At 34.1% G+C, this 144,179-nt stretch overlaps 5 protein-coding genes and 2 pseudogenes across 11 annotated transcripts in view; 1 reads left to right on the forward strand and 6 right to left on the reverse strand.

Annotated features, from left to right (window-relative positions):
• The first annotated feature begins 6,158 nt into the window (after positions 1 to 6,158).
• On the forward strand, positions 6,159 to 12,099 carry LOC147398048 (heat stress transcription factor A-1-like). 2 transcript variants are annotated; one of them, XM_086447157.1, is made up of 3 exons: positions 6,159 to 6,497; positions 10,679 to 11,681; positions 11,815 to 12,099. In XM_086447157.1, exons 1-2 carry the CDS (start codon positions 6,279 to 6,281, stop codon positions 11,543 to 11,545), a joined length of 1,086 nt encoding a protein of 361 aa, XP_086303283.1. In that variant the 5' UTR covers positions 6,159 to 6,278; the 3' UTR covers positions 11,546 to 11,681; positions 11,815 to 12,099. The 2 variants fall into 2 exon arrangements, with proteins under 2 accessions (XP_086303283.1, XP_086303285.1); XM_086447159.1 differs by having other exon boundaries at positions 11,836 to 12,099.
• A 5,645-nt stretch (positions 12,100 to 17,744) lies between these two features.
• On the reverse strand, positions 17,745 to 20,716 carry LOC147398049 (alpha,alpha-trehalose-phosphate synthase [UDP-forming] 6-like). Its single transcript, XM_086447160.1, has 3 exons — positions 18,699 to 20,716; positions 18,321 to 18,594; positions 17,745 to 18,246 (listed from the first exon to the last, which is right to left on the reverse strand). The coding sequence occupies exons 1-3, from the start codon at positions 19,865 to 19,867 to the stop codon at positions 17,956 to 17,958; spliced, it is 1,734 nt and encodes a 577-aa protein (XP_086303286.1). The 5' UTR covers positions 19,868 to 20,716; the 3' UTR covers positions 17,745 to 17,955.
• On the reverse strand, positions 19,933 to 20,709 carry LOC147398050 (alpha,alpha-trehalose-phosphate synthase [UDP-forming] 6 pseudogene; annotated as a pseudogene).
• A 14,872-nt stretch (positions 20,717 to 35,588) lies between the features above and the next one.
• On the reverse strand, positions 35,589 to 59,235 carry LOC147398051 (putative RNA-dependent RNA polymerase 1). The gene is given in 6 exon segments (XM_086447161.1): positions 35,589 to 36,557; positions 38,372 to 38,522; positions 38,711 to 40,614; positions 41,114 to 41,196; positions 41,199 to 41,663; positions 59,079 to 59,235. Coding segments are annotated over 5 exon segments (3,411 nt in total). The 5' UTR covers positions 41,635 to 41,663; positions 59,079 to 59,235; the 3' UTR covers positions 35,589 to 35,720.
• An 11,180-nt stretch (positions 59,236 to 70,415) lies between these two features.
• LOC147398052 (putative RNA-dependent RNA polymerase 1) lies at positions 70,416 to 84,534 on the reverse strand. 5 transcript variants are annotated; one of them, XM_086447165.1, is made up of 6 exons: positions 84,298 to 84,534; positions 84,106 to 84,185; positions 76,681 to 77,232; positions 73,564 to 75,467; positions 72,319 to 72,469; positions 70,416 to 71,352 (listed from the first exon to the last, which is right to left on the reverse strand). In XM_086447165.1, exons 3-6 carry the CDS (start codon positions 77,200 to 77,202, stop codon positions 70,519 to 70,521), a joined length of 3,411 nt encoding a protein of 1,136 aa, XP_086303291.1. In that variant the 5' UTR covers positions 77,203 to 77,232; positions 84,106 to 84,185; positions 84,298 to 84,534; the 3' UTR covers positions 70,416 to 70,518. The 5 variants fall into 5 exon arrangements, with proteins under 5 accessions (XP_086303291.1, XP_086303290.1, XP_086303289.1 ...); XM_086447164.1 differs by having other exon boundaries at positions 84,106 to 84,188; XM_086447163.1 differs by having other exon boundaries at positions 84,106 to 84,214.
• A 13,246-nt stretch (positions 84,535 to 97,780) lies between these two features.
• Positions 97,781 to 117,163, reverse strand: LOC147398053 (putative RNA-dependent RNA polymerase 1; annotated as a pseudogene). Its single transcript, XR_015179721.1, has 5 exons — positions 116,989 to 117,163; positions 113,943 to 114,499; positions 101,256 to 103,119; positions 100,015 to 100,165; positions 97,781 to 98,808 (listed from the first exon to the last, which is right to left on the reverse strand). The product of XR_015179721.1 is annotated as a putative RNA-dependent RNA polymerase 1 (transcript).
• A 17,937-nt stretch (positions 117,164 to 135,100) lies between these two features.
• LOC147398054 (microtubule-associated protein 70-1-like) overlaps positions 135,101 to 144,179 on the reverse strand; it is a 14,070-nt gene continuing 4,991 nt past the window's right edge. Inside the window, exon 11 of the mRNA XM_086447167.1 lies at positions 135,101 to 135,572. Within this exon, the coding sequence (XP_086303293.1) occupies positions 135,533 to 135,572 (40 nt within the window). The 3' untranslated portion in view covers positions 135,101 to 135,532. The remainder of the gene's footprint in view (positions 135,573 to 144,179) is intronic.

The raw sequence follows: 144,179 nt of genomic DNA on the forward strand, positions 1-144,179 counted from the left end.
GCAATAAAATGTATTATAGTTAATTAATCTTTACATAACAACAAAACATAGATAAATTATTATTTTTGTCTTGATCTTATCTGCATCTTCAACTTTCTTCAAGATCTGTGGACATGAAAAGTCTGTGAGCAGTGAAGCGGAGCAAGCAACGATACTAACATTAATTCAAAATAATAACAATACAATGTTTTTGTATAGAAAATATCAAATCAATAAAACTTACGTAATAGAAAAGTCTTTTGTGTTTTTGTATTCTTTGCGGAAGCGTTCTTAAAAGTATTTTTTAACTTTGTCCACAATTTTTATCCTTTACATTTTACATTATTTACACCTGGGCTAAACTATCTACCATCCTTAGAACTCGGAAAAACCTTAACTCATCCGACTATTGGAACGTTTATCTCTTAAAGGAGACATCTATTTCTTCATAGTGTGTCGCCAATAATCTTTTCCTAACTCATCCAGTTGTTGGGAACGCTTATCTCTCAACGAAGACGCTTATTCATTCACAGAGTGTATTAGTTGACCGGCCTACCTTCTTGAGTATATCCCATAAGGAGTCCATTTCTCAAGTAGATTTTGAAACTGATCTTTACTTTTCGCTTTCTTGTATAATTTTGTATGTCATGCCCTACCTTCAAGAGGTTGTTTCCTTTGTTCAAGTGTTTTCTAAAAATCAAACATTTTGAATAAAATCCATCATTTTTCAATAAAATTGATTTTATCCCCTCATTTTCATGTTCTAAAACGTTGTTTTGTTGATCACATGTTTCATGCACTCATCATGATGTTCATCACATTCTTCAATCAAACATGCAATAAATTTTGGCACACAAACATGTAATCACGTTTTGGTTAGAATCAAATATCGGTTCCATCGTCGTACGATTTGAATTAACAAGGTTTTGTTCTCCAACAATCTCTTCCTTCATAGATCCTTCCATATAGAATGACGATTACTATGAGGCGGATTTTGGACGAACTTCCTTTCTCAAGTCAAAGCATAGATTTCGAAAAAATTAAAACGATAAAAAAAAATTAATAATTCAAAGAATGCGATAATAAAAGAGATAAAGTGTGTTTCCTAAGGCCACATACGTAAACTAAAAAAATGTTGAAGAGAGATTTTTTTTTACCTAATCCACTTGCATTATTACGTTAGTTATTATTTTAAACCAATGAAAATAAGGTTAGTATAGTTGCCATCAGGGGCGGAGCTACATAGGGCCAACTGGGGGCCATAGCCCAATGAACTTTGGAAGAATATTTATCGACAAACAACAAACTCTATAGCGGCGGATTATTCCACCTCCATATAAACCTCTACATTATTCATTTATAGCCGGCCTTTGCTTGTTAAATATTTTAAAAAATTAAAATAGTGTTATAGAGGCGGATTTTTCCGCAACTATAGACCTTATATATATATATATATTATTTTAAAATTATAAAATCTGTAGAAGTGTAACTATAAAATAAATAGAGTATGAATGATAGAAATTTGTATTAACATCCATGTTTCTACTTGGTCCACCTCCATATTAGTGGTATTTAAATGACTAACGATTCTTCATATTTTAATATTCAACTTATTAAAAATCTATGGTTTTTTCAAGTTGGTTAGGGAAAACTTTAGGAAAATCTAGAAGTCTTTATCAACAGATAAAACCATCATTATTATCCATTGGTCAACCATTATTTACATTGACGAGCCCAACATTAATATAGAAGGAAATTGAGATTAGCAGTCAATCATCATTAGTACTTAGCCCTCACTGATAGAAACTCTTGGCTTCATCCCTGCTAGCCATAAATCTTTCTTGGATTCTATGCAATAATTATATAATGGAGTAACAGACTTGTAACCAAATTTGATAATAATATCTTGAAACTTGAGTCTTGATACCTTTTGAGAAAGCTAGATCTCAAAATGAGATGGATTTAGGATTTTGATTCATAAAAATCTAACATTGAATGTATGGACACGGGATTTTCGACATTTTTGAAACATCCCTCCACTTTGGGGTGTTTTGGAGTCGCCACCATTCATTTTTGGAAATGGGTGTGAATGGTCACCCGAAATTGTATTTTTGAAAAATATGTCATTTTGACATCCTTTTTGATGACTCTTGTAGGATAGGTGCATGGTCCAACTTTTGATTCAAGGTAAGGGGGTCCATTTATGGAGTAGGGAAGGTGTTAGGCACCCTACTCCATCCACCATAGGTGGTAACCTCGGATTCGATTTTTTGAAATAAAGAAAATGAAATTTAAAAGAAACATTTGATGTGTGCCCTCAGTGTGAGGGGCTTTCGATATAGGTTCAAATCATTGAGGGCACCCTTATGAAGAAGGGGCCCTTTGGTGATTTAAACCATAGTGGTGTGTGCAAATGTGTAGGAAAGGGGTGAGTAGAGGAGGGGAATTAAAGGGGGTGTGCCTTTTCTAACCCACCTTGTTCCTTCCTTGACTTCCTTTGACTTTCTTTGATGAGTCTTCTTTTTCTTTGCTTGACTTGTTTGAGATAAGGTTGAGAGTTGAGATGAGTTGAGAGTAGAGGTAGTAGAATTGGTTAAGAGAGAAAGGTTGAGAGAGTGGTTTCTTTTTTATCTTTTGGAGGGTTGGATGTGGGATTTTTCATTAGGCTTGAGAGTTGAGAGTGATGAGATTTTTATAGAGGTTGTAGGGTTATTTTGAGGGTATAATGGGGTGAAGGATTGGGAAGTGGTAGAATGGCATGGGGTTTAAAAGAAGGGTGGGTGTAATTTGATGGGGATTGAAGGGTATTTGTGTAAGAAGGTTAAATGGATGAGTTTTGACCCAAATGGTTTGGATCCAACCCAACCCATTTGGGTTGAGTGTTTGGTGAGGTGAGTTTAAGATGGTGGTTGTGATTAAATGATGTTTGATTTAAGAGAATGAGTGATTTAATGAGGTGGTTGATGATATTTTGGGAGGGTGAGGGAGATTATGACATGTGTCAAAGTGGGTGGAAATGAAGGGTTGAGATGAATTGATATGAAAGGATGAGTGTTTGATTTGAGAGGATGAGTGTAGGTTTAGGTTGTAGATGTAGGTTTTGTAGGAAATGATGGGGGTAGATTAGGGGAGGGTGATAGGTTATAAGTGTTTGATTTGAGAGAATGGATAGGATAGGTTAGGGTAGGGTTATGGGTTGAATTAATTTTTGGAGGGAAGTAATGGAGTTGGTTGGTTGATTGAGGGAGGTGGAAGGGGGTAATGACATGTGTCATATTGGGTGATTGGTTGTGATATTGGGCTTGGGTAGAGAGTTGGGTTTGGGTAATGTGTTGGGTTGAATAAGAATAGATTTGGATTGAGTTGAATGGGCTTGGGTAGTGGGTAGAATAAGAGTGGATTCGGGAATTGAGTTGAGTGGGCTTGGGTTTGGTTAGAATAAAAATGGGTTTGGGGTTTAAGTTGAGCGGGCTAGTTTTCAGTCCGTGGGCCACGTAAGAGGCCTTGGGCCGTTTATTGAAATTAAGATGACAAAATTTATTGGATTTTTGTAGGTTTGGGCCTCGGAGCCCATTTCAAATTTTGCGATTTTTGGGAAATTTTGCGTCGAGGGCCCGATCAAATTTGGGTGTCTACAGAATGACCGAGTTACACCTATTTTAAGATAATAGGTCAAACCGACTTTTCTACAAATATAATTGAGACAATGATCTTGCAAAAACAATTTGGATAAATCTATTGGAAATTGATTCTCGGTTTCTTCTGAAAGATTATAGATCTCAAAAGGATCTTTGATTTGATATATAATATCAATATATTTAGACATTAAATGAGAAAGATGTGGGCTTCACAACTTCATTACCTTAAATAGTAATACTTGAACTCGAGAGAAAAGAAAAAAAAAAAAAAAAAAAACCCACGAATATGATGGTTTGGAATGATACAAAAATTGAAGATGAAGGTATTTATAGGATTTAGATTAATCTTAATCCATGTATCATATTAAATGCATATGTCTTACAAATTTGATTAACCTTTAGGTACTTTACCTACATTAAATATAATGTATCAATGGCTGAAACACAAAATTGTGTTTACACTAATTATTAATACGGTTCATCCCCTTTCTCTTTGTACATCAAAACTTGATATCTAAGGCGGGTCCCACATAATTGGTTTGTCCAATTACTAGATGCCACAAGATACTCATAAATTGGATGAGATAAAAATTTAATTACATCAAGACTTCAATTTTTATATCTACTAATCACATGAGTACCACTACATGAAAACTGGAAAATTCTACAGAAAAAATTGACGGGCCAAGGCCCATAAATTTTAGAATTGGAATTTGGACGGTCTAGGACCGTCGAAATTCTTGATGTTCCCAGATTTGATGGTTTAGAGCTTTCGAATTTCTCTCATCCTTCATTAATTTGACAGATTTGGCCCGTTGAAAAATAAATTTTGACAATGAAAAATTTGACGCCAATTCGACCTCTTGCTCCGTCGAATTTTATGAAATTTGATGGCTTACGACCGTCAAATTTGGGCTTTTTTCACATTGTGGACACTAATACTTAATTTAGTTACACCAAATTTTATATTCACGCTTTTAAAATAAGGTATTAATATATTATAATATTTATATATATAAAAAAAAAAATGGGTCTTCACAGTTTTTCAATTTCAATAGGAGGTAAATAGAAATAATGTACAACATGATTTTAAAAATTGTGACAAGTGAATTCTAGACGGCTTGGGCTAGTCATTCTCAACTCTCAATGTTAGAGGCAATCAAACGAGATACCCAATGTGAATTATCTCACATTGACTCCGTATGAGGTCCAAGATGATTTGCTTTTATATTTTGAAAATATCATCCAAAGTTTATGAAAACCCAATCAATTAAATTTTATTTGATATAATACGATCAATTTTCAATGGTTAAAATAAATGGGATACATGTAAAAATAAACATTTCAACCCGAGGGGCTGGCTCAATGGTAATTTCAAATCGATAAGTAGTGAAAGTTCGTAGGTCGTGAGTTCAATACTAAGTATGAGCATGAATTCCTCGGGATCATCCGTGAGAGCGCACCCTCACTTACCTTGTGTGTGTGATGTGCGGGCATTGCATGTGCCTTGGTAAGGGATCCAAATGTCTTGGCCTACTAGTTGGACATAAGTTCGGATGCCCCATCATCAAAATAAAAGAAGAAAAAAAAAATTGGCTTTTTGTTATTGGGCATCTACTAATCCACTTTATATTATCACTAGAGTTCACTTGTACCATAGGTACGGTCATCTTCTTTGGATCCCACATAAACTATTGTTAGATGGAATGTTTGAAGAAAGTTTGTCCCCGAACAAAGTAGGTCCTACAATTATGTTCTATTATATAGATTTAAGTATATCTTATAATAGAATAATAATTAAAAGATCTCTATTATCACCTATTTTTTTACTCACCTCACCCACTTTACTGCTTTTAACTTACCATCCCTACTGAATCTCAATTTCCTCCTCCTTCTCATTCACATTTCCCTTTCTAATCTTCTTCTTTTTTTTAACTTACATAACTTTCAAGTAGGGTTTTGTGGTATAAGAATTTGCAAAGTAGATTAGCCATGATTGTGGAAACCTTAATTCCAAATGTAGAAGTTGTTAGAAAATTTCGGTAGCGAACAAAAAAAATCAAACAAAACTTCATTCAATAAGTCAGTATCAAATTCGTCAATCGATAAATTCTTACCAAATCCTTTCAGGTGGATTCGGTAAAATCCTACAAAATTGTAATGTAAATTTTCAATAGCTTCCTACTAAAGAGAATTTTCCTATCGAACAAAAAATTAGTCTTTTTTCAAGTGGGTATGACAAATAATTCCATGATTTATTAGAAAAGGGGCGAACGAGAAAAAAAGTGGGTGTCAATAGCTCGCCCCTATAATTATTTACTTATGTGGGTTAGTATCCAGTAACTGTAAAAAATGACTCGAAAAAAAAAAAAAAAAAAAAAAAAAACACAGCATCCCAACCATTTAAATACAAAATCCAACAGTTGAAATTTTCCTCGAGATAAGCATCTCTAAGATGTGTGTTATGGAGACACGTACAAAACTTGGCCGTTGGATTTTGAGTCATTCATGATAGAGTCAAAACAATTACGTACTCTCGCTTTCTGGTTTTCGTGGAATGGTTGGAAAGACTTTAAAAAAGGACTTGGGAAGAAGATAGGGAAGTAGAAGAAAGATCGTAAATCGGACTCAGTTCTTCAAGATCTAGATTGAGAGAGGTTAATGGAAGAATCATCGATCAAAAACGGATCTTCACTTCCTCCATTTCTCGCAAAATGTTACGAAATTGTTGATGATCCACTCACTGATTCAATAATTTCATGGAATCCGAACGATTCCAGCTTTGTTATCTGGGATTTGATTTTGTTTCAGCGTGATTTACTACCTAATTACTTCAAGCATGGAAATTTCTCCAGCTTCTTGAGGCAACTCAACACATATGTGAGTCTCTTCTCTCTCTCTCTCTGATATTTATTCCTTTTTTAGGCTTTTTTGTTTATTGGTTTTTGGATTGTTTTGTGGTGTTATCTCTGCAATTTTTTCTTATTGTGGTTTTGATTTATATCCTTCAAACCAAATGCTTTAGGATTTAGTATAATGTTTGCGATCCTAGCAGAAATTGACTTAAATTTGACTACTTTACTTACTAAATCGGGTTGAAATTACATTCCTACAAAAAAAATTGGTTAGAATTTGTCTGTGATGGAAAATTAAAATTCATGCATGAAACATTAGTACATGGTTGAAATTGCATAGAAATATAATCACTTGAAGAATACAATATGGCGTAGAAAATTAAAGAAAAAAAAGCTTTGAAAAGAAGCAAAAAATGGCTCTTTCAAGGGGAATCATGAACTTGGTGAGGATAAAAAAACTATTTCTTGGGATATATTTTGTTTTTTAAAAGTGAGAGATTAGCATTTTGTGACAGATTACATTTTCTTTATCTTAAGCTGTATGGAGTATTACATAACCTACTCTTGCTCTAACCAACATGTGTCCAACCTTTTGTCTTGGAGTTGTCTAAAACTTATTTTATTTTTACCTACTCTTATGAGTATCTAGCTTAAGTTCATCAAGACTAAAATTTCTTGCTACTGATAAACATCCTACTAATTGAGGCTTATGTAATAGCATGGCATTATCATGCTTGAGAGTTTTTAATTCAATTTTTAAAATTTCTTTGGTATTAGAGCTTCATAATTTTGGTTTTTGTTTGTTAAAGATACCCACCATCCTAAAGCCTATTTTCAGTGTTTTGGTTCTTTTATCCATAAGGACAGAGAGAGGTTGAGGATGTTTTCCATATAATTAGAGATATGGGTGGTTAAGTGGATGCGTGCTTCTTGAGAACTATGCGATCAACACATCTCAATCAAATTAAAAGGAAATTTTCGTAAGATGTCAGTCATTTAGGCTATGATTTGTGGATCTAAATGTTGGGGAATCAAGAAGCACCATGTTCATAGATTGAGTGTAGAAGAGATGAGGATGTTGAGATGGATGGATGAAGGAAAAGACCAATATAAAATTAGAAATGAATGCATTAGTGAGTATTAGGATAAGAAAGATTGATTGAGGTAACTTATCAAAAAAGAAAGGAAAATTGATTGAGGTGGTTTTGGTTGTGTTTTGTAGAAGGCATTCTAATGGTACATACTTTATTTTGCATGAGGGTTCATTTCAGGATTGGGAGAGGGACTTTGGTTCGATTTTGGGACGACCATTGGTGGGGACAGTTGCTTCTTAAGGAGCAGTTTTGTTTTGGTTTCTTGGATGAAGATGCTTCCCATTTCTACGTTTCTCATGAGGGTGGATAGAGAGGTGTTGTGGAATTTTGGATTTTGGAGATCTTTAATGATTGGGAAGTGAAATCCAATCATTCTGATTATAATTGATGTCGACTTGTCGTCTATAATTGTTGACTTTTGTTAGGGTTTAGGGCCGTCAATGGAACCTGAAATCCACTGAGTCTGATTATATATGTTTGGATCCAAGTTTGGGGGATCTAAAAGGACCCACTCTCACAATATATGAGAAAGTATATACATTGCATTATGTATATTATATAAATATCTTCTTATCCCTATTTTACAACTTATCAAAAAAGTTTGTTTATTGGATTGTATGTGATCTATTTGGACCTGATTCAGTTATTCGATAAATTTGGAGAAAGGTGGTGGGTTCTGATGGGCCCGATCCAATAAGTTATTAGATTGGATCCGGACCCAATCTGATAGTTATTGGATCAGTTTGGTTGACCCAATATATTGACAGCCATAAATGGGTAGGAAAATAACTTGAAAGCTACATCATAGGCTAACTTTTTTTTTTTAAAGTCCTAGGCTAACTTTCATCTATCTAAACTATAAGAAAGAAGAATCGTAGAATCCTGCTTATAAGCTATTTGCATGAATCTAAGCACATCTTCCTCTGACCCTTACTGTATTATAGTATAGATCTTTAGTTACGTCGTGAAAGCATTTTTATGATGTTGTAGAATAGATACTTAATTATGTTGAAAGACCTTTTTAATCCAACAACTCTTACAAGGCTTAAGAACAAAGAGGGATAGACACTTGCCATTGGATGATTTGGATGAAGTAGTAGATTTTACTTAGAGAAGTATGGTGGTATTAATATAGAAAAAGGACCTTGTAAAAAAACTGTAAGGAGGAATAACACAATTACATGAACAAAAATGATGAATTATTATTGTTTGTTTGGTAAATATTTTTCTCCCCACTAGGTACCCTTCATTAATGAGCTTGGTAAACCGCTTTGTAACTTGCTTCATCAATAACACATAAAAGAACCACTTCCATGGACAGGACTAAATTTTGTAATGATATTGAATGTAAGTCATCTCTTATTCTCTTAATAACTCCAGTACCTATCCTCAGAATTTCATCAGTGCCCATTTACCAATGAACCCTTGAACTGCCCTCCATATGAGTTTCGAAGTTGAGATGTTTGGTAGTAATTGCCTAAAATCTTACCCAAAGTGTGAATTTACCTTATATATTGTTAGAGTTTAGAAGTAACCAGAAGTCAGAAAAGTCACCCGTAGCCTGAATTTTTTTGGGTTTGAGCCACAATGCGAGAGTGTAGAAGTGGCAGAAGTCAGAACAAATGTCATGTCAATGGATTGAACATACCTGTGCTGACGGACATAGTCTGTCTATCATCGAAATATCAATAAGAGTTAGTGAATGAAGTCCATGAACAATGACCTTCAAGTTTAATTTATTTAAAAAGTAGTTTTGTGCCTTTAGATTATTTTCTTTCCCTGATTCAGGAGGCATTTAGGAAAAGCTTTTATAATTAATTCAAGGATTGATTTAGCAATCACATCCTTACTAACTAAAGTCTTTTCCCACCACAAATAGGTGAACTGAAGTTTCTAATCATATTTTGGAAATTTGATTTTTAAGGCAGTCCAGGAGGGAGTGGGATCTTTACCACTTGCCTAAGTGTCTCTACTATGGGACCCACAATGTTGAAACCCAAGATGAAAGCAACGGTGGTAGAGTAGCCATGCATATCCTAGAGGAGGAAAGGGGGGGGGGGGGGGGTCAGGCCATGTCCTTAAGGGGACTGATTTCTGATATGCGCCTAAAAGCCTAACCCAGGTCCTACCTATTTAAGAACTGGCTCGGGCCAGGCTGGTCCTTAGGAAAAATTGTATGGCCAAGCCTGACTTGACTACATTCGGGCCAATATGTGGTCAAATGGGCCCGCCAAGCCTATTTACATTTTTAAGGTCTATCTGAAGTGCAAACTTTATAGCTATTTTAGAGTGATTTTTGTTTTCAAATTATCATGCAGTGGGATACACGAGCTAATGTTATCATTTAATTTACTAAAAATACTCTTATAATGTCATTTAATCATTTGGATTCTTGCTTCCATCATTTAATATCATTGCTTAGTTTCAAAAGCCCTTAATACCTCTAGTCCCATCCACCCGACGTGTCTCCACTCCTTGCCCAAGCTCAACCTTCTTAATAAACTGGACTAGCCTGGCCTGTCCTGAAAAATATTCGAGCTTATTTTTATCCCTAACCCTGGTCCATTGCAAGCCAGATTTTGGGCCAACCAGGCCCATTGACACCCCTACCTAGCAGGTCTCTCTTGCAAGGAGTGACTTTCTGGCGTATTATTATTTTTTCACGTTTCTATTAATGCTGAAGAGAACAGCTATCACGATCTACATGTAGTACACTAATGCTATCCCATCTCCCAGGGTGTGCCCCTCCCCTCTGAGCTTTATAATCATTAATTCTAAAAATGAAACAATCAACAATAAATTTTTGTTATCGTATATAAGATTTGTAGCCCCTTCAAATCAGGCCTAAGAGTTTCAAATGGTGAATATCTGAACATCTTGAAATTCTAACAATTTCTTCTTCTTTTCCCTTTATCCCTTGTCTTTTTTGGTTGTTGGGTAAGGAGTTCACAAATCACAATAACTTTTTTTAGATCAAAAATGGGAAAAAAAAAAAAAAACCTCTCACAATAAAATCAAGCATTTATGTAATTTGGGCTTTAGGTTGCATGGTCTGTTGAAGTTAAAACTTTACTTATTTTGAATTTCATGAATCTATTTTACTAAATGTCAGGGTTTCAGAAAATCTGATCCAGATCGCTGGGAATTCATAAACGATGGATTTATTAAGGGTCAAAAGCATTTGTTGTGGAACATCAGTAGAAGGAAATCGTCTCAGAGCCTCACTCAACAGAAACAATTGCAGCAAAATAATACATCTGTTGCGTCATGTGTGGAAGTCGGGAAATTCGGGCTTTGGGAAGAAGTTGAGATTCTCAAGAGGGATAAGATTTTGCTTAAGCAGGAGTTGGTTAAACTTAGACAACACCAGCTCGGTGCAGATGGTAAGTTACTTCGCTTAAGGAGACGCCTTCAAGGAATGGAAATAAACCAACAACAGATGTTGTCATTGTTGGCAATGGCCATGCAGAGCCCTGGTTTTTTGGCTCAGCTGTTGCAGCAAAATGAAAGCAATTGGTGCATAGCCGAGACGAGCAAAAAGAGACCACTTTGTGCTCTCGAACAAAGTACAGATGATGTGGAACCTATAGCTTCGGATGGCCAGATAGTGAGATACAAACCCCCAGAAAAAGAGACCCCAAAGCCTCTACTCATGCCAATGTCAAATATGGATGGATCTCAACAATTGGATCCTTGTCCAAATGATTTCTTTATGAATATCGATTTCTTGTCTTTTGGGGAAGGCGTGTCAGTGCCAATGGAAGAAGACTTGCCCTCAGAAAATGATGGCCCACTTATTCTCTCAGATTTACTCGAAGATGGTATAATGGATCAGCTTCTTCTGTCTAGTCCATTCTTGGAAAATACTGAAGAAACCGAACCGAATACCCCTGAGACTCTAGAAAAGGAGATGGAGATGGAGTTGGACTCAACTAATCATGATACTTGTGCGGAAACATCACAAACTCCGGGGCTCTAGCTTCTGAAACAAACAACATATGGAATTCTGTAGAAGAATTTAAGGGGATCTTGGGGTGTCCCGTGTTATATTGTGGGCTCATCTTCCACTGTTTTTATGTAGCATTTATACTGAGGGGAAACAAACACAAATTAATGTAAGTTTTCTTCACTTATCATTATAATCTTTTAGTTACTTTTATTGTTGGAAATATTCTCTAGCACTGTGATCTAGTTCATGCTAATTTGTTGCTTGCCCTAATTTTTGTATTTATCCTGGTTAATTGACAGATTTTTTAATTATGATGGTAGAATAATCTCTGTACGATGATTGGGGAGGGTGTTTCATGGATGTGTCATGTTGATTGATGCCCCAATTTTTGTAGCTTTTCCAAGGAGCTGGTTGAAGGAAATGAACTGATGACACCGCTCATTGGTATCCATAACTTTTGCAATCTTAGTCTGTTAAGCTTGTATTGAACTTTATCGATCAAAAAAGTTTGTATTGAACTTTGTGCGTTTGCCGTTATTGATAAATATTTCACTATAGATATACAATTGCCGTTTTTGTGTTTCCTTTTAATGGAGCTGAAATTCTTGTTGCTATATTTCAGTACTCCGCCATTTTTGTTTTTTCTGTTTCTTTTTCATGTGAAGTGCACTTGGTTTAAGAACCATTCCACGCTCCTGTTCAAGTGGCGAACCAAATGCTCTTGTTAAAACAATGCAACAATGTTTCCAGAATAACCATGAATATATTTTTTTTGTTTTTTGTTTCTTTTTTGTTTTTGTTTTCTTTTTGGTTGGATGGGTAAGATTCCCGTGATGTAATAAGGTTGCCTTTAACTTCTTTTTAATGTCAATTAGATTCTCATAATATGAGTTGTACATTTTCTATTTGCAATTTAGTTGAGGGGATTGGTTTTTCTAGATCAACTTTTCTTCTCCTTACGGAGCAATTTTGTCATTAAAGCTCCTATTTTATGTTTTCCGAAAGCAATAGATGGCCAAATTTGGAACTTTACTTTCTCTAGTGTTTCTTCTCTGTAGATCTTCATCTTTGTCAACACTGCATCACTGAGTGATTCTTGAACAAGTTTTCTTCCAAATTCCTTGGTAAGCAATTAAGCCACTGTTGGTACCTCCATGTTGAGATGTGATCCTCCACCATTGAAATTCATAATTAGAACATTAGGTTTTTTACAAAGTTAGAAGCTTTGACACCTACGCTTAGTTTGCTGATTGAAATGTATTTAATAAACTTTCAAAAGATGTATTTTAAGTGTTCTTGGAACGGACCTTTGGTGGGTGTGGTTGAGATGGGAGGAAAAACATAGGTCTTTTAGAGATACAGGTTTCTTACACATCAGCTTCACAGGGAATCCCGATGAAACCTCTTGCCATCTCGGCTGAGCCTTGTGGGTTCATTCAAATACGTAGACATACCATTGGGATCACAAGGGAATCCCGAGGGATCATATTCCCATCTCTGCATTTTGGGGAATATTTGAGATACTCCTTGTATTTTCAAACTGATAACATACACCTTAACTTCGGCTTCTCTTACAGATTAGTAGCAAAATGACTAATTATTTTCAACATCTTGAAGAAAGCCAGGCTCAACCCAAGTAATAGAACCCTCGACCGGAGCTGAACTCAACCTAATTATCGGGCCTAATTCACTAACCCAATCTCAATCCAAGCTTGATCTTCTAAAATTGGGTTGAGTTTGAGTAAGCCCGACTTAAATAATTTTAGACGGTTTGGGGTCGTTGAATAATCCTAATTTTATTTTTGTTAGCAAAAAAAAAAAATTATATTTAAAATAAAAATACAATATAAAAAATAAAATCACTCACAGCCTCCAAATCCATTATTGAGAGAATATTTAGACAAATCATACTAAACCAAAGTTCAGATTAATATTAACTAATTGTTTTCAAGTCATAATGATAAGATGGAATAAAAATTTAAATAAAAAAAATATGTAATTAATATAAAAACATTTATATATTAGTATTTAGCATTGGGTTTGGGTTGAGTCAGGTTGCTCATACCCTCAACCCGAATTGAAATCGGGTTGAGATATTCTAACCCAGGCTCAACTCATCTTCTACGTAATTCAGCTCAGGCTCGCCCATTAATCGGGTCGAGTCCAAGTCCAGGTCCGTCCGTCCAGGTTGCAGCCCTAGTCCAGATACCACTATTATTAAAATGACCATTGGATCAATATGCACCTCCAGGGTGTATTTGTATTTTGTACGCTTAAAATTATTAGCATATTTTGCCTATAAAATATTTAAACCATTTGACTTGTACTAAGAGTCAAAACCTCCCAAATCAAGTCAACTTGAACTCAGTAATGTACGGATTCAATTTGGTATAGAAGGTTTTAAAACCTTTTAAATCCATTTTACCAGAGAAATATCAGTGCTAAGTGTCTGTATGATTGCTGGAAATTCATTTTTCAAGGGAAAATGAACTCCTTAGAAAAATGACCATAGGAAAATGAATCCATCATTTCCTCATTAATCCATAAAAACACGAATATCCAAATTTCATGTTTATACAGTTTGAATTTCCTGGGAACAAATCTTCCAATCCTGACTCTTTTTGTTTTTTGAGGGGGCCTAATCATAAGATAGTATCCCAATAGAAAAATCATTTTCCTAGGGGTTTCGAAACAAAATTCATCTTTAAGAGAAAATAAACAATAGCCTGCAAATTATATTTTCCAGAGAAAAATATCTTTCCCAATTGAAGAATAGGCCATTTTTAGTTTTATGTGGTATTAAATTTTATACAAAAGTAAGTGTTGTCAATAGCGAATGGGTAAACCGTTAATTGCCTTTCATCCACTGTACCTCATGGTTTTAAAACTCGTTTTAGCGTCTCTTGTCCATGAATGAGACCTCGGCGTCCAATTTGTTGGCGTCGTCTCGTTCAACAATGTTTTGAGATGACTTGTCTATCCGTCTGATTGGTGGGGTGGACAGATACCGAGATGAATTAGACGAGTCATCTAAATCTCGAACAAGATTTAAAACCATATTGTACCTCGTCTGGGGACCTTTTTGAAGAGTCATTTTCATCCTTTGAGATCAATTAAATTCTATCTTTCTCGGTTTCAGAAGTTTTTGGCAGCTGGACCACCATTTTCCAAGTTGGATCATCTGCATATTATTAATCTATTATTTATTACCTTTTGTTTTGTGTTTACTGTTGAGGAATCTAGAAACGCTAATGATATTCTGACTCTGAAAATTTTCATTCAATCTGTAGGCTGATGTGGCAAGGGCACAGAATTTTCCTGGTATATCCCCAAGAAGAAAAAGATCTATGGTTGGTGTTAAAGTTAGGGGTGTCCTCGGATAGTTGAAATTTTGAATCCGATTTGAATTCGAAAAATCAGATATCCAAATTTTTGGATATCGGATTCGAATTCATATAGTTTTATATATTCGAATCCTTATCGGATACGGATTCGGATATTAACATTTCGAAACCAATAATATATAATTTAATATATATATAATTTTATTTATTTTATTATATACATAATATAATATATAATAGATTTTTTTTTTAATAATGATAAATCAATTGGATAAAGAAAAAATTGTATATTTTTTTTAATATACAAATTATTCAAATTATAATCGGATATTATCCAATATCCAATAGGATAATCAGATTCAAATTTGGACAAAATTTTATAACATCTGTCGGATTCGAATTCAAATTCAGATATCAAATAAAAATTTCGGATTCAGATTCAAATATTACTATATCCGAACCAATAAGCATCTATTGACAGCCCTAGTAAAAGCTCATTGGAATCGAATGATGACTCTCGCCTGAACCAGGTGAGATGGTCAGTGTGAATTAATCATCCAAGACCCGAAATGATTCATCCAATATTTTGAAAATTACTAAACGTGAAAATAGTTCTTCAGTGTTGTGTTCCTGATGTAAAATAGATTTAAATGTTTGCCATCCCTATATCATATAATTTGGTGATTAAGATTCTACTAATCTACCTTACAATAAGATTTTAAAAAAGCATAAAAAACTATAACTTTTTATTATCATTTAAATGAATTGGATTTAACTCCTCCAAAACATGACGAGTCGAATGAGTCAACTTGATATCCATGGGGGGCATTTAAAAATTTCCCCCCCTTTTTGTTCTTTTTCTTTCTCAAACTAATCTTACTAATAAGTTAGGAAGGATTTCACCCTCACTAAGGTTCCTTGGGAGTTGGAACCAACTTGTCCAAAATCATATCAGATGCTTCAGGGTTGTAAAGGACAAAATTCTATTAACTTTGAAAAAAAAAAAAGCATTTATTTCACCTTTGAACTTTAATGTTAAATTTGGAAGTAACGTGGAAGTTTGGCAGCCGTCATTTTCAAAACCCTGGATCAAACCCAAAGGAAATTGTGTTTGTGAATTTTTTATTTTATTTATTTTTAGGATCTGAGTTTTTCCAAGAAATCTAAAAGAGGGCTGAAGTTTTGAATGGCAAGGCTTAAAATCTTTACTAATAAGAGGGTTGGGTTGGGTTCACAAAATTCATTTCTGGTGCAATTTTCGTTACTTAGTAAAGATTTTAAGCCTTGCTAAGGGTCTTTTTTTCTCAAATGGATTACTGATTGCAATCTTACATTTCCAGAACACAGGTTAACATTTTCTAGTGAAATCTAGTGAGGACCGTATAATATCTGAAAATAGAAAAGAAAAATTCTGATAAAATATTTTATCTGCAATCATGCACATCGTAAGGATATCAATTTGTCCAAACGTAGTTTTTGATCCGAAATATACATGTCCTTCTACCCATGAATTATGCAGTAATAGGTCCTCTTATCATGGAAACCACAAATTTTCTTTTCAGGCAATCTCTTATAATATTGGGTTTTTTCTTATTTTTGAGATTCAAGTATGGGAACCCCTATTAAAGGATCTTTTGACAACATCATTGTGTATATTTAAATATGTGCCCCAGTTTATATTTATTTTTCCATTTCTCTGTTCTTAATTTTGTTTTCATAATTTTTCATATTGTTATCGAACCTCGTAGATCCTCAATTTATGCAAGATAAGAATTTTGGGAGCAAAGAGAGATCTAGTGACCAAACCAATAGTAAAATCCAGCCTAAAAGACAAGGAGGATAGCAGAACGTAGAACAAATACAACAAGCACATATAGATAAACAAGCCAAATCTCACAAATCAAAGAAGATACATATTTCAAGATGATATTCAGCAAGAAGTAGATTTGAGTGGAAAAAGACACAAATCCATCAGAAAAGCCGATAGATACTTGACATAAAACACACTTTAAGACAACAGAAACTGAGATGCAGAGCTAACAACAACATCCAAAAGCCATACCAGTTTTTGTGCAATTTCATCTAATAGATTATGAACTTAGAAAAGGTTGAAAAGTAGGCAGCAAGCATCTTAAGGTTATTTTTGTTTCTATCTTACAAGTTAGAATCCTAACTTGTAAAATATGTGCCCTAATTGACTGTATTCAGTTTCTCTGCATTTTTAATTTTGTTTTTCATTTTTTTCCGGCTTGGTATCAAACCTATTAGATCCTCGTTTTCCACAAAATACGAAACCCGCAAGCGCGCATGCACACAAACACACACACTCACAAGGTAAAAAAAAAGGAAGCACAAATTTGAAAGCACGACTAAATCATGTTGTGGCCACATTTATAAAATCTCTGAATCAATACGACAAAGTGCTTTCATTATCCAATTTGCAACCATGAATACATCAAAGGCATAATGTCGAAGAAATACGCGAGCACATATTAGCTAAATAATTAGTTTCCAAAGACCAATCTCCAAGTTGATATATTTCCAAGTTAAGATAAAAATAATTCAATTGAGGGAAAAAAAAAACAAATCAATCCATCAGAAATGCTTATAGATACGTGACATACAATACTCAATTATGGAAAAAAGAAATTGAGATGCAGAGCTTAACAACAGCATCCAAAAAGCCAGAAAAGTCTTCGCATACTTTCATTAGATAGATTACAAACTTGAAAAGGATGAAAAGTAGGCACTTCAAGCATCAGAAGGTTATATTCTTGTTTCCATCTAACAAGTTAGAATCCTATGGTACCATGGAGATATGAAACAATTACTTGTGAGTGTTGTTCGTTATGTTCGAGTTTACTATCAGTAGCTATGCTAGTAAGGAAAGGAAAGATCACACTTGAGATTTATTGTGAAAATAACTATTTACAGGTATACTAGTTGGAAACAAACACTAGAGAAAGGTACCCGAAAGACTAAACCTTCTCTTGGTAACACTACAATAGTTTACATCACTCGAGATAAACAGTAAATTTAAAAGAGGAATGAAAAGCAGAGCAAGCTAGAATAAGCACCTTGGATTCATCTTGTTTCTTATGAGAAGGGGATCACTTGTTCGGAAACTGAAGCCAAGCCTTGCATTAATCTAACAATCTCCACCGTATCGTCAAGATAATACTTAGCCTTACTGGGTTTGCGACCAACAGTACACGCAAATACTTCGGCCACTGGGGACATAGATGGACCCCCCACAGAACTAGTGATCACCTCGAACATGTCTTCATCAGATCTATCATCACCAATGCAGAGAACAAAATCCAGTAACGTTCCCCTTTCCTGCATCGTGGAAAGTAGTCTTTCTGCCACAAGTCCCTTGCTTACACCCTACGTATACAAACATACAGAATTAATTTGTTTTGTAGATTTCCAAATAATTTTAGAGGAAATATGATTCATACCTGAGGTTTAACCTCTACAATACTCTGCCCACTCTTGACAGAAACCGGCTCATTGGCAAGCACACTCTCGAGATGATCAAGAAGTTCCTTAGCCTGACAATATCCAAAATCGGGATCAGCATCCTCATAAGACCATACTAATGAAGTTTCCTTGTCTTCGATTGTTGACCCATCAGTTGTTTCAGTGTATAAAGTCATCACGGGCTCGGCAATCTGTTTCCAACTACAATCAGCCACGGGCACACATGTTTCCCATTCATCATCTCGCTTTAGCCTGCAATCACAAAATCAAGAGATCTAATTAAAACCCATTTCATAATGTGAAGTAAGAATTGAAGACCATTTTATTTTCAAATTTTGAACTTTGAATTCCCTCACCTGAAAAAATATCCATGCTCGGCGGCAATCCCTAGCTTCTCACAAGGAGAAAACCATTCACTAAGAGTCGTCCGGCTTCTAGCACTGACAAGAAACACCACATTGTTCTTATCCCTACACAACTTCTTCAATATTTCGATTGATTTAGAACTCGGACTCTTATCCATTGAAGCCTGCGGCATCAAAGTCCCATCATAATCGAGAAGAATGACTCTATTTTTAGTCCTTTTATAAGCCGACACGATGTGTTCCATCAAAAGCTTCCTAAAGTTTGGATCAAGCGCCACAACCCTGAATCCCAACCCAAACCCAATCCCCCAACACCTCCTCCTCGCGTGATCTCTACATGTTCTCTCCAAATCTTGTAGGAAACTTTTCGCCCAGTACCCGACATCGTGGGTACTAACATACCGATAATGCTTCTCGTGCCGTAACTGTTTCTCTGCCTCAGCCATACCCAAGGCACAATCCATTTTTTCGGCCACTGCATCAATATTCCATGGGTTCACTCGAATTGCCCCACTCAATGATGGAGAACACCCGATAAACTCCGAAACAACTAACATACTCTTCTTGGGTGTCGATGAATCCAACCCCAATACCTTATCCAATTTCTCGTTTCCTTGACGACTAATAATATATTCATAAGGAATGAGATTCATCCCATCTCTAACAGCAGTAACGAGACAACATTCGGCAACAACATAATAAGCAATTCTCTCAAAAAATGGAAGTGGTTCATCAATCAAAACAACGGGTTCATACCCAGGTTGTCCGAATACCTCATTTATCCGCTTCACAGTCGAATACACTTCAACTTGAACTTCCTTCACATCTTTTCCTCGGCCTCTAGCCGGATTAGCAATCTGAATCAAAACCACTTTCCCTCGCCAATCCGGATGTTGAATGAGCAACTGTTCCATTGCCAAGAGTTTCAAACTAATCCCTTTAAAGATATCCATATCATCCACACCAAGCAACATTATCCTTCCTTGATCCGAAAACTGCTTAATAAGTGAAGCAACCTTCGATTCAGTCTCTTTTAGGCTCAAAACCGATTGAAGCTGACCCATGTGGATTCCAACAGGAAGGATTTTAATACTAACTGTTCGACCGTAATATTCTAAACCAATATAACCCCTTTTCGATTCATAGCTTAATCCAAGCATCCGACTACAACAAGATAGAAAATGTCGAGCATAATCAAAAGTATGGAAACCGATTAGATCAGAATTCAACAAAGCTCGCAATAATTCTTCCCTAACGGCAAAGTTTTGTAAATTTCTGAAGAAGGAAATGGACTATGAAGGAAAAATCCGAGCTTTACCCGATTAAACCTTTTTCTCAGAAAAGTAGGCAACACCATCAAATGATAATCATGAACCCACACGAAATCATCTTCAGGGTTTATAACTTCCAAGATTTTATCAGCGAAGATCTTATTAACCGATACGTAAGCTTGCCATAGAGATCGATCGAATCGGCCACCAAAATCGGGCGAAAGAGGCAACATGTAATGAAATAAAGGCCAAAGCTGTTGCTTACAGAATCCGTGATAGAATCTGCTGAAGAGATCTGGATTTAAGAAGGTTGGAACACAGTTGAAGGTCTCGAAAAGGATTTGCGATACTTCGTCTTGCTCTGTTGGATGGATTTCTTCTTTAAGGCAACCAACGTAAACGACTTCGACCTCATCATCTCCAAGACCATCTTTGAGCTGAAGAAGAAGAGAATCTTCATCCCAGTTAAAGATCCAACCTTTGTTATCTGGTCTTCGTTGAGCCCTAATAGGAAGCTGATTTGCAACGATGATTGTACGATCTCGAGGAGCAGATGAAGATGAAGGATACGAAGACGCACCCTCGCCGCTTTCGTCTTCGAGATCAAGATTTGAAATTATGCCTGCAACGGTCATTATTCGAGGAATTCGACCACTCATACGGCCAAACGATGGTGAGTGAGATTCACCAGAAGCGATTTCTAAGAGATTCGAGTAAGATTTCGAAACCATTTTTGCAGATTTTCGATCACCGAAACATAAACCCTAAAACAAAGAAGAAAAAAATTGGGATTTTTTTTGAGAGAGTGACAGAGATAAAAGTTTTGAAATTTCTTTGAATCAAACCATGGATGAATTTTCGATTTTCACTGACTGAAATTCGATTTTCGCTCACTAAAACATAAACCCTATACCAAATCAGAAATTATTGGGATTTTTTTTGTGTGAGAGAGAGAGGGAGAGAGAAAAGTTTCGAAAGTTCTTTCAATCAAACCATTGATGGATAAAGTCCGAAAATTTCCATAAAAATACATAAAAATCAGAAGGAATCGAATATATTCTGTAACAAATCTACCGAAACGAGAAATTCATAAAGATTCATTTATGTATCGGAAATTTTTACTGATTTGGAGATTTGAAAGTAGAAACCCTAAAAAAGCTAAAACTAATTCTTGGAACCATTGTTGAGCTGCTTCTATGTTTGTTCTTCTTTATATAAAATTTTATCCAAAACAAAAAAAGTAAAAAAAAAAAAAAAATAGGAAAAAAAAATGTCGGTTCTCTGTAGTAGGATTCGAGTGAAGTTAGCTAACTTCGTGTCTCCTTTTTCTCCACGTGGCACTTTCTTCTTAATTGTTTATTTTTGTTGTTGTTTCGAGAAATTTTATGGCGTAATATATGATTTATTGTAAAATTTTAAAGGGTATGCTTGTAATTGATTGGATTTGGATAAGGTGGAAATCGATCTTTGAACAATTCAATATGGATGATATTTGATTGAGATTGGATCAAATCCAATTTGATATAACAATTATCAAAATTTCTCTAATTTTGTACGAATTATTTTAGAATTAATATTTTAAAAAACATATAATATAATTTCTCACATTTTATCGAATAAAACACCTATCTGATTGGGTCGTAATTGAACCATAATCAATCTTATAGAGTCATTCCTCAACAAAATCCAAATCCTCAATCCATAAGTTATTCGATCCAATTTCAATTGATTCTATGTTCATCTTAAATTTTGATGTACAATTTTACAACGCATAGGATCAAAGGAATTTATTATAAAATCATTATATTTCCACACACACACACACACAAAAATGGCATATTACATCCATTTAAGTGACTTTTGTATATAAAAAAAAAGTAAATTAATTTTTTTTTTACTATTTTACCGTTTCATTATTAATCATTGCACACATCACACCCACCAAATAAAAAAAAATTTTAATCAACTTATTCTTCTTCCTTCCTATTCGTCTTCATATTCATCTATTTCTATATTTTGTGAGAGGTTGAATCAATGAAGATTAAATTTTAGGTTTTTTTTTCTTCAAGTTATTTCATTTATTTATTTATTACATTTAATTATTAAAGAAGATGAAAAAATCATTATTAAAACATCAAAATGACAATTTTGAATCGAAGAAGTCAGAGATTTTTGGATAGATTTTATTTTGTAAGTTCAAATCGAACATATTTTAAAAAATTCAATATGGACCTACCAAATATTACTAAATAGATTTGATAGGTATCTACCAAGCAAAGCTTTCTATTGAACATTACAAAATCGAGTATGTAGATGCCTATCGAATCTTACATAATAAATTTGATAAGTATTTACTGAACATAGTTTTCTCATGTAAATGATTTTGACTTGATTAAAACTGTTAAAATAAGAAAAATAAGTAAGATCAAAACTTAAAATTCTTATTAAAATCTTTTTCGATATAAAAAATAAAAATAAAAATAAAAATCGTTCGTGTACAAATAGAATTATTAAATAAATCAATAAATTTGACGTGTGCAAATAGTTATTTTAAAATTAAGGTAGGTATCGCAAGTAAACAAGTACAATTCGTCATTGTGGTGTGTGTAAATAGAACGACCCTTTAATATATATTGACAAAAACAAAATAAAGGATGTAGATTTAGTTAACTTGCATCTTGAAGTAGTGGATAGTCTATAAACCAAAATATCTCTGTTTTATTAAATTAGAAAAATAAAACTTTTTCCTCGCTAAATCCGCCAAGAGGCAATAAACACTTTTAGTGGGACTATCCTTAGCTGTAAACTATAATATCTTATCCACGTGTCATACACTCATTCGTTTTTCAACAGTTAAACTGAATACGTGTCAGATTCTAATTGCTCTCCGACAAAAAGAAAACAGGTCTTTCGCATTGACCGATCTATCAGAATTCCGACAATTGCACGCGTACGATTTTCGAGAATTTGCTGAAACGTATCGTATCGGATTACTACCCCTACACTGCTGAGTACTACTGACACTATTTCGTATCGGACCAAAATAACGGTTTTTCGAGTTATATAAAAAAAAAACAGCTGTCTATCATAATTGGACTTATCCGCCACGTCATCTATGTGGGTCCTACAAGCACGTGTTTTTTTTAACTCGTGAGGCTCTCAAATAAGGCTGAAAGGATTAGAACTGATAATTGTGGGATTGGATAAGGACTAGCGTCGATGGGGGCGAAGCTACGTAAAAGAACGAATGGGCGACACGTGTCACCTTTACTTAGATGCTTCTTATTTAAAGACAAATAACGAAAATTACCCTTAACTTTCGCTTAAGGCCTTAAAACCTGTCTTGTCTTTTTAAGAGACCAGGGATACCGAGTTCACTCGTCCGAATCATCTCATCTTAAACTGAGTTAAATTATTTACATCAAGTTTAAAGTTATTTATTAATATATTTTAGGGACAATTACCAAAAGTTCCCTTTTACAAAGATATAGACTCTTTAGTACCCAAATTATCAAATATTAATCTAAATTTTTTTTTTTTGAAGTTTAAAGAAATATGTTTATTTGAAAATAATTGAGCTACTCCTATGTTTTATAATCTCTTATAGTTCAATTAAAAAAAAAAAAAAAACTTGTTTCACTAATAGAAACTAGTAATCTTTAAATCACAGAGATGATGATGATGATGGAGACGAGTATGATCATCATCAAATTGATTTGGTCTATGTATATTAGATTTATTAAAATATATAAATTATTTTAAATAATTAAAATATAATTTTAAAATTCGACTTGAATATTCAACAACTTGATTCAACTAAAAAATTAGTAGGTTAACAAAAATGAGTCAAATAAAATTATATTGAATTTAGTTTTTAATGAATAAAATATTTATTTTTATTTTTCACACAAATATTAATAACTAAATAAATTGGTCAAGTTTTTTATTTGACTCCTTATATTTTTAGATCAAACACTTTGTAAAGTTGTTAAAAGGGTATTTTAGGTATATTTAAAAAAAAATCTTTAATAGACTAATATTTTATTAAGTGGGACTTAAATGGATTGAATTCTCTATTAGGGAATTGTTCGGTATTTATTGTCAGTAAAGAGTCCTTCAAAATCATTCTCCCTATATTTTATGTTAAAATAATTACATTTTTTTATATTATTATTGTAGTGTGAATTAGTATATTCATCGTCATATTGACAAAGTTTGGATTTTTATAATTATTGTGTGAGGCTCAATTTAATTATTCTGTGAGGCTAAAATCCATCATTTTCCAAAATCTTACTATATTCCACAAGTAATCAATAAATTGTTGAATTAATTAGCTAATGCTTATTCAAATAATTTTACAAAAAATTTCATCATAAAATCTAAAACTGTATTCTACATAACATATGTGTCACTCAATTGCTTAACTTATGGAATACAACAAACAAATGGTAATATAGCTCTGCACAACGGAAAGATGATGCCAAATCAAAATCAAGTCATTCCATCCCATTTCATTACTTGCAATACAATTCCTAATTAATGTTATATGGGTTAGAAGTTTTAGAATGGACTAATTTTTTGAGTGAGGAGATTATCCCCGCCAAAAATCAGCCCATTTCGAAGCTTTTAACCCCATTAAAAAGTTGGTTGCACTGTGTAAAGATTTTCTAACTAAACTCTAACAGAATAACTCAATGACGTGGCATGTGCAACAATTGTATATTTTCCCTCGGGATACACAATTTCACATCCTCATAAACATGTGCAGTTGTATATCTTGAGGGAAAAAATCTACGGTTCTTGCACATGTCATGTCGGTGAGTTTTTAAGTTATTATGTCAAATTGAGTTAGAAAATCAGCACTTTATTGGATTATCTTAAATCTCAGTTGAGTCAACGTGGTGGACCTTTCCAAGATGTCTCGAGCGAGTTTTAAAAGCATGCTTAAATTATTGATTTCAGGATCATTGTAATTGAATCCCAAAATTACTTATTATGGACTATTCAAATGTAAAATTAATTTTAATCTTTTTGAGTTTTTAATTCAATGATTGAATGATCCAGATAGATGAATAAAATAATATTCAAGTGGATATTTGGTACAAGTTGTGAACCAAATTTGCTAGTCTGGCAAAGCATCCAAATGACAGTTCAAGTGCCATAATATAGTGGGTGTCATATTAAAATGATATGGGGAGCTCCAAATACTTTTGCCCTAGCACAACAGTTATCACACTCAGTGGACTTCATTATCATCAATAAAGTCTTATTCCGAAATTTTAGGGTTTGGGGTCAACTAAATTTATCAAGTCATGTCTTTTGTTAATTCTAATGTGTTAGTTTGTGTGGTACAAATTATCTTGCCTCACTTTGGAACAAACTTGTAGCAGATCGCTTGGTACAAATCGTATTTCATCATTTGAAATATCCTTTTTGTACTCTATATGTATGTATTCGTGTTTCAAAAATATATAAAGAATTCAAATGAGACATATGTGTATGTCACTGATGAGACATGTAATGAAGCTTAGTATAAGTAAAAAATAAAAAGAGTGGATCACCACTGTCAAATCTAACACGAGGGATCATCAATGGGATATATAGAAACAAGAGAACCTCATTAGCTTCACTTATATAATAGAAAGATCGTCAATCTTAAGGTTAAGTCCCCTTATGCTATAAAATATTGATCTTTGTCTATAGGAGCTCGTAGATCTCATCATACAAGTTTATAAATATGAGAATGAGTTCTGTATCTACCTCGAGATTTTCACCGAATTCAAATTCCTCATTTCCTGTATATCTGAGTGTGCCTGCAACCACATCTTTCTGACGTCCAAGTCAAAACATTTTTATAAGAAAATAATATTTAAGATTTTAAGGGAGAAAATTGCATCCCTTGCAATGCCATGTACCTATTTATTTATAAGGACTTCCTCCCTGATTTTCTCCATGATTTCTGTTATTTCCATTTCAATCGTTTCTGTCCTTTTTGAAAATTTCCTTGATTCTCACGAATATGGTTAAATTCCTGATTTTCAAGGATATGATGTTTCCGAACTATATCCTTGACTCTCGGAATCTCGATTTAAGATTCTCCTCCAGTAACATCCTATTTCCCTTCTTTCGATCTTCTCTGTTCGATCAGATATTCGATATAATCATCTCATAACTGCCACGTGTTAGTGTTTGAAAACTATCCTCCATAGGTTTCGTAAATAATATATATACTATATTGTGTCTATGTGTAACTAATACGTGATTTAGGAAAAAATTGTAATTATGATGATTGTTGAATATCAGGAAAAAAAAAAAAAAGAATGCAACGTACGAAAGGAAGAATGAAAGTTCCTAGAACTTTGATTTTTGGGTGATTTTACAAATTAGTTATTAATTTAATTTATGCAATGAATTCTCTTTGTCAGATACCATATCGATACTTTAGCATAGGAAAATTGTATTGATTTCATCCTCCAAAATTATTTTCTAGGTCTTTTCAAAAGGTAACTAAAATGCCAAGGTGGTTTATTCCAAAAGAATATATTAATTGGCTGTTGGCCAATTCTCAAATATAGTGTTGTGGCCTTGCAATACAAATGATGCACATGTGAGAGTGGGCTCCACCAAAGCATGAGTCCCATGTTGACTATACATGTTATGCCAAAACTTGGCCCCATTTTATGCAATTGTTTCATATAGGCTAATAAAATATGGGTCCCAGTTCCATTAAATGGAAGCCACGTGTCCTAATATTATACTTTTCTAATATCCGAATATTATATATATATTAATTAATCATATTTAACCACTATTAATAATTGGGTGTGTTGTGTTTAATTGTAGTCCTTGAAATTCACCAATCAAATGATCTATACTTTGTGGGGGACAACTCGTTGTCCTGGTTTTAAGAACCGATTTTTCGGATTGATGATGACTCAACAATGATCCTAGTTTGAATCGGTCAAATCAATCTCTCTTCAATCAAGTCAAATCGACTAGACATTAATACAAATTTATTTATAAATTATATAAAACTAATATGTGTGAGACAACATAATTAGCACTCCATATACGACAAAATATGATTATGAGATTATTTCCAATAATTCAATAATTAGTTTAATTTTGGTCAAAAAGATGAATCAAGGAAAAAAAAAAAAAAAAATACACTATGAGAATGTTTCCCTCATAGATAGATTTAACACTTTAAAAACACTTGAAAGAGACTAATGATAAGTTGATTCGAAAATTTTCACTTGATTTGTATTCGGTTGACATAATAAATGCATAGAATTGTAGATTTTTTTTATGTATCCCGAAGAAAAAAATTTATAGTTCTATGCACTTGTCACATCGATCGAGTGAAAATTTTCGAATCAGATTATCGTAATTCTTTAAAAAATTACTATGCATTCATAATCTAATAAAAAAGAATGACCACTTTGCAAAGTGGTAAGAACTTGTGGAGGTTGTTCTCAATGTCTTAGATCCAAACATCTTGAATCCATTCTTATGCTAACCACTAACCCCACCAAAAAAATAAAAAAAATCTATTCAAACAGTTCTCAAACATCATCTACATATTTAAGAAATTTCTTAAAATTTTCAAGATTTTTTGTTTTAATTTCACGAATGTCAGCTTTCATCACCGAGCTCATATTTTTGGTAAATCAAATCTTCTGAAATCTACGATATGGATGGTATCAATCAATTTATAGTATTTGCTTGTGTAGGTTTAAATTTTGTCCAATTTCATTCATACCCAAATGAGCTAAATGATTGACTTGATATATTAATAAAAAGAATAATGCTCAAGTGACCTCAAGATTGTATCTCATATCTTACATCTTGATGTGACAGTGTGTCTGAACCATAGATTTTTTTTGATAAAATATTCAAAATATGATCTCAAGAGAATAATTGAAACCTTGCAAAGTTATTTGACAAACTAATAACACTTGATATTTCTATGAGTGTATGTCAAACATTACTAAGACTTATAAACGTTTCTTATAAAACAAGAACACTTCGATATTTCTACACATGTTTGTCTGATATTTTTATTTTTTATATTCTAAAATAAATTTACATAGACAAATTAAAGCTAAGGATAACATGAAAATTTTCTATAATCTAATCGTACCATTAGGGAAAATCTTTATGAAATCAAAGCATTCATTCTCTTGTTTAATTGAGCCACCAACAAATCTTTTCTCAAAAAAGAAAAAAAAAGTTATTTCAAGGGAAGGGTGGTATAGAAAAGAGATGGAAAGAGTGAAAAACTAACCCATTTGGCCAATAATCTTATGAAAAAACATAATTCTAAAATAACAAGAAAAGCCTCATAATTTGTTCTTTTAACCACTTTTATAATCCTAACCAAACATAATATTAAATTATGAACAAAAATGAAATACTCAAATCTAAACGAAATACTGTATGATGATTAATTCTTTCGAATATAATCAACTTAAAAAAAAAAAAAAAAAGTTGTTCGGATCAAATTGAATCTCAATTAAATCAAGTTGGTGTCTATTTTTATATTGGGATTCACTCAGATCTGAGTGTGAGGCAAAACACAAATTTAATGATTCATAATTCATCAGAACATGTTCATAGCACGATTTTCAAATCCGGTGGTTTGTATTGTCTCGTCATCTACTGATACAATCATTTCGAGCAAAGTTAATCCATTTAGATCGGTTCAAAATTACTTACTAATATATATTTAAATAGTTATATATTTTATTATAATAAGGTTGATTAGATATTTTCATCTGTAAAATAAGATTTTATATGAATAACAAATATTTAAATTATTAAAGAATTAATTATTTTCTATAAAAATAAAGAACTTTCTTGACTTGATCGAATTTTTAAATATCAAACGAGTCATATCAGATCTTGAACGAGTTAATAAGAGAATGTGATTACTCATCCATATCAGGGGTGGAGCCAAGATTTTCTTGTAGTGGGGGCAACTTATGATTAGTTGTATAGTTGAAGAACTTGAATGGAGGGAGGTGAGGGTGTGGGGGCAAATGGGGAGAGAGGTGAGGGAGTGGGGACAAATGGGACATGTAATTAGTTGAAAATATAGGAGTGTTTCAAAGTTCTGTGGGGGCAATTGCCCCCACCAGCTCCTTACTAGCTCCGCCCCTGATCTGAGTCATCTCTTTCTACCATGAGTTTTAATGTCATGGTGCATGGGTTACCTTTTGGATTAGATGAAGGGTTTTAACATTATTTTTAATAGATATGAATAATAATAGAGACAGAGGTACATTATTTAATAGTTTTGGATAACTATGAATTTCTTAGGGTTTTCTCCATTTCAAAGAGAATCTTTGTACATAGCACCAAAACTTCTTATGTGTGACCCTACAAAAATAAAAATATATTAAAAAGATAAAATGCCACAATGTTGGTCAAATGGTACTCCACAACCCAATACCTAAGATAATATTAAAAATAAAAGTAATAAAAAAAACAACAAAACAAATTGCCGTACTAATAATTAAGGACCCACATAAACTTTTCATGTTTTGTGTAATTTACTTAGTACAAAGGAATTAATGTAGTGGATAAGGAGACATTGGCAACATTTAAGTTGTCAATGGATCGGGTTGGAACTGATCCGATAAGAAATTTATTTTACCCTGATTTAATCGGATCTGTTTTTTTTTTTTTTTTTTAAGTTGGGACATGATTTGATATAATATTTATTGTTCTAGATCCGATCCAAAACATTAATATTTTCATAAAAAGTACTTTTTTATTTAGATCGAGAAGCACTTCTAAACACTCCGTTGTATTAGTAAAAATTATCCGTTATATTGATCATAATATCTTTTTATAAAAGTTAAAAGTGCATAAGCGATTGTTTGTAGCCCACTTTTGATTTCTGATTTTGCTAGGAATCGGAAGTTGATTAACAAACACAATTTTGCCTCCCAAAAGCACTTTTGAGGGATGGGAATCTAAAATCGGACACACCCCCTAACTTTGCTAAAGATAGCTTTATCAAAATTTTGAAAGTGACACCTCAAAATGCCATATTAAGGTTTGGTTCATCTCCTATGGCTATGATCATAAACTAATCTATGAAAAAGACATCTTTATCCAACTTTTTGATAAAGACATCTCAGAATAATAAAGCATCCTGGACTACTTCTAACACTTGATTCAAGTATTTCTCATTTATGAGGCAGTAGTCATTAAATATGAGAATTTTTATTGAGAGAACACACCTATATGCTTCCACTAATGGTGGGCCAATCATCCCTAAGATAAGTTGACTTGTAAGATAGGGACAGGTCACAGGTGGTGGCATTATGGTAGTAGACTGTGTCTACACTTGTCTCACAATTAAAGGCTGTCGATGATCAAACCCAAAATCCGATCCATTTTGATCTAATAATTTTAGGTTTCGATAAAGACCTGATAATTTTGGATCAACTATGTTTTGAAGATAACTAATAGTAATCTTATTCGAAAATTTGCACTTGATTATACTCGGTCGACATGGCAAATGTACAGAACTGTAGATCTTTTTCCTTATACATTCTAAAGAAAAAGATCTATGATTTTGTACACTTGCCAGGTCGATTGAGTACAGACTGAGTGAAATTTTTTGAATCAAAATATCACAGTTCTTTAAAGATATATATTGTAGTGAAAAAAGATTCACACTTCCACTTAGAGATTCTTAAAATCTGGTGTGGTACTAGTCAAGAAAACCTTCAAGAAATTTCTGCCTAAGTATCGGTGTAGTACTTGTCGAAGAAACTTTGATACTCATGTCAAATTCATGGTTAAAATTGAAGATATAATTCACTTACATCAAATAAACTAATTTAACTTTATTTACAACAATGGACCATCCTTTTTAGGTATCTTTCCTTCACGTTTTTTTTTTTTTTAAATATTTGTTCCCACATAAGATTTGATCATGATTTCGATCAATCAAGATTTATTTTCGTCTCGAACTTGACAAAGACCACATCCTTGTTCTTCTTCTAGATTCTCAAAATTCAAGCTTATCCATGCTTTGCGCATGATTCTTGATCACTTTTCTCAGAATCATGACTTGTCACTCCATTCACTACCTTTCAATTTCTTTAGAATTCCTCTGAAGCTTCTGTGGATGACCATTGAACATCCCTCCATCAACCTCCCCTACAGGATGACTTGGGAGTCCCCTCCCAAGGCTTTCCTTATGACTTTTTTTTTCAAAGTATTACTATCAGTCATATATCTCAGAGTAGCATCCTCGAGATTTGCACATCTATGTTCGTAGGTGAAGTTTAATGTGTTCTCTCTCACACACACACACTCACATAATAGTTTCTCGCATTTTATTGATGTAGTTGATCTTGAACCTATCTGATTGGTTCAATCAAATCGAATCCTTATTGGAACTTAACTTCAACTTCAAATTTGGATTGAGAATTCATCAAATCAAAGTCAACCTTATTTATTTACAAACTATGGGATGAATATGAATATCTTATATAAAGAAATTGGATTGGTATACGTTGACTTATGAAAAAGCACAAAATCCTAACCATTAAAACACAAAATCCAATGTTTGGGATTTATTCTAAAGATACATGACATCATCGAGATATACATTTTTATCATATCCGTTTAATCTTATATTTTAATGGTTGGGATTTTGTATTTTTGGGCGAATCAAAAGATCCCAATCCATAAAAAAAATAAAATTGATATTAAAATGTTATAGTATACATTGACTTAGAAAGACATAACTAATTTATTTAATAATTAAGTGGGTGTGGACTTCATTTAGAGAATAAATGCTCAAAACATTTCATTGGAGATCTTTACAAATTAATCACTCATTGCACATGAGAATTATCACCACTTTGCCTTAAAAAAGATTATTTTGTCAAAAAAAAAAAAAAAAAAAAAGGTATTTTAAGAATATGCTACCTTGTCCACCAACTATTTGAATTTAAAACCATTGCAATGGCTCTAATTTAAAAGAAAACAATTATGATTATAAAAATATGATATTTTGTCTCGTCAACCATCGATACTGAGTTGATTCATTTGAAATGTGTCATCTTAGTGAGTCTAGCTATTTAAAATGGTTTCTCCTTGTCAAATCGAATCCTTATCTATACCCAAATCCTCAATTTAGATCCAAAATTATCGGATTAGAATCAATAGAATTGTGCGTACAATCTAATCCCTTAATAAATCTATTTGAACATTGGCATATCCTTTCTTTAAAGTATGATATGACGGGTCTCAAATATTATCTTATCTTTATTTTCTTTAAGTTTTCGTCTTATCAACTTGTATCCCTTGTTTAACACATCCACATAAATACATGTATGTATGTGTAGTTCTATGATAGAACTTCTTTCTTCTCTTTCACATCTCACTTTAGCTAAACTTCAATTCTCTCGCTTTCCCCTAATGTCTATCATCACTTAATTGCTCTCACTTTCCTACCCATGTAATAAGACTCAACGGTTTTTTTTGTCCATGTTTATCCCTCCATAAAGAGGGGTTCAAATTCAATCTCGCACATAGCTTAAGCAATTTTTTTAATTATAGAAGACCCCTCCAACTTTATTATCTCTTTTTCTCTACTTTTTTAAAAATACCCATTTAACTTGATATATATTATTTTTCCTCTTCTCTCTCTTTTTTAATAATATACATCCCTCCAACTTTATTATCATTTTTCCTGTATCCCTTTAACCGTAAAGAGATTAGTAAGGATAAATTTTAGCAGATGTATTCAGGTTGAAGGTGTAAGTTTGCTAAGTTAGTTAATGTCACGAATCGTATTCAAAAGTAATTTTCAGGCATTAATTATTGACTATTAATATCTTTTATTAATTAAAAAATAAAATAAAAATGTGTATGTATTAAGATTTAAGAGGAGTTAACTACACCACTTGTTGCCTAGAAAAGAGAAAAGTACCTAAGAGTTTGGGGTCATAAAATAGGATTTGTCGTTAAATGCGCGATAGAGTCTTATCATATGTGGCTAAGACCAATGTCTATTCTTAACATCTATCATTATTGCACAGTTAAAATCCGCGGCGACCCGCACTTCCCACTAGTGCATTTAAAGTGCTGTCTTATCTTTGACCAAATTTAATTAACCTTAGTTTTGTTTTAGGCCCAAAGAATAAAGAATAGATGGTTGGTTTAGCCACTAGACCATTTTATTTTCCTAAAAATTTGGATTTTTTTATATTATATATAAGGGTTTTGTTAATGTGTGCCCAACTGCATACGTTAAAATGCATTAAATACATCTTGAGAACAAGCACCAGAGCAAGCGTAGACTCAGGATTTTCTTGTAGTGAGGGGCAAAATATGGTTAATTGTATAATTGAACAACTTAAAGATCAATGATTTTAAAGAGAAATTAAGAGATTTTTTTTTTTGGTTAGAATTTAAAAAAATGAGAGGATATTTAGGTCATTTCAAATTAGTATATGGGAATGCCTGGTCAAGAGACAACGTCATTAACAAAAAGTTGAAAAGGGGGAGGAGGGCAAATGTGGAGAGACGTGAGAAAGTGGGGACAATTGGGATATATAATTAATTGAAAATATAAGAGTGTCTCAAAGTTCTACAGGGACAATTGACCCCAGCAGCTCCTTACTAGCTTTGCCCTCGTATTTGAGGGTATTTTTGATAAAAACAAAAAAAATTAGGGTAATTTCGACACAAAAATAGATTCCAATGTGTATTTAATGTACTTTAACGTGGGCACATGTTAACAAAATCCTATAAATAACAACAGTCGTGATAATCTGATTACCCCAAGTGGCACACTCATTCCACTCTCCTGATGTGACAATTTTGAAAACTATAGATTTGTATGTCGTGGGGCACACGGCTCCTTCGAGATACACTTTTTTTTGATGGGGAAGTGTAGTTTTGTATTTTGAGGCATATAGATCTATGGTTTTTGAAATTATCACGTCAGAAGAATTGATTGAGCGTGCCACGTGGGGTAGTCAGATTATCACGATTCATATAATAATGTTTAATTTTCAAAGTTATGGACACTGTAACAATAATGGGAAAATGCAAAAACGCCAAGCTATGATTTAAAATATCTATAGAAAGAGCAACACGTCTATTTTGGTAATTATATATTTTTACCAAGATTGGAACTCCTTTACACTCACGTTTGTTATTTTACTGTTCCAGCCTTTTTGTGAAACTCAAATAAAAGATCATGTTTTGATCTTGCTCCAGTTTTTTATCAGGTTCTTGGATCACGTCGTTGCGACTATAAACATAATCAGATGATCAAGTTAATCATAATTCTAGCAGAAGTTATGGGTTTTTAGGTTAAATCTTCGATCATGTACCTTTGCCTTCATTGATTACTTATTTATAGATTTTTCAAATCACAGGCTCTATCACATGGTGTCCTGGTCATTGCACGCTCAAGAATTATAATCCATTAAACACGAAGGTCACGTGTCAATATGATATCGTGATTGATCTATTAGTCAAGTCAAATTGTTCAGTGTCAAACAATGTGCCCACGTAGGAGGTGTGCTTGGAATCATTTTGCCCTTGAAACTCCGTTTCACTCGGAGGATGTTTTAGCTGTCTATTTACACTCGGGATCCTGTCTGCACTCATGGTCCCAAACTGATGCTTCTAGGACTGGGTCCCTGGCTCTAAGGATTAGTTTGTCAACGTTTCGCCATTATCAATGTGATTATTTCTTACTGCCATACTTAGATTAAATAGATTGACCATGTTAGGCCCAACATATGATATCAAATATGCTCTACAAAACTGAAGTAGTTTTTACTCCAACGACAAAGTACATGTATGTGCCTGATTGTACACATGTTTCTCACACAATGGACATCTCAAGGACCACCCAACAGTCTGGATCTTGGGATGACATTGCAAAACCAAGAAGGGAGAAACTGGTTCCTTTTGAGTCTATTAGTTTTCGTAAGTGTAAACTGTTTGTTTTGGTTTAATTAGGAGGAAAAGTTGAAGGAAGAAATTGACCTGAACTGTGTAATTAAGAATACCAACTTTGACAAGATGATGGGCAAGGAAGCCAGGGAGACGCGGCAACACCGAATACACAAGCAGCAGAGTAGACAGTGAAGTCTTCAACCCCCGACATGAGTTGTGAAATGCGAGGTCAAGGAGTCTAGAGCAAACCTATATGTAGGTTGATTTTTTCGGTTGCCAAATCTATACGATCTAAGAATGGTTGATCATTCTGTTAGGTGCCATTCTTGATGATGATGAAATCTTGCTCTCCATGAAGAATCTTGTTAGCTATTTTAACTTTTTAAAATAAATTTTTGACTCTTCAATTGTCAGAAATACATTTAATCGAATTATGAACGAGGGGGACTTGATTCTCTTTTTAAAGATGTAACTTAATTAAATAAAACTGATTTATTTTCTTAGATATATTATTATTTTTAAGTTATAAAAGAAATCTGTTTCAGCACGAGAGAAAAGTGGTGACTATTATGTAAAGCGAAGGAAAAAAAAATAGATTAATTGAACTAAAGAAGAGAAGGGCGAAAGTAGAGAAAATGAATCATCAACTCATATCAACAATGTGTGAAAACCAAACTAAATACAAGTTACTCATTAACTTAAACACTTCCACCAATATCAACAACACCAGTTAAAAGTTCATATTTACATAACTGAATAGTTTTTCGAACATGCCGAAATAAGCATTTTTAATTTCTCAACTCAACCTCAGACCAAACCTGAATTGGTTCTCCAATGACCGATTGAGACTCCTTTTCTTACTGTTTTTATCTCGTTTGATGTAAATCAACTTGTTGTAGACACACCATGGAAAACTAAGGAAATGGTCCCTATCCAATCCATCATTGTAGCATCCCCAGTATTTTTCATGATATGTTACGTGGTACCATGCCGATGCCTTAGCATACAAATCATCTCCTTGAGAGCTCGACTCCGTACCATTCTTCCCGTCAAACCAAGTCCTTGCTTCCTTCTTCAAAGCTCTCACTGCGGCTCCGATTGCATCAGCATCTTTTCTTCTATCAAATAGTCTTGAAAATTTCATTATACTTCCACTAAGAATCTCCGACTCGGTTTTAATCCCATAATAGTCCATTAGGTTCCCCAACTTGAAATCATATTCACCTTTGTAATAGAAAGCCTCATCGATATAATCTTCAAAGCCATCAACTTCCATGTCGGAATCGTAAGATATCCTTGCCACCTCCTTAGTGAAGGATTTTATACAGCTTGCTTGTGGTGCGATATCTTTGACCTCTCTGAATAGTTTTCCAATCACTCGATGTGACTCGTAAGTGGGTTTATCAAGCTTTTCCATGAAGTCAGGGAACTCCTTGACATGTAGATGAGAGGGGATTTCAGCTGGAACACCAGTCTTTGGGAAGTCGACAGCAATTGAGAATAGCATTGCGAGCTCTATACAAGCATTGCTCTCTGCCTTGAGTGGTTCCTTGTCGGCGAAGGCAGTGTGGGCATTTGCAATGATTCCTAAGCTGTCGTTGACTATGTAATTTGTGAAGTATTCTTGAACTTCCTATACCACAAAATCAAACATGTCACCAATTGAGAATATCTCATATATTATCAATAATATGCTTTATAACTTCAAATTAATTTATATGGATATGAAATTATGCCATTGCCTATACACTTTTGATATATAATTACCAAACTAAAAAAATAAAAAAATAATTAAGGTAATCTAACACAACAAAATTTCTTTTTGATGAAATGGAGTTAATATATGAAGAGAATGAATTTTCGAAGACTGACATTCTTCTCAGATTGAATGTTTGTTGGGTTTTGTCAAAACTGACATCGAATATCATACACTTCATTGAACTTAATTGCAAGGTACGTGAGAAAGATTATTTTGATTATCACATACCCCAATTACGTAAAATAAAGCCCATCCGCAAATATGTCTCACTGCTTTGCTTTGAATCTAGAAGAGTTCTGGTTGAAGAAAGTAGCTTGGAACCCTATTAGGAATTAGGGATAATTTTAATTATTTTGATTGTTGATTTGGGCAATCTATTTGTAAGCGGGTAATTTTGTATTTTTATAATAAATGCAGGGTGGCATATGTTGAAGAGGATACAATGGTTCAAGATCCCTTAGTGTCTGGGGTTATTTATTTAAGGTTTTTCTTGTGCATAATTGCAGAGAAATTGAATTGGGGTAGAATCTGAGGCTTCCCAACCGTTTATCAAAGACGAATTAGGATGACACCTGGTGCGCATCAACTAGTAACAGAATTGTGTCAAACCCCTCTTGCCTTTCTTCTTTCATTTATTTCCTTCTCCTCTAAAAACCTAATCTAATCTACCGTTTATCGTGTTGAACTATTGATTCAACACACCAGAAGTAGTGATCTTATTATTATTATTATTATTAATTTTCTTTTTTTTGGTGGGGGTGGGGGGCAAGTACCAATTAGAAGTGATTTGGTTAGTCCAAAACCCACATTTTGAGGCTTTCCAATAGTCCTCAAGCTAGGGGAAAACTCACTTGTTCAAGGATGTTAAGATCACAAACAAAGAGTGCTCTGCCTATTAAATCCCATTCTAGGTTTTGATTAATGCTTCTTGAAGCCTTGGGGTGGGTCCCATAGTTCAGTTAGTTGACATATTGCAATGCAACTTTGATGCTGTGGCCTTGTTGGTGCAAGTCCAGCTTTCCCATCCAAAAACAAAAAATATACATATTGATTTGGTTCTCATTCCCAAAAGTTCAGTCATTCAACAACCCAAAGTCCCCTTTTTTTAAGAGGTTTTATATGTTAATGTACTAAGAAAAACACGAAGTTGAAGGCCATTCCCATCACAATTTCATTGGATTAATTTTCTGGAAAGATGACAAAATCTAATACTTGCTCAGATGGGTGGTTTAAGTTCACCATGTTAGTGTTCCATGTCAAAACAAACCCCAGTCTAAACAGGGAACAAAGTCTGCAGTGATCTTGTGACAAACAAAACAGAAAAAAGAGTTTTAAAAAAAAACTAAGGTGATCGACTGCATCTAATAGATAATCACATACGTATTTAGCAAATAATAAAAAATAAGCAAAGGTAGATAAGGCAAGATAATGTAGACATAAGGATGAAAATTTCTCTGCTTCTTAAACATAACAAACTACTAATGGGACATCTCATTCTCTAATCGGTACAAAATGGTAGAACAAATGCATCATACTGTGGATATCAAGCATTGAGAATGGTAAAGAAATAGACATAATTATACAACGTTAGATTCTTGATATTGTCATGGAGCACCAAAAATTTAAAGATACTAGGGAAGAACAATAACATTATTGCACAACAGTATTAACATCAGGAAGAATATTACCTCAATTGTAACATCATGATCCAAGAGAACACTTTGTGCTGGGGTATAGTCCATGGGTTTGACCTGACGGCGTGGAATAAGTTCAGGATCCCAACTTACAAAATATATATCTCCGTCCAAGTCGCTCCCTGAACACTCATTTGGATGCGGTCTACATGCACAAAATTAGTTAGTGATGATAAAAAATTACATGTTTCTTATACTGCATTGAAATATTAGTATCTAATGTAGTAATTAATTCAACCAAAGTATGACAATACGCTCATTGGTACTTGCCCAAATATTACACAAGCGTTCACTGTTTTCATAAATACCAAAAAGAAATTTAATATAACTTACCTTTTTCCTTTTTGCGGAAAAACAACACAATCCACCATATGTTGCAAAGCTGGGACATTGACAGCCTGCAAGACACGCACATCTCCAGGGTGCAGGCATGGATTTTTAGCAACAATTACCTTCCCCATAATGATCAATGAACGTTGGTCTAATTCATTCTCATTTCTTATAAAGAATGGGTTGACATGAAACTGTCTATGGCCAACACATGAAACTTGTACAAATACTTGCCCATATTCCAAGGTTCTAGTTTCATCTAGGCATCCCATCATTGATCTTCCATTTGGTTCAAATATCCTTGTTTTATTCCGTAGTTCCAACAGCTTTGATGCACGAAATGTTTGCAACATCATTGATAAGAATGGTTCAGCATCAGGCTTGTAACCACACTTGAGCATTTCCTTCAGAACATTTACATTTTCTCCTGGAGACATGACCTCAAGTGCCTCCTGTGCCCTTAGAGGATCTGTTAAAATCATGTCTAGCTGATCTACAGCTTCTTTTTGTTTCTTTTCAAATATACGATCTTCGACACCAAGAGTAGACAAAAGTGTGATCAATTGGCGATTGAGGAAACCAGGTTGAAATTTGCTCCATGTCAATACATCCAAACTTGTGTTCTCTGATCGATACTTTGACATGCTTTTTCTCAAGGATAACTTCTTTACTGATGTTGGATCCACAGCCACAACACCCTTATAGCCTCCATATCTGATTTGGAAGGCTGATGGAGTGGAACTTTTCATGCCACACTTTATTGCCACTCTCCGTGCAAATTCAGAAGAAATTTTCCCAATTCCATCAGAGAAAACATATTCCGTTCCATCCCTTTCAATCTTGACATCGGGAATAGTATCAATTTCATGCCTAAACACAGTCAATGTTTCCATTGACGAACTGAAAGATTGACCTTGTCTGGCTGCATATTTTGCCACATTTCTTATATCACGAAAATTACCCATCCACTCCCTGATAACAGTTGCCGTAATCCCATTCCAAGGAGCAAACATCCATAGAGAATTATCCCTCAATTGACTGGATGAGAACGCAAGATGCTCAAACTTCTTATCACCAATAATTATGCCATTTTTCAAAGTTGAAAGTATCCTTTTATACAAGTCAGTATGCTTTTTATCCTCATTTGTAAGTACACGTGGAGATAAATCTGTTGAGCGCATTTTCTCCCAATCCTCATCAACAAAAGAAACACGGATAAAATTGTCAATAGCTCCACGATAATGGCGTATCACCCGGTTGGAAACGTTAACCTCCGGACCACAAAAGTATACCTTTGAAGGGGTTACTTGAACCCTGCGAACGTACACCAAACCATCATCCAAGGAAATAGTAGATGATCTAGGAGTATGCTTTGAAGTGAGGTATTTTGTGTACTGCTCTCGAAGCCACTTTACAGGTTCATAGCAGCTGTCTTTTGAATGAAACAATTTTTCCAAAGCACGTTCTATATGGTGAACGGGAATATTTGAAGGATGAACCAACCTAAAAAAAGTGGAATCAAGTGTTGGCCCTGACAGATACCCATTTTGAACCAAGGAATTAATCTTAAAAAGGATATCATATGGCAACTCTTGTCCATGGGGAGGAGGCTCAACAATAGGTACTAAATCCATCCTGTGAGAAAAAGTAGAACCACTCTCCAAAAGGAATCGACCTTCATCCTCTTTATAATTGTGAAAGTTTTCACGAATACCCGGAAGCTTACAGTTGTATGGAAGCTCCAAACATAGAGCAGAAGACTGCCCAATGCAAGATGACGTAGTGAAATCAGTTGCTCTTACCCACTGATCATCTGGTGTATCCCTAAAATAGTTGAAAGTTGGGTCTCCGTATATATCTCCTGAAGAGCACAAAGGTTTCTTAAAAATTCGTGGAGCAGCGGACACCTACAAAAATATGCAAATCATGTCAATGATCTCTCCTTTACATGCTTTATACAAGACTGTCAAAGAAAACTCATGCCTCATATTAGACTGGTTCCGACTAATTTATGACAAGCAATGTGAAGTTATATGAGAAGTAATTTAACTTTGACTACATGAATAAAAGAGTGGTTATTGTTGTTTGCATAATACTAGTCAACAGAGTCGTACATGATGATTATAAATTCATCAAACTAAACTAATAACTTTCCATATACATGCAAGCTTGAATGGGTTGACATTGAATATGAAAAATATTCAAGAGAAATGAGGTTCTTATGCTTTGTAACTTAGTAATCCATTTGAAAGATAAGAAAATCAGGATTGTCACACTACCTCAAAGCAGTATTTTCAGTCTCAACAAATGGACATAATAATGTTCAAACCTTATTTATTTTTTGAACAATTCAAAGAATAGATAAGAGGCAAAACAAGAACGAAAAAAATCTTTAAGTGAGCAAACCTGAATCAGGAGAAACTTTATACTTAGCCTCCGTGGGTGGCGTAGCTGGATTTGCCAAATGCTATCATAAGAAAGATCAAGTTGTATTCCATATGACGATGTGTCAGAAGAAATTCCAATTTTCGGAGGCCAAACCCAACATTCAGTATAGCATCCAACCCTTTCCAAAGAGAAGAAAACTTTTCTTCTGAAATCTGACAGCCAAAATGCAGAGCTTTAACTTCCAAACTAAGCATTAAAGTCCTTGGCTTCGGTACAATGTCACGTTTCATTTCTAGAACTTTCAGATAAGAAGTCCCATAATATAGGCGCTGATTAATCAACGAAGATATTTGTTCAGCACTTTCAGGACTTGTGAATTGGACTACTGCAAATGACCTTGGATTTGATCTAGTTGTTTTGGTTTGCCTAAGTTTTAGTGCATAAACAGTTCCCTCGCCTGTATAGTTTTCCAAAAAGACCTTAACTGTTTCAGCAGATACACTAGAAGGGAATCCAGAAACCTGAATCGTCCTACCCATGTTCTTCAAGTAAAGTTAACTGCAGTCTCCTGTTATATAATACAAAGGAAATGATTGTTAAAATGTAAAATGACGATTTATAAATGTAGGATACCAAAAAAAAAATCTTCCGTAGGCATGAAAAGCATGATCAAGAAAAAATAACATATACATTTTTTTGTTAACGCCACCCCAAGTCACATGTAAATCACCACAGAATTAGCACACATCTTGGGGTGGCATGGCAATAGAAGATCTCTTTTTAAAAAAAATGCAAAGCAAACTAAAAAAGTTGTACATAATCATCTTGTAAGAACTGATTTCTAGTGTTTGGAAATTCAATAAAGAAGATCCGTCTTTTTCCACATCAAGGGCCAAATTAGTTTTCAAAAGCTCCAGGTGAACTAATCTTGAGATCATCGCCATTGGACAAATTGAGTGGAAAGAAATAAAAAGGCACAATTTGTTTAATTCAGGTAACAAATCATTTTCTAAACAGGATTAAAGCAAAGGCACATAAATAAGCATTAGCGACAAATAAATTAGACAATTATTACAAAATACTACAGTCTGTTTTACTTCACTGCATCCAAGAAAAATAGTTTAGTGTGTGTATATGTGTATAACTGTAGATGTCGCAGGGTATTTTGGTCTGTGAAATGTTGCAGGGTATTTTATTCAACTCTCTTCCTTTGTCTTCTTCTCCTCTCTAAAGTATAATAAATCAGTACATTATTCCTTCTGGGTGTCAGTACTAACTTAACACTGCATATACTCGATATAGTAACTACTTATTCTAAAGCCTTTAGGTTCCAACACCTCTCTCCATAATTTTAGTTTTGTCTTGATTCCCTCTCTAGTCTCATCAACTAATATTATGTACACCAGGGCTTAGACCAAGAGCTCAATTGGTTTGACACATTGCAAAGCAACTTTGCGTGTTAGAGCTTAAGATGCATTGTATTAAGGTGCATAAGATACACTGAATCATTACCAATGTATCTCATCACAAACGGAAGTTTGTGATGAAGATTTATATAGTTAGAATATATCAATTAGTAATTTCAATATTAGGAATGATTGGTAAGCAATATATTTAAATTTGAATATTATGAATGATTAATGTTAATTAGGTTTTTTAGATTAGGCTTACTGTCTAGGTTGTAATCTCCATAAATACCTTATTAGAGATCATTGTATTAAGGTGCATGAGATACACTGTATCATTGCCAGTGTATCTCATTACAAGTGGAAGGTTATGATGGAGGATGACATATTTAGAGAGCCACTATTGTCACACCAATTCCTATGTAAATCACCAAAAAATTGCACACATTTGGTGTGACATTAACAAAAGTTAGTGTGGCAATAGCAACTATCTAAATTTAGAATATATCAAGTAGGATGTTCTAGAATGTTTATTTATTTTTAGAATATATCAATTATGATATTCTAGAATATTTATATTCGGCTAGTTTCCATATATCTTGGTTGATGTAATGTTTATAAATACCCTATTGGGATTTATATAATATTTATCCAAGAATCATCAATAAAATCATATTTCTATATGGTATCAAAGCTCAAGCTCCACTGAGCACATCAATCTTGGTGCGCCGTTCTATGGCGATGGCTCCATTGTCATTGCCAAACCTAATTTTTTTTTACTATTGTTCTAGTTTTCTTCAATAGAAACCACACCTTCCATATCCCTACAAATCTCTCAAGTTTACATATTCATGTCTCATGATCTCATTTTTTTCCTTATCTAAAATCTCACCAACGATAGTTATTTCATTTAAATTGCAAGATTCTACTTTGTATGCTCCTAAGAGAAATCATGACAGACCTAGTCTCATAAGCCACCGGCTTTGACGAACTTAAAAGAAAAAAAGCGGGATGCGATAGTGATGGACTTTATAGTCACTTGGTGATTACCAAAAAGCACAAATGGATTTTAAACGGTTGAATAACATCACTTGAAGAGATCAAGAGCAATTAAGTAAAGAAACCAATTGAACTGCAATACCCCAAATTCTAATTAGTATCTCGAGAAAATAAAATAGTGAAATTTGGAGAAATTCTAACAAAGGGACTTAAGGTAAAATACTCAGGTTTTGTTCTGTCCATCTTTAACGAAATTTGACTTTGCCATTGGGTTCAAAATGATTGTAAAAACATACTTTACCCTGTAAACACACTCAAATTCAAGTTCGGATGGAAAAGTTACAAAATCCTCGAGTTTCGTTTTATATATTTACCAAATAGGTAAACGACACTTTAGAGATATAATTTGAGGAATCTGATATACCATTAGATTCGTATCAAAAAATAACCCGAAATAAAGTATAAAATTATCTAAATCAACATTCGAGAAAAACAACTCCCGAAATGACGCTTACGTTCCACTTAAGTTATAAATATCTAAATTCTATTAGAAAAATCTGATTTCTTCTTGTTCTCCTCTCCAAACAAAACTCATACCCTTTCCCTCAAATTTGCCGTAAAAAAGAAAGTTGTACACGTCGTCAAGGACTACGCGTGGAAGCAAAGAAATTCGATTTTCGCCAGAGGAAAAATTTGGAGATTGGCCGGAGGCGATCTTAAACTCCGTTCAACCGTCGAATATAACTCAAAGTAGGTTGCATTCCCTTCTACCTTCTAGTTACACAATAATTTCTTAGAAAATCCATGTGATCTTCGATAGATCGATTATTTCATCACATTTATACATATTTGAACGTATTGAATCATGTTTGCATGGCTATTTTTTATTTATTTTAGTTCATTTGATTTATGTGATGTATTTTATCCATTTTATGAGTAGTATAAGGTTTGGATCGATTTTGGTAGAGTTTCGATGAAAAATCAACAATTCGGAAAGTATTCAAATGTTGAGTTTGGTTCCAATTTTTTTTGTGTACCTTCCATATAGTATGTATACTAATTTCCTACCTTTATTTTATTAAAAACGGTTAAGTATTACTTTAAGGGTATGTTTGATTGCATGGAAAGTCACTTTCCATGGAATTTGAAATCCATGGAAAATTAGTTGTGGAAAATAGGTAGGGTGGAAAATCAAATTCCATTGTTTGATTTCACTTGGATAAAATCATGGAAAAAATATGAGAAAAAATAAGAAGAGGAGAAGGAGGATGTGGCGACGACGAGGGCGACGGTGGCGGCAACGACGGCGGCGGTGGCGGTGGCGGCTACAACGACGATGGTGGAGGCGGTGGCAGCGGCGACGACGACGACGACGACGGTGGCGACGATGAAGGTAAGTGAGGAAAATTGGGGGAGAACTTGGTGGTGGTGGTGGCGGAGGAGGTGAGGGATGGAGAAGAAGAAAAATAAGAAGAGAGAGAGAGAAGGTGGTCGGAGACGGAGCCGACGGCGACGACGATGGTGACGACGGCGATGACGATGACGGCAAGGTTAGTGTAATGGTGGTGGTGGTGGTGGTGGTAGGGAATAATTGATGATGGAAACATGGGTGGATTTCATTTTCCCACCCATATGGGTGGGAAAGTGAAATCCATGATTTAGTGGACTTTTTGAATGGGGTGGAAAATGAATTCCATTTCCATGTGCAATCAAACACTTGAAAAATGTCATTTTCCATGGAAATTGATTTTCCACCTTATTTTCCATGTGCAATCAAACATACCCTAAGTTCTTTAATAAAATGATGATGTTACCCCTCCCATTTCGAAACGTTGGGAATGGTTGTATAAAAAAAAAAAAAAGAAATAACCCGTTTTCAATTTCGACTTTGAAAAATCATTTTTTCAACACTTAGCCAAATTTTCACAGATTTTCAGCTTTTACGTCTTACGATTTTATCTTTGTTTCCGAGTCTTTCGACTCAATCAAAACCACCGAATGGAATTGGTTGATGCTCTATGAATTTCGAATTACTTTAAAGGTGAAATTACTTTGATAGATATGTAGGAAATTAGATGATAGATTGATCGATTTAATTGATGGATGGATAGAGAGAAACGTATGTTCTCGACTGATTGATGGGACAGTGCCTCTAGTTCTACGTAGTGGCCATGCCACGTAAAACGTGATAAATAGACTACACCGCCGTGTTCTTATTATGTATCTTTTCCTTATTTTTGTGATGTTTGATAGATGCTTTTATTTGAAAAATGCATAGGTTACTTTAAATGATATAAATGATAGGTTGAAATTATTTAATTGTTTATTGAGTATGCTCAGACATTTATCATATGTTACATTATGAAAAACTTGCATAATTTAACTGTTCAAATGATTACTCGTGCATGTATGACTCATTGTTAGAACGGCGTTGATCCTGCTGAGTAACATTCCCCTATTACTCATCCTATCCTTCCCCTTTCAGATTATTCAGCTACTGAGGAGCCGTTCTTTAAGGAGTCTTTTGAGGAAGTCCTTGAGGAGGATCAGATTGATGTCTTGCCGCCACCGTGTGTCTTTGAGGATTAGTAGAGGATCCTAGCGGTTTTTTGCTTATAGATAAGAAACATGTTAGTTTAGAAATTTTTGTAACCTGATGTATTATGAGATTGAGGATCTTGACTTATATCAGTATTTGTCGATTTCTTCCGTTTACTCTAGCTCTCGTATAGATGTTAGTCAAATATTTATTCCACTGCGTATATTTTCTTTTCCATAAGTATTATTACTTGTGAATGTTCTAACAGGTTGTGTGATTGGTTACCTTACACCTCGAGATTTTGACTGATAAATCATAGGGATTCGTGTTGGGATTTCGGGGCGTGACATGAACATTCCTTTTTCCAAAGATCATGCAATTGTAGGAGAGTGTTAGAGCATAAGATGCATTGTATTAAGGTACATGAGATATACTGGATTATCTCATCACAAATGGAAGGTTGTGATAAGATTTATATATTTAGAATATATCAATTAGTAATTTCAATATTATGAATGATTGGTAAGCTATATATATTTAAATTTAAAGATTAGGAATGATTTATGTTAATTAAGTATTTAAGATTAGGCTTACTATCTTGGTTGATGTAATCTCTATAAAATACCCTATTAGGGTTCATGTAATGATCATTCAAGAATTATTAATAAATCAATTTTCTAAATGGTATCAAAGCTTGAGCTCTACTAGCAGCACAATGTTCGAGTGTCATTCTTCGGCGATGGCACTGTGGTGCCATCGTTGAGCCTTAATCATTTTCTTCCCCTTTTTTTAGTAGATAAAGATTAAAAAAAATTACAAATGAAAGGGATGGTCGAGATGACCAACCCAAAAAGCAAACAAAGAGTTAAGACTCCGTAATTTTACAATTCCACCTCCCCCCCCCCCCCCCCCCCGAACTAAGAAATCCTCAAAGAACACCCCTTTGAACTCTTTGAAAATTTTACACCAATAAAAGAGCAATCCTAAAGCCGAAACAGTTAACTCTTGGATTGATTGAAACCTTCCTTCAAAGATTCTTTAGTTTTTGTCTTTCCAAATACTCCACACAACCGCAAATGGGGCTAAGCTCCAAATTAACCTTTTTAAATTAAGAACGCTCATGCCCAATTGAAGCCATTCCCCAAAGATTTCCCTCACCGAACCCGGAAAACAACAAACCACCCCCACAAACGATAAAAAGTGGTTCAACACATTCGGGCCACAAAATCCCCTTCTCCTCAGTTGATCATATGTTAGAATCCTCTCCCACATAGCTAACCAAAAAAAAAAAAAACCCACCTTCGAAGGCACCTTCGGCCCCCACACTACGATGAAAGGGAAGTTATGATCTCTGCTACTATCTAAGTCTTTATAAAACTCTGTTACTGAAAACAAACTTTTACTATTAAGAGTCCAAACTCTCTCCCCTCCGCAATCGACCATCTTGTTTCCCTGTCAAGAATTCCCAACAACTTTGTTCTTTTCGAAAGCTCCCAATCATTCAAAGTCCTCCTTAGACCCAAATCCCAAACCTTCACTACCTTGTTCCCAAATACAAAAACTTGTCACTAGAAGATTACTTTTTCTTGAGATAGCAAAAAGATAAGGAAATCTATCTTTTAAAGGACCCCCCGCACACCACGAATCTTTCCCAAACCTTACTTTACTCCCCCTCCCAACCTTAAATTTGACCCTCTTTCTAATTTGAGTAAGTATCTTTAAAATGCCTTTCCACACTCCACACCCATAAGTATTTTTACCTTCTCTACTTTCCCAACCAAAAGGATCTTCCCCAAACTTAGCCATTATCACTTTCCGCCACAACCCTTCCCGGTCCACCCTAAACCTCCAAAGCCACTTTCCAAGCAAAGTTTCATTCAATCTTCCCAAATTCATGAACTCGAGACCCCCCAAACTCTTCAAAATGCACATATTCCTCTAACTGACAAAATGAATTATGCTTTTCCCATCCTTATCATGCTAAAAAAAATCTCTAAACAGCTTATCCAATTTTAATTCCACACTTTTAGGAATCGAAAACAAAGAAAGATAATAGACTGGAATGCTAAACAACACATTCTTGATTAAAGTTAGCTTTCCACCTTTAGAAAAATAGTTAGCTTATAAAAAACTCAATCGTCTAGAAATCTTCTCAATAACCGACTCCCAAATGCTTTTGCTCTTGTACTTCGCTTCAAAGGTAAACCCAAAAAAGAAGAGGGAAGAGCCCCGCAAGACAACCCAAAGTAGTTGCTAACAACTCCACCTTCAACACATGGGCAACTGGAAAAACCTTACTTTTGCAAAAGTTCACGGGTAGTCCTGACATGGCTTCAAAGTAACACAAAAGACCCTCGAGAAATCTAACCTAATTTAAATCCACATCTAAGAAAACCAATGTATCATTCGCAAATTGCAACTAAGTAACCAAGGGACCCCCATGCCCCAACACTAGCATGAAAGCCTCATAGGTTTCCATTCCCTACCATTTTACCAATAGTCTTTCCCAAAGCCTCGGCCACCACTTAGAAAAAAAAAGAATATAACCGACCTCTACTTTTGATGTTTCCTTCAAGAAAACTAGGAAAGACTTAGCGCACTCTTTGTAGGAAGGGTGTCTTTGGTTCCAATCCCTGGCCTACACCCACGTTGACTTTGAGCCCTCGCTCGAGCTATGTGACGTCCCGAGTGTACTAGATCACTAGTTGCCCCTAACACACCTTATTTGCTTTTGTAACGTATTACTCCATATAATTGCATACTATATCAACAAAGTTACCTCGGGGCTTTGCCTCGTGTTGCCCCCGTTCTCTTGTATTGCTAGCTATGTTTGTGTGTGAGATATTTTTGACAGGCTTGCTTGCAAATTAGCACCACAAATGCCACATGACCTCGCTTCGAAAGAACATGGCTATGACAATTGGGATCCCCTTGCCGCAAACCTCGAGAACTCTTAAAAAGGCCTTTGGAGAGCCATTAACTAGGATAGAAAAGAAAGGCAAAGAAATGCACTTCATCACCAAATAAAGCCACTTAAACCCAAATCCCATATGACTCAACAAATACCTCAAGCAACTCCAACTGACATGATCATACATTTTTTCCAAGTTTATCTTACACACCAAACCCGGTTCTTGCAACTTTAACCTTGAATCCAAATGTTCGTTAACAACGAGAATCCCATCCATCCAAAATATGTCTCCCATTCATGAAAGTCCCTTGATTCAACCCAATAATCCCCGGCATCACCACTTTCATTCTAACCGCAAGAAAATTCAACATTATCTTGCAACTAGCCCCCACCAAACTAATTGGTCTAAGGTCCGCAACATCTTCCACAAGAATTAAAGCTACAAAAGTGCAATTCGACCTGTGATCCAAAATCTCGTGTTCATAAAAGTCAATCAATACGGCCATCGAATCATTTTTAGTCGTTTCCTAACAAGTTTTACAGTAGCCTAAGTTGAAACCATCTAATCTAGGCGCCTTAGCCGAGCACAAAGTGGATATGATTTCCAAAACTTCATCTTCATGGAACGGTCTTTCCAACCAAATCCTTTATGAATAAAAAATATGATCAAAGTGCAAACCATCTAACTTCAATCTTGCTGAATAAGGTTCTAAATAGAAGGTACTATAAAAATCAACCACCCCTTTCCTAACCTCTTCCTCCCTTTTTACCCACACTCCCCCAACTTTAATCTTGGAAATGTTGTTGGACCTCCTATGCAAATTAGCTATCTGATGAAGAAATTTAGTGTTCCCGTCACCTTCCTTAAGCCATTTAATCCTTGACTTCTGTTTCCCACACACCTCTTCCATGTTCACCCTTTGTTTGTACTCCTGTAAATCCCCCCTTCTAACTCCCTCTTCCCCCCGTGAAAGAGAATCCACCTCCTCCTTCTTGTCTAACTCTTCTAACTCCAACAACAAAAAATTTCTTTATTTCCACCCTTCCAAAAATATCTTTATTCCACTCCAAGAGCTTCTCCTTGATGCATTTCAATTTCAACCTAAACAGCAATCCGGGTCACCCCTCAACTTCTAAACTCGACCAACACCCCCCAATAAGCTCTTTAAAATTCCCATGACGGAGCCACATATTCTCGAATCGAAACAAAATCGGCCACCGACTGATTGGGCCAACCTTTAACAAGATTGGACAATGGTCTGAAGCCAGGTTTGGAACAGAATCTTGTGAGGCCCTAGAGTAATGCTCATCCCAACTTGTCAACAATAAGAATTTGTCAAGCAAATTTAGGATTGGAGATCCCTGGTTATTCGACCAAGTAAATCTTCTCCCGTTCAAAGGAAGATCGACTAAAGCATTAGATTAGATGACATTCCCAAACCTCCTCATCTTCATAGTAATCCTCGAACCTCCAAATTTCTCAAAGGAAAAAAACGGATAACATTAAAGTCCCTTGAGATACACAAGGCTCTCCCCAAAAAGCACTAACGTCACTAAGTTCCTCCCAAAACTGAGATCTTTCCCAATCCTTGGTTGGACCGTAAACTCCCGTAAAAACCCATTTGAAATCATTGTTGGCCATCCTACAAATAATGGATGCCGAGAAGGATCCTAATAGAGTAATCTCTATTTTCTTTTATCTTAAACCTTTCCAACGAGAGTTCTTTTATAAGTCGTATGATCCTACTTCATATGCTTCTGGAAAGAATCATGAAAAATCTGATCTAGTGAGCTACTAGTTCTGACAGACTAAAAAATAAAGGAGATGTGACAATGATGGACCTCACAGACAAGCGGTGAAGTATGATTGGATTTTTGGCCATCAATGAGCATGTTACTTTTTGAGACCAAGAATCACTATTAAATGCAACCAATTGCATATTCCTTCTTCAAAGGACTATGCAATTGAGGGAGGGTATTAGAGAATAAGATGCATTGTATTAAGGTGCATGAGATACATTGTATCATTGCTAGTGTATCTCATCACAAATGGAAGGTTGTGATGGAGGATGATATATTTAAAATATATATTTTTTATTGGTATATTAAAATACATCAATTAGAATATTCTAGAATATGTATATTAGGCTAGTTTCCATATATCTTGGTTGATGTAATGTTTATAAATATTGGAAATAAGGTTTATTATTTATTACTTCTCTCTCTTTTATTATTTCTATGTAAGGGCATTTACGTCTATTTACTCTTTTATTAATATATATATATATATATATGTCAAGCTCTCATTATAAGACTTGACTATCACTTTTCCATAATTCTTCTTGGTATCAAAGCCCTATATATATGTCAAGCTCTCATTATAAGACTTAACTATCACTTTTCCATAATTCTTCTTGGTATCAGAGCCCTAGAGGACCCATCGACTCCTCCTTGGGTTTTCCTCATCGACTTTTGGGACCTTGAACTTTCTTCTCTTCTCCCCTTCCTTCTCTCTCATCAACCCTCCAAATCTTGAAAACCTAATAACCTAGCAAGAGCTTCGTTAGGAGGTCTACCCTTCGGGAGCCTTTTTTTTTTTTCCTATTTTGGTTTATGATCTCTTAATCACGTGTTGCGATAATTGTGCTAGTGATCACATGCTACGATAGAGTTTTTGCCCTTTGCTGTTCTGTCGTGTGATAGGCTATTTAGAGTTACCCCTAACCTGCGATAAGGTTCATTAGGGTTTTCTACCCTTGTTGAACTATTTGGTGATTTGCAACAGCAACAAGGGGTGGAGTTTTGTGCCTGCAACAGTACAAAAGTTTTGTTTGGTGATCCACAACAACTAATGTATTGTTTGGTGTCTGCGATAATAGCTGGGAAGGTTTTACGTGTCTGTGATAGCAATTGGGGTTGTTTTGGTGGTTTGCGACAGCAATGGGTGTTGTTTTGGTTGTCTGCGACAACAATAAGATCTGTTTGGTTGTTTGTGATAGCAACTGGGGTACAATTGATTGCCTACAACAGCAATAAGGGTGTTATTAGTGGTCTGCAACACCAACAGACATTGTTTGGTGGTCTACGACAGCAACTGGGGTACAGTTGAGTACTTGCAACAATAATAGAGACTATTCTGGGAGCCAACGACAGCAACTAGAAGGTAGCTTTGTGACCCACGACAGCAAAGGTGCCTTTTTTTGTGTGGAATTTGCATCAACAAAGGCGCTGATGTTCTCTTTTGAGACTGCTCCTTTCTTTTTCTTTATCTTGAGGTTTCTCCCATCTTGGGTTGAGACTACAAGTGATCTCCCTTCAAGCCAAAGTTAGGCATTTCTTGTTCCGAGTACACAATGGCCTCGCATCACGAAGCCAATGATTCTAACACTCTTCTTGGGGCGAATTCCTCAGCCCAACGTATTATCAATGCCCTATAGATGGTCGGAATTTTCAGTCCTAGTCTTGATCTTGTTTAGAGTACACAATGGCCTCACATCATGAGACCAAGGATTATAACGCTCTTCTTGAGGCAAATTCCACAACCCAACATATTACCAATGCCCTATTAGATAGTCAGAATTTTCAGTCCTGGTCTCGATCTGTTAGACTTTATTTGGGAGTAGAGGGAAATTTGGTTGGCTTTTGAGCACCATTAATAAGTCAACTCTCATTGATCCCAAAATAGAATAATGAGAAATCGACAACTGCACCATTCTTGGATGACTCTTTAACTCAATGGAGCAATGTATTTATACCATGTTCATGTATCATGATACTGTCTCATTGTGGTCAGCTCTTACTCAGACATATACGCATGCTCGGAATGACTCACGGATCTATGACCTAAACGAGACATTGCCCAGGCTACCCAAGGGACTCAGAGTGTAATTGATTACTTTAGATTTCTTCAATCCCATTGGGAGGAGTTTTCTCATTACGAGTCTATGGTTAAGTTGTTTGCAAAGGTAGCCGGATATGTGGTTAAGAGGATTGCTCGAAATCAGACATATCAGTTTCTCATGGGGTTTGCGTCCTGAGTTTGAAGCACTTCGAACTCAAATTATAAACACCATTCTTTTACCTTATTTATTTGAGGCATTTGCGACCATTGATAGTGATGAGCATTGTCGTTGTGTGGTTTCCTCTCAGACTCAGGCCTCTAGCATTATCTCTGCTCCAACTACAGATCAGATGACTCTAACAGCCAATTTGAGATTTTTTGACACTCGCACTTAGGGATCTGGGAGTCGAGGTAGTGGAGGTTGTGGCCGTGGTAAAGGGAGTGGTCTTACTTGTAGCCATTGTGGGAAGATTGGTTATGAGAAAGCCCGCTACTTTCAACTTTATCCCCATCTATTGTGATCTTCTACCCTTTGGGACTGTCTGCCCTCCCAAATTGTTACTGTGAAGTCATCACCAATTCTTCTTACTGATACTTCTGCTTCCCTTGGCGCTATTGATTTGCAACAACTTCAGACTTAGATTACCGCCATTGTATGGGATCAGATCCATGCCCATAGTCACTCATCTTCAACAGTGGCCTCAGTTACCACACCCCAGATACATATTCTGCATTTCATGTCACTCAGTCTGACTCTGCTCCTCTGACTTGGGTAATTGATTATGGTGCCTCTGATCACATGATCGGTAAGTAGCCATTTCAATTCTTCTATTTTTCCTACTACTCATAAGGAGGTTTGTCTTGTTGATGAGTCTCTTACCCCTATCTACAGCAAGAGTACCATCCCCTTATCCTCTGACTTTTCTCTTAACTCTGTACTTCATATTTCTAACCTATCTTTTAATATTTTGTCTATGAGTAGTATTACTAAGTCTCTAAATTGCTCTGTAATTTTTTTTCCTTCTTACTGTATTTTTCAGGACTTGACTTCAAGGAGGATTTTTGGCAAAGGATATGAGAGAAATGAGCTGTATTTGTTTGGATCTCAACTTATTACTGTTTCGACTTCTGTGCTTCCACTCTCTGAGAGCCATTCTTTCTCTTCTCAGACTTTAGATTTATGGCATGCTCACTATGACATGTTAATTTTCAGCACTTATGTTCTTTATTTCTTACTTTAAAATTTTCTTGTAGTGAACACAAGTTTCAGTGCTCTATGTATAAGCTTTCAAAACACACGTATTTCATATATTCCTCGCATGCATCAGTTTAATGCAATATTTGATTTGGTTCATTCTGATGTGTGAGGACAAGCCTTACCCTGTTACTGCTTTTAATAGTCATAAATATTATGTTACATTTATTAATGACTATTCTCGTTGTACTTGGGTTTATTTGATGCGTTCTCGTTCTGAGGTGCTTCCTATTTTTGTTAATTTTCTTAAAATGATTCATACTCAATACAACAATTCTGTTAAATCTCTTAGGTCTAACAATGAGGGGGAATGGATTTCTAATGGGATTCTATCTCATCTTCATGAGCATGGTATGCTTCACTAGTTGACTTGTCCCTACACTCCTGAATAGAACAGGGTGGCGGAACGCAAGAATCGCCACCTCTTGAACATTGTCCACTGTCTTCTTCAGGGGATGCATGTTCCCATGTTATACTAGAATATGACAGTCCTCACTACGGCTTTTCTTCTTAATCATGTTTTGAATCGCACCTTAGGGGGACAGGTGTCTCTTCATGTTTTTTGACTTGATAGTATTCTCTTCCCCATTACACCTTGAGTCTTTGGTGCACTTGTTTTGTTCAAGACAGAACCCCTCATCACACGAAATTAGATGACAAAACCATTCAATGTGTTTTCTTGGATTACTCATCTATGTCAAAGGGGTATCACTGTTGTGATCCCTTTTCTCATCGAATAATTCATTTTTTAGATGTCACCTTTTTTTGAAAATGTTCCCTACTTTTGTGATACATCTTCTTTGTAGGACTCTTTTCATTTGCAGGATCCCTCTCCTATAATACTACCATCTCCAATTTTCTCTCCATCCTCATCTGCATCTTCATCTTTGCCGACGCTTAAGATTTACTCTCTATGCCCTCGCCCTTTTTCGACCTTACCAACCTTCTCCTTGGACTCAAGTATACCCTCTTCTACTCTTACTCCTATTCTTTCTATTTTTTACTCTTATTTGCCTATGCAAAGGTAAACATGAGTGTGTTACTGATCATCCTATTGCCTAATTTGTTTCCTATCAAGGACTATCTCCCTCTTATCAGGCCTATCTTGTCTCCACTGGTTCTATTTGAGTTCTTCGATCTGTATCAGAGGCGCTGCAAGATCCTCAATGGGTTAGAGCAATAACTGCTAAGATGGATGCTTTACAGAAAAATCACACATGGAAACTATTGTCCCTTCCCTCTAGGAAGCAAACTATTGGATGTAAATGAGTTTTCACTATTAAACATCTCGCGGATGGTACTGTTGATCGATACAAGGCACGCCTCGTTGTTAAGGGCTTTACGCAGACTCCAAGAAAAGATTTTGGTGCTACATTTGCTCCTCTAGCCAAACTCTCCATTGTTTGCCTCCTTATCTCTTTAGTTGCATGGCACTCGTGGCCCCCTTCACCAACTCGATGTGAATAATGCATTTTTGAATGGTGATCTGATTGAGGTTATTTACATTGACCCCTCTCTTGGATTTCGCCTTCAGAGGGAGTATTCAGGGAAGGTTTGTCGCCTTCTCAAATCTCTGTACGGCCTGAAGCAATCCCCGCAAGCTTGGTTTCAATGTTTCTCTGAGATTATTTTATTTATGGAGTTTTTTAGGTGCCATTCAGATCATACTTGCTTTGATCGTCAAGGAGTGGATGGTCGTTGCACTATTGTTTTGGTTTATGTGGATGATATTATCGTGACTGGAAATGTTATTGACAAAGTTAAGATGTTATTGGATTGTATTTTTAAGGTTAAGGACTTGCGTCCTCTCAAGTACTTATTGGGGATAGAAATGATCCATTCTCATCGTGGTATTTCGCTAGCTCAACATAACTACACATTGGATCTTCTTCGGGATACTGGGATGCTAGGTTGTCGTCCTGCCTCCTCCGCTATGGATCAGAATCATTGTTTTCATGCCGAATCTAGTGATCTTTTATCTGATCCTTCTTCGTATCAAAGACTCGTGACTATCTAATCTATATGACTAATACTAAACTGAATTTGACCATTATGGTTAATGTAGTTAGTCAGCTCATGCATGCTTCGCGTAACTCTTATCTTGATGTCGTTTATCGTATTCTTCACTACTTGAAGTCTTGTCCTAGTCTTGGATTTTTCTACTCGTCTACTGTTCAACCACATTTGTCCTGTTTCACTGATGCTGATTATACTGGTTCTCTTATTAATAGGAATTCTACTTTTGATTTATGTACTTTTCATGGTGGTTAACCTGATCTCATAGAAAAGTAAGAAACATAATGTAATTTCTCGTTCTTCTATTGAAACTGAGTATCGAGTTATGGCACTTGGCACTTGTGAGCTTATTTGGCTTAGATCTTCACTGATGGAGCTGGGATTTCCTGTCTCTGGTGCTCTTCAAACAATCTTTGTATCTTTTTCAGATCAGCTTGCCAATATGCTTACGAAGTCTGTTGGTTCTTCTGTCATTAACTCTCATCTTGTCAAGCTGGGCTTAGTTGATATACTTGCCCTAACTTGAGGGGAAGTATTGGAATAATGTTTACTATTTATTATTTTTCTCTCTTTTATTATTTCTATGTAAAGGCGTTTACGTCCATTTACTTGTTATTAATATATATATATATATATGCTAAGTTCTCATTATAAGACTTAACAATCCTTTTTTCCATAATTCTTTTATAAATACCCTATTGGATTTATGTAATACTCGTCCAAGAATTCTAAATAAATTCAGTTTTCTACATTGAGGTCATGGGTTCAAGTCCAACTTAGCACTCAAAATATATATAGGGTGGTGTTCGGAGACCCTAAAGAGAGCCAAACATTTTTTCAATGTATGGGTTAAAGTTTCACAATAGGCTGATTTTTTGTGAGGATAATCTCTATAACGAGGAGATCATCTTCACCAAAAATCAGTCCATTCCAAAACTTCTAACCCCATCAAAAGTGGTTTACAAAAATCGAACGGTCTACATTTCTTCAACTCGTAAACTAGGGTTAGAAGTTTTAGAATGAACTTATTTTTGGTGAGGGTGATCTCTTCACCATAGAGATCATCCTCACAAAAAATCAGCCCATTCCAATGCCTCTAACCACTATTTTGAAAAAAATGTTTGGCACTCTTTAGGGCCTCCGAACGCCACCCATATAGCCCTAAAGAGAGCCAAACATTTTTTCAATGTATGGGTTAGAGGCTTTGGAATGGACTGATTTTTTGTGAGGATGATCTCTATGATGAGATCATCCTCACCAAAAATCAGCCCATTCCGAAACTTCTAACCCCATCAAAAGTTGTTTACAAAAATCGGACAGTCCATTATTCTTCAACTTGTAAACTGGGGTTAGAAGGGTTAGAAGTTTCGGAATGGGCTGATTTTTGGTGAGAATGATCTCTTCACCATAGAGATCATCCTCACAAAAAATCAGCCCATTCCGAAACTTCTAACCCCTATTTTAAAAAATGTTTGGCATCATATATATATATATATATATGTGTGTGTGTGTGTGTGTGTGCCCTCACTAGTCACAACCTCGGCATACTTGTCCTTCATCAGGTCAATGCACCACAAACTGTACCAAGTATAAACCTTTACGTCAATATATGAAGGTTCCTCCTCTTTTCTCTATACTTCACTGTCATTAAGTATAAGTAGAAAGATTTTCTCAATGGTTGATATGAAAGTGGTTCCTCCATTACTAGATAATATGATAGTGTCTGTGAATTGAAGATGACTCCCTAATTACTTACGAAACTTAAATTTATTTAAGGGCAATGTAGTCAAGAGGACACATGCCAAACAGATGTACAGATCGATGAGTCTTGCCTCAATTACTTGTTTTAGGTTTAAGGACAACAAGCAACCTAACAGAGCATATCAGCAATGTGGAAGATCTAAGATAATTTGCCAACATTGTGGCCAAGTGATACTTCTACGTGAGATGATTTCATCATTGAAATTGTTGATCTGAAAACAATTCATCGAAATAAAATCAGGGATTAATAAAAATTAGCTAGAATTGTCAGTACATAGTCATGCAAAAGGCAACCAAGAAATTCTGGAAAATCCTTCACAACCATTTAAATTTGCCTCGACTATACTTTGAGGAAAGAAAAAAAGTGTACAAAGTGTGTTCAATCAGGACATTATTGTGTAACTGATTTTACAACCAAGAATTTTGCAAATAATTTAAAACAAAAATTGGGCTTGAAACTTTAAAAATTTGCATTATTTCTGTATCATTGTGAGTTATTTTTGCCCTTGTAAAGCGATTTCTGCTGTTCTAAAATTCCTTACTCTCTTCATGATTCTTAAATGAAAGAATAAGAATCTAAACACCGAGATTGCAAACTACACCAAGCAAAATACTTCATTTAAAGAAGAAGAGGAAGATACCATAACAAAATAAGTCAAATCAACAAGAGAACTTGAAATTTCTAAGAGATGCATTATTAATTTAAATTTGTGAGCTTTTTTTTGCCACTCTGCATCAATTTCTACTGTTCTAGAAAACCTTACTCTCTTATTGATTCTTAAGCTAAAGAACAAGAATTTGAACACTGACAGTGACTAGTGACACTTGACCAGACAAATTCAGCCAAAATACTTCATAAGAGAGAGATTTCTACTGTTCAAAAAAGGCCTAATCTCTGTTTCTCTATATGATCCTTGGGCCAAGCACAAGAACCTAAACACTGATCACAAAAATATACACCTCAAGAACAAATAAATTGACTCAAAAGATCGCATTTGAAGAAGAAAAAGAGAAAATCATAAATATTAAAAAATAATAAAAAAATGTACCTAAAAGGTTCAGAAATGAAGTTCATCCCCGTAAGACATCGATACAGAAAAAGAGATTTCTACTATTTTAAAAAGGCTTAACCTCTGATTCTCTCAATGATTATTGATCCAAGAACAAGAATCTAAACACTGATCACAAACTACACCAAATAAATAGACTAAAAAATATTGCACTAAAAATAGAATATAATCAGAAACAAATTCACCTCAAATGTTCAGAGATGAAGTTCGTTCGTTTCCCGCCATCGATCAACTAACACAGAGAGAAGAACTAGAAGAAGAAACGATGGTGAAATGGCGTTGAGTTATAGAGTCAATCCAAGTCTTCTTCTGTCTTGTGCGAGGAAGCTGGAGGGACCACCACCTTATAGGTCAATCAAAGCTCGCTAACATACGCCAGAGGGTGATTTATTTTAGACATACCCCCTCCATTTTTTGTGTAAATATTTTAGATACCCCTGTGTTTTCAAACTGATTACATGCCCCTTAACTTCTACTCTAAGTTACTAACAAAATGATTTAAAATACCCTCGTATCTAGCTTTAACATGAGAGTTATGATTTTCAAGATAGGGTGACCTTTTTGTTTTAGAGCTGCTATTGGCACCCCATCTTTTACTTATTACACTCCAATTAAAAATAACAAAGATAAGTGAGGGGTTTGGAATGAGTAAAAGTTGGGGTGCCAATAGAAACTCTTCTTTTTTTAATGTTAGATTTCTAATTTTTAGGTATGTCCCAAGTTCTTAGATTTCTATTTTGTATCTCAATTTCAACTCCAACTTTGTCGACTAACCTCCACTACTAACATTACTCATTCGAGATCTTATGAGAAAATGAGTTTTGCGATCCTCGATTGCTCGTGTACTCAATAAATACTTATAAAAGTTGGATCTCATCTTTATCTTTCCATAAAAATTGAAACAAACAATGAGTGATTTTTTTCTTCAATTGATTCATTTGTGGGTTGAAATTTGTGATCAAAGATTAATGGTGGTGTTTCAATGGCAAATACCTTGATTGAATGAGCATGACGGATTGGTGGTGAACTTTTCTTTCTTTATAGAGGGTAGTTCTCAACGTGATTAATTGATTCTAGTTCATGACTAGGGATAGATGGCAGGCATAAAACTCAACTACAGTAATAGAATAAAGCAAAACAACTTGACCTCGTTTCCGTTTACAACAATAGTGGTGATGATGGTTAATGGGGTTCAATATTGGGTGTGTTGGAGTATTTGTTCGGATCATCAGATGAACTTGATGGAGAATCTACATGAAATCTTCTTCAAATTCTGTTATGAAATTGTTTGAAGTTTGTACGAGTAATGTTTTGTGATACCGATTTGAGCCAAGCCTGTGCAATGTTTGAATAGTGTGTTTTAATATTTAAATGGGTGTGATAAATAATTTAAGAAATTGTTGTGTAATAAATAAAAGTTCGGGTGCCAATAGCAACTCTCTTTATTTTAGTGTGTTTCGTATCATAATTGAGAAAAATTCAACTGTTTAATTAACTTGACCCTAAATATAGAGAACTTCTATTGCCACACCAACTTTTGCCAATACCATCCAAATACTCACCGAAAAAATAGAGATGAGTGTGTCAAACATCACTTTATAGCGACATCAATCATATTCTTTATCCTTCTTTCCACGTGAGTATAGTAATCCTCAATTATTGGTCCCATCAAGTCACCCTAAAGTGGGCCCCATCCAGACTTTTCATTCAATTGGGTCCACCTTACCTCGTTCGGAATCGGAGCTCCAGCATCCGGATGGGGCCCCTTATTTCGTATTAAATGATGTACAATCCACAATCCAATAAGTGGCATTCGGGCTGGATCCGTGTCGATCCATGGGGACCATGTTGGTTACATAACGAATTGAATCGGATCCTATGCCCACACAAAAAAACCATGATCCATACGTGTATTGGATTTGGTTCATTTCTTGTTGGAAATCGTGGACCATAATATAGGGTTTTGTATCTAAATTCCCTCTATTAACATAAGATTTTCTTTATAAATGCCCCAAAATCTTGACAATAACTTGATAAGGTTTTTTATTCCCTCTTACATTAAGAAAAGTTATGAACTACCATTTCTTACATCTTTTACTATACTTGAGATTTTTCAATGGTTATTGCAATTCATTTCTATGATTTATAATGACAAATGACGAATGGGGAACGACATATTCATAATTTATGAAGATTTAGATGTAACTTTCAATACATTCTGATGATTTGTGACAGTGAATCACAAACGAAAAACAACGTACTTATAATTTCGAAGATTTTGACTTGAGTGTTTTTCATCGAACTACAATTTTTTATTATTATATTTGTAATTTGGGTAATTTGTAAATATCTATTAAGTGTCAATCTCGTTGCTTTTGTTTTTGCAAAGCGACGAGCACACAACTTTTTGAAAAGTGGCGAATTCATCGTTGGACAGCAAGCTGCTTTATCTGTTTAAAGCAATAAACTTGCTAATTTGCGAAATTTAAGAATATGTTACTTTTCAAAAGGTAGCAAGTTCACCACTTAGTAAAATCTTAATGAAATATCAAAAAATGCATATATAATGATAGAGAAACAAATGCTCAAATAAAAAATTACGTTAAATCCTTGGAATATTTTTGAGTATATTTCATTGTAAATCGTTGGAATGACTCAAAAATTATATTTAAATCTAAAAAATATGAGTATACCATCACAAATTGTCGAAATGAATTGGAATGATATTTGGAGAAACTCACTTGAGGTAAGAAAAAAGTGAGAAAGAATATTTTAGGCACTTTGAAGCTTTTCTTATGGCGTTGGGTATTTGGTTGAAAATTTAAAAATAAAATAAAAATACTAAATGGATTATCAAGGAGAGTTTTTATTGCTCCACCAACTTTAGCTAACACCACCCCAATATGTATGTTTATTCTTGGTGATTTACATATGAATTGGGGTGGCGTTAACAAAGTTGGTGTGGCAATAGAATCACTCTTTTCAAGTTACATCTCAAAAATTAGGGACATCTTAGGAACCTAATCTGATATTGATTAGCATTAATCTTATGATCTAAGTATTGATTTGGATTACAGCGGATCTTGGGTCAAGTCTGACCCATTCGGATCAGATTTGTGGTTATGTCATAAAGATGGTCTTGGTCTATTAGATTCTCGTACTATTCAATTTTGGTGGGCCCAAGTTGATATGTTACGTTTGCTGATGAAATGCTGACGTAGTTGAAGTCTGATGTCCAAGTTGTCGCTATTTATGGAGATGAAAACTAATCATATAAATCTATTTAAATAATTTAGTGTTACACCCTACTTTTTCACTTACATTTGAGATATCCCCAGAATTTTTATCTTTAAAAACTAAGGTTGCGTTTGTTTGGAGGTCAGATTCCCGTTTTTGGACCCCAAAAAATGCACCAAAGAACAAGAAGCCAAAATTAAATTACTTTTAATTTAAGTGTATATTTTATATTTCTTTTTTTTTTTCCTCTTATAGGATTTTGGACCATTGGAGTACAAGAGGAAAGACAATAAAATTGTAAAATGTATTATTAAAAAAAAAGGAAAAATGAAGAAAAAAAATAAAGTTGAAGGGCATTATTTAAAAGGGTTAGAAGATAAATGAATAAAGCCCAAGTAACACACGAGTTGAATGTGCACCACTCTTTATGAGTAGTAAACATTGGGGGTAGTCATGATTGATTTTGGAGTACGAATTTGTTGTTAAGAAATTTTTGTGCTAAATTGATGAATTGATGGCATGATTAGAGATGCAACTTGGTTCATTTTAGAGCAAAATCAAAATCAAATCGATCAAGGTTGATTCCATTATATAAAAACTAGAACCGAACCGATTTGATCTAGAGTCGAACCAACCCAAATCGACCTTAATTAAGTTTGGTTCGGTTCCATGGGTTGTAAAAAAAAAATTATTAATAAAATTATGTAAACACATGAATTATGAAAATTGAAAAATTAAAAATCCAAAAATAAATTTATGAGATCACATAAAAAAATTAGATTAATTTAAAAAAAAAATAGGTTTCTAAAAATTATCAAAAAAAGTAATTTTTCTCCAAAACTACAAAAACCCAGACCCATCTTAAAACAAAATGGATTTTCATGAAAGGTACTAGCAGCCGCAAGCTGAGAGAGAGAGAGAGAAGACCCATCGATCAACGGAGTTGAGAGGTAACCTGTAGCCAGCCAATCACACGCCCGCTGTCGCACGCTTAGAGAGAGAGATGCAACCTTACCTCAGGAAGAGAGAGAGAGAGAGAACAAGATGCAGCCCATAGTCGATCTCCGAAGTAGAAATGCAAACCACAGTTGCACTGTAGAAAAAATGGCAAGAGACGAGAGAGAGAGAGACAGACAGAGAGAGGGAGGGAGGGAGGGGTGATCGCCAATAGTTGAAATTGAGCTTGCAGCCGAACGTTCGCTGCAAGGGACAAGAGAAAGAGAGAGAGTAGAGGGAAGTGGGAACCGAAATATCGAATGGGTTTAGGTGTTGTAAAAAACTAAAAATCAATTATAAATTTAATATTTTATTTTATATTAATAGTGGTTCAGTTTTTTATATTATCTGAACCGAGAATCGAATCGAATTCATTGGTTTTTCATTTTTTTTTACCCGAAACTGAATCGGAAACATTCTAAATCGAACTAAACCAATCCAAATTGCACGGTTTTGTTCGGTTCTCGGTTTGAATTGAATTAAGTTGCACCCCTAGGCATGATATCTCTGTGTATTGAAAAGATACTAAAAATCGGAACTCTTCATAAATTTTCTCTCCACCAACCAATCACACTTGCTTTTTCAATACACATGATTTCATGTCATTGGTTCATCAACTTAGCACAAAGAGAATCTATTGGCACATCCACTCTTGATTTGAGAGAGAGATTCTATCAGCACACCAACTTTTACTTACAATACATAAATCTTTCTAAAATTTAATAACAATTTGCATAGAGATTGTTGTGTATAAGTAAAAGTTGGTGTGTTAATAGAAGTTCTCTTTCTAAATTATCACACATTATGTTATCATATTTGTGGATGAGTAAATTTGTGCTCCATCTGAACCAAATCCAAAAGTGCATTTTTAAAGGATATTTTAGATATGTACGTATTTTGAGATGGGTACCCATGACCAAACCCAGTTTTCATGGTAGATGACATGATTTGGTTTTATCTAATATAGAAAAAAAATCTTAAAAGCAAGGGCTAAATCATGGGTGCAATTTCCCACCTTGGATTTTTTAATTTTTAATTTTTAATTTTTTACTAAGAGTAATTATAAAAGCATTCGTGAATTAATAAGGGCAACAAACACCATAGCCATTTCTCTGTCTTATATGGGTTAAAAATTTCAAAATGAGCTAATTTTTTGTGAGGATGATCTATATCGTCTGGAGATCATCCTCACTTAAAATTAGCCCATTCCGAAACTTCTAATCCTATCAAAATTGGTTTTAAAAAAATAGATAATTTATAATTCTTGAACTTATTTTGATAGGGTTAGAAGTTTTGAAACGGGCACATCAATACTAAAAATTTACTCACTTGTCTTATGATTTTGTATTCTTCAAAATTAGCAAAGACCCACATTAGGTTTTACTATTCGTCAACTATTTAGAGAAATAGCTGATCAGATTGTCTCGAGTTAGACCTTTTACATCCGACTGTTGGGCTTTAGGCATATATTAAAGGCCTCCTAAACAGACTAATACATTGACTGGATTAAAGGCCCAAATAAGCTACCTCACATGTTACAATTCATTAGAATGTTGAAAATTTTGGGTCCACTTCACCTTTTGGTGAACATAGACTCTAAGATAATAGGAAATATTATTTTTCACCATGTTCGTAGGACTCATAATTGAACAGGTTAGTTTACTAACTCAGCTTGCCCAATCTAAAAATTAAGAGTTAAGGCCTTGAACTTAATTAGGATTTAATCATTTATCATCTTATTTTCAATTTGTTCTCTTACTTTTATGATCCTTATAAATATCATGCAAGATAATAAAATGGTTCAATTTTTTGTTTATACCTAGGAAACTATGCTAGAAAAAATCAATTATTTTTAACATTTATAAAGTGATGAAAAAATGATTTGAAGTTAAAATTTTGCTAATCAATTATTTTAAGTCAGATTTTATATAAGTATATAGTTAGAAAGAATTGATTTTTCAATAATGATCATCGTGATGTGCGTGTGCCAACTAGCTTAGTTGGTAAAGTTTTGGTTGATGATACCAGAGACTTGGGTTCAATTCCCATGGGTACCGAGTTATTGGATTCATTAAAAACATACTTACCAATAAAAAAATGATCATCGTGATGTGAATGACTCAACATATTGTTAGATCATCAAAAATGTTATCCATATGACCCCACAATAAGGAAGTTAAATAATAATAATTATTAACTTCAACAAGCATAAAATAATTTTCTAACAAAGGCTTCACCAATTAGCATTGGATTAGGGTTTTTTCAATTGAACCACAACAAGCATTTAGGGATTAACTTGGGCCGACATAAGAATGGGCCAGGTTGGCCGGGTAATAAATGACTCGATGCTAATCAGGTTCAAAATCTTAGTCAACCCCTTTAATGGTTGGATTTTGCCTAATAAAAATTCACATATGTCATGCTTATATATATATTCTGGGGATGGATCATGGGACATCATATGTAAAAACAATGTAATAATAAATAAAAATTCAAAATATGGGTTAGAGGTTTTGGATTGAGCTGATTTTTTGTGAGGATGATCTCTATGACGAGAAGATTATCTTTAAAAAAATCAGTCTAATCTGAAACTTCTAACCCCATCAAAAGTGATTTAGAATGTGGACCGTCAATTTTTTACCAATAATTTGAAAACCACTTTTGAATGGACTTACAAGTTTCAGATTGAGCTGATTTTTGTAAGAATTATCTTATCATCATAGAGAACATCCTCACAAAAAATCAGCTCAATCCAAAACCTCTAACCCATATTTTGAATAATCATTGTTTTTACATATGTCCCATGATCCACCCCCCCATTCCGCTTATTGCCGACCTGTTCGATCAGCTTGGATCCGCCAAGTATTTCTCAAAGCTGGATCTAAGATCAGGGTATTCTCAAGTGCGGATAGCCGATGGAGATGAGCCAAAAACTAAATGTTCAACCCGATACGGCGCGTATGAATTCTTGGTCATGCCTTTCGGCTTGACGAATGCACCGGTTACCTTTTGCACTTTTATCTTCCAACCTTCCCTTGAAGGTCTTGTAGACTATTATTTAGGGAAAAAAAACAAAGGAAGTTTCTATGGTTCAAAATAGTAAATAATTTTTTTTCTTCTGAAATTTTGAAACATTATGCATGGGAAAATGATTTTTCCTTGAAAATACTAGTGTGTTATTCCCTCGTAATTACCCCCACCATCATAGTCACAAATTCAAAGTACGGGTTTAAATAATAAACAAGGAAAAACTTTGGAAAAAAATGTTTTAAAAAAAATGTGGAAGAAAAAAACGATAAAAATAGAAGATGAAAAATATATTAAAAGTTATGAAAAAAAATATATATCTAATGAAAATTCATAAAATCAAGTTATTATCATCAAATCCCATATTTTTACATTTATGAATCACCAAATTTTATTATGTCAAATCCCACATTGAAAAAACAAAAAAGTGCTTAATTTGTTTTTTCTTGTGAAAAAAAAAAAAAAAAATTGAAATAACGATGTTTTTGCAAAGGAAAAAACAAAAAAATCTCAGTTTTAAACGTTTTTTTTTTCTTCCCTTAAAAAAATTGCCGTTTTTTGTTACTATACCCACCTCCATTCTAAAAATCAACTTTCTTTTAGACATTTTCCAAGGTGTGATCCAAAGCAGTTTCTCACCCTGGAAGGAAAAATGTTTTCCCCCGAAAAATGATTTTTTCCACATCCCAATGTTATTCCCTCACGATTACTCCCATCACCAAAACTAAAAACCAAATACGTTTTTAACATTTTCGAAGGTGCAACCAAATGGTGGAATTCCTTGAAAATGAATTCCCTTCCATCCATCATAAAGACCCTTAAAATAATCTTTTTGAGAATTTTCTTTTTCTTAGAAGGCTAACATATTTGCAAGTATGACTTCTCAAAATGGAGAAAGTATCTACTCATCCCATCAAAATACATTCTAAATATGGATCACCAGTCAAACCATTTTGTACACTTGGATAATCTAAATATATAGGTAAGATTAGTAGCCAAGGAAAGAATCATAGATCAAACTATTGGATCCTTCGATCATCTTGAGGTCTATGGCTTGTTCGAGTGATGATGAAGCAAGTAAAGCAATTGAATACATGTAATGACTAAGTAAATAGCTTTCCAGGTTGGATCTAGATATTCTGGTTGCAGAAGTCCAAGACAGTGAGATCCAGAGTGCCCTCTTCAGTATGGATGAGTTCAAAGCCCCCGGCCCTGATGGATTCAATGCGTGTTTCTACCGGAAAGCTTGGAATATCATCAAATCAGATCTGTTCAAGGCTATCAAGAGCTTTTTTCGAAGTGGCAACATGCTCAAGGAAACCAATGCAACAGCTATATCCTTAATTCCTAAAATTGAGTTGCCTAAGGATCTTTCTAACTTTAGACCTATCTCTTGTTGTAATGTGCTATATAAAATTATCTCTAAAATTCTTACCAACAGGATCAGTCAGGTGGTCCACAAACTTGTAGGGCTGAACCAGTCAGCCTTCATCAAAGGAAGAAGCATCTCAGACAATATTCTTTTAGCCCACGAGCTGGTCAGAAACTATCACAGGAAGAAGACAAATGCCAGGGGTGAGGTCAAAGTGGACTTAAAGAAAGCTTACGATACGGTCGATTGGGAAGCTGTCAGGTCTACCTTAGTAGCCTTCAAATTCCCCCAGATCTTTATTGATTGGGTGATGGAGTGCATCTCGAGTGTGTCCTACACAATCTCCTTCAATGGCTCGTTTGTTGGGTGGTTCAAAGGAAAAAGAGGCCTTAGACAAGGTGATCCGCTATCTCCTTACCTATTTGTCCTCATTATGGAAATTCTCAACCCTCTATTCCAAGGTAAGGTCAAGAGCAAGCAGTTTGACTATCATCCTAGATGTGTGAAGCAGGAGATTACTCATCTTTGCTTCGCAGATGATCTTCTAATCTTCTTCAAGGGTAATAGGAAGAGCGCGGAGGCAATCCGTTCAGTTCTATCTGAGTTTAGCAACTTAACAGGTCTGGAGGTCAACTCGGATAAAAGCGCGATATTTCTTGCGGGGGACAATAGACACCTAGAGGATGATATTGCGAATATTTTAAGAGTAAGAAAAGGGAATCTCCCAGTCAGATATTTGGGGCTCCCCCTTCTTTCTTCTAGGCTCACCGCTAGACATTGCCAACCTCTTCTTGAGAAATTATCTTTGAGAATTAACTCCTGGAAAGGTAGATTCCTCTCTTATGCAGGAAGATTGGAGTTGGTCAGATCGGTGCTTCTTAGCATCAAAGTTTATTGGTGCAATTGCTTCATTCTTCCGTCCAAGGTTGCAAAGGAGATGGAAAGAATTTGTGCTCGCTTTCTATGGGTTGGGCCTGATAGTCAGAAAAACTATAGCTCGGTGTGTTGGAAGGACGTGTGCAAACCTACTGATGAGGCAGGGCTAGGCTTAGTGAGCATTACAGAGTGGAACAAGGCCTCAATAACTCGCTATGCTTGGATGATTGCTTCGAACCAAGATTCAATGTGGGTAAGATGGGTCAAATCACATCTTTTGAAAGAAAGAAATTTTTGGACTCTTAAGATTCCTAAGGAGGCTTCCTGGAGTTGGAGAAAAATTCTAAAAGCTAGAGACAATGCCCTCACCAACATTACTCACCTCATAGGCAATGGATGCAACACTAGGCTTTGGGATGATCCTTGGCATCCGCTAGGAATCCTAAGTCCTATGTTCAACGAGGATCTTTCCTATGACTCTAGAGTTGGCCCAAAGGCAAAAGTCTCAGCCTTGATCAGGGATGGTAAGTGGAGAATTCCGGAGGGAAGAGAAGGCTCCCTCCTTGAGCTCACGCATCAACTTAATCAAGTTCCAATCCACTGTGGAGTTGCTGATAGAGTGGTATGGAAAAGGACAGCCAATGGAAAATTCTCAGTTGCTTCTGCTATCCGATCGAACCGTTCTGATATTCCTAGACCAAGTTGGACCTCCTTGGTGTGGAACAAATCTCGAATCCCGAGGCATAGCTTCATAGCGTGGCTGGCTATGAGAGGTAGGCTTAAAACCTTGAGGAAGCTTAATGAGTGGGAGATAAGGGTGGATGCTACTTGCAGACTTTGTAGAGGACACGTGGAAGACAATGCTCATCTCTTTAGCGAGTGTTCTTTTGCGAGATGCATTTGGGCAGACATCCTCAAGAGGTGCCTTTTGAATAGAGCTCAGAGGACTTGGGAAGAGGAAGTGGTTTGGGCTGCGGACAACTTCAAAGGAAATTCCGTAATTCATAGGATTAAACAGGTTGCTTTTTGCGCCTTCATTTACCACATTTGGCGAGAGAGATGCAATCGTATCTATCAAAACAAATTTAGGAGTCCATCCTTGGTACTCCATAACATCTTGGAGGATATTTGGATCAAATTCGAAGGTGAAATTGACAATGTTGAGGACACGGATCACAACAGGGCCTTCATGCATGCTTGGGACTTACAAGCATCCTTCACCCATAGACGAGGTACATATTGCTCTTGGAAAAAGCCTCAAATTGGCTGGTGGACCCTAAACACAGACGGTGCTCTCTCCCCCATGAGAGGTGGCTATGGAGCTATTATCAGGGACAATGAGGGCAGTATGATAGGTGCTCTTGCTGGAATGGACACTCCCAAATCAGTCCTACATCATGAATTGCAAGGAATCCTCGAAGGGATCCGTTTAGCTGCCGCCCATCAATGCACTCGTATTGAAGTTCAATCTGATTCCCTTGTTGCTGTTAATATCCTAAACAACATGTGGAAGCCCCCTTGGCATGTTCATCATCTTTACTTGGCTATCTCACGGTTAATTTCATCTTTCCATGAAATTATTTTCTCTCACGTGTTCAGAGAAACTAACAGGGCTGCTGACTTCCTTGCGTCGCTGCAACCCGTTGTTGGCTGCCATGTGTTGGATTGTAACTCTTCTCCTATTGATCTTTTGTTGATCCTTGATAAGGATCGTAGTGGTTGGCGGTTCCTTAGGGTGTAGCTGGTTTGGGTCTGGCCTTAACCCACTTAATCTTCCAAAAAAAAAAAAAAAAAAAAATATTTGAATATGGTTAGAAACCTCATGAAAAGCGGACGTATATAATATCGAGAGTTCGTTCACTGCAAGCAAAGGTTTCATGTCCTTCAATCCCAAAGAGAAAGTTCAACGTAAAAAAAATTGATTTATCAAGACAAATCAATAATTGTGAAAATCAAATAGCACCATAAAAGTTACTTATGATCAACTCCAACATTTCAACCAATGTCAACAACGTAAGTTAAAAGTTCATATTTAAATAGCTAAATAATTTTTTTGAGTGCAAACATATAGAAATAAGCATTTTTGAGAAATAATACGTAAAAGGATTCATGATTTATCAACTCAAGCTCAGATCACGAACAAATTGGATTTCCAACGAGTGATTGAGATTCCTCTCACTATTCTTCTTTTGCTTGATCTCAATCAGCTTGTCATAGACACACCATGGAAAACTAAGGTAATGATCCCTCTCCATTCCCTCATTATAGCATCCCCAATAATCCGGATGATACGTTACATGGTACCACGCCGATGCCTTCTTGTATACATCATCTTCTTGAGAACCCGACTCAGTATTATTCTTCTCATCAAACCAAGTCCGTGCTTCCTTCTTCAAAGCTTTCACCGCAGCTCCGATTGCTTCAACATCTCTTCTTCTATAAAATGTTTTTGACATTTTCATTATACTCCCACCAAGAATCTCTGACTCAGTTTTGATCCCATAATAGTCCATCATGTTCCCCAACTTTAAATCATATTCACCTTTGTAATAGTACGCATCATCGATATAATCCTCAAAGCCATCAACTTCCATGTCTCGATCATAAGACCTTTGTGCCACCTCCTTAGTGAAGGCTGTTATACAACTTGTACGTGGTGCGATATCTTTGACCTCTCTGAATAGTTTTCCAATCACACGACGTGACTCGTAAGTTGGTTTATTGAGCTTTTCCATGAAGTCCGGGTACTCTTTGACATGTAGATGAGACGGGATTTCTGCTGGCACACCGGTTTTTGGGAAGTCGACAGCAATTGAGAATTTCATTGCGAGCTCTATGCAAGCATCACTCGCTGCCTTGAGTGGTTCCTTGTCGGCGAATGCAGTGTGGGCATTTGCAATGATTCCTAAGCTGTCATTTACTATGTAATTTGTGAAGTACTCTTGAACTTCCTATATCATCATCATAGAAGTAAATATGTTACCAATTGAGAAAACAGGGGAAGGATATTGAAATTAGATGTAGTGGGGGAGCCAACTACATGTATATTCAACATTGATTCACTACATATCACTCTTAATTATTAATTAACTTTATAATTTCAAGAACGCTTTATTTTAAGACTCGGTGGAAATTGAAATATTTCGGTGAATAACGTTAGTGTTCACACAACCACATCTAATAGAAAAAAATATATATACACATATGTATTTAGCGGATAATGAAATATAGAAAAAGGTAGATAAGGCTATATATTGAAGACATAGGGGATGAAAATTTCTCCACTTATCAAGCATAACAAACTACTAATGGGACTGTTGTGTAAATGTCTTGTATTCTGTTGGCACTGTGCAGAGTTGCCGGGGTGCAGGGGGAAGCTCCCCCACCGAGGGTCCTGCTGAAATTTTAGGGTCCCAAAAAGGACAATCGTGTAATATTTTCTTAAGGTTTTTTTTTCTTTCTATTTTTAGGAGATAGACGTGTTTTAGAAACTCCCAATTTTATAAATAGATATCTCTCAGGCTGTAAAACTTGAAAGAAAATAGTAATTGTTCTTGTTCTGATCCATGGACGTTGGCACACTGCTCCACGTAAATCCTTGTGTTTGTGCATTTTTTGTTTCGTTATTTCTCAGGGACATCTCATTCTCTAATTATTAGTGCAAGATGGAAATAGAAATACATCACATTGTATGTCAAGCATTAGCATATAATTTTCTCTAGAAAACATTAAAGTAACAAGACGATGAAAATCGTAAAGTAATAGACATAATTATCCAAACTCCACTACCATGAGAAACTAAGAATAGATAGATGGAGTAACATCATGCTTATAATAGTGAAAAAACAAGAATAAAAATATAAAAATGAATTAGTAGAATTATTGCTATAAAGTATTACTATCGGCAAGAATATTACCTCAATCGTAACATCATGGTCCAAGAGAACACTTTGTGCTGGGGTATAGTCCATGGGTGTGACCTGATGAGGTGGAATAAGTTCAGGGTCCCAACAGACAAAGTAGATATCTCCATCCAAGTCACTCCCTGAACACTCATTGGGATGGGGTCTACAATCACAATTTTAACTTGGAATGTTAGCACAAACAATTTTTTTTTTTTTTTTTTTTTTCAACATTTAGAAGACAACTAATTTGGGATTCAACAAAAATAGTTGAAAGAAAATTTTCCTCTTCAAAGCATTCCCATTGAATTTAAAAATGAAAAATATCTGTGCAAATAAATTGAACCATATTCTTTCCCACATAACACAAGTTCCCATTGAGTCTATATATCCCACATATTCGACTGTCATGTGTGGAACATGTACTATAAAGAAACTGATCCAAAAATTGTTGTGTAAGTGTCTTGTATTCTGTTTAGGCTTGGGCTTCAAGAGGAAAAATAGTATCAATGGGGACCTTTTCCAAGGTGGAGTGGCCTCGGACCTTCGGGTGAGGATACCCACAATAAGCCATTGTACCATTCAGCAAGGAGTACTATTAATCATTGATCATTCCACTAGTATTATGTGAAACCCTTATTATGTCTGTTGGGGGTATATATATTTCTCTTTATTTGGGTTATTTTAGAGAGCTTCTATTACCACACCAACTTTTACTATCGGCACCCCAAGTGTGTGCTAATGCTTTGGTGATTTACACATGAAGTGAGGTGGCGTTAGCAAAAGTTGGTGTGGCAATAGAATCTCTATTATTTTATTCTATATTGTTCTTGTGAAAAATGAAGCAGAAAAGAGAATAGAAAATCGTACACAAAACACAAGGATTTACGTGGTTTAGTAGTATATCTACATCCATGAACATGCCTTCATAGCTTTGGATAATGATAGTTACATATGAAAGGATGGGAAAGAAGATGCCAAGGTCTAAAGGTGGGGAATTTAGACTGAATGGTCATTTGACCCAATTTAAGATTTCAATTCTGCCAAAACAATCCAATGTATCCTGCCACTAAATGCATAATTTTTTTTTTTGCTTTTTTTAACATGTGTGTTCTCTACAACATTGAAATATAAGCATCTAACAAAGCAATTTATTCAACCAAATCAAGACAATAAGCTCAATGGTAATAATATAAATATCACACTAACATTGAACTATTTTCACAAATACTGAAAAGAAGTCATAATAATATGACTCACCTTTTGCCTTTTTGAGGAAAAACAACACAATCCACCATATGTTGCAAAGCCGGGACATTGACAGCCTGCAAGATGCGCACATCTCCGGGGTGCAGGCATGGATTTTTAGCTACAAATACTTTCTCTTCAACGATCAAAGAACCTTGGTTTGATTCATTCCCTCTACTTGTAGAGAGTGCATTATTACCAAACAGTTTATTGCCAACACGTGAAACTTGCACAAAGACTTGCCCATATTCCAAGGTTCCAGTTTCATCTAGACATCCCATCATTGATCTTCCCTTCGGAAGAAATAACCTTGTTTTATTCCTCAGATCCAACAGCTTTGACGCACGAAATGTTTGCAACATCATTGAAAGGAATGGTTCAACATCAGGCTTGTAGCCACACTTGAGCATTTCCTTTAGAACGTCTATGCCTTCTCCTGAAGACATGATCTCAAGTGCCTCTTGTGCCCTTAGAGGATCTGTTAAAATCACATCTAGCTGATCAACAGCTTCTTTTTGTTTCTTTTCAAAAATACGATCTTTGACACCAAGGGTAGACAAAAGAGTGATTAATTGACGATTGAGGAAACAAGGTTGAAACTTACTCCATGTCAATACATCCAAACTTGTGTTCTTTGACACATACTTAGACATGCTTTTTCTCAAGGACAACTTATTTACTGATGTTGGATCCACGGCAACAACACCCTTATAGCCACCATATCTAATTTGAAAGGCAGATGGAGTAGAACTTTGAATGCCACATTTTGTTGCCACTCTTTGTGCAAATTTAGCGGAAATTTTCCCAATTCCATCGGAGAAAACATATTTCTTTCCATTCTTTTCAATCTCGACATCAGGAATAGTTTCAATTTCATGCTTATTAACAGTCAAACTTTTCATTGATGAACTAAAAGATTGACCGAGTCTTGCTGAGTATTTAGCCACATTTCTTATCTCACGAAAATCACCCATCCATTCCCTGATATTAGCTGCCGTAATCTCATTCAAAGGAGCAAACATCCATACAGAATTATCCCTCAGTTGACTTGACGAGAACGCAAGAAACTCAAACTTCTTATCACCAATAACAATGCCATTTTTCAAAGTAGAAAGTATCCTTTTATATATGTCGGTATGCCTTTTACCTTGACTTGTAGATGCACGTGGAGATAAATCCATTGAGCGCATTTTCTCCCAATCCTCATCAACAAATGAAACGCGGATAAAATTATCAATGGCTTCATGATACTTCCTTAACACCCGATTGGAAACATTAATCTCAGGACCACAGTAGTATACTTTCGAAGGGGTTACTTGAACCCTACGAGTGTACACCAAGCCATCATCCAAGGAAATAGAAGGTGATTTAGGATTATGCTTTGATGTGAGGTACTTTTTGTACTGCTCACTAAGCCACTTTACGGGTTCATAGCAGCTCTCTTTTGAATGAGACAATTTTTCGAGAGCACGTTCGATATGGGTAATATTGGGAATGTATGACGGATGAACCAACCGAAAAAAAGTGGCATCAAGTGTTGGCCCTGCTAGGTACCCATTTTGAACCAAGGAATTAATCTTGAAAAGGATATTATATGGCAATTCAAGTCCTTGGGGAGGCCCAACAGTAGGTACTAAATCCGTACTGTGAGAAAACGTAGAACCAATCTCTAGAAAGAATAGACCATCGTCTTCTTTATAATTGTGAAAGTTTTCACAAATACCCGGAAGCTCACTGTTGTTTGGAAGTTCTAAACATAGAGCAGAAGATTGTCCAATACACGATGATGTAGTAAAATCAGTTGCTCTTACCCATTGATCATCTGATGGATCTCTAAAATAATTGAAAGCTGGATCTTTGCATATATCTCCTGATGAGGATAGACATTTCTCGTAAATCCGCGGAGCAGAAGACACCTACACAAATTTGGCAATCATGTCAACGATCTTACTTACATATGTTTTATATAAGGCTTATAAGCAGAGAGTTCAGAACAATTGCACCATTATAGAATGGGAAATGTTCAGCACCCAACCATTTACCCAACAATTTGCCCAACATGTTTTGTCCTACATGGGTTAGAAGCTTTGGAATGGGCTGATTTTTTGTGAGGATGATCTCTACTATTAGAAGATCATCGTCACCAAAAATCAGCTCATTCCAAAACTTCTAACCCTATATTTACAAGTTGAAAAATCGTGGACCTTCCATTTTTTGTAAACCATTTGTGATGGGGTTAGAAGTTTTGGAATGGGCTGATTTTTGGTGAGGATGATCTCCTCACCATAGAGATCATCCTCACTAAAAATCAGCATATTCCAAAACTTCTAACCCATGTAGGACAAAACATGTTGGGCAAATACATGATTCAAGTATGGAACTTGCACTCATATGTATCAAATCTCAAATTTCAAGATGAAATATAATGTGCAATTTACCAAAATGGTGCACTGTTCAACTTATTTACCACAGTAGTAAAATTTAAAATGGACAATAATTTTTGAAAAGATTAATACTGGAGTGACCTCAGTGAGGGACACACAAGGGACATCTTGACGTGGTGGAGTGTGCATGCTCATAGATGCATTTTCTTCAAGATACGAGTAAAATATATCTATGAACATGCACGAGCCACCACGACAAGGTGTCCCGTGTGTCCCCCACTGAGGTCATTCTAACACGACTCTTTTGAAAAATACCCTTTTTAGCATTGTTTTATAAAACAGTATACATATCCTCTGTTTAAGTAAACAGATAGAAATATTATGGAAATGTTTGTAGAGTGATGTTTGCTTCAAAAGAAAAACATCATAGTGGAAGAATTTAGTTGACAAAACAGTGATATTTCTCTCTGTTTGCTTAATGGGGGAACATGTATTATACTGTTTTATAAAACAAAGTTAAAAGGGTATTTTTGGTACGAAAAAATACTGTTCATTTCAAATTTAATTTTACCATATGGTAAAATTACTTATTTACCAATACGTTAAATTACCATTTTGGTAAATAATTTGAATTGGCATTGTTTTGACAATTTTTCAATTTTTAAAACGAAAACACAGCTTATTTAGTCTTGAACAATCAAGAAACGATACGAGATAGAAAAGAACACATTTTAAGGAATTAAACCTGGATTAAGAGAAACTTTGTATTTAGCTCCTGTGGGTGCCGTAGCTGGATTTTCCAAACACTATCATAAGAAAGTTCAAGCTTATATTCCACATGACGATGAGTTAGTAGAAATTCCAATTTTCGAAGGCCAAACCCAACATTGAATATAACGTCCACCGCTTTCCAAAGAGCAAAAAACCTTTCATCTGAAATCTGACAGCCAAAATGCAGAGCTGTAGCTTCCACACTAAGCATTAAGACTCTTGGCTTCGGTACAACATCATCTTTCATTTGACGAACTTTCAGATAAGAAGTCCCAAAGTATAGGCGTCGATAAATCAATGAGGACATATCTTCGGCATTTTTAATGCTTTCGAATTGGACTATTGCATATGCACTTGAATTTGACCTTATTTTTTTGGTCTGCCTAATTTTTAGTGCAATTATAGATCCCTTGCCTATATGTTTTTCCAAAAAGTCCTTAACTGTTTCTTTAGATACATCAGAAGGGAATCCAGAAACCTGAATTGTCCTGCCCATGTCCTTCCAAGTAAACTTAACTGCAGTCTCCTGTTGTATAATACCGGAAATGATTGTTAAAATCTAAAATGGCAATTTGTAAATGTAGGATATTAAAAACAATCTTCCCTAGGCACGAAGATCATGATCAAGAAAAAATAACATATATATATATATATATATATGGGAAATGTTCAACACCAAAAGTTTTACCCTACACTTTAACAAAAATTTTTTGTCTTGCATGGGTTAGAAGTTTTGGAATGGGCTGATTTTTTGTGAGAATGATCTCTATGATTAGAAGATCATCCTCACCAAAAATCAGCCCATTCTGAAATTTTTAGCCCCATGTTTACAAATTGAAAAATCGTGGACCGTCTATTTTTTGTAAACCATTTTTGATGGGTTAGAAGTTTTGGAATGGACTGATTTTTGGTGAGGATGGTCTCCTCACCATAGAGATCATCCTCACCAAAAATCAGCCTATTCCAAAATTTCTAACACATGTAAGACAAAACACGTTTGTTAAAGTGTAGGGTGAAGCTTTGAGGGGCAAATGGGACCATATATATATATATATATATATATATATATATATATATATATATATATATATATATATATATATATATATATATATATATATAGGGTCCCGTTCAGCAACAAACATTTTGGCAAAACATTTTTCAAAACATGGGTTAGAGGTTTTGGAATTGCCTGATTTTTGGTGAGGATGATCTCTACGGTGAGGAGATCATCCTCACCAAAAATCAGCCCATTCCAAAACTTCTAGCCCCATGTTTACAAGTTGAAAATCCGTGGACCGTCCATTTTTTGTAAACCATTTTAATGGGGTTAGAAGTTTTGGAATGGGCTGATTTTTGGTGAGGATGATCTCCTCACCATAGAGATCATCCTCACCAAAAATCAGCCTATTCCAAAACTTCTAACCCATGTAGGACAAAACATGCTTGTTAAAGTGTAGGGTAAAGCTTAGGGTGGCGAATGGGACCATATATATATATCTAGGGTGGGTTCCGTAGACACATAAAGCTACTCATAAAGCTATAACATTTTTGTCTTATATGGTTAAAAAGGTTCAGAATGGGCTGATTTTTTGTGAGGATGATCTCTGTGGTGAGGGGATCATCCTTGCAAAAAATCATTATATTCCAAAACTTCTAATCCCATCAAAAGTGATTTACAAAAATTAGACGGTCTAAAATTTTTCAACTTGTAAACATGGGGCTAGAAGTTTCATAATGGGCTGATTTTTGGCAAGGATGATCTCCTCATCATAGATATCATCCTCACAAAAAATTAGCCCATTCCAAACATTTTTACCCATATAAGACAAAACACGTTGTAGCTTTATGAATAGCTTTATGTGTATACGGATCCTAATCCATATATATATATAGGGTCTCATTCAGCACCAAACATTTTGTCCAACATTTTAGCCAACCATTTTTGTCCTACATGGGTTAGAAGTTTTAGAATGGGCTGATTTTTGGTGAGGATGATCTCCTCGAGGAGATCATCCTCACCAAAAATCAGCCCATTCTAAAACTTCTAGCCCCATGTTTACAAGTTGAAAAATCATGGATCGTCCATTTTTTGTAAACCATTTTTGATGGGGTTGGAAGTTTTGGAATGGGCTGATTTTTGGTGATGATGATCTCCTCACCGTAGAGATCATCCTCACAAAAAATCAGCCCATTCCAAAACTTCTAAGCATGTTTTGAAAAATGTTTTGCCAAAATGTTTGTTGCTGAACATTTCCCATATATATATATTGTCCGAACAACAAATGCAAAGCAAACTTTAGATCAATTCGGACCCTTGATACACACGACACTGCTATTCTGCTAAAACCACCAAATATGGAAGTAAACAAGTTCATTTAGAAACTCAAAACTTTGAACATTATCTTGTGAAAAGTTATATTTAGTGATTGGTAATTCAAGAAAGAGGCTCTTCTCTTTCTCCTCTTTCTCCATGGCAATGGCCAAATTAGTGCTCCAAAACTCAAGTTAAACTAATCTTGAGATCATCCCCAATGGAAAGAAAGAGAAAGAGAAATAGATGACAATACACAAGATTTGTTCACGAGGTTCATCCAAAATCTGGACTACGTCCCCGGACTCCGAAGAGCCATTCTACTATTCTTGAAATGACTTATTATACTTCTTCCATTGACTATGCTTTTCCACCTAACCTATTATCAGTCCACTAACATGCATGTGGACCAGTTTACTTTGTACCATCTACACCAACCAACTACTCCAATAAATCGATCTATTGGAGAAGGGAAGAACTATGAATATAAGAGGGTCATGAGGCTTAACTGGGATATGACACACTCGAGAGTGAAGGAAAATATACACTCAATACCTAAGGTATCTGATTCAACGACTGACTACTTTACTAGCATTCTATTTCTAATTACTAAAGGGAAGCATCCGGCCAGTTTAATCAATAAAAGGATTCGATTTCCCACCGATGTTATTTCCGAACTATGGCATTGAGATTCCTTGATGGATTCTTCACTGCCTGTATTTGATTAACTTCCACCTCAAGCCTTGAAATTGGCAAGAATTTTAGTCACTTGATTCCTACCATTTTCTTAGTGAGTAAAGTGAACTTTTTGAAGATCTTTATGCAAAAATAGTTATTGATCAGGGTTTTCTAGAACCCTAATTATATAGACTTTACAAGTAAATTATATACTACATCATCTAATTAGATATAATTCATTATTAGTCTATATTTATTATTGACTTCCATTAAAATATGTATTTCAGACCTAATTGCTGTTATTTATATGTAACAGGAGAAATTCGTAAAGTTTCAAGGCGAATTAAAAAAATCCGAAGATATCACTATGATCCAGGATTCAAAACAAGACCAATAACCAAAATTCAGGTCCATTAGGCCAAATTTTAACGTGTTGCCTAGGTCAACTTGGGCAGTGCGATAATGTCGAAGAGTCAAACATAGAGATTTGTATAGGAGTTTGGCAGCTACAAATGCTTCATATTGAAGTTGTTTTATTTACGAAAGGTTTTCGCACCCTAAAAACCCTAGAAAATCCTAATCTAGTCTTTATAAATAAGAGACCAGATCAGATTCAAAGGGTATCTCATCTCTTTTGAGATCAACATCTTTTTTTTTTTTTTAGTTTTAGGTTTTGTTTATTTTTTTAATTTTTTTTTCTTGGTTTCAAGCTTTGTAAGGAGATGATGTCAATTTCAGATCAAGATTAATAAAAGACAACTCTCTTTTCTATCATCTCCACTCTCTTACTTTCGTGGTTTTTTTTTTTTGCTTTATTGTTCTTGCGATGACTATCGACTAAACTCTCCGTTAGATCGGTCGAGGAAGCCGGATTAAGTTTTATTAATCTTTTTATTGTTCTCATATTAATGCCTTATCGTTTTATTGTGATAATCTTAAGTAAGTGTTATCAGATTTAATATTAGTGGTTTCTCAGTTTTAATGGTTTATTCTTTGATAAGTTCAAGATAAACCATGCTTCATAGAGAATACTTAATATTTATCTTATAATATCGACTTAATACATTAATCACATACTATGAATTTCCTTGCTAATATCATCACTAAATCTTCCAATCCACAAACATTAACTTTGTTTAGGGGATCGAGATAAATATAGGACGGTAAAATCATTGATAGAACTTGTGATGATAGATCCGACTGATCTACACTTCTTCATAGTATTTTTAGTCCTTTCTTTTAGTGTTTTGTTTTAGATAAATTATTCTTAAAAATATTTTTAATTTGGTTACGTAAATTGAATTGGATTTGAAGTGGAAAGATTACCGGATTAATGTTGTCTTTGTGGATCGAACCTTGCTTGTCGAGGTAGTTTTGTTATTTAATTTTATCATAATTTACAACTTGAACAACTATTAATCATGATGAATGAAAAAGGGATAAGTATCTTATTATGAAAAAGCTATTAATCATGATACCATGTTTCTTGATACAACAGTTTGAAAATATCTTCCTACTACAACGAGGTGATAAAAGCTTTAACGAGTATAATGGTACACTCTTAAGGGGATTTGAGAAGAACTGAATATGTTCTAACCTCTCTCTAGTAATCTTGAGCGTAAAAAAAGACGGCGAGAAATTTCAAGTAGCAAAGTTTTTATTTCTATGCTTAATCTTGAGTACTAGTAATGGTGTTCCTTCATTATATAATGTCTATGCTCGTGTGCAATGAGTAATTTTTCATGTTCGATTGCCCACCTCTTCAGGTTTTAAGGATATTCAACATTGATAGGAAATAAACTCTTTGAACCATACAAATCATACAACAAATGTATTGGGATAGTTTGCATCTTGTGTAGAAGACTAAGGGTGGCGAACACGAGTCAAAAAGTTCATACCATATTGGTTGTCAACTAAAGCTGGTGCTAGAGCTGTTGCGCTTCATTCTCATATGTCTCCTTCAATGGCATGTTGTTGATTATTTTATACATTCAAATCTCAACACTACTATTATTTTGTCACAATAGAATCAATCAAACACATATCTCAAACAATCATTCATGAATAAAAATCTAATTCAAGTTATCATTACTTATCTTATGCCATCGCTAAACCTTTAATCCAATGTTTTTGAAGATGCTCCCTTTAATCTATTCTTTCCTCGTGCTTTTCGAAATCTCAATCGGATTGGTCTTTTCTTCTAGACTCACCTTCTCCCTTCTCTTTATTTAAATTAGTTGAGTTCTTGTGATTGATGGATATCACTTTCTTTATCTCAACGTTTTCAATGTTTTGTGTCCTTTCAACAACTATAATATGGGGTTAGCTAATCCCTTTTATAGATGAAGATTGAGGGCTTGGATTAATTCTTTTATTAGATTTCCTATGCATCAAAGTCTCCTATTAATTCCTTAAAGAATATATCTCTAATGATATTAGGTTTCCATTTAAAATTGATATCTATTACATTATAGAATTCACATGCAATATAGAAATTAAAATCGTGGAGGTCAATGGACCTAAGTCAATGAGGCCAAATTGACCCATTAGACCGATTGTGAAGAATTATGGTACATATTAGGGGGTGCAACTTGGTTCGATTTCTGGCCAAATTGGAACCGAATCAAATTGCCATAGAGCCAAACCAACCCGAACTGAGTTAAGGCCGGTTTGGTTTGGTTCGGTTCGATTCTATTGCCAACATCTTAAAAACCTAATTGAATCAATATATTTTTAATAAAAATAAATAAATATAAGTATGAAATCTCATATAATGAGTTAATAATCTATCCATCAATAAAAAGAATCATTAATGTATCCATACAAAAAAAAAAAAAAGTCAATAGTTTTTCTATCAATTAAAGTAAGTCCCATCCATCCAAAAAAAAAAAAAAAGTCATTAATCTATCTATAAAAAAAACAATCAATTTATCCATAAAAAATGGGTATAGTTTATTAAATGAATTAATAATATTTATTTATAATTTTATTAATATAAGGATTATGTATACAAGACATGAATTAAGAATTGAACTAAATTGGTCGATTATCTATTTTGTTAACCCGGAACCAAACTGAAGTTCATTATAAATCGAACCAAACCAATCCAAAGCTCTTGGATTGGTTCTTGGTTTGAACCGGTTCAAGTTGCATCCCTAGTACATATGTTGATTGGTGGAGCGATATTTGTATGATATGGGTTCTCAATCTTTTAATTAGAAGAATTATTTCTTCTAATTTTGTATATTCTTATATCCCACCACCTCTTTTAAGTTTTAACTTGAAAAATCCTTAAAACAACAGTTGCAAGAAGCTTCTATTTAAGATGATTCTCGCATTTTATAAGTGCACTTCCACACTTTTGAATGGAGTATGCTTAGCACTCATAGTTCATAGATGACAACCTATAAACTTGACAGAGATAGACTCTTGTCACGATGCATAGGTTATGAAATTATATACTTCTTACAGTAAGTAAAATCATATATCTTTAAAGAAGGACCACTTAGTTAAGTGGTAAGACCTTGGGAGGATGTTCTCAAGGTCTTAGGTTCAAACTCTGTATCTTGAAGTTCGAATTTATGAATATATAACTAATGTAATCGAATCTTTGTATTGTGATATTTCTTTTTTTTGTTGTTGTTGTTGTGATAAACTGTTGAATCTTTTCATTTTTTTATAATTTGATTTCTAGTTAGGGCATACTAAAGTGTTAAGTCCATGGGATTAGGGAAAGTTTTTGTAATCACAAGGGTAATATTGTCAAAATAATCATTATATTTCAAAATTCTTTTTGTAGCCAAAAACTTTTTAAAATGATAAACAAATAACTTTCTCATAACAAGATTTCAGATTCCAGAATTTAGAAAGAAAAATTAGTTTCCAAACTCCAAAAGTGTTACCAAACATACTCTAAGATTTTATATAAGCCTAATCATACTTACTTAAACTGTTTGAACGAGTGCTATAATGTTGAGACAATAATTTGAGCCAAAACTTTGTAATATTTGAATGGTGTGTTTTAATCTTTAATTGTGGGGTGATAAGTAATTTAAGAAATTGGTGTTTAATAAGTAAAATAGGTAGGTGTGTCCATAGAATCTCTGTAATTTAACGTTGTAAGTTTTTAACGCCACTGCAGTAATTTCTCAAGAAAACCTTACTCTCTTCGTGATTCTTAAGCTAAAGAACAAGAATTTTGTGTGTGTGTGCGTGTGAGAGAGAGAGAGCAATTCTACAGCAATTTATTCTGTTCTAACTTCTAAAACTCTGTATGATTCTTCAGCCAAAGAGCAAAAAATCGAAACATTAATCACAAACTAGAACAAAAAAATTGACTAAAACACACTTCATTTAAAGGAAAACAAAGAAGAAAAGAATAGACAACATGATCACAAACAAATTCACCTGGAATCTTCAGAAATGAAGTTCGTTCCTTCACGCGAGCGAGAGAGAGAGAGAGAGAGACAGCAATTCTACAGAAATTTCTGCTGTTCTCACCAAAGAACTAGCAACACTGATCACAAACTATACTAAACAAATCAACTCAAATTACTGCATTAATTAAAAGAAAAAAGAAAACACCAGAAACAAATTTACCTGAAATTAATGTTCAGAGTTTAAGTTTTCACGCGAGAGAGAGAGAAAGAAGAATGTTGACTTGGCTAAGCAAGCTCAGCAAAATAAATAGAAGAAACGATGATGGGGTATGAGTAGTGTTCTACCCTTTAATCTTTATGGATGGAGAATCAATCCCAAGTCTTCTCCTTCTCCTTCTGTTATTAATTTACTCGATGAAGTGTAATTAATTACTTTCTTGACTTACCATTTCTTTTCGATTACTACATACCATCAAAAAGAGACGACTACAAACAATTGTGCCCACCTTTTACGAGAGAAGAAACAAATAAAGCAGATTCTTATTTGAGAGATTTTTTTTTGCTCACAAATGTTTTCGTTACAGTACTCAGGAAACCTTGTAGACTCTCCTGTGCATGCCACGTCAACCTAAAGAGGGTAGTTTTATAAACATTAATCCGACTAACCTTACTTACTTGTAAGGATTTCACACTTACTAAGTGTTGTGCAACCAATAGCTCCCTACATTTAAACTTATTAGTTATTATTTATTTATTAGAATCATTTTTTGCCCCCAAAAACTAATGAAATTGTAAGCACATGAGTCTCAAGATCACTTTATTTAATTAATTTGTTTAAATTACAAATATATCTCTTTTAATCTACAATATTAGAATGAGAATATGAGATCAGGGGCATCGATGCATCTATTTCAGTGTTTTTTTCTCGATTTCTATTCTTAACATTTCTAGTTTTGATTCTCAATTCAATAGAACCATAACTGAAACCATAAAAAAAACTCCTTTTTAAATAGATGTGATTTATTTTTTATTTTTTTTTTATTATAAATTCCTATCACTTGATTTTTTTGAGACCCATAACCGTCTCCAATCGATTCCAAGAAACACGTCTCTAATCGATTCCCATGTAAAGGGACATAAATGAGAAAAATAATATGTGATATAATGCCAAGTTAATTTGTTGAAATCAAATAAATGTTTATTTTATTTTTAATATTATAATGAAATAACGTTATGATGTAAATTCAAAATGATCCTGACTAATATTTTAAAGTCGTGATAATCTGACTCCCCCACTGGCACATTCAAAATACTCTTCTGACGTGGCATGTGCTAAAATCATAGATTTTGTGCCTCGAGATACACATCCCCATAAATATGTGTAGTTGTGTATCCCATGGAGTAAAGATTTACGTTTCTCTCACATGTCACGTAATGAGAGTATTTTGAGTATGCCACATGGGGGAGTCAGAAAATCATTACTCTATTTTAAATTACAAAAATGCCTTTACAATATATTAATTATAAACTATGATGTAAATTTCAAAATTGATTGTAAAAAAAGTTAATTTTACTTAAAACCTTAATTTTTATAGTATATATAATTGGAGATGCTACCTAGTAGTTATAATTAATGGGAAGCGATCGGAAGCCCTAAAGAGAGCTAAACATTTTTCAAAATAGGGGAAGTTTCGGAATGTGTTGATTTTTTGAAATTTTTTTTAAGGAAAATACCTGAAATACCCTCTTAACCACTTTACAAAGTGGCTTGATTTTAAAATATACTTAATTAAATAAAAAACTTGATCAATTTATTTGTAATATTTGTGCAATATATATATATATATATATTCTATTTATTAAAAACTATTCATAAATTCAATATAATTTTATTTGACTCATTTAAGTCGACTTGCTAATTTTTGAGTTGAATCAATTTGATAAAGATTTAAGTTGAGCTTTAAAATTATGTTTTAATTATTTATATATTTTAATAAATCTAATATGCATAGATCTAATATGTTTGATGATGATGATGGCCTTGCTCATCTCCATCAACATCATCTATGTGAGTTAAAGATTATTAGTTTTGAAAGAGAAAACAAGAAATTTTTTCTTTCATTTAGGTCATTTTTTCATTGTTCTATAAGAGATGACCATAGTTAAGGGACATGTAATTAATCTTAAAACATAGAAGTACCTCACATATTCTTAGATAAACATGTTTCTTTAAATCTAAAAAATTGTCGAAAGTGTAATTACGGTATTTTCACATAAAAAATCATTTTTAGACTAATACTTGATAAAAATGGATATTAAAGAGTCCATATTTTTTTAGAAGGCACCTTTTGATACATATTTTTAAAAAAAATTGGTTTTTGCAGTTATTGACCCTAAATCAAATCAAACTAAGGTCGATTTGGTTTGATTCAATTCTATGAGTTGTCAATATCCTGGAAATCTATTTGGAAGCAATATGTTTTTAATAAAAAGATATAAAATTTTACATAATAAGTTATAAATCTACTTATTAAAAAAAAATCATTAATCTATCCACATAAAAAAGTCATTATTCTATGTTGTAACTCTTAAAATGTAGTAAGGTAAGGTAAGTCATGAAAGGTTTGATTCTTGGTTTGGTTAATTTCTATCGATAAACCTTGAATCGAGAACCAAACTGACTTGATTGCAACAGATCTCGGGTCAAATGTGACCCATATGTATCCTAGGGAGTTCATCTTCTCTTCTGGGTCAACTCCAACAGGCTCATTAGATGTTAGATGTTCTTTATTATAAAGTATTAAATACAAAAATAAGGGTCCAATAAACTCTCTACTAAAAGTTCAAGTAGCTAACTTGAAAAATCGAGACCAAGACTCTCCACATGTAGCGACAGTGCTTGGCTCGTTACTATTAAAAATGTAATATAAAAACCTAAAACAAATACTTTCCTTACTAATTTAGTAAGATATAATATCTTACTAAGGGTCTTTGAGTTCACATGGATTATCACATAGACAATCCACCACAACATTCTTCTAGATTTTATGAAAAAACTTATATTCACAAAATATAAGGAAAAAATATATATTTTTTGAGCTTGATTCAAGGTGTTAAAAGGAACAATTACCAAACTCTCAAAACTTAAAATTATAAATTAACGGTGAAATAATTTTTTTTTTTCAAAGTTCATAAAATTTTATTCTCTAGAAGCTAGTGGCATCGGATCAAGTTTTTGGATTCCAAAATTTGAGGTCATGAACCTTATTAAGATTTGAGTCAATTTTTAACAAATGAAATATTTGTTGAATTTGTTGGAGTACTCAACAAATTTTAGGCAAACTAAAACAATATTTGTCAGATTTTGACAAAATATGCTCTTTACTGTAAAGAGCATTGATGGAGATGCTCTTAGGGCTTAGACTTATTGGTGGGCCCAGGTTGCATGTGATGCAATATTCGGATGTGAGATTTTGAAATGTCGACATTGTCCAAACTCTTTATGAAAATGAAGAATACTTGTCGTCCCGTCTAAAAAAAAGGAATATTTCAAATATGAGTAAAAACATAAGGAGGTATCACTAAATTACAATTTTACTTAATCAACAAGGCAAGATAAACATCACTCATTTATCTATCTCCAAAATTCTTTTTCACTTTTTTTTAAGAAGAAAAGAAAGGTGAAACCCTTTCCTTACTATCATAGTAAAATTTTGAGTCTTACTAAGGGTATTTCCTCAAGTGGATTACCACATCAGAAATCCAACACCACAACCCTCCAAGTTTCATTGAAAAATAAATCGAATAAAAAAAAATCAATTTATTTTAAACTAGATCCAAGGTTTTGAAGATGCATGGCTACTGAGCTTTGACATAACTCCCAAACTTCAAAAATGAAATTCTAAGGTGAAAATAACTTTTTTTTTTCTTTGATTTCATAGAATTTCATTCTTTACAACCCTGATGCATCATCATGTTTTTGGATGTCAAGAGGTGAGTACAAGGACCCTTAGTAAGGGTGAAATCCTTACTAGCTTAGTAAGACTAGGCAGGCTCAAAAGAAAGCAATCGCAAATGCTTGTAGGCTTTAAAGCCTTTGGACGATAGGTTAGAGAATTTTGAGGAAAATGAACCTTCTTATCGAAGCAATGAATTCTATTCTTTTTGGACCCACATTCGTACGATTATAGTGCTGATAAAGAATCGGATAGATTATTATTTTCTTTTTCTGGGACCCACTTGTACGATTAAATAAATTAAAGCTTTCGTTATATATTGAGAGCTTCTATTAACACAGCAAGTTTTACTTAGTACAGACCAACTATAGGTAATAATAGATGTCTTAAGGCTGTCTATGGGCCGGAGTTTGGCCCGGTCTGCTATGGATGGAGTTTGAGTTTAATTATTAAGTCCATTTTATTATAAGTCATAATAATCTGATAATCAAATATTATTTTTGATCAACTTATTGCTATTTGGTATGCTTTCGGTACAATAAAAAATAGTTAAAAAATGGATGTGGCCCAGCCCAACCTGCGAATGACCCGAATGTAGTTGGATCGGGCTTAAACTAATATTTTATTTCTTAGGTCCGGCCCGACCTGATTTTAGATGTGGTGTTAGGGCCCAGAATTTTGCCCAAAAAAGTCTAGTCCATTTAAAGCCTGGCTCATCCTGGTCCATTGACAGCCCTAGGTACTATTTCCAAAAGGATTGGTGTGTTATAAGTAAAACTTGGCATGCCAATAGAATTTCATACAGATTTATCAAAATTAGAACTAAATGGATTCGGATCCTATCAAATAAGTAATTAAAATTGAATTTAACATGTTTCTGACTCTTACCACCATTAAAGAAATTACCAAAATTATAAAAAGATGTATTTTTGAAAATTCATATATTTTTGTAATTTCAATTATTTCTTTGATGAAGGGGTATTTGTGTAATTTTGATATACGCAGGTTGGGAGTCAAATAACATTTGTAAATGATTTGTAGTGCTTTTTAATGTTACAAATCATTTGATAGGGTCTATAAAAATTTCTCAAATGGGACTACATTTTTAAACCCATTAATATGGAAAGACTAAGCATTATAAGCAATTTTTTTTTTTTTTTTTAAATCCCATTAAAGTGGTCTAAATAAATTACGAATATTATCTCGGTCTTGGAGGCAATCAAACCAGAGTTGCATTGTATCATTCATGATCTGTGATGACTCACCCGACATTTTGAAATCTTGGCCAAGCTTTTGAAAACTCAGCCTAATTAACCCACATAATTTCATATTTTATATTGTCGTCTAATACCTTTAATGGTTGTGATCTATACAAGATATGATTTTTGTTAGAATATATGGCTATAAATGTCATTTATTGTGTCTATATATCTCTAAGGGATGGTAATAGAGAATACATTAAGTTTTATAGCCTTTTGATTGGTCGCACTAATGGTAGAACGTTATATATTGGAAAGGTTAAATAACGTTCTATATTGGTCCACATCCATCTATAAATAGAGAAGAGATCTGAGAGAATATATATAATCGAATACATAAAATCTCTATTCTTTGGATACCTCATTCTTGCCACAACGAACTAGTCTAGGGTTTTGATCTTCGATCCATTGGTATACATCCATGGAAGTAAACCTTCTCCACGATTAGTTTCTTTCTTTTACTTTCAATTTTGTGGTTGGGCATTTGAACATCGGTTGAACCACCTTGTAATAGCTAATAATCAATTAAATATACATACATACATCAGTAGGATATAAATGGATTGGATTTTATTCGAGTGATTGAAATTCCGAAATTTGACAGGTTTGGACTCTTGGAGCAGATCCAAATAAAAAATGGGTCAAATATTGTTTGATGTCTCTTGATCCAAGGTTGATCCGGATCGAATACGAATCCATCTCTATATCTGCGTACATCTAAATAATATATTACTTTGACAATTATAATTTTTTTTATAGTTTTCAATTTTCTGCTATATTAATACAACATAAATTCTTGTAAAATAAAATGATTATAATGGTAAAACAGAATAGTATTACAATTTGCAACGAAATATAGTAGAAAAAATGTTAAATGCTTTGGAATAACTTGACCGTATACGAATTAGATAATTCGGGTTGGATCCAAATTTTGAAAGCAAAATGATTCAGATATGATTTTATCTAGTAGGATCTGAGATAGATAATGATAAAAAATTCGAATATGAATATGGATGTATTCAAATACAGCCCAGGCCCAACCTATTTTAAGGCATAATAAAAAGAAAGTGAAGAGGAATTCTTTAGCAATTGCATCTGATTTTTAATAAAATAACAATTATATCCATTATGTTTATTTTTATTTCAATTGTCCAAGTTGACTCACAAGTTTACAATAAAAACTATGTTTAGAACTAGGGATTAAAGGAAGAAGAGAGCACCAAATCGATCTAAAAAATGATTGAGAGAGCATCTTTTCTTCATTGTAAGCTCTGAGAAGTTTGAAAGATTTACAAAGTTGTTATGAGCTTTTCGAAAATTATTGATTCCTAGTAGTTAATATATATATATATATATATATATATATATGGCCAATTCGTTTTTTGTTTTTTTTGTTTTTTGTTTTTTGTTTGAGGAAATTAAACTAGACAATTGAGAAATTGTGCCCCAAAACTACTGAATAGATCTCTGCGAGCTACCAAAAAGCAAATGCAGAAAATAATATATAAATTTTAATAAAAAGAAAATAAGAAACATCTCAAAAAAATGCCAATTTTCAATTTCATATTTCAAACTTTAATGTTGCATCAAAATCAAAACAAAATTAAACCACATCTGAAAGCTAGATAACTACTTTCTAAGTTTCAATTCCTTGAACAAATAACAACACTCAACCATCACTCTTAACTAAAAATGTACCTCATCACTCAATGTAGAAAAAATAGAAATAGCGAAGAAACAAAAAATAGTTATGAATATTACGGCCGAAAAAGATGTTGTAATGTATATAATTATGTTATAATAGGTACAACTTTACAAATGTACGAAATACTACGTAATTATACTTCAAATCCCCTTGAACCCACCCTCACCTCCATTAACCACTAATTCCTTGCTTGCTTAGCCAAAAACAAAAAAAAGGAGTGTAAACCTTAGAGGAAAAAAAAATTTCCCTTAAAGTCTCAAAGCGTTTTGTGAAAACCTTTGTAGATACGTGACCTTAAAAACCTTTAGGGTTTTGGGCTCATCTACACAGGTTAGGAATCCCTACCATTCAATTAAGATGTGAATGGGCATCGTAAAAAATATTTTAAAATATATTTTTCTTTGGCTTATAGTGACTCTTATATCTAAATGGATAGGGAAAAAGTCTTCCTAGAGACTCTATGGTCAGGGAGCTCGGTTGAGGGATAAGGAAAGTGTTAGGCATCTTGTCCCTCCCATCATAAGATGGTTACCATTTGTTAACTAGCATGAAATTTGAAACTCATTTTTTTTTTTTTTTTTGAAGAAAAAGAAAGTTATAGAAAACTAGGGAAAATTAATTATAGTTTTGTTTTGGAAAATGAACAAATTAAGATGATGAGCAAGTCCCTACTAGAAGTAAGTGCTTTTTGGAATTTTTCGTGAACTTGAGACTTTGATGGAAACCTACGTAGATCTCATCATTTGGAGTCCCAAAGCCTCAAAACAAATTTATGTGTTCCCTATGTTCATGGATTAAATAAAATCATTTTAGAGCCAAACTTTATGTATGAAATTTTGGTCCATCTGGTACTGTTTTTGTTAGCTCTAAAGGTTGGAAATAGACTCACAAGAATCTATACCTTCACTTATAACCCTTTTAAGAATGAGTGCGTGCAAGGTGTATGCATGAGATGGACTTATCAAGAGAAGATTATCTTCAAAGAGGGTTTACTCTCTAACTCTATTGCCATCAAAAGAACAAGAAAAATGAATATCTAAACTATGAATTTAAATTGCAAGAATATAAATGCATTTACACTAAAAAATAAATTACAAGAAATTAAAGAATATAAAACAACATCAAAGAATCTTAAGAAATTTATTAAGGACTTATAGGGGGCGGGAGATTATCTCATAAAGGAATTACTCTCTCTCCCCAAGCCTTGAGACTAAAAACTAAGGAAACTAGAAATCATATAAATAAAAGAAAAAAACTTAAAATTAAATAAGGGGGAATAGTAGAAAGCGGGAGATTAGATGGGGGCCCCACCTTAGACTTCTTCTTTTTTTTTCTTTTTTTTTAGTTTTTTTTCTTCTATGGATTTTGGGAGAGGTTAAGAGGCTTGAAAGGCTAAGGAGGAATTTGGCAGAATTTTTGGATCACTAAATGAGCTCTTCCATTAACCTTGAAAGGGTATCTTATTTATAAGATTTTGGGGGACCATTGGAGGTAAACTTGTCCTAAAACCTTAATTACTCAAATATTCTAGAAAAAACCTTTATAAAATATCATAATTATTCCTTCTAACCTTGGCTTTGATGATCTTTATCATCTTGTTGGGTCTCACCAATCTTGGTCATCAATGGGCATGATGGTAAAAATCTAAAAAACTAGAGAATTCTTGATTGAGATTAAAATGGTCTTAAGACCTTGACCTTGAATCAGTTGGGAGGTGTAGACACATCATTTTTGCATCTGCCTAATTCGACAATTCGTTCCTCAATTGCAGTGAATTCCTAATGATGAGCACAAAAACTTGAAAATTTGTGAGTACTGTCCCTGATTTCTCTCATCTCTAGTCCTTACTCATTATGACTCGACATAGAAAATTACGCATGCTTAGGATCGCTATACCTTACACCTGATTTAATAGCCACTTACACTTAAGTTCATTACACATTTTGATAACTTAGAGATATTATGATACTAGGAAAATACGATCTTAAAACTTAGAAATAATCACATTGGGATTGAAAGAAGTTTCACTCCAAAATTCGTAAAAATCTACAAAAATGATGAAAATACCCCTTATGAATTTTTGACCTCCGAAAAATCTCGAAAGTACCTCTATTGCACTTAGAATATGATTTTGAATATAATGAGACCCAAATTAATGAAAACAAAGAAATTTATGAGAAATCAAAATAATAATAGAAATGCCCCTCAATGTCTAACTCTGACTTAGAGACCTTGATCCTTAGAAAAACATGATAAAAAATTAATTGAAATTTTTTCAATCGGTTAAAAATTCAACCTAAAAATTACTCGATCAATTATAATTCAAAATTCAATTTAAATTAAAATCAAAACCAAAATCAAATCAAAATATCGTCAAACAACTAAAATTCAAAATCAAATTAAAATTTTAAATAAACTAAAATCTAATCAACCAATAAAATTGGAATCAAAATAATAAATTAAAAATAAAATAATAATAATAATAATTAATCAATCAATGCACTTAATCGATGAAGGACTACCGAAATGCGGGTAAAGTGGGATCACCTCCCCTGTTCTCCTAATAAGAAATGTGAAAAAAAAAAAAAACAAAAAACAAAAAACAAAACGAGAAACGTCACTCTCTCTCTCTCTCTGTGGCTCCAATGACCTCTCTCTTGGACCAGCCCTCTCCCCCACGTTTCTCTCTGCTAGACCTTTTTTTTTTTTCTCCCCACGTCTTTCTCAAACATTCTCTACACTCCCTCTGTCTGCCCACGTTCTCCTCTACTCCTTCTCTCCCATTCAGCCATACAACAACAGAAATAAAAAAACAAAAGCAAGGGAGAAGAAGAAAAGAAAAAAGGAAAGCTCATCATCATCTTCAATCTCCTTCTACTTCTTTCTTTCATTCCCCACAGCAACAGCCATAACCAGCAACTCTCTGTCCTCCTTTTTCTTCTTCTCCAGCCATAACCACGAACTCTCTGCCCTCTTTTTCTTTTTCTCCAACAACCCAACTGCCCCTCTCTGCTCTTCCTCTCTCCTAGATGTTTTTTTCTCCTTCGAAGAGTTCTCCACAGCAGCAACCACAACACATCTCTCCTCCAGCCAGCCATCTTTTAGTTTTCTTTTCTCTTGATCAACCACAGCAACGCCTATCTTCTTTGTCTTTTTTTTTTTTTTCTTTCTACAACACCTCACCAGTAATATCCTGGCTATTTCTCCACTATTCTGTCGTGGAGGTAAGTTTGATTTATTTTTGTTTACTTTTTTATTTTTATTTTTTCTTTCTCCTCCTTTTCTCATTATGTGTTTTGTGTTGACGATTGTCCATCGTTCATTAACATATTCATAATGATTATCACCTGTTCCTAACTTTTGGATTTAGAATTATATATATATATATATATATATATATATATATATATATATATATATATATATATATATATATATATATATATATATAGATAGAGGGTCAGGTTCAAAGGACAACCATTTCTACACACATATAGACAACGTGTTTTGTCTTATATGGGCAAAAATGTTTGGAATGGACTGATTTTTTGTGAGGATGATCTCTGTGATGAGGGGATCATCCTAGCAAAAAATCATCCCATTCCAAAACTTGTAACCCCATCAAAATTGATTTACAAAAATTGGACGGTCTATAATTTTTCAACAAAAATTGGACGGTCTAGAAGTTTCATAATGAGCTGATTTTTGGCAAGGATGATCTCCTCATCACAGAGATCATCCTCACAAAAAATCAGTCCATTCCAAACATTTTTGCCCATATAAGACAAAACACGTTGTCTATATGTGTGTAGAAATGGTTGTCCTTTGAACCTGACCCATATATATATATATATATATATATATATATATATATATATGGATCAGGTTCAAACGACAACCATATAGACACACATATAGACAACGCGTTTTGTCTTATATGGGCAAAAATGTTTGGAATGGGCTGATTTTTTGTGAGGATGATCTCTATGGTGAGGGGATCATCCTGGCAAAAAATCATCCCATTCCAAAACTTCTAGACCGTCCGATTTTTGTTGAAAAATTATAGACCGTCCAATTTTTGTAAATCAATTTTGATGGGGTTAGAAGTTTTGGAATTTGATGATTTTTTGCCAGGATGATTCTCTCATCACAGAGATCATCCTCACAAAAAATCAGCCCATTCCAAACATTTTTGCCCATATAAGACAAAACACGTTGTCTATATGTGTGTCGCAATGTGTGTTGCAGGAACCCGACCCTATATATATATATATATATTATATATATATATATATATATATATATATATATATATAGGGTCAGGTTCAAGGGCCATGTGAGAAAACTTTCGACGGTAAATAAAATTTTAAAATATGGGTTAGAAATTTTGGATTGAGCTGATTTTTTGTGAGGATGATCTCTATGATGGGAAGATCATCCAAAAAAAAAAAAAAATCAGCCCAATCTGAAACTTCTAACCCCATTAAAAGTGATTTAGAATGTAGACCGTCGATTTTTTATCAATTTTTATCACTAATTTGTAAATCACTTTTGATAGATTTAGAAGTTTCTGATTGAGCTGATTTTTTGTGAGGATGATCTTCTCATCATAGTGACCATCCTTGCAAAAAATCAGCTCAATCCAAAACCTCTAACCCTTATTTTGAAAAACGAAAGTTTTCTCACATGTTTTCTCACATGGCCCTTGAACCTGACCCATATATATATATACATGAATTTTTTTGATTTGCTGGTTTGCCATGTGTTAGTAACTATTTTTTTTATTTGAAAATTCTGCACATGTGTATGAATTGGTGATTTACTGATTTGTTACGTGTCCCTAAAATTTTGATTTTAAAATTTTATATGAATGTGAGATTTTTTTTTTAATTCGTTGATTTATCACGTGTTCATAATGTTTTGACTCAATTTTTTATGTGTATGATTTCTCGGCTTGTTGATTTGTTCTGTGTTCACGAGATTCCCAACTTAGAAATTTGACATATGTGAGTCTCCAACTCTTGAATTTGCTAACATGTCCATAATTTAATAATTTTACATGATATTGATTTTCACCAATTTTGAAACTCATGTACATCTATATTTTATTGATTTAGTGGTTTTATGCAATATTGAAGTTTGCCGATTTGTTGGGTTACCATATACTCATAATTTTCTAATTTGGAAGGTTTCCTATTCATAATTGTTTGTTTGGAAAGTTCATTTTTGAAAATTTCTATTTTGGATAATTCATAATTTTATATTTTAAAAAAATTCATATTCATAAATATCCAATTTGGAAATTCCATTTTTTTTATTTTCCAATTTGGGAGTTTTTGCATTTTTCCTATTTAAAAACTTCATATTTAAGAAAATTTGTGACTTTCTAATTTAAAATTTTCATGTTTGTTTGTAATTTTCTATTTTGAAAAATTTATCATTATAAATTTCTAATTTGGGAATTCATCCTATATTTTTAAATTTCTAATTTGGGAAATTTTATATTCTTAATTTAGAAACTTCATAAATTGCTAATTTAGAAATTTCACATTCATAATTTTCTAACATGAAGATTTTTACAAAATTCTATTTTATCCAATTTAAAAAATATTTGTATATGTGAATTTTTAATTAGAAAAAATTGCCATGTGAACTTCAGAACATATGATATAATTAGGGTATTTTCATAAGTTTTCCCTTTTTATACGAAATTCGAGGAATAATCTAAATAATTGGAGAATCTTAAATGTAAGATTCGTTTAGCAAATCTGATATAACTTGATGATGATTGGACCCTAATTTGACTTTAGTCTTTGTATGTTGAACATAGGATAGTTTTGGATCGTAGTAGAGACTGATCATTTTGATAAGACGGGTTCGGTGTCTGACTCTTTTTGAAACCTGTAATCTGACCCCTTACTCATTTATCTTATTCATTGACCGATCTAGATCCGTTTGAAGTTATTTTTGGTTCCTACACCTAAACTAAGTGGCGACTCCCATTTTTTAAAAAATCCCAATTTACCAATTGGATTCATTTAAACATTTAGTAGAAAAGGATCGAGACGATTTCAGGAGGGAACCAAATCTAATGGCATGTAATTAGATGATAGGTTGTTAGCCTCTTTGGTCACTTTCCTTGAGAGAATCTCTACCAAACTAGGGATATGTTGGTTATTGGACATAAGTTCTAAACAATTCTCTATAGTGGACAAAAGTGTCATAGACTTTGGTAATTGGTCATATTTTATTGAATGCCATGGGACCTATGTGATCTTTGCAGGTTGGAATGGTAAAAAGGAGATTAACGAAAGATTTCTTGAAGAATAAACCACTAAGAGGGAGGGTTAAGGAGTTATTTTTCTTAAGAAAATTTGAATGCACATGGATTTAATAGTTGCTCTAACTGTCCGGACTAAACTCGAGGTTCAGCCAAGCTAAATTTAACCTTGACCGAACTTGAAGTTCAACCAGGCATAGATTTAATCCTAGTTGAACCTGAAGTTCAATCAGGCTTAAATTTAAGCTTGGCTGAACTTGAGATTCGACCAGGCTTAAATTTAACCAGGTTGGGCCTCTTCCAATTAATGAATCCCTACTTTGATCCTTTGACTAAAATTGTGTATGAAATTCTCCGCGTCGAGTCCATTCTTTAGAAATTTTAATTCTCTTGGGCTTGACTGAGGCAAAAATTGGGGTGCGTACACCCTCGTCATGAGATAAGCCTCCAACGGCATTGAAAGATTGGGTTTGAGTTCTTAAGTACTTATCAAATCTTTCAACTTGAGAAAGCCAAACTACATAATGATATTCATTCATCAACTTAAACAGTTCTAACAATATATACAACACGACACACTGATGTTTCTCGTGAATCAAGAAATCATTTTACAAAGCTAAATAGTTTTCAAGTGCAAACACACAAAAGCATGCATTTTTAACAACATAATAGGAAAAAAGAAAAAAACAGAAGGGAGAACGATGATTTCTCAACCCAACCGGAGACCACGAATGAGTTGGTGTTCAAATGACTCAGTTGTCCTCGTACTGTTGTTCTTCTTGATGGAAACCAGCTTGTCATAGACACACCATGGAAAACTGAGATAATGATCCCTCTTCATTCCTTCATTGTAGCTTCCAAAGTAACTTGGATGATAAGTTACATGATACCAAGCTGATGCCTTGGCATATAAATCATTTGTTCGAGAACCCGACTTGGTGCCCTTCTCCTCAAACCAAGTCCTTGCTTCCTTCCTTAAAGACCTCACTGCCAATCCGATTGCCTCCCCATCCTTCTTCCTATCGAATGATTTCGACACCATTATACTCCTGCCAAGGATCTCTGCCTCGGTTTTAATCTTGTAATAGTCCATTAGGTTCCCCAACTTGAAATCATACCTGCCTTTGTAATAGTAAGCTTCATCAATATAATCCTCAAACCCATCGACTTCCATGTCGTAATCATAACACTTCTTTGCTACGTCCCAAGTGAAGGATTTTATAGAGTTGGTCTGTGGTGCAATATCTTTGAGCTCTCTGAATAGCTTTCCAATTACTCGATGTGACTCATAAGTGGGTTTATCAAGCTTTTCCATAAAGTCAGGGTACTCCTTGACATGTAGATGAGATGGGATTTCAGCTGGAACACCGGTCTTTGGGAAGTCAACAGCAATTGAGAATAGCCTTGCAAGGTCTATACATGCCTTGCTCTCTGCCTTGCCTGGCTCCTTGTCGGCGAAGGCAGTGTGGGCATTTGCAATGATGCCTAAGCTGTCATTGACCATGTAATTTGTGAAGTACTCCTGAACTTCCTGCACCACAGAAACAAACATGTCACCATATCACAAATTTCTGTGCTAGAATCCAACACAACTGATATTAGATATGCATCTTTTCTTTTTTTTCTTTTGATAAAATACTTATCGAAGTTGACCTAAAATATGTAAAATCCAGCTTTAAATTGTGTTCTAAAGGGTATCTTACTTTGTACTGTCACACGAAATACCTTGAAACAGAACAATGGCAATTTAGTTTTCTAACTCACACTTCCAAGTCTACAAGAAACAGATTAATCAGTAGCTGATTGATGATGAAGCAAGAGGATCTTTAAGTGTTTCAAAAAGGTCAAAGAATGCTTCGCTTTAGTCTCCTCCACATCCTTAGAAATTTTTTAAGAGCCTCTTAATATGGTCTGCATCGCATCCCATCCCATCCCATTGTCCTTTTCCCTTCTGGGATAATCAAGAGGTTATTTTCCCAAAGCATTGCATCCACCAAGTTCACACCATAGTATTTCTCAACATGAATCAACAACTGAAAAAACTGTCATCATGAAGGTTCATGTTGAATATGCTTCATGATCTACGTACTTAGATCTGTTGCATTTATACATGTAATAGTAATGTAGCTTAAATGCACGGAAAAACAAGAAATTACAGCCTAAGCACTTGCTCTTGATTTTGACTTCTCCGAAAAGTTTTTGGATTGAGAACCCTAAAAGGGTTGATTTTTTATCACTTAACAACATCCTAAAAACAAGCAGTTGCGGAAAAAAATACAGATATAAATGTTTTTAATCACTTTCCAATCTTTTTTAAAGCTTTGGTCAAGATATGAGCAGTAAAATTTGCCAAAATATTATGGGAAAACTGACTTTACTGATGCTAAAAATCGATAAATTTTAGTTATGTTCACTAAAACTTAAGCTAATTTAACACCAAGGTAGAAAGGGATCTTTTTGTCGATATAAGCATTGGAATTTATTTGTTTCCAATAAAACATCAATGTAACAAGATGTTGACAATTACTTAGAAAGTCTTAATACTTCATAATCCAGAGCATCAAATTATTGATATTGTTGTACGCACTAAGACTTTGACAAAAATATAGTGGAAGCACAATAACTTTTACCGATAAGTATAAGATATTGCCCATAGCAATGCTAAAAACAAAACAACAAAAGAAAAAAAGAATGAGAAGTGTATGCTTCAACATATCACTCTCTTCAAGAACATTACCTCAATCTTGACATCATGATCCAAAAGAGCAGGCGGTGCCGGGGTATAGTCCATCGGTTCAATTTGGCGAGGTGGAATAAGTTCAGGGTCCCAACTAACAAAGTATATATCTCCGTCTAAATCACTGCCCGAACACTCATTTGGGTGGGGTCTACAAGAAAAAATTTAACTAACATTAGCAATCGATGTTAATGTATAGAAAAAGTTCAAGAAGTGTAGGTGATGTGAATGTACCAATAGAAGGAAACCGATTAGCTCAAAGAAGTAACTCATATAACGCAAACAATTGCTAAGACATTTTCAGTGGCATGAAAACTCATTTGGAACTTCAACAATAACATCTGGAAAACCTAAATTCTGCTGTTCTGAATTCAAATAAGTTAATCCCACAAATTCAAAAATGATAAATATCTCTATGTAGATAAATAGAAACCGTATCATCTTTCGCATAACACTATCCTCCTTACTAAGGTTCATGTTCAAGTACATAGATGTTGGCTGTATTGATTTGTGTTACATGGATTCTTCTTAAGGTGAAGTACTGATCTCAGATTCTGATATTCCATGGAGTCTATTGCGACACTCTGATTTCTACCATTTCCAATTAAATTATCCTTTGTAGCAATACAACATTACATGTCATAAGATATCCCACCATGTAGTCCATTATTATCCTTATTACAATGTAAAATAATTTTTTTTTTCCTAAATTATTTAAAAAATTATCATGAGTCCACAAATCAATTTTTTTGGGTTTGTTGACTCTAAAACACCGTACCTGTGTTTCAAACACAGGTACCTGTATCCATGCAACCAGGCACTGATGATGTAAGAGATTATATATGAAAGGAAGGAAAAGCAGAAAACAAGCATCAACAGTCATGTGGGTTGAAACTAGAAGTTTATTTACCCAATACAATAATTTCAATTCTAGAAAAATAATGAAAGTTAACCTATCAATGGAGAGGTTTCTTATTATGTATGAGGTATTATAGTTCAGGTATAGTTTCATTTTGCTACCACTTACCACAAAAGTGGATGATAAGTACAACATAAAAAATCGCACGTGACCACCAAAGTCAGCACATGTATGCAAAAAATTGAAAAAAAAAAAAAAAAGAAGCATTTAACGTAATAATACATCTGACCAGGACAAAACAATAAGCTCAATGTTAAATATAAACGATCATTCAAATATTTCTGAAAAGAAAAACTACAAAAAGAAGTCATAACTGTCTCACCTAAACCCTTTTTGCGGAAATACAACACAATCCACCATATGGTGCAAAGCAGGGACATTGACAGCTCGCAGAACACGCAGATCGCCCGGGTGCAGGCATGGATTTTTAGCAACAATAACTACTCCCTCCTTAATAGAAGTACGTTGGTATGATTCATTATATCGATCATGCCCAAGGGAAGTAACTTGCACAAATACCTGCCCGTATTCCAACGTACTAGTTTCATCTAGACATCCCATCATTGCTCTTCCGTTTGGAATAAATATCCTCGTTTTATTCTTCAGTTCCAACAATTTGGATGCCTTAAATGTCTGCAACATCATTGAAAGGAATGGTTCCTCATCAGGCTTGTAACCACACAAAAGCATTTCCCTCAAAACATTTACATTTTCTCCTGGAGACATGATCTGAAGTGCCTCTAGTGCTTTTTGTGGATCTGTTAAAATACTGTTTAGTTGATCTACAACTTCTTTTTGTTTCTTTTCGAAAATACGATCTTCAACCCCAAGAGTGGACAAAAGAGTGATCAACTGACGATTGAGGAAACAAGTCTGAAACTTACTCCATGCCAAAACATCCAATTTTATGTTCTGTGAAGTATACTTAAACATGCTTCTTCTCAAGGATAACTTCATTACTGATTTCGGATCTACAGCCACAACACCTTTATAGCCACCATATCTAATTTGAAATGCAGATGGAGAACTTTTAATGCCACACACTTTTGCTACTTTCCGTGCAAATTTCTCAGAAATTTTCCCAATTCCATCAGAGAAAACATATTTAATTCCATTCCTTTCAATCTGTATATCAGGAATAATTTCAATTTCTTCCCTACTAACAGTCAAAGTTTCTGTTGACGAACTGAAAGATTGACCAAGCCTGGCTGAATATTTTGCCACATTTCTTATTTCACGAAAATCACCCATCCATTCCCTGATTTTAGCTGCTGTAAACCCATCCCCCGAAGCAAACATCCATGCAGAATTATCCCTCAATTGACTTGATGAGAAGGCAAGAAAATCAAACTTCTTATCACCAATAACTATGCCATTTCTCAAAGTAGAAAGTATCCTTCTGTATATCTCAGTATGCTTTTTATCCTCATTTTTAGTACGTGGAGATAAATCAGTTGAACGCATTTTCTCCCCTCCCTCATCAACAAAAGAAACACGGATAAAATTATCAATCACTTCAGAATAATTGCGTAACACTCGATTGGAAACAATAACCTCAGGACCACAAAAGTACACTTTGGATGGAGTTATTTGAACCCTACGAACATACACCAATCCTTCATTCAAGGAAATAGCAGGCGGTTTAGGAACATTCTTTAATGAACGGTACTTTGCGTACTGCTCATTAAGCCATGTTACAGGTTCATAACAGCATTCCTTTAAATGATACAATTTTTCAAGGGCACGTTCTATATAGGCTATGGGCATGAACTGAGGATGAACCAACCTAAAAAAACTGGCATCAAGCGTCGGTCCCGCAAGACACCCATTCTGAACGAGGGAATTAATCTTGAAAAGGATATTATATGGCAACTCAAGTCCTTGGGGAGGCCCAACAATAGGAACTAAATCCAAACTCTGAGAAAAAGTAGAACCACTCTCCAAGAAGAATCGGCTTTCAACTTCTTTATAGTAGTGGAAGTTTTCACAATACCCGGAAGCTTGCAGTTGTAGGGAAGCTCCAAACATATGGCAGAAGACTGTCCAATACGACATGATGTAGTGAAATCAGTTGCTCTTACCCAATCATCTACTGAATCCCTAAAATAGTTTAAAGTTGGATTGTCGTATGTATGTCCTGAAGGGAACAATGAAGGTTTCTCATAAATCCGAGGCGCAGCAAGCACCTACAAAAATTTAGAATTCATGTCAGTAATCTTCTCTTATGTGCTCTAGACATGCAAAGACAGTTAAAAACAGTTACACAAGTCTTTTTTTTTTTGTTTCTTTTTAGTAAATGCAGTTGTAGCATTTTTGAAATACTTTATATGTTTAGGGATGATACTTGCAAGTATTAATATCAAAGCTCAATGTTATAATAAGCTTCAGGATTTTCCAGTTACGAACTGTGGACGGATAAATTCTCCGATCCATGAAGTAATGCCACATGTCACTAAGGAGCAGAATAATTCACCGAGAACATTCTTCCAACCATAAGTGAGCAGTTTCTTAGTAGTTCACCAAGAATGTGGGGCTCAGATAAAGCTCGGGAGAATGGAATTCCATAAAAGGAAAGGGCTTTAATCCCTGGGATTTCGGGATTTAGAAGGGACTCTTGGAAAGAGGATCCCACATGATTCTTATCCCAAAATAGAAGGAGATAAGGTTGGAAACGTGTAAAATAGAAATTCCTATTCTATAAATAGAGGGGGATCCCCACATCTAAGATACGCAAATTTTCTACACTAAAACTCTATCGAAATTTCATTAAAACTAACTTAGGCATTGAAGGCTCTGTGGAACAGGGAACAAGGATGATCTCGAGGTAATCATAAAAATCACCTATAAACTAACTACATGAATTATTCAAGCGAATCACTATATGCACCATGTTGATGTCTTCCTAGCAAGTAGCGATATGTAAGGCAACGTAGAAATCCCGCCTTACAACTTCAAGCCAAAAATAAGTAATAACATGCATACATGATGGTGACAACAACTTAAGAGGGTGTCATAAAAGGGTTGCAAGAGTCGCCATAAGATGTTGAAGTGGGTACCTCACATCCATCCTCATTTGATAGATATATTGCTATTTTATAAATGTGTCATAAGGGCATATGTGTAATTTCATTTCTTTTCTAGTTTTATATATAACCATGATTCATAGTGAGAGAGTCAAGTTCAACTCCTCCCACTTTCTCCATTCTTTTCTTCTCTAAACCCTAATCTGATCTTCTACATGGTATCAAAACTTCTCTAGTGATCAGATTTTGGTTTTCTCTCTTCTTCCGCATTTTTCTTCTTCTTATTTTCTCTCTTGGTATAAATCAGATTTTTTTATATGATTTGTACTTATTATCCTCGTTGTGATTAAAATCCTCTGTTTGGAAGATTTTTGTCTTTGTGATTGGAAAATATCCCTAATGTGATCATAGATCAAGGGATTTTCGTTATTAGTGGTTGGTTCTGGTGCGGTGTGGTAATTAGGTTTCAAATTGTGTTTTAGTTTTCCAGTTACCATGCGACTTCATCTTGAGAGGTATTGGAGATCTGCGACTTTATCTGGAAAAGATTTTGGAGCTTTGCGATTTTATCTGGAGGAGTTTTAGAACCTTGCGACTTCACTGGGATAGATTTCTATCTTTTTGGAGGTTTTTCGCAGATCTTGGCTATAAGGAATTTGTGTCGAGGAGATTTTCCGATAGTAGAAAATCATTTACGAAAATTAATTTTGTAGGGGAAGTGTCAAAAATTGTAGAGCAATTTTATTGATTCTTGAGCAATCAGTTGTTTCATCATGGAGCAGAAGACTATCTTGGGTATATCTACTAATTTGGTTAGAACTTGAATTCGCTTAAATGGACGTAATTATATACAATGGTCGAATGCCGTGGAGATATTTTTGAAGGCCAAGGGTAAGAAATTCCATCTAATCAAAGTGAAGTCTGATTCTCTTGATGAAAAAATCATTGATGTATGGGAACAAGAAGATGCTTAGATTGTTACTTAGTTGTGGAACAGTATGAAACCACAGATTAGTGTTAACTTTATGTTTTTGGATATTGTGAAGGAGATTTGGGAACAATTAAGGCACATGTATTTAGGATCCAACAATATAACCCGAATTTATAAGATCACTCAGCAGTATTTTTCCTTACAACATGATAAAACTCTAGATCAGACCTTTGCTTCATTGATGCATATGTGTGAAGAGCTGAATCAATATCAACCTATTTCCAATGATATCCTTCAAATGGAGAAGTAAAGAGAGGATATGAGTGTTATTCGTCTTCGTTCATCTCTACGATAGAGTATGATGCAATCAAGTCTCAGATTTTAGGAAGTCTTGATCTTCCTTCCTTGATAGATATTTTCTCTAGACTAAAGAGAACCACTATATCAAATAGTGGCCAAACCACGAGTGATCGCTCTGCTTTAGCTACTCTTAGAGATCGTGGTGGTCGTGGTCACAAAGGTAGTCGTGGGGGATGTGGTGGTGGTCGTGGAGGTAGAGGTGGTAGTAGAGATCCAAGGGAAGGCTGTGGAGGTCGTGGAACTCGAAAGTGTACCCATTGTGGTAAGGATGGGCACACTATTGACTTTTGTTAGGATATTCATGGGAGATCGGTTGTCCCTCAAGCATCATTATCTTCAGCTCAGGATGTTGCAGCTTACTATTAAATTTTATCAAAGCATTAAGAAGGAATCCATTGTCCTTTCTCGAGAGGAGTATGACAAGTTAGTCTCCAACTCATCAGTTATTGTTAGTTTATCCCAGACAAGTAAAGTATCTAATTGTTTATTATCATTTACGAGCCCATGGATCATTGATTCTGGTGCATCAGATCATGTGACAGGTAATTCTCACTTGTTATCATCTTTTTCTTCATATTTTTGTCAAAACGTTAAATTAATTGATGGTTTGTTTTAAAAAGTTATTAGGCTAGGAACTTTACAATACTAGTCTTTCTTTGTCTTCAATATTTTATGTTCCTAAATTTCCATTTAATCTTTATTTCTATGAGTCAACGTACAAAGAAATTGGATTTTTCAATGACATTTTTCGCTTCTCACTGTATTGCAAGATCTAAAGACGAAGAAAATGATTGGTGAATGACATGAAGTAGGTGGTTTGTATCTTTACAACAATGCTCTAGTCCCAAAATCTCTTTATTCATCTTCTAGCACCTTTCAGTGGCATTGCCGGTTTAGTCATCATTTTCCTCGTGTTTTACAGTGTCTAGTTCCTACTTTAAATAAAGACTTCATACTTAATTGTGAAACGTGTAAGTTTTGCAAACACCATCAAGTGTCTTTTACACTTAGTGTGAATTGTAGAGAGCTCATTCGTTCAGTGCATTCTAATGTATGGGTTCCTTCTCCTACTATTTCTTATTTAACTTTTAAAGATTTTGTTAGTTTTATGGATAGCTTAATTATTTTTAAGGAAGGATCATTCTGAATTGTTTAATATATTGTAGCAGTTTTATATGGAAATTCGAACCCAATTTGGTACTTCTTTATGCATTTTATGTTCTGAAAATACAAAATAATTTTTTATTTGTCATTATACTACCTATTTGCAGTCTCATGGTACTTCTTTATGCATTTTACGTTCTGAAAATACAAAATAATTTTTTTCTTTGTCGTTATACTACCTATTTGCAGTCTCACGGTATCATTCACCAATCATCTTGTGTTCATACTCATCAACAAAATGGGGTAGTTGAACTTAAAATCTGCCACCTTCTTGAGGTTGCTCATTCCTTAATATTTCATATGAAAGTTCCTAAATATTATTGGAATGAGGTTGTGCTTATTGCTTGTCATCTCATCGACTGTATGCCTACTATTATTGGAGTGAGGTTGTGTCTTTTTTGTTCATCATTTGGGTCCTAGTCATGACAAGTTAGATCCCAAGAATTGGAAATGTGTGTTGTTAGGGTGTTTTTGTACCCAAAAGGGTTACCAATGTTATACTCCCACATTATGCAAACACTTTGTTTGTGTAGATGTTACATTTTTCGAGTCTACACCATACTTCTCTATTGGGTCATCTGTTGATGTCATATTAAAGAGTATTCTTTTACATGTTCCCATTTCTAAACCTAGTCCTACTCCACAACTTCGAGTTTATCACAGGAGGAGTACTACTGCACCGTTAGCACCAACTTCTTTGTCGTCTGAAGATCTATCTTCACCTCTTGTACCGGTACCTCCTTTCGTTCAGGTAATAGATGTTGTTTCATTTTCTAGTGATTTACCTATCGCTATTTGCAAAGATACCCGTGCTTGTGTTACTAGGCATCCTATATCTAATTTTGTTTTTTATACTTCATTGTCTTCTTTAACATCTTCTTTTATCTCCACTGTCTCTCCTATGTCTATTCCAAAAAATATCCAGGATGCCTTATCTCACTCAGGATGGAAGACAACTATGGTTGATGAGATGGATGCTCTACATCATAATGATACTTAATATTTGGTTTATCTCACTCCTAAGAAGCATGTTGTTGGTTGTAGGTAGGTTTACGTTGTTAAATTTCATCCTAATGGCACAGTTGATAGATTGAAAACTCGGTTAGTTGTTAAGATATACACACAAACTTATAGAGTTGACTATGCTAAGACTTTCTCTCCAGTTGTGAAAATTACTTCGGTTCAAGTAATGATTGCATTAACTGATATGTCTGACTAGCTCTTGTATCAGTTAGATGTTAAAATGCCTTCCTACATTGTGATTTACACGAGGAAGTGTATATGGAACAACCACATGAGTTCGTTGCTCAAGGGGAGATTGGGTTCGTTACTCTATGGTTTGAAGCAGCATGGTTTGGTAAGTTTAGTGATGTGGTTCTTGCATTTAGGATGATGTTGATGGGATACAGAAGTTGAAGTCTTATCTTCAACAATAATTTCATAGCAAGGACTTGGGAAAATTGAGGTATTTTATTGGCTCGTTCAAGTCGTGGTATAAGTCTATCTCGAAGAAAGTATGTGCTAGATTTGTTAGACAGGGGCTTGGGTCCAAACCAGTGAGCACGCCCATGGACCAAAAGTTGAAACTTACAATTGAACGGGGAGATGTGTTTGATGATCCCAGTAGATACAAGAAGTTAGTTGGAAAGTTGAATTACCTCACTATCAAAAAACCAGACATCTCACATGTTAGCATTGTGAGTCAGTTTATGGAAGCACCTAGGATGCCACACTGAGTAGTTATTCAACTTATTATGAGGTATCTAAAGGAATCTTCAGGATGTGGTTTGTTTTACAATCCTAATGGTCATACTTGGATTGAGGGATATACACACACAGATTGGCATGGTTATCTCTCAGACAGGAGGTCTACCACAAATTATTGTACCTTCATAGGAGATAATTTTGTATCTTGAAAAAGCAAAAAGCAAACAGTGGTGGCCGATTCAAGTGCAAAAGTTGAATATAGAGCCACGTCTCATACTTCTTGTGAACTTATTTGATTGAGACATTTTCTCCAGGAGATTGGTTTCATAATAAAGACATCTATGAGTCTTATGTGATAACCAGGCCACCATGCATATAGCTTCCAATCCGGTATTTCAAAAGAGGACGAAAAATATCGAAGTGGACTGTCATTTTGTTCGTGAGAAGCTTCTAAGTGGTGAAATTGCCACAACGTATGTCAAGTTTGAAGATTAATTTGTTGATCTGTTTACTAAGTCATTGGAAAGTGATAGGGTTACTTTTTTGTATAACAAACTGAGATTATATGATATATATTCTCTAGGGGGGAGTGGTAGATATATCGATATTTTATATATGTATCATAAAGGCATATGTGTAATTTCATTTCATTTCTAGTTTTATATATATACCACGGTTCATAGTGAGAGAGTCAAGTTCGACTCCTCCCACTTCTCCATTCTTTTCTTCTCTAAACCCTAATCTAATCTTCTACACTATGAAGATTAGTGTAGAACATAACGTGCATTATGTTATTATTATTAAATATGACAGTATACTTTCTCTATTGAAGAAGCAAGTAAACAATACCCAATGAAAACTGAGTTAAAATAAAAATCAAAGCCACTTACAATGATGCATACGAAAAAATAGAAGAAAAAAAAATTGAATGAGACTGAGACTAGAGTTTGACTCTATGTCCTTAAGACAATATTCACCCTGCATTGGTGCTTGTAATCTTTGGCGACTGTCTCCCAAGATATAACGATTTCCTTCTTATTATAGTAGCACTTCAAACCACAATAACAATGAAACAACTATGATTTGCACTCTCTATCTCTCTATGAAACTAGTATGAAGAATGATCAAGAAAAATTATATAAAAATGCAATGAAGAATGGACTATAAATAGAAGAAACATGGCAGTTAAACACCTATTCATGAAGGGACATGGCTGTTGGAAATGGTACTACACCTATTAACATTTAATACACTTCTTTGAAGAGGTATATAACTCTTGGAAAAGATATTGCAACTATTAACATTTAATACACCTCTTTGAAGAGGTAGATAACTCTTAGAAAATGTATTGCAACTCTGAACAATTTTATGTCCACATGACTGTTATGAATAGGTTTTGGAACTACCCTATGTGACTGTTGGTATGAACTTAGATTCTATAATTTGAGACAAATCCAAACTCTAATTTATCATTCATTATTCCAACACATTCACCTCCTTTTTAGAGAGGATGATATTGTTATAGGGTGGTACTTGCATATATTCTTGTTAGACTCAAATTTGTGTTGCCCATTGACCTCACGGTTTTAGTAATTTCACTTGCACAAGGATTCCATATATTAAAGATGATTCCCAATATCGTTAGAATTAGAAATATACTCTTTAAGTTTTAGCAGGAAACCTTGATGGATAGGAATCTTACTAAGGATCTCTAGGTCCTTTATCTCCATCTATATAATTGGATCAGCATCCCATCATAGTCATAATAGTGAGAGACGAACATAATATACTCATAGGGTTTAGAACGTTGCGATATCCATCAATCACTAGAACCCTAATCGATCCAAATAGAGATGAGAAAGAAGGTGAGTCTAGAAACTGAAGAACTTGATTAGGGTTTATGCAATTCGATTCGTTGGCACATCGATTGCGAAAGACACGCCTCCAGTATAAATCTCGGATCAACGTTTTTGGCTTATGGCACAAGGTATGTACCCTGAACTTTGATTTTTAACAACATAAATAGGTTTTTGAGATATATTCATGATTCTTGATCCATTGGGAATTATAGAATAATAGTTATGTTGAAAGATTTTGTGTGCTTAAAATCTAACATCTGGTATCAGAGCATTGGTTTCTTTAATCTATATATCTTGGATTAAGGATTATTCATGTATGACTGTTGCCATAATTGTTTGGATCTTCTTTTTTAAATCTTGTAGTAATATCGGTTTTGATTGATCAATATTAAAAATTTCTAGATTTCGGTTTTGATTGATCAATGTTAAAAATTCCAGATTTCGACTTTGATTGATTAATGTTAAAAAATTCCAGATTTCCGTTTTGATTGATCAACATTAAAAATTCCAGACTTTGATTTTGATTGATCAATGTTAAAAATTCCAGATTTCCGTTTTGATTGATCAACATAAAAATTCCAAATTTCGGTTTTGATTGATCAACATAAAAAATTCTAGATTTTAGTTTTGATTGATCAAACTTAAAAATTCCAGATTTCGATTTTTATTGATCAACAATGAAATTCTAGTTTTTTGGTTTTTGATTGATCACTATTAAAATTTCAGATTTTTCGATTTTGAGTTCATACCTATGAATTCAGATTTTTTCAGTTTTGATGTCATCATTATTATGTATTTCAGATTTCGATTTTGAGATCATAGCCATGTATTTCAAATTTTGGTTTTGAGATCGTTACCTATGTATTTTAGATTTCGATTTTGAGATCATTATTATGTATTTCAGATTTTGTTTTTGAGGCCAATACCATCTATTTCAGATTTTGGTTTTGAGATCATTACTTATGTATTTCAGATTTCAATTTTAAGATCATTGCCATGTATTTCAGATTTCAGTTTTGAGATTATTACTATAGATTTTGATTTTGAATTAATTGCTATAGATTTCACTACCCTTCATCTTTACCAAAATACTCTTCATCTTTAATCAAATTTCCAACCAAACTTAACCTTAACAAACAAAAGGGGATTACCAAAATATCCTTCATCTTTACTACCAAGACTAAAAGCAATTCATCAACACTACTTTATTACCAAAACACCATTCATCTTTATGTGGATGTTGTGTATTATGTAGGTATTTTCTTTATCAAAAAAATTTCATATATCCATTTTTAAGAGGAGATGTTGCCGAAATTTCGATAGAATTATAAAATTTATAAATTTATTTAAATTGAAAATAATTATTTTTATAATTTTTTAATATAAATTTATTATTATATATATTTAGTGTAATTATATATTTATTAAGGTATTTTGATCATTTTTGGTACGTTCTAAGTGCATTATCAACATTTAGGGTATTTTGGTCATTTTACCAAAATCCGACAATAAAAAGCTATCAAACGAACATCAATTTCTAGCTTATGTATTTTTATAACGAACAAGCTTCTGCTAAATATAGCTTTTCAAGCTCTGGGTTTCTGCTTCTTCTAGAAGACAACTTCTGGAACTGGAGTTGACTTCTGTAAAGAACAGACCCTTAATGTAAGTAAAGAACGTCAGTACCACTCAAATGATAGCTGGTCCATTAACAAAGAGATTATCACCAAAGACTTACAAGGAACATGTTATCAAGATGAGTCTTTTGGAGAAATCTTTTATATATTTGGAATAGGTTATTTTGAAGTGATTATATAATTGACATTAAAATTAGTACTAAATAAAGTTTGTTCCTGATTATTCCATGTTTTCATCTATGTTATGATCATATGTTGTTTTAGATTTAAGTAATACACGAAATGTCGTGACAAGACGAATGACAATGACACAATTAAAGGTTATATCAGAAAGGGTGCTAGTAGTGTAGTATATGGAATGAAGTATGGCATAGATGACATACAACCGCCATGACTCGCATTAGTATCTAATCGAAATATGACATTATAGAATCCAATTGAATATTGGGATTATTGATAAGATTTTAAAACTCGTGATCACGTGTAAAATGTTTTGTTTATAGAATCCTAAATTGTCTTTTTCAAAATTGTTTTGTAAAAGAAAATTCACTTTAACATAATCGGTCTAATGGGTCAAGTGGGAAAATGTTAGAATCAAATTTGTGTAGCCCATTGACCTCATGATTTTAGTAATTTCACTTACACAAGGATTCTATATATTAAAAATGATTCTTAATATCATTAGAATTAGAAATATAATATTTAAATTTTAGTAGGAAACTTTGATGGATAGGAATCTTACTAAGAGAGGATCTTTAAGCCTCTATCTCCATCTATATCAGTGGATCGGCACCCCACCATAATAATAATAGTGAGAGATGTACATAGTATACTCATAGGGTTTTAGAACGTTGTGATATCCATCAATCACTAGAACCCTAGCCGATCCAAATAGGGGAGAGAGAAGGTGAGTCTAGAAATTAAAGAACTCGATTGGGGTTTACGCACTTCGATTCGTTGGCATGTTGATTGCGAAAGGCACACCTCCAACATAAATTTCGGATCAATGTTTTTGCCTTATGGCACAAGGTAAATACCCTGAAGTTTGATTCTTAGCAACATGAATAGGTTCTTGGGATATATTCATGATTCTTGATTCATTGGGAATTATAGAATAATGGTTATGTTGAAAGATTTGTATGTTTAAAATCTAACAATTCCATCAGCACAAAGACGAACGGATCAAATTACTAAGTGTCGAGCATTAAGTAGGGATATGTGTTAATTGAGAGTTGTATAGGAACAAATGACGTCTTAGAACGTACATGGGCAGGGGCGGAGCTAGTAAAGAGCTGGTGGGGGCAATTGCCCCCACAGAACTTTGAGACACCCTTATATTTTCAACTAATTACATGCCCCATTTGTCCCCTCTCCCTCACCTCTCTCCCCATTTGCCCCCACACCCTCACCTCCCTCCATTCAAGTTCTTCAACTATACAACTAATCATAGTTTGCCCCCACTACAAGAAAATCCTGACTCCGCCCTTGTACATGGGGTGGATTGTTTTGAGGATAAGACTGGTGTAAGCCTACGATAGAAAGTATCAAGAAGAGCAATGCAATGGAAGATTTTTTTTATCCCTCTCAATGATAAGCAAGCATCTGAGACTTAGTGCATACAAGCATTTTATAAGAGTATAGAGAGTTTTTTTTTTAAGATGGGAGATGTTTATAAAGGGTTACAGTTAGTTAACCGAGTATTTCTTCATCTTACGTAGATCTTCCCAACATCCTAGGCTCATACATCTATTCTTTTAAAAAAATGGTGCAATAAACACCATTTTCTTTTAGTGAAATACATCAAACAACAATATAACTTCCCCGTTGTGACCGTACGTGCGTGTGGAATCTTGCATGATGAGATACATAGCAACTCAAAAGAGTGGTGATTGTTGTTTGCATTCTATGATTCACCATAGTTGTATAAGCTAATAATGAATTCATCATATTAAAACTAACCACTTTCCAAAGATGAGCAAACTTTTTCTTTTGATCAACAAGCTTGTTTTTAATGAGATCAGTAACTCCGTAATGGTGGGAATTGAACCCAAGTTTATGGTGTCACCATCAAATCACTTTACCAACTAAGCTAGCAGAGATGACCAAAATTGAATAGGTTCGAAGAGAAGTTTGGTTTCATACTTACTAATTTAATAATCTATAGAAAATATAAGAATACAAAGATCATTATCAAACTTCAAAGATCATTTTAGGTTGTACAATGGCAATAAACATGCTCAAAGATCATTTACTTTTTGAACAATTAGGAAAAGAAATATAAAGTACAAAAAATGCAATCAAACATACACCTAATTTAAGCAAGCAAACCTGAATCAGGAGAAACTTTTTATTTCGATTCTGTTGATAACGTAGCTGGATTTGCCAAATGCGTTCATAAGAAAGTTCAAGCTTATATTCTACGTTACGATGAGTTAGAAGAAATTCCAATTTTCTAAGACCAAACCCAAAGTTCACAACAACATCCACCCCTTTCCAAAGTGCAAGAAACTTATCATCAGAGACTTGACAACCAAAATGTAGAATTATAACTTCCGAATTAGGCATCGTGGCTCTTGGCTTTGGTACAATATCATGGTCCATATCCCAAACTTTTAGAACAGACCCCGCATAGCATAGTCGTTGATTAATCAAGGTAAATATAGTTTCAGCGCTTTTAGTAGTTGTGAATTGGACTATTGCAAATGATTTTGGATGTCGCCCTTTGGTTTTGGATGGCCGAATTTTTAGTGCATAAACAGTTCCCTCTCCTGCATAGCTTTCCAAAAATTGCTTTACCACTTCAGCAGACACAAAAGAAGGGAATCCAGAAATCTGAATCGTCCTACCCATGTTCTTCGAAGTAGATTTAGTTGCAATATCCTTTCCTATAAAGACAAATAAATGATTGGTGAAACTTAAAATGTGACTTAATACATATACAAAAATTAAAAGAAATCTTCTATGGGCACCAGGAGCATCAAGAAACAATAATAATCATGTTCTCTAATTAGCATGAAAAAATCGAAAAGAGAATTTTAGATTTGTCTGGAAAAAGGGAATTTGCTTTTAAGGAAATACGAATTCCTTAGGAAAATGGTCAATGAGGAAATGAATCCCACTATTTGATTGCATTTAGGAAAATATCAAAAAGAGAGTTGGTGTCAAGCATAGTTTTAAAACTCGTCAAGTTTATTGCTAAAAAAGAGACTTGGCCTTTATTTTGTACAGTTTCTCTCTTTCAAAAGTACAATCTTCTATTTTACTGATAAAACCAGTATTTACTGATCTGGAAAAACATTAAAAAAACCATCAAATTTCAAGTTTTTATCCATTACAATATCATATTATTATTTTGTATTTGAATAGTTGAAAGTTTCTATCAATCCAAAAAAAAAAAAAGATTTGAAAGTTTCTACAATGAATAACTATTTTATGGTCATTGAAAAAAATATAACTAAATATTTTTTGTTTCAATAACTTCCCATATATAATTATAGTTCTAAATACTGTAGAAAAACTGTTTATAAGTCAAATCAACTCAATGATTTTCTTTGCATATATAACTATTTCATATTTTAATTTAGTTCTAAATATTCCAATTATGTTGCATGCTAACAACAAAGAAATGGAAGTAAATAAAAAATTTGTAAATTCTTGCTTAATTAGTAAAATAAAGAAGTCAAGAAGAAAAAGAAGAGATGAAAAATATATCTTTAAAAAAAATAATGCGAAACATGAATCTTAGCCCAAAGGTGAGCCTCATAATGAAGCATATACTTTTTGCGAGCATTTTGATCGGAGGCGTCAGCCTTAGGTATTTTTATGTTTCAACATTACACCTCATAGCATTTTTAATAAGGCTCATCCCAGCACACCTCGAGTCATGGCAACGGATCGGTTTAGTACCGTATCATTACCACTCCAATACCGATCAGAATTTTTTTAAACATGTACCCGATCTTTTACATTTCATCATTAATCCATAACCAATCCGATACGAATGCATGTTTTATTTTCAAATGATTAATGTTAAAGAAGTATAAAATTTAAAAAAATCTACTTTCCAACTAAAAATATAGAGGGAAACCAAAAAAACTAAAATGTTTTATCTATATGTATTTATATGAAATTAAGAATAAATAAAATTATTAAAATATGTTCGGATCGAATTTTTTTAAAATCTCAATCTGAAAATCCGATTTTCATGTTTTTCGGATCGGATCAGTTTGGACATTGGGTATATCTCGGATCATTGCCAGACCTACTCACATGCCTCTGAAAACATTTTTGGCCCATTTCCGTATGGGTTTCATTTTATAAAGGCTTAATGGGTCAAATTATTGGACTAGGCCTACCCTTGTGCTATAATTGGATAGAGTTGGACCAAGATGGGCTTCAACTCATTTAATTCACTCAAAGTCCACAATAATTGGAGTGGGAACCATTTAAGAACCCAGAAAAATAAGTACTTCTCATTTCTACGAAGAGGAAATGGTTCATAGATTTAAATCTCATCGGAGACCGAGTCGGATCGGCTGATTCTTAGTGGTCGCCAAGAACTGAGTCGATAACGATTTTACCCAGAGTCAGTGCCGAGTCAAGACTGATTCCTGGTCACATTGGCGAGTTGACTACATAGTTGGACAAGAATCAATATAATCAGCACCGAGTCAGAACGAGTCAAACCCTAGCCAAGTAAAGTACAAAGCCGATAGGGCTCACAAGTGGGATGTCGATCCGAGTTGATTCAGTTTCCCAGGATCGACTTATCCCTTAAACCATGGAAGGGGATTAGGCTTAGGTTTAAGTAGAATTCTTCCTCAATATCACCAATGGTTGATCATAGCTGGCAAAATAAACGGATTTCCACTACAAAGGGACTGTTAAAGGATTCTAAATTTTAGAGAATCTAGCAAAGAACAGTAATCTAAACAAAGATCACAAACTACAACAAACAAATTCACCCAAAAAAACACTTAAATCTAAACAGTGATCACTGATCACAAACTACAAGAAGAAAATCAACCAAAAACACTTTAATCGAAACACTGATCACAAATTCAACTAAAATATAGTTTAAACTAAACATTGATCACAAACTAAAAAAAATTAAAATTCACCAAAAAACACTTAATCTTAACATTGATCATAAATTAAAACAAACAAATTCACCCAAAAATTACTTTAAACTAAACATTGATCACAAAATATTAAAAAAAAAAAAAAAATCCAAAAACAGTTAATCTAAACATTGATCACAAACTAAAACAAACAAATTCATCCAAAATTACTTAATCTAAACAGTGATCGCAAGCTAAAAACAAATACTTCATTTAAAGAAGAATAAAGAGATCGTAATCAGATCCAAACTCACCTAAAAAATTCTGGAGATGATCCAATAATGACATTTCTGTGTTGGAGAGAGAGAGAGAGAGAGGAAATGTTGCCTGCGCTAAGCAACCTTGCTAAAATAAATAATGTCTCAGCTCTGAAGACAAAATAGTGCAGTACGAAGAGACCACGAAAAAGCTTTGTTTTCTCTTCTTTTTCCCTCTCTTTTGAAAGGATTTCATGCATCGCGAGACACCTTTGTTATCACTTGCTTATTTAATCTATGTATTTTAGTTGCACACCAACTTTTACTTAAAACACACCAATAATTTTGAAATTAAATGATTGCTCACAAGGGAAAATCTCCATTTCGTGCCCTGAATCTAACAAAATTTCAAATTTTGTACATTATTCATTTCAATTGCCAAAATATATTTTTCGAATAAGTTCATCATTGATAAAATACCAATAATTTTGCAATAATAGCGATCTCGTTGGTAATTTATTATAGATTCGTTGATTATAAAAATATATTTAGGAAATTAAAATGATAAATGTATCATTATTGGAACTTTGATATAAATTGCATATCCTTTTGAGAAAAATCCTATGTATAGGGTGAATATGTAATTTGATATGTTATGAGTAAAATATTGGTGTGTTAATAGAAGTTCTATTTTGATCAACTTGACTTACTTGGATTTCAAAACAGTAAAATGAGAATATATTATTATTATTTTATAAATAAATAAAAATTTAACAATTTATCAAAATTAACGTGGAGAAAATTCATATTATTTATAAAATAGGAAAAAATTATTTTCACTTTAATCAAAATATTTTATTTTCGATTTATGAGTCGTTGAATTGAATCCATTTTGGGAAGATATTTGATTTTTAACAATTTTTTTATATATTATTACCTAAAAATTGACATATATTATTAATAAATTTTCACTTTCCGTACGATCTATTTTTAAAATATTTTCATGGAATAATCCTAATTACTTTTATAAATTAAAATAAAATAAAAGTAGTCTCCTTTCGAAGTCTTTTATGATTGCTTGCTTGGTAAGGTCATTTTTATCCTACACGTGTCGACTTTTCATGGGATAATCCTCAAAACGACAAATGTGTGAAGGAAACTTCTCTTCGCCCTCTGAAGACTGAAGACTAAAAGAGTCTCACTGTTCTACTTTCCCTTAATTATATTCTTTTAAATTGAAAATAAATAACATATTTACTTTGACGTCTTGTGTGCTTATCCTAACTACATGGTAGTGGTGTCATTGGGTACCCATTTATCCGGATTATTAAAATTTTGAATTTTCTTTTTATTGGAATCAATCAGAGTCGGGTCTAATATGAAATCAAATTTTTGGGATCGGTTCGGGCTTGGCTAAATCAAATCAAAATTTTTAAGTTTTGTTCTAACAGAAAGAACTAAAATCAAATTGATCCGATTTGAAATTTCAGTTATTTTTTTAATAAATTATTATATACATGATTTACATTAACTTATATAGCTTACTTTATATATTTTAAGATATATTATTATCTTAAAATAATTATTTTGTTGTTTCTAATTATATAAAATATAAAGATACAAACAAAATTTTATTTTATTGCCTATTATATATATAAAATATAAAGAAAGAACATTTTGTTTTCTATTTGGTAACTATTTATTATAATAAAATAATTATTTTAGTTTTAATTGTGCAAATCATATGTATATATATATAAAGAAAAATGGTTGTATGTGTTGTTGACTATTTTATAAAATATAAAACATAAATATAGAAATAAATTTTTTATGAAATATAAAATATGAAGATAAAACTTTTTATTATTATTATTTTATAATTATTTATTATATAACATAGTTACTTTATTATCTATGAGTCACACTCCCTTGACTCCTAATAATGACTCGTGAAAAAAATACATGATCCCAACTCTTTAAATGAAAAATCTAATGATTGAGATTTATGATCGAGATAAGTATCACCGAAATATGTTATCAGGATACTCATAAATTTCAGTCATCGGATTTTGTGTTTTTTTCATGAGTCATTCTTAGAAGTTAACGGATCACGACCCATTATCTATTGTACAAATCATATATATAAAGAAATTTTCTTTTGATTGGTAATCATTTACTATCATATAAAATAGATATTTTGTGATCAATTGCATAAATATAAAGACAGAAGTGGGAAAAATATTTCAGATTTTTTGAAATTTTTGGGTTTTAACCCTGATTTGGTTAGGGTTCGGTCCGGTCTCCGAGGGTGGAAATCGAACTTAGAACAAAATATTTGGATCTCGATTCGATCCAATAAAATGTCGCCCCGATTCGATTCCATTTTTTTGTGTTGGAGTAATGGGTAATTTGCACGTGCCTATGTAGTTCAGTCGAAGCTACTATAGCTCTTTTTTTAAAAGTCAGTCAAGTTATCTTTCACATCAAGATGACTATTTACCATGGATATTATTTAAAATTTTCACTTCTTTTAGAGCTGAGAATGACTTCTCTGAGGAGGTTACGCATCTCTTTCTGCCACGTGGCTAATTATGACTATGGGCATTAGATTGAATTATTTTTCCAAAGGTAACAAAATAAAAATAAAAAAAGACTTCGAGATGTGTTACAATTCCTTAAGATCTTGTTACGCATCTCGAGATATTTTTTACGGTGGATGCGGCTTAGTAACGTCTTTTTCCTCACTGTGCTAGTAAGGAAAGGGGATCTGTTTAACAAATGATAGGATCGAAAAAGTGGGTCCATCCCAAGTGGTCCACGTTTCCTCCTTTCGATAACTGTGTTCTTAGATTCTTTCAGGATAGCGCGTTTATGACGTAAAATAGTAGGCCCATGTTTTGTGGAATAAATGTTATTTATATTGAAAGCTTAGTAACAAAGGAATGAATGGAGATTGGATCGTACGATGTTTGCTAGTGAAAAAATTATAACATCTTTATTAAAGTTACTATTGGCATTAAAACTTTTACTTATCACATCCCAATTAAAAATAAAGAGAAGGGTGAATCTCTATTTTGTGGATTGAATACGACGATATTCTAAGCACAGTATAATGTTTATTTTAATTTTCAAAACATATTTTTCGAGTAAATTCTTCGTTTTCATAATTAATGAATTCATCATTTTTATAATCAACAAATCCATTGATAGAATACCAATAATTTTACCATATCAACGATCTTGTTAGTAATTAATCAGCGTATTTGTTGATTGTAAAAATGATGAATTTAGTAGAAAAAATATGTTTTGATAATTAAATTGAACAATGTATCGGAATCGAAATTTTGACATAAGTTACGCACGTTTTGAGAAATATTTTTAAAGAAAATAAGTGAATGATTGAGAATAAAAAAAAGTTGGAATGTTGACAGGAGTTCTCTCAATTTTTATTTTTTGAGTTTAGGATTATATATGAGTTTAATCATAATTACAAATAACTACTCAAATTGTTTGAACGAGTGTTATAATATTTTGTAATGTTGAGATTATATTGAATCAAACCTTCGTAATATTTGAAGTGTGTTTTAATCTTTAATTAAGGTGTGATAAATAATTTAAGAAATTGGGGTGTAATAAATAAAGTTGGGCTGAAGGAAAATTTATTTAATCGACCATTTGGAAGGAGTCTGACTTTGAATAGGCCAACCTGCTTCAAATTTCAAAGGAACCCTTTTCATTACAAGACATGTGATATTTTCTATTTATTTTAAACCCCTACATTTCTGTCAAAATTTTAAATACCTCCTTTGAAATGCCACATGGAATCCAATGGAGATGGTTTCTTCAAGATTTTGAAATGGGCTATTCATTTCAAATTTTTTTTCATTTGGGACGGCTTTCTTTCTAAATAACCTCTAATTTTTGGGTTGCAACTCGATAGTCAATTTAATTTTGAATATTTAGATGTTTTTTTTTTTTTTTAATCTATTTCGACAATTTATACCAAAACAAAATGATGAACGAAGTAAGGGCTCTAAAATTTTTCAAGACTCCATGATAAATTTTGAGTTCAACATTTTTATCATCGAGATCACCAATATTTATTGTTGAGTTAGACAATAAAAATAGTGAAAAAACTGTTGATCCTGTAAAAATAGTGAACTCAACAATAAAAAGTGGTGAAGTCCACGTTGTAAATGTGATTCAGATTTTTTTTTGGTGTGTCTCTGTGTGTGTTCTTTTTCATTTGTTCTACTTCAATACTGGATATATCTTCTCGAAATTCTCAAAATATTGCAAAATAGACACTTGAATCAAAAGTTACGACATAATCTTTTAAAAAAATTAGAATCCCAACTTCGCTTGTCTTTTATTATTGTTACAAATGTTTGAAATAGATTGAAAAACTCCTACCACAAGGTCTATTAAGTAATTTTTTTCTTCTTTTTTTAAGGTTGGAGAGGGGGTGGGGGATAACTTTGGATTATAATCGTAGGTTCTCAAGTCTTTTGTTATAATATATACTTTTGAACCCTAACTTTGGTGCTTGTGAGCATATCTGGGCAATCAAGTTAGCAACAATTTTCACAGAGCATAGGTTCAGTGGATTAAAATTGCGTACATCTTACCTTACGTAAATTGCCTAGGAGTGCCCAAAGGGGGGATTTTAATTTTTTGTTATATTTTGATATTTCTTCATCTTGATAGGTTCAATGGAGCAATGTAACGATTTCAATGGTGAAATGATTAAACATGACCTCATGTCAAAGGATCAAATTAGAGGTCATAGATTTTGATAGAGGTTGAAAACTTTAAAGTCAGGAAATTGTGTGAGTTACTATTTTTTTATGAATCACTAATCCTTGATGTAGGTTTAGGACGAGGTGTTCATGTCTCGAAAAATCAAATCGAAAACAATCATGTTGATCTCACTCGCCTCTTACTCTTTCAATCAGTTTTTTATTCTTTTCTTCCCTTTCATTCTCACATATAATCACGACGTAATCCATCATACAATCGCACCTAGTGGTTGTGAAGGTTTCTTAATCCGCTCTCTTGTATTTTCTTTTATACAAAATTTGGTTGAATGGTTTGAGTAGGAATTTTTTTAGTGTTACCCATATGCGAACACTCTCTGATCGGGGCAAATGCACTCACCTAAGTAAGCATGATTTGTATTCCTTGAATCATACAAACAAATCAATGAGTCGGGTCATTGTTTAGAGGTGATACATTCATCAATTGAATTGAATTGACTTTTATATGATGAGTCAACTCACTGATATTTAGAATACTTTTTTTTTTCAAAAGAAAAGTTTTCAAGAAAAAAAAAAACCATGGGTTAACTCACTCGGGGCACATTAACTTCTTAGAATTTTTAATTTTTTTTTTAATCTTGAGCCGACTCGCTAATGTTTTACTTGTTAAAATTTAACTAGAAGGGTTTAAAAAATGGATGGGTCAATTCATTTCTTTTTAGGTGCATTAAGTGAAAATCGATTTTTGAGTTTATTCACTTTTCGGTCATATTGTGAAATTATTACGGTTAATTTATTATCAATTGGTGAGAAAAAGATTAAATTATATGAGTATTTCACCAGATCAATTGGGATTTATTATGCCTATTTTATTTATGTGGTCAAAATAGCATTAAATTTCCCATTAAGCTTGATATCTTTGAATCGAATTGGAAACATTAAATCCCAAATCCTCTTACGACTGTTTTTTGAACTTTCTTAATTCAATACAAAGGTATTTTAATTTAGATTAGTTCTTCTATGATTGCACCGATTGAGAGGACATACCCTCCTCATAATATAACTTTTTCTTCAAGGATTCAAAGCCCATATGGTAATGTTTAATGGCAATAATCTTCTTGGACCTTAACTTGAAGAGAATGGCATTTGGGTCATTTCTCATTAGTGTACAAGAGAAGACCAATGTTAAGTGGCAATGTCATTTGTTGAAGACCATAGCTTGTACCAAATATCGGTCAAAACGTTGAGATGGCCCCGTCGACCTCAGTCTTATCTAATGGACTAGGGCTGGCAATGATCTAAATATACCCGATGTCCGAATTAATCCGATCTGATTCAAAAAACATGAGAAATCAGATTTCTAGATCGGATTTGGATTGAGATCTTAGATCTGATACAAGTTTTAATCGGATTCGGATATATCCCAATCCTCCTAGAAAAAAATCTGATCCAAATATATTTTAATATATTTTATTATTTTTATTTTCACATAAATACATATAAATAAAACATTTTAATCTTTTTGGTTTTCTAATTGAAAAATAGGTTTTTTTTTTAAAATTTATATATATATATATATATATATATAGGGTCCCGTTCAGCACCCTAAGCTTTACCATACACTTTAACAAACGTGTTTTGTCTTACATGGGTTAGAAGTTTTGGAATGGGCTGATTTATGGTGAGGAGATCATCCTCACCAAAAATCAGCTCATTCCAAAACTTCTACCCCATCAAAAATAATTTACAAAAAGTGGACGGTCCACGATTTTTCAACGTGTAAACATGGGGTTAAACATTCGGAATGGGCTGATTTTTGGGGAGGATGATCTTCTAATCATAGAGATCATCCTCACAAAAAATCAGTCCATTCCAAAACTTCTAACCCATGTAAGACAAAAAACGTTTGTTAAAGTGTGTGGTAAAACTTAGGGTGCTGAACATTTCCCATATATATATATATATATATATATGGGAAATGTTCAGCAACAAACATTTTGACAAACATTTTGGCAAAACATTTTTCAAAACATGGGTTCGAGGTTTTAGAATGGGCTGATTTTTTGTGAGGATAATCTCTACGGTGAGGAGATCATCATTACCAAAAATCATCTCATTCCAAAACTGCTAACCCCATAAAAAATGATTTACAAAAAATGGACGGTCCACGATTTTTCAACTTGTAAACTGGGGCTAGAAGTTTTGGAATGGGCTGATTTTTGGTGAGGATGATCTTCTCACCGTAGAGATCATCCTCACCAAAAACCAGCCCATTCTAAAACCTCTAACCCATATTTTGAAAAATGTTTGTTGCTGAACGGGACCCTATATATACATATATATATATACTTCTTTTGAAATAATTTGAAAATAAGGCATGTATTCGGATCGATTTCGGATTAAGGATAAAATGAAATAGATTGGATTCGGTTCACACATTCATTAATCTGATTGATTCGGATCAGGTGCATGTTTAAAAAAATTGGATCGATATTAAAGTGGTACTGATCTAGTGTCGAGCGAATCCATTGCCAGCCCTACAATGGAATAATGTAAACCATCGCGTTCCCCTCTTCAACTTGAAGTGCTTAAAGATTACTGATTTTAGAATATATATATATAGGGTCCCGTTCGGCACCCTAAGTTTTACCACACACTTTAACAAACGCGTTTTGTCTTACATGGGTTAGAAGTTTTGGAATGAGCTGATTTTTGGTGAGGATGATCTCCTCACCATAGAGATCATCCTCACCAAAAATCAGCTCATTCCGAAACTTCTAACCCCATCAAAATGATTTACAAAAAATGGACGGCCCACGATTTTTCAACGTGTAAACATGGGGCTAAACATTTCGGAATGGGCTGATTTTTGAGGAGGATGATCTTCTAATCATAGAGATCATCCTCACCAAAAATCAGCTCATTCCAAAACTTCTAACCCATGTAGGACAAAAAACGTTTGTTAAAGTGTGTGGTAAAACTTAGGGTGCTGAACATTTCCCATATATATAACCATAAAAAAAAAACAGGGGCAACTGCCCTTTACTAGCGCCGCCCCTTGTGCCAATATCAACTCTCTATTCTTATATGAACCTCGAAAGTCTCTCACCTTTTTGCCATCCATCATGTTAGATTCTTAAAAATGGAGCTATTTGAAAAGAAAATAGTAGGGGCCTTCTCCCAACCAGACCCTTAGGCAACGTCCAAGCGTTGCCCTAACCATAATGGCCCAATCATTTCTCTTGACTTTGATTCATTTAAATTTCATCGATAACTATTATTATAATATTTAAAATATATATAATTTGTTGTGGAATTGCTTCATTTATTTTAATATATATATGAATCAGGATCCGTATACACATAAAACTACTCATAAAGCTACAATATATTTTGTCTTATATGGGTAAAAAGGTTCAGAATGGGCCGATTTTTTGTGAGGATGATCTCTATGTTGAGGAGATCATCCTTGCCAAAAATCAGCCCATTCTAAAACTTTTAGCTCTATGTTTACAAGTTGAAGAATTTTGGACCGTCCATTTTTTGTAAATCACTTTTGATGGGGTTAGAAGTTTTGGAATGGGCTGATTTTTTTTTTTGCAAGGATGATCCTCTCACCATAGAGATCATCCTCACAAAAAATCAGTCCATTTCGAACTTTTTTAATCATATAAGACAAAAACGTTGTAGCTTTATGTGTCTACGGAACCTGACTCTATATATATATATAGAGGTTTCGTTCAAGGGCCAACTATTTGGCTAACACGTGTTGTCATAGAGATCATCTTCACCGAAATCAGCCTATTTCAAAACTTCTAACCCGTATAGGACAAAAGTGTTAGTCACATACATAGGTGGCACTTAAATGGAATCAAGTTCATCAGTCAACGTTAAAGAGACAATTTTGTCTAATATGGCATAAAAGTTTTGAAATGAGTTGATATTTTGTGAGGATGATCTCTATGATGAGGAGATCATTCTTACAAAAAATCAACCTAATCTGAAACTTCTAACATTATCAAAAGTGATTTAAAATTATGAATCATCGATTTTTTAATGTTAATTTGTAAATCATTTTTTATGGAGTTTGAAGTATTAGATTGGACTTATTTATTTATTTATTTATTATTATTATTATTATTTGAGGATGATCTCTTCATCATAGATATCATCCTCACAAAAATTCAGCTCAGTCCGCAACTTTTATATGAGACAAATTGTCTCCCAAGTTTGGCTTGGTTTTAAAACACTAGGATTTTTGACTTGTACAAGTTGACTTGGATTGATTGAGTCAAAAATGATTGAGCGAATGTGATCCAATATGAGAATCAGAGTGCTAAATACACGTAAACAAAGAAAAAAAAAATAGTATGACACAATTGCACTGGCCAACAAAGTTGGAAGAGGAAGAGCTCAATAAAACAATGCCAAACAGTCAAAAAGTGTTGCATTCATGCTTCTTTCAATATTTTTTGTTTGTTGTTCTTTTGGTGTAAACGATTTAAGGATTTTAAGGGTTTCTTTTTTTAGGACTTTTTTGTTTAGATGGAAGAATGTAATTAGGGAGTAGTTATTTGTTTTGCTTTCTTGCCTCGGCTCATTTGCTTTTGACTGCCTTTGTTTTTGTACATTTTCCATGGACTTCTTGTCCTCATCTTCAATAAATTTTGAAGATTATCTCTTGAGAGTTACTTTCCTTCCAACTAAAGGCAAATGCTCATCATTGTTGTCATTGTCATCTTACTTTCACATTGCAATTTCATAGTTCATCGGATCAGACCCAAATTGTCTACAGTTTCCAATAAGATTGGTTCAAGAAATAAGTCATTTTGTTAACTGGGATAGTTTGGTCATGTGACCATCATTAGCATTTAGCCCTAGCGGGTGCAACTTGGTCCGGTTCAAACAGAGAATCAAATCAAACTGATAGTTTTGGGGTGATTTGGTTCAGTTTGGAACAACTTGCAATTCAATTTTGAGTTACAAAAATGGAGAACTAGTCAATTTGATTCAATTCTCGGATCAAACTTTGTATAAAACCGAATCAAACCCCTATGCAATAAATAAATGTATACGTATATAATAATTATCTGAGGAATTAGGACATAGATTAGTAATTTTTTATGGATAAACTAATGATTTTTTTATAGATAGATTAGTAATTTTATGTTTATTATACGTTTCTTTTTTCATTAAAAAATATTACTTACAATTAGAATATTGGCAATCCTTAGAATCGAACCGAACCAAACCAACTTTAATTCAGTTTGGAATGGTTTGGTTTCAATGGAATTTGGTTTGGTTCTGATTCTTATTTAGTGGAACCGACCTATGTCAGTTCAGTTCCAATTTGACTTCAAATCGAACCAAGCCGAACCAAGTTGCACCTGTACTTAGCCCTCATTAATAGAAATTTTGACTCCACCCATCAATGGGCAATCCTATGTTTTTTGTTCCTTGTTTTCTCTAGTACGGGTATCTACCTCAACACCTGAACACCTTCAAGAAAAAAACTCTACGAGTGATCATTGAAAAGTATGACAATAAGAGATTAAAAATAGCATTACTGATCTTAATAACTAATGAATTATGAGTTCAAGCTTGTTATAAGACCTTAATAAATAGAGTCATGCTGGGGTGACATAGGATTTACTACGATCCTCACAATTTTGACGTGGAGATGCGTACATAATCGTAAATGATTTTTACTCATATCATGAGGAAACACATCTACAGTTATATGCACATCTCATGTCAGAATTGTGAGAATTGCAGTAAATACCCTGTGTCACCTCAGCATTAGTGTAATAAATTAGTGTAATAAATAATGAATTGTATCTTTTCCGTGGACTTCTTGTCCTCATCTTCAATAAATTTTACTTAAAAAAAAAAAATGATGAGAATTCGCCTCTAGTTGGGAAGGGCATTTCTTAAACGCGACCTATAGCAATATGAGAATCTAGGGTAAGTAGTGCTTTTTTATATTAAAGGATATGATGGGGAATGTTTGAATACTTTGCTTTCTTCCCATGTACTTGGATTAATAAGACCTTTTACATTGTCGGTTTTGAAGTAGTGCCTTAGTTTTATATTGGAGTGGTCAATAATATCATTTGGAATCTTCCAACATCGAGCACGAGAGGATTGTGGAAGTGGTGATACTTAAAATGTTGACAACATATCTTAAAAAACTTGTATAGAAAGAATGGATTCTTGTACAATCTTTTACTGTATTTTACGAATATACATGTCATATAGTATAAAATTTTAATACCTTTTAATTAACAAAATTGTAGATTTTTAATAAGTTTTTTTTTTTTTATAAGAAGGGTATTTGGGCCAACTTGCACGCATCACTTATTCCTTCCTCCCCGAACAAGACTTGTGAAACAGGATTTTAATTCTGTGACCCATGGCCACTGATATTAGTAGCCGATGGGAATCGAACCTGAGATCACAGGAGGAGCAAACCCCTTGACCCCACCCATATGGTGGTTTGATTTTTAATAAGTTGAAGATTAAAAAATGAAGAACCATTAACCGTTTAAAGACCACTCAATGTTGAGGTGGAGTAAAAAGAAACATGGTGGTTTAATACTAGTTGCTATAGCCTATTTTCTATTTTCTATTATTTTTTAAAGTATTCATTTTAGGGACCGACTAGTTGCACATCACTAGTTGTTGATTGCACACCAATCTCGAAAAAATAACCTTTTTTAACCACTATTTTAACATACTAATTGTACTTCATTATAAGTAACATTAAGATTTGGGGTGATTCACCTTCTTGTGATTTCGTCTTCTCCATTTCGTGTAAATTTTAAATATGCTTGTTATGCAATTAAGTATTTCTTAAACTATTGAACTAACACTAATTTACATAAGCATGGTTGAAGAAGAATAAAAAACAAAAAACAAGAAATGAAATATTCTTATTTTTATTTGACTGTAACCATCAAGTGAAATGCGAAGGAAAATTTTTAAGTAATGGAGTGCAATTGGTAGTGGATGATGAGCAATTAGCCAGTCCTTTTTAATATATATATATATATATATATATATATATCAGTCCAACCGAATTGAACCAGGTCCAACCAATTTGACAAATATTCGCTCCAATCATCTCTCCGGCTTTTAAAACATTTATTTAAAAACAAAATCAAAATTTAATTGTCTATGGCAACAGTTTCGATTTTCAAATTCACCTTGGACTCGTAGATAAGAGAAGTTAAGAAGTCTATAACACTATTTGGCTTCCCTAAATTGAAAGATGAAATGGATCACCTAGAAATGTAGGGCCAAAGATTAAATCTGATCAGTGATGCAGCTGACGCTCCAAGGAATTGTATTTTCACCGGCATGCGAATTAATACAAGAGTCGTAATAATGACACCCTCCTCTGACATGCGCCCCCATCACAAAATCGTAGATCATTTGCCTCAGGACACACAAGAAAATATTTATGATTTTGTATATCTCAAGGCAATTGATCTACGATTCTGTGATGAGGGGGTAGGAGGGCATAAAAAAATCATTATTCTTAATACAATAATCTTTGGTTGATCTTTTGAGTAGTCCAAGTTCCTTGTGCATTTTTCCCCTTTTTTACTAAAAAAAAATGGGTCTTACCATTAAGCAATTTTATAAGTGAATAATCTAATTCCTAAATGAAGAAGAAAAGATATGTATTTTAAAGTTATTGTCAAAAAAGTCATTTATCTAGAATAACATTATTTTCTTAATTCTTTTAATATACAATTGTTGTTATATTCTCATCCTTACTCAATCTCATCACAAATCTCGAGAAATAGTTTCAACTTTATTCCCTTCTCTTTCTTTGGTTCCAAGAATACCCATCATCTTTACTTGTCTCTTATACCCCTTTTCAAACGTACCTCTACAACTTTATTTTTATTCCTCCCTTTTTCAATAATATCCCTCCAATGTCTTTATATCAATCCAAATATATATATATGGGTCCCGTTCAGCAACAAACATTTTGGCAAAACATTTTTCAATACATGGGCTAGAGGTTTTGGAATGAGCTGATTTTTGGTGAGGATGATCTCTACGGTGAGGAGATTATCCTCACCAAAAATCAGCCCATTCCAAAACTTTTAGTCCCAATTTACAAGTTGAAAAATCGTGGACCGTCCATTTTTTGTAAACCATTTTTGATGGGGTTAGAGGTTTTGGAATGGGCTGATTTTTGGTGAGGAAGATCTTTACACCGTAGAGATCATCCTCACGGTGTAAAGATCTTCCTCACCAAAAATCAGCCCATTCCAAAACCTCTCACCCGTGTTTGGAAAAATGTTTTGCCAAAATGTTTGTCAAAATGTTTGTTGCTGAACATTTCCCTATATATATATATATGGGTAGCGTTATTTGGCCAATATTTTGGCAAACACATTTTTCAAAACATGGGTTAGAGGTCTTGGAATGGGCTGATTTTTGGTGAGGATGATCTCTACGGTGAGGAGATCATCATCACCAAAAATCAGCCCATTCCAAAACTTCTAATCCCATCAAAAATGGTTTACAAAAAATGGACGGTTCACGATTTTTCAACTCGTAAACTGGGGCTAGAAGTTTTGGAATGAGCTGATTTTTGGTGAGGATGATCTCCTCACCGTAGAGATCATCCTCACCAAAAATCAGCCCATTCCAAGACCTCTAACCCATGTTTTGAAAAAGTGTTTGCCAAACTGTTGGCCAAATAACGGGACCCTATATATATATATAGGGAAATGTTCAGCAACAAACATTTTGACAAACATTTTGGCAAAACATTTTTCAAAATATGGGTTAGAGGTTTTGGAATGGGCTGATTTTTGGTGAGGAAGATCTTTACACCGTAGAGATCATCCTCACGGTGTAAAGGTCTTCCTCACCAAAAATCAGCCCATTCCAAAACCTCTCACCCGTGTTTGGAAAAATGTTTTGCCAAAATGTTTGTCAAAATGTTTGTTGCTGAACATTTCCCTATATATATATATGGGTAGCGTTATTTGGCCAATATTTTGGCAAACACATTTTTCAAAACATGGGTTAGAGGTCTTGGAATGGGCTGATTTTTGGTGAGGATGATCTCTACGGTGAGGAGATCATCATCACCAAAAATCAGCCCATTCCAAAACTTCTAATCCCATAAAAAATGGTTTACAAAAAATGGACGGTTCACGATTTTTCAACTCGTAAACTGGGGCTAGAAGTTTTGGAATGAGCTGATTTTTGGTGAGGATGATCTCCTCACCGTAGAGATCATCCTCACCAAAAATCAGCCCATTCCAAGACCTCTAACCCATGTTTTGAAAAAGTGTTTGCCAAACTGTTGGCCAAATAACGGGACCCTATATATATATAGGGTCCCTATCCGTGGCCAACAGTTTGGCAAACATTTTGGCAAACACTTTTTCAAAACATGGGTTAGAGGTCTTGGAATGGGCTGATTTTTGGTGAGGATGATCTCTACGGTGAGGAGATCATCCTCACCAAAAATCAGCTCATTCCAAAACTTCTAGCCCCATTTTACAAGTTGAAAAATCGTGAACCGTCCATTTTTTGTAAACCATTTTTGATGAGGTTAGAAGTTTTGGAATGAGCTGATTTTTGGTGAGGATGATCTCCTCACCGTAGAGATCATCCTCACCAAAAATCAGCCCATTCCAAAACCTCTAACCCATGTTTTGAAAAATGTGTTTGCCAAAATGTTTTGCCAAACTGTTGGCCATGGATCGCTACCCATATATATATATATAGGGAAATGTTTAGCAACAACATTTTGGCAAACATTTTTCAAAACATGGGTTAGAGGTTTTGGAATGGGCAGATTTTTGGTGACGATGATCTCTACGGTGAGGAGATCATCATCACCAAAAATGAGCCCATTCCAAAACTTCTAACCCCATCAAAAATGATTTACAAAAAATGGACGGTCCACGATTTTTCAACTTGTAAACTAGGGCTAGAAGTTTTGGAATAGGCTGATTTTTGGTGAGGATGATTTCCTCACCGTAGAGATCATCCTCATCAAAAATCAGCCCATTCCAAAACCTCTAACCCCCATGTTTTGAATGTTTTGCCAAAATGTTTGTCAATATGTTTGTTGCTGAACGGGACATATATATATATATGGGGGGCGTTCAATGGCAAACTTTTTAGCAAACTTTTTGGCAAAACATTTTTCAAAACATGAGTTAGAGGTTTTGGAATGGGCTGATTTTTGGTGAGGATGATCTCTACGGTGAGGAGATTATCCTCACCAAAAATCAGCCCATTCCAAAACTTCTAACTCATGTTTACAAGTTGAAAAATCGTGGACCGTCCATTTTTTATAAACTGTTTTTGATGGGGTTAGAAGTTTTGGAATGGGCTGATATTTGGTGAGGATGATCTCCTCACCATAGAGATCAGCCGATTCTAAAACTTCTGACCCATGTTTTGAAAAATGTTTTGCCAAAAAGTTTGCTAAAAAGTTGGCCCTTGAACGCTACCCTATATATATATATATATATATATAGGGTAGCGTTCAAGGGCAAACTTTTTAGCAACTTTTTGGCAAAACATTTTTCAAAACATGGGTTAGAGGTTTTGGAATGGGCTGATTTTTGGTGAGGATGATCTCTACGGTGAGTAGATCATCCTCACCAAAAATCAGCCAATTCCAAAACTTCTAACCCCATCAAAAACAGTTTACAAAAAATGGACGGTCCACGATTTTTCAGCTTGTAAACATGGGTTAGAAGTTTTGGAATGGGCTGTTTTTTGGTGAGGATGATCTCCTTACCAAAAATCAGCCCATTCCAAAACCTCTAACTCATGTTTTGAAAAATGTTTTGCTAAAAAGTTGGCCATTGAACGCCCCCCATATATATATATATATACTATCTTTTTACCTATTTTCAATAATATCGTCCAACTTTATTGTCATACTGCGACGTGTAATTTCATAGGTCATGTGGCACTTGAAAATAGGACATTTTTTTTCTTATTAAATTAGAAATCCGTTGGCAACTTCAACAGTTGAGTTGACGAGAGGCCAACTAGCTTTGTTGGTAAAGTCCACAGGTGATGATACCATAAACTGGGTTCAATTCCCACCATCACCAAGGTACACTCATTGAAATGAGACTTGCCAATAATAATAGGGACCCAATAGTTGCACACCAAAATTGAAAAATAACATTTATTTTGTGACCTCTATTTCTACATACTAATTGCACTTCATTATTGGTAACATTAGGATTTCTCTGCTCTTTTAAGCTATGATATGGTTGTCATGCATGATACAACCAAATATTTCTTACAAAACTTATTGAACCAACAATAGTTTAATGTGGAGTCATGCTACTTTGCACCCACTATATACGCTCTCTGTGCCCAAATTAAAAAAGAAGAAAAAAAAAAAAAAGTACACTAATGCCCTCATTGAATTACACTGTACACCCACCATTTTCTCCATCTATCTATCTACCAAATGAAAATCTCACCTCACCTTCTTCTTTATCCATTCTCTCCTGTTCCACCATCTGCCTCTCTATCTTCATATTCATCTCCTTTTTAAGTTTTTTGAGAGATTGATTCAATGGAAATTAGATTTTAAATTTTTTTTTTTTTTAGAATCTTATTTCTTTAATTTTTCTTTTACATTTTTACATTAAATCGTGAAAGAAGATAGAAGAACCATTATTAAAATCTTCAAAACAACGATTTAGAATCGAAGATCTCGAAGTTTTTTGACAAATTTTATTCGATAGATTCAAACCCAATTTGATTTAGTCAATTTGGTAAGTATCCTACCAAACATTACAAAACCGATTCCATGAGTCTATCAAAACACTCATAGATCTTTTGATAGATATCGTTCATTAAGTTCATAATGAACTTATTTTAAAATATTTGATAAGTATCCTACTGAACGTAATGTTCATGGAACATTACAAAATTGAATCGATAGACGTGATTGAAGATTTCAGTAAACGCCCATCAAATCGATTTTGTAATGTTTGTTAGAAAGTTATGTTCAGTAAGATACTGAATTGGTTAAAACAAATGCAATCCAAGTCTATTGAACAAAATCTATGTAAAACAATATAATTAAAAAAGAAATTGAGTTCATCGTTTCAAAATCACCGTTTTGAAGATTTTAATAATGATTTTTTTCCATCTTTGATGATTTAATGCAAAACATGTAAAAGGGCAAAAATAAAAAAAAACTTTAAACCTAATCTCCATTGATTTAACCTCTCACAAAACCCACAAAAGAAAAAGAAAAAAAAAAAAAAAGAATATGAAGAACAAGAAGACTAAGGGCCAAAGATGTAGATGGTGCAAGAGGGAATAGATAGACAAAATGGTTTGAATTTTTCAATTGATAGATAGAGAAGATGGTGGGTGTATGGAAGGGTAAAAATATAATTTCATTCTTTTAATATAAAAAAATTTCAATGGGCATAAAGAGCATGTATGGTGGGCGCCAATAGCACAACTCTTTGTGATCATGCTTTAAAAACAATGGAGTACAATACTTTTATTTTTCTTTTGAGTGCAATCCAAATGGAGTGGAAAGGAAAAAATATAAGTAGTCAAGTATCATTTGCAACATGTGGTGTGCAACTAGTTGGTCCCCAATAATAATAATAATAATAATAAATTGTCATTTTGACTTTAGACCCTATTTGTTGCAATTCAACTTTCAACCCAAGCGCTGATTTGAAATCACTTCTATAAGATTTGCAATTTTGGCACAGATTGTTTGTGCAGCGATCAAAAAAGTTATTTTTGGGGGGTCTAGAAGTGTTTCTAAAGGATGTGGAGGCTGTCAAGAGAAAACCAAAAGCAACTTCTACATTTTCTAGAATGAAGATGAGAATACAGAACCATGTAAATAATCCAAGGCTGTCTGTCATTATTAACTATAAAAACAAAAAAAATCGAGGATATTTCCATCCCGAAAATCCCATCTAACAACTCACAAAAGTAAGGAGCCAAAAAACAAGTCTGGGTAGCTTTGGTTTATAACTTTAGAAGCAATTTGGGTGCAGACTACTCACTAGGCAAGCTTTCTATTTCAGAAGACATTTCATAGATTCCTTCTTTCGATACTATTAAAATCCACATGGTACTATATGAGCAAAAAAACAAATCATCGATCTAAATGGTGATCATAATTCAAACAAATAATGGCCGATATATCGTGACGTAAATCCTATATAGCTGAAAGAAGACAAATGACAGCTGGGACCAAAGACGTTACCTTACTTATTTGGAAGACCTCATGCATGATGTGTAGTATAGGATCCACCACCTATGGACCTTGTACATTTCCATTACATGGATAATGCATCGTTGAAGTATTATGATGCTGTGTATCTGTTGTAGTTCATACAACATGTCTCCAAAGCTAGCAGTAGTGTATAAAACTTTTACGCACCTACGAGTAGATTACAATAAGACCACCACAATCGTGAAAGTTGATCTTCTTGATCTGGTTACAAGAATATTCACAATCTTAAAGCAACAACAAACATATACTAACTGCAAATCATAGCCATTGAAAAACGAGAATAAAAAAAGAAACCAATATAACCTATACAACCACACAACCACTGTTTCTCAATGTAAAACCTGCCAAAAGGTTAGCCTGATTTCATCGTTATTTCTCTTCACTACTTCTCCAAGTACACAATGATCATCAAGTCAAAAGCAGACCCACTTTCTTCCTCGGATTTCCCTTCTTTTACCGGACTCAATGATCACAAAGATATCAATCATGAAGGAAGAATTAAGGAGAAAACAGGGAACAAGACCTATTATGGATTACTCTTTTAACGTTTCTTCACTCATTGGATGTTACGCATCAGCCCACCACGTGATATATTTCTGCACAAATGCAACTTGACAAATTATAAACTGCATAGATAGAATTCAGATTGGTACAGATTAAGAATAGAAAAAATGATCCATTTTTAACATCAATATAACATTGTTTGCATTTCTTTAGAGAGAACTGGTTTGAGGATCCCCAATAGATGAGTTCCTATCGTATTGCATGTGGCCCAAATATCACATTAATTGCTTCAATCCTAACCATCCAATGGAAAGGTTGCTTTTCTATTGGTTTCCCATTATTTATTGATCATTTCGAAGGATGTTAAATTATCAAGATGGTTAAGAGGTATCCAACAGCAGCGTTTTTGGTTCAGTTGTATACAGGAGGTGTGGACCAAGGATTGTTTTGTAGGTGTAGGAAGTCTCCAATACTTGATGTAGGCTGTGTATATTCTTAGTTATTCAGGTTATACACTTACACTAGAACTATTGGTATAACAGATTATCAAGCATCAAATCAGGGAGGTGTACTAATATCTTTGTTTGGGCAGAAGTTCTAAGGCTTATAAGGTATAATAACAAGGGATAGAAAGAGTAGCTCACGCTGACCACAACTGATTGAAGTGATGCTCGATATGAAGTAATGGAGCATCAAACACTAAGAGAGAAGAGTGAAGGCCTCTAAAAGAATAGCCAGAACTTTGTTGCACACAAGATGAAAGTAAGAGTAGTTTCGTATATAGTCACAATTGTAAAAGTTATTAGCTGTTGATTGCAACAACTTGTGTAAGCCCATTTTAAGTGAATGCAAACAAAAGTACTTTCCAAAAAATGAATAATTATTCAATAAACAAATCATTTTTCTTTCTTCTGACCAAATCCATTGATCACATGCAAGGAAAATGCAATGTAAACTTTTTCATGGGCCAAAGCATGGGAAAAAAAGATTATAAACCTCCCTTCTAATTCTTTAAAACATGCACCACTCAAGATAGACCACCAAATTTAGAAGATACTAGAAAGGTTTCATAGGCCTAACCTATTTGAGCCATATTTTAGTTTTATGGTTTTATTTTATTTTCGTTGTTGGGTTTTCTTTATGGGCTTGTTACATATTTTTTAAGTTCTATCAGTTTTAGAATATTATTATTAGGTTATTTTAGGAATTTGATTCAAGACTGGTCATTATTCACGTCACTTTTATTTAGCATCATTTGAGTAGTAAAACTAATCGTATTAAGTTAATTTGTGTCGTTTAAAAGGTAATTCAATTAAATATCCAAAGAGACCAAGATTTTCCAATTCCGATGGGTTTTTAGATAGTTATGACCAAAATATTAATAAGGTATCAGTTTTACACGATATTGACTTCTCAAGGTCAAAAGTATCAATTTTTAAGTCATGTTAAGATTAGGGATTTGAGTAGATTAGATATATGGCTATTGTAATTGATTTCAGAGAGTTTTAAAAGAATAAAAAGAAATGCCAAAAGTTTCTGTTATATCTTTTCTTGTTCGAATGTTGTTGCATTCAACTTGGTGATGCCTTGGAAATCGTTGGGGGTGATTCCAAGGTAATTCTATCATTTTTTTTCTGTTTAATCTGTTTCTTATCCTCTATCTTCTTCAATTCACCAACTCTACTTTTTTTGTTCATTTGTGAGAGATTGAGAAACCATCTAAAACCCAACAAGAAACCCATCAAATTCTTCATAAACCATAAAAACCTATACCATTAATCTCTTCCTTAAACCTACCATATACTCTATTACCTATTCCTATTTAATACCCCCTTAAACCAATTCACAAGACCCTGTTGAATAATATTGGGATTGCAAAATTTTGCCCTTTGCCTTTCAACACAGTCATTGGGATTGTGGAAGATTTCACAGAGCAGTTAAGAACTTTTGGGTCTAAAACCTATCCTTGAAACCCCTTTTCCCTTACATCTTCAACCCACTCCCAAATCAGACTCTCTAACCTACCTGTTATTTCCTCTTCTTCCCTTATTCATCCTTGATGCAAGACAACGAAGGAAGAAAGTGAAAGAAGGGGTAGGGGAATCTGGTTAGGGATATGGACTAAAATATCTTTACCTTGAAATCGCACCAGGGGTTTCATGGAATCAAGAATAATGGAGAACTCACACCAAGAAACTCCATTGACAGAAACTCATTCTTTATTTCATAAACTCTATTCCTAAAATAAATCCTAATACAATTTATATATAAAGAAAATTAATCTAAGAATCCTGATAAAACTAAAATACCAAATAGATTACTTAATTTTCACAACTTTTTTCTCTCCTAAACTTGTAAACTTAAATAAAAGACATACTAAAGTTACCAAACTACCCCCAAAACATTATACTAAGACCATTGGGTAATAAAACATGAAAATAAGCTCAAAAAACAAAACATAATAACTACCAAAAAATATAAAATTAAAATAAACATTAAAAACCTACTCTTCAAGCTTTGATGTCCCCATCAATACTGCATCAATTATACCTCACGAAAAGACATTATTGAAACTTGAGAGCGTGTAAGTTTGTGTACCTTAATCATGGGACTAAGGCTATTCAAATAAGTGGTTAACTAAATCTTGTGTTACAAACAAGTGGCGAGAGAAATAACTTGGCCACTCACCACATTAATAGGGTATGTGGTTTACCATGACATATCAACTATCAACTAAATTATCTCCTTGACATAGAATTATAAAAATAACATTTTTTTAGTGTAATGATTTTTTAACAGCCCCCTCTAACACACGCCCCTTACGCCCCCCATCACAAAACCGTAGATCATTTGCCTTGGGAAACGCATAACCATAAATCTTTTTTCTTGTGTATCCCGAGGCAAATGATCTTATAATTCTTTGATGGGGGGGCATGTGTCAGAGGGGGGCGTCATATTATCACTACTCCTTTCTTTATTTCACCAAATCTATTTTTAATGATAGCAATGACTCAATGCTAGCAGGAATTGAATCTAGGCCTATGGCACCATCACCCATAGCATGTTATTACAACAATATTCCCAAACTTAGATGAGAAGAGACAATATAACTTCGACGCAAAATAATTATGTCATTATTGTCTTTGATAAATAAGAATCAAATATGGAGATTTTAATTGATAAGAATAACAAAATGGATAGTGGCAATACAAATTCACAAGGAAATGTCTCCGATAGACAGCATACTACTAAATAAATGAACACATTCCAACATTTTCTATCCAGCAATCCAAAATATTTGAACATAGGCTTCAATTTTCTGTTTGATAGGTGTCAAAATACAATTTTTTTTTTTTTGGAACTACAAATATGACAGAAGTACAAAAGAACTTAAAAAATATGCATTGAAATTTTAGGAAATGTTAATAACCATTTCATTTAAAAGATGAACAACATATTCAAAATCTACAATAAACAACCATTGGAGTAATGAAAATATAAGGCTTGGAACCATAGTTCAGTTGGTTTGACAGATTGCAAAACAACTTTGAGGTTGTGGGTTCAAGTCCAGCTTACCCATCAAAAAAAACATTTAATGAAAATAAGACCCATGGCAGTCATTCATGCCAAAGAATGTAATTGAGACTCATGCTCTAAGAGTACAAACAACGTGTATACACTATCAACTAAAGAACATTGAACTAGAGTTGTACAACTGGATTCTGAAGAAGGGATTTTCCGTTGATGGGCAGCACGAACAACACAAAGCATTTAAGGGGGGAAAAAAAAAAGCTCCACCACAGGACAAAAATAGTAGATGTTCAACAAAATAAAACCTTTTTTTTTCTAAATAAGAGAACTATCTCTTAGAACCTCTCTTTTTTTATTAATAAAAGAAAGGAAAACAGGAAAGAGGAGGTCGAGATGACCCACCCCAAAACAAAAAGGAAAGACAAGAACAACAACTAAACAGAAGAAAGATTACAAACACAGTCCCACCAGACCAAAAAATCCTTGAAGAACACCCCTTTGAACTCTTTAAAGACTTAGCACCAATAGAATAACAACCTAAGAATCAAAAGGACCAACTCATGATTTGATGCCTTATATCTTCAAAAGTTCTTGCATTTCTAGCTTTCCAAATGCCCCACAAGATCGCGAACGGGGTTAAACTCCACAACCACCTCTTAGAATGACGGAAGATCGTACCTACTTGAAACTATTCCCCAAGGAGAACTCTAATTGTGCCCGGAATACACCAATCCATCCCAAACAAAGAAAGGAAGTGAGCCCACACCTGAGTGGCTTCCTCGCAGTGAAGAAGTAAATGATTAGAGGATTCCTCGTTATTCATGCACACACAACAAACATTCGGACCACAGAAACCCATTCCCCTACCAGATCTAGTGTTTGAATGCTTTCCCACACAACGGATTAAACAAAGAACACTACCTTGGAGGGCACCTTAGGACCCAAACCACAACAAAAGGAAAAGACTGATCTCCATTACTTGAGAGGTCTTTGTAGAAGTTGGTAACCGAGAACATGCCTTTATTTGGAACCCATAATCTCATGTCTTCCACCGAAGAACTTCCAAACACCATATCGAGGTGACCCATCAACTCCATGATCTCCAAAACCTCCCAATCATTCAACGGCCTCCTAAACCCCAAATCCTAGCCTATTGAGCCTCAATCCAACACCTGGAAACTAGCAACCAGGAGGTATTTTTTTCCTCAAAATACTGTACAACCTAGGAAATCGATCCCTCAGAGGACCTCCCTCACCCCAAGCATCCTCCCAAAACCTTACTTTATCCCCCTTCCCCACCTTAAAAGTGATCCTTCCTTTAAACTAATGAAGAATCTTCAAGATACCCTTCCAAACCCCATACCCAAATGGATTTTTTGCAAAACCACTCTCCCAACCCAAAGGGTCCTCACCGTACTTAGCTACAATCACCTTGCACCAAAACCCTTCCCTTTCCACTCCAAACCTCCAAAGTCACTTCCCAAGCGACGTCCCATTTAGAGTACGCAATTTCCTGAACCCGAGACCCCCTCGACTCTTTGACCGTGCACACATTTTTCCAGCTGACCAAATGCAATTTACTTATCCTTCCTTATCATGCCACAAGAAATATCTAAATAACTTGTTTAACCTTAATTCCACACTTCTAGGAATCAAGAATAAAGATAGATGATAGACTGGGATTCTAAACAAACCGCTCTTAATCTGGGTTAGTTTTCCACCCTTTGGAAAGGTAGTTAGCTTGCCAAGAGCTTAGTCTTCCAGAAACTTTCGTAACACCGATTCCCAAATACTCTTGTAGGGAGCCCCCCCCCCCCCCCCCCCTCTCTCTGGAAAAACCCAAACAAGAGGAAGGGAGGGCACCCGCTTGACACCCCAGCGAAGGTGCAAGAAAATCCACATCAACCACATGTCTCATTGGAAAGACCTTACTCTTTCGAAGATTGACTGGCAAACCAGATACTGCTTCAAAGCAACATAGTACCTCTTAGAAGCTCTTAACAATTACTAAACTTGGGATGAGTTGAGAGAAGGCCGCGTACTTCCCATGTCATATCCTATTAACTGAACTGGCTCTAGAAACCAACAATAATGCTTTGTAAGTGAACCTCTAAAGGTTTTTAAATTGAATCAAGTAGACATCAGGAAATATTTTCTTCTAAGGAATGCTCGATGTACAAAAATTGTAAGGTCATCCTAGGGGAGGGTTTAACAATGAAACACAAGTCAGAGGTTATGAATTATTTGCATCATGAATTCAATAAAAGAATTGCTGAAAAATAGAAAAAACCCAAGAATTAGGTAGCGGAACCTAAAATGAGAAATATAACTTATTTTAAAATAAAAAAAATTGGGAAAATATAGTATATTTTAGAAAGAACTACTGAAGGAAACAAGTATTATGATGTAGAAGCTACATGATGTGGAATAAATGACCAATTGCATCAAAAGAAAAGTAAACTAAGTTCTCAAGGAACAAAAGAGTGCAGAAAGATATTTGGGAAACTAAGTTCTTGAGAAATTCAAAGGGTACTGTTACCCCAAAAAGAAATTTGGTGTTGAAGTGAAGAGGTCCCAAAAAAATGCTATCATTAGGGAATCTGGGTCATGTTCTACGACTTGGTAAATCGCAAAAAAATGAACAAACACCAAAAAACATAAAAATAGTAAAGCACAATTGGGGATCATTTCAGATTGCTTTTCCATCCATTAATGCAATTTCTAGAAGGAAAGGTGCTCGAGCTAGTGAATGTTTTACTAAATATTGAAATGATGTCTATTGGAACTTGCATTTAAGGAAAAATGTAAATTATTGGGAAATCAACAAGTTTGGGATCTGTAGTAGCGCTTAGTAAGGCGAAGAGATTTCTCAAGAAGGGGAGGAACAAATAATGTGGAAGTGAAACTCCAAGTACAATTCTTAGTTAGTTCACTTTATCATGAATATCAGCCTTGAGAAGAAATTCAAATGGAGGTCACACTAACCCGATCAATCCTTTCCCTGTAAAATTAGTGTGGGGCAGCTCATTCCCTTCAAAATCTCCTTCTTGTAGACCAGCATGCTTTAAAAAAATCCTTACGATTGATTAACATGTGGGAAATGGAAAGGAGGTGTTGGTCACAAATACCACATCGCGTGTGTATTTGAAGCCAAATCTTGCTACATGGCATGTTTTTGGGACCAATAACCCATAATACTTTTCCTATCCTTGGTCAACCTACACCATGAAAATCAATTTGATAAAGGATTTCTAGCCACTAGAATGGAGCATTGTTCTTCATGGGACTGGCTCAATGAGTTTCCTATACTTGGTCAACCCATTGTGAAAATCAACTCGATCAAGGATTTATAGCCATTAGATTGGAGCATTGTTCTTCATGAGACTGGCTCTATGCTTTTCAACCATTGGCCTATGCATGAAGCTCGTGGTGAAAAATCCCTTAAAAGTCCAATGATTAGAAATTGTTAATCAAGTTGATTTTTAAGGATTAGGGGAAGATCAAACATTCATGGAATAAACTCTTATTCTTGACCAACGCCTAAGTTTTCTCTTACTATACATAAGCAGTCCACTTATAGTATACCTATCTAAGCTCAAGACATAGTTTTTCAGTGAAGTTAAGGGTGAAAGGCGCAAAGGCCTCCTGATGCCTGAGGCACCGTCAAATACCCAGCTATGCAATCAGACTAACAGTGCATATGCCAAACATTAAATTAACTTCCACTCAACTAATTTTTTTTATTCATAACAAGCTCAACTAAAATTTGAAATAAATTCAAGGAAGCTTAGCTTGACAAGGATAAATTTTGTTAAATTTTCCACAATTATTGCAAATAATGCTGGGAAAATCCACTTTTATATTACACAAATGATTGAAGAAACCAGGTGAACAAGACTTATAACTCATATAAAAAAAACAGCAGTATGGAATAATAGTTGCTGGTTGAATACCAATCCAAACATATTGATGCAATTGTTAAACAATAAAGCATCTGAGAGGAGATATTTTTTTTCTTGATAAGTATTAAGAATTATTTTGAGCAGAAGAAAAAAAATGAAACAACTCAATTAAAAAAAAAGAAAAAAAAAAAAAGAACACAAGCCCATGAGGCCAAGATAACCTTCCTAGGCAGAACTGAAATGATCCTAAAGGGCTAAGGTCCTCATCTAATGATGAGCTCTCATCTAAACACCAGGACATCTGAAGAAGAAAAAAAACTTTGATTCCTTGAAAAGTCTAGTCCATTAAAAAACATTATTGAATTGATAATCTAAAAGGTAAGACTTGCAATTAATTGTTAACAATAATGTAATTTAGTAAATAAAACTTAATCAAATCATTGACACTTCATAGAAAATTTAAGCAATGACCCAAAATGTGCTTGTTTAGGCAGAGCAAAAATGGAAATTGGGTTTAGCCAAATTTTTAGTTTTTTGCCCCTAAAATTCTGAAATGAATCATAGATCCACAAAGCTTATATGTTTATAAATCTTTAATACTAATGTAGGTAAATATTATGAAGATAACATAAAATCAATGAGAAAAAATGACTTTTATCTATGAATGACATCAGAATAACCTTGAGGAATGTTTGATCCATAATCCATATTTCAGCCTCCTATAAGTTTTTGCCGACTCAAGAATCCTTGAGTTTTTTTCCCCACTTAAAAAAACTCACAAAAGCAAGTAACTAAATAATAATAATAATAATAAAACAAAGAAATGCTTTTCAAAACAGCCTGTTTGTTAAATATATTTCTGGTCATGTACAGTAAAATTCAATGAAATATCTCAACAGCTTACTAATCGATAAAGTTTGACTTAATTCATCTAGAATTCAGATAATTTTAATACTACAGTGGCATGATTGTACCACATCCATTTTGATACCAAATTATCATTATGCTCAAAACTATAACATAAAAAAAAAAAATTAAGTATAGAAACTGTTGAAAAGTAGAAAGAAGCTACAGAGACCAACCTAATAATATACTAAAACAAAACCCAACAAACTATCTACCGTCTGAAGAAACAACCCTAGAAATCCATAACAATTATGAGATCCGGGGATAACATAGAATACCACTATTGTTTCACAACACCACTCAAAGGAAGGCAAAAAGTCCTCAGATAATTAAAAGAATAAAACCATGAAGACTGAATCG

Source organism: Akebia trifoliata, chromosome 7 (genome assembly GCF_017979445.1).
Source record: "Akebia trifoliata isolate Shusen 1 chromosome 7, ASM1797944v1, whole genome shotgun sequence".
In the NCBI taxonomy this organism is placed as follows: domain Eukaryota; kingdom Viridiplantae; phylum Streptophyta; class Magnoliopsida; order Ranunculales; family Lardizabalaceae; genus Akebia; species Akebia trifoliata.

What these genes read in the sequence shown, in the direction of transcription:
- LOC147398048 (XM_086447157.1), top strand. Translation starts at nt 6,279, where the DNA reads ATGGAAGAATCATCGATCAAAAACGGATCTTCACTTCCTCCATTTCTC. An exon ending in TGAGGCAACTCAACACATAT is followed by an intron (nt 6,498 to 10,678) that starts GTGAGTCTCTTC and finishes ACTAAATGTCAG; the next exon opens with GGTTTCAGAAAATCTGATCC.
- LOC147398049 (XM_086447160.1), bottom strand. Translation starts at nt 19,867, where the DNA reads ATGCTTGGATTAAGCTATGAATCGAAAAGGGGTTATATTGGTTTAGAA. An exon ending in GAGCATGGATATTTTTTCAG is followed by an intron (nt 18,595 to 18,698) that starts GTGAGGGAATTC and finishes TTGTGATTGCAG; the next exon opens with GCTAAAGCGAGATGATGAAT. An exon ending in TTGTAGAGGTTAAACCTCAG is followed by an intron (nt 18,247 to 18,320) that starts GTATGAATCATA and finishes TTGTATACGTAG; the next exon opens with GGTGTAAGCAAGGGACTTGT.
- LOC147398052 (XM_086447166.1), bottom strand. Translation starts at nt 77,202, where the DNA reads ATGGGCAGGACAATTCAGGTTTCTGGATTCCCTTCTGATGTATCTAAA. An exon ending in TTTCCTCAAAAAGGCAAAAG is followed by an intron (nt 72,470 to 73,563) that starts GTGAGTCATATT and finishes TTGTGATTGTAG; the next exon opens with ACCCCATCCCAATGAGTGTT. An exon ending in ACCATGATGTTACGATTGAG is followed by an intron (nt 71,353 to 72,318) that starts GTAATATTCTTG and finishes ATGATGATATAG; the next exon opens with GAAGTTCAAGAGTACTTCAC.